General features: G+C 43.8%; 1 protein-coding gene across 1 annotated transcript; it reads left to right on the forward strand.

The window, feature by feature from the left end:
* Positions 1-18,270: 18,270 nt before the first annotated feature.
* NAA20 (N-alpha-acetyltransferase 20, NatB catalytic subunit) lies at positions 18,271-112,083 on the forward strand (the record flags this gene model as incomplete). Its single annotated transcript, XM_044060156.1, has 3 exons — positions 18,271-18,455; positions 69,590-69,735; positions 111,642-112,083. Coding segments are annotated over 3 exons (417 nt in total), but the record flags the coding sequence as incomplete, so codon positions are not given.
* Between the last annotated feature and the right edge of the window lie 32,096 nt (positions 112,084-144,179).

The raw sequence follows: 144,179 nt of genomic DNA on the forward strand, positions 1-144,179 counted from the left end.
CTGATTGGCCAGCGTGCACGTTGTAAATCGACTTGTACTAATGGAAAAGGTCCGATGCCGGACTTTTCCATTAGTAGAAGTCTTTTTAAAACACTGTCTCGCTATGTTAAGAGTTTAACATAGCGAGACGGGTTTAAAAAAAAGCAACTGGGATCTCCGTTGCTTTTTTAAAGCTGTCTCACTATGTTAAACTCCTTTAACATAGCGACAGTGTGTAAAAAGCAACGGAAATCTTGCTTTCTCCGTTGCTTTTTTTTTAAACCTGTTTCGCTATGTTAAATGGGTTTAACATAGCGAGACAGCTTTAAAATAAGCAACGGAGATCTCCGTTGCTTATTTTAAAGCTGTCTCGCTATGTTAAACCCATTTAACAGTAAAAAATAACGGAGATCTTGCTTTCTCCATTGCTTTTGGCCACAGCTCTGATGTACTGCGTAGGCATGCGCAGTACAACCAAACTGCCGCGGATACCAGACAGCTGCGGAAGGGCAGCAAAGAGGCATTATACAATGTCATTATTTAAGAAAAGTATTTCTTTTCTTAAATGTCATAGTATAATAGCAATAACCCACTTCTGGGTGTGGGTAATGCAGAATTTGCCCACGGTTGTCTTTGTTTGGTCCCTCGGGCTTCGCCCTATGGACCAAACCATGCCAACCGTGGGTAAATCCCGCATTACCCACACCCAGACGTGGGTTATTGCTATAAGAACCCGTAGGGCAGGTAGCTTCACACATAGTCCATGCCATTTAACCCTTCAGGTTTTGATGAGGAATGCTGTCGAGCATTTCTACCTGTCAGAGGTTTTTTAATTCCAGACTTTTGGTGGTATCAAATGAAGACAGCATGTGGAAGGCCTTTCTACTAGTCAGAGCAGTTTTGTTTCATTTTATTATCAAAATGAAGACAACACTTTGAAGACTACTGCAAAGACATCCAGGATGGTGATTCTGAGGGTTTGTATCCTTTCAAAGATCAAGACTTTTTTATATGGATACACTAGTCAGCGAATACATAGCTTTGATATTGCAGTAAGACTGTCTTTCAAAACTATTCGACAACAGATAGCCTGTCATCATTTTCAGTTTTTCATCTGTCATTTGGGCTGTCCGCAGCCATCGGAGTATTTACCAAATGATTAATGCATATCAGGAAGCAAATGTTAACTATGTGCCATCTATTTGGACAGCTGTTTATTTCTAAAAACAAAGGAACTGCTCACACATCAGTCAAATCGTTGCATTTTTCCAGTCTTTGCCAGTAACAGTAAACTAAAAAAAAACTCTTCATTTCTTCAGTGTCAGTAACTTAGTGGCATTTGTAGATTCAGTGCTAATGAAAGACTCCAACTCTGTTTAAGAAAATGGAGATCCAGTCAGTCTTATATTTCTTTTGCCAGCAAGCCATCAAAACAAGTCTTTTTGCATTGTTCTGGTTCTTCAGACAAAATTACATATGGGGAAGACGTACAAACATTTAGAGCTAGTCAGCAAGTCATGTGAAATGATTAATCATTTGACATGGAACAAAAGAATGGAATTACTGTGGTGGGCAAAAATGGGCAACTTTTACCATTTATTCAACCATTGGAGTGTAAATTCTGAACAGATTCCTCAGATACTTGAGACTGCACAGAGCAGCAGTTTATCAGCTGACAGCAGATCAGTTTATATCAGAAAATGTAACGTGCTGTATTGAAGCCTTGATGGCCTTTTGATATAGTTTCCAACCAAGTCTTCTTCAGAGCCCTAACAGCATACCACTACTGTATTCGGACATTTAACAATTGGTTTAGACGGTGTTATACTTGCATGATATGTAAACCAGAAAGAAGAAAGCAGTTTAGTGCTTTGCACCGGCTCTGATTGTTTGTTGACTTGTAGTTTTCTGTGAGCAGTGATTTAAAGAAACATACACTCAAACAAGTTTTCAGTTAATTTTTCATTGATTTCTGATTAAATGAAATACATAGGAGCCATATCTATAGCTAATAATCTACATATGTATGGTGCGTCTGTGATATGCAGCATGCATTGTATGTATATGCATTTCTTTATAGCATAGTGTTTAGTGTGCTGTAAACGTCAAGACCTAAGCTTGAGTTCTGCTGCTTACCTTTTACGTAGTGTCAGTGTATGAAAATTACTTAATTTTCTTATGCTCCAACATCATATTTTCTTTAAAAAAAAAAAAAGGTCTAGTTTAAGTGGCTGCTTAACAAAATCATTCAGTTTTACCATCCAGGATTGAAACCACATGTATTAATCTCAAGCAGTGTATTTTTGTCTGTAATGGTCACATTGTCATAGCTGAATTGTGGACTTTCATTGAGTTAATAGCATTAATGTGTGTTCCTGTGTCTGTAATGTCTAGTATCTGTCAGTTGTGTAGTATAGCCAGTTTATGTAACATCTCTGAACACAAACGTGAGGCAATAACCTGAGGCCATTTGTTCTCTGATTGTATTAAAAATGAGTTGCACACTTCGTACTTCTCCGACACATTTGCAGACAGGCAGACAGATTGTTGCAGAAAATTTTACTTATGCATGTACGTACCTCCCTGAACTACATGGAAAGAGACATGGAAGAGCTCTATCTTGTAGCCCAGGCAGGTATGACCCTACCCCTGAGTAGCATCCTGCTATCACCCAGAATGATACCGCAGTACAAGGACAAAATGGTTGACTTAATTGGCTAAGCTTCTGGTGTCATTCTAAGGGGATCCAGTATCTGTCTGCCTGGGATGACATGGTCGACAGATCACGATGCTTTGCCAGAGATGGCCTGCATTTGTCACCCCTGGGATTCCGGATACTGGCTAAGGCTCTTGCTGCCCCCTATAGTGCCTTTTTTAGGCAAGGATCAAATGACGAATTCACCACCGTAACAGGAACAGGCAAGCAAAAACTGAGGGTAATGCTAGAAGTCTAAATCTCAAAATGCACTCCGAGGCACTCCTTAAAATGGAGAACATCTGTCTGTGCAGAGACCTGGTTCAAGGCTCTAGAGCACCCCTGCATTACCAGGCTACAGCTCATGCCACACTTTTTGGCCACCTAACCTGGACCCGAACATCAAAGGCGGAGGTGTCCATATTCATTAAGGATATCCACACCTCCAGGCTAGTTGCTCAGCATAATGCATCTGAGGTTATCCAAGTGCAATCAACTCTGGGCAAAACTGCAATCCAAATTGTAGCTTGCTACAAATCTCCCACCATGCCCCAGGATTCCCACTCCTCTTTTCTTGATGTACTGGAAAATGTTAGGGTTCAATCAAACACCCTAATAATGGGCGATTTCAACTACCCCACCATTAACTGGTAAAACTACGCCTGTACCAACTCCTTCGCTCAACGCTTTCTGGAATTCATAAATTCCAATGCCCTGGATCAACTTATCCACACCCCCACCAGGGGCAACAATATCCCAGACCTAGTCATTACCAGCATGAGTGACCGGTGTTCCACACCTGAAGTCAACTCCGTGTTTGTCAGATCTGACCATAAGCTAATCACCGTAGATATCCACATCCCGCCCCCACCCCTCATCCCATTAAGGAAATCACGGTAAATTTCTCCAAAGCCAACTTCATGCATCTTAAAACGGAAGTGGTGAACTTCATGACACCCATGTAGATGGACAGTACAGTTATGACTGCTGAATCCTACACAGATGCACTCTATAAGCATTTACACGAGTGCATGGATCATGCTATCCCAAACACAATCAAGATGCTATCCTCCAAAAAAATGGAAGCCAATCTGGTGGTGATCTGCCATAAACAAACTCTAAAACATGAAGGAAGAAACTTTTGCAAAAGAGTAAAATCCCACGTGTGGTGGGGTTATAGTCAGCCTCGGTAAGAAGCTGAGATCCCTTATCCTCCAAAGCTAGCTACGAAAACAAAATCACCACTGATTCTAGGGGCAACTACAAAGCATTCTATAGCTATGGTCAAGAATCTCAATGGCAACACCCAGATCTGCTCTGAGTTTCAGCACAACGGCATGAAAATTACAGAACCAACTGATATTGCGAATGTCCTGGCAGATAGGTTCATTGCTAACTTTACCCCCTTCTCACCCCCTAAAGGGCCCATAACTATATAGGAAGATTGCAGAGTCCCTGTAATTACAACTATGCAGGTAAAAGCTGCACTCTCTCTAAAGCCAAAAACACAGCATCCATGGGACCGGACAACAACCCAGGCTGTGTTTTACACAAACTTCAGAACGAACTGGCTCCCCACCTAAGCACCATGTTCAGTCAGTCTCGCATCAGGCTTTGTGCCCACTGAGTGGTGCACAGCAACAGTTATCCCACTCCACAAAGGGGGAGCCACCACTGATCCCGGAACCATCACCCTATTAGCCTGACGAGCCTGGTCTGTAAGGTCATGAAACGTATCATCATGGAACTCCTAAACAAAGACGTTGGTAACCGCCAAACTCTGGACCCCACCCAGTTAGGGTTTGTGGAAGGCAGATCATGCCTCCTGAACCTGATCAACTTGAGGCAGTCACCAAAGCGGTAGATGAGGGTAAGGTGGTTCACACAGCCTATCTTGACCTAGCCAAGGCTTTCAACACCATCCCCCATTCTGGAATTATAGCTAAACTTACTAAACTAGGTATAAATCCCTACGTCACAAGATTGGTTGCCAATTGGCTCACTGACAGAACCCACACTGTAAAAGTTGCAGACTCCAAATCTGACTTCAAAGCAGTGACAAGTGGAGTACCACAGGGTTCAGTCCTGGGACCTCTCCTGTTTGGTATCTACTTCTCTGAAGTACAGGCTTAACAGAAGGCCTTTGGCTAATGAAGTTCGCAGATGACTTCAAACTAGTAGCCATAGCAGAGTCCCCAAATGATGTGAACATCCTACAGAAGGTCACCGAGACAGATATCTGGGGTCAGAGCCATGGCCTCAAGCTTAATGCCAAAAAGTGCATGGTCATCCCCTTTGGTAAAAACTCTGTACCCATGAACTATCACAGGTGGCAGTCTACTTAATACCGAATGTGTGATGAGACCTGGGAACCCAAGTGGACAGTAGTCTCTCCTTTTGATCACATCGCCACAGTAGTCAGGAAATCCTTTTACGTGGCACACCTAATCACAAAAGGGTTCTCATCTAGGAAAGAGGTCATTGTTCCCCTCTACTTGACGCTCATTAGACCCATTATAATAGAGTACAGTGCCCCTTTTGGAATGTACCTCACAAGACTTCTGCAGCAGCTGGAAAGGCCACAGAAGTACCTCACAAAGAGTATTACTTTCCTCAAACAGATGCGCTGCACTGACTGTCTCAAAAAACTCCAGCTTTACTTTGTAGCATATCGCCTACTCCGAAGTGATCTCTGCCTAACACATAAAGCTATATCAAATCCAGAGCTGTTGGACATGCTATACGTAAAGAAATCCCAATCCCTCTGAGCTACACGCTTTGGGGACCTAAACCTTGTCACCACAATAAACAGGACATGCTGGGGGGATAGATTCCTGTCCCAGAGACTTCCCATACCCTGGAACAAGCTACCCATCTATGTCAAGCAAAGTTCCTCATTAGCACTCCAAGAAAAACCGTGGTAAGTGGATCGGAAATACACCCCGGGGATCACTTCTGTAGCTCTGCTCGACAGGGGCACAGGAAAATAAATTTCTTGGGTGGCGTAAGCCAGGGAACCTTGTTGGCTAGGCTTACTTAGGCCCTTGGGCCAATCGCTTGGTACCTACCTATGAACCTACCTATGTATTTAAGTATCCTAATTTTGAGTGTGTGGTCTGAGTGACTGAATTGTTTCATTAACACAGCTATGTTTTTTTTTTCGTACCACATAAACGTGTAAAGATAATGGGCAAAGAAAATTAATAAGTGAAGATGATGGTAGAAGGTTGTGTTGTCATTATGAACTTTAATTCAGCTCCACACAAAATATTAATACTGAAGTTGGACAGCTTTAACATGGTTATCAAAGTGGTAGTTTTGGTTAAAAGTTTGGTACATGGCTGGGCTCTGATGGTGTTTGTGTTATGTGGTGTCTCCTTTGGTTAAAAAGTTACTAGTGTGGTCCCACAGCTGTGTCTTTCATTTCTAGGACTGACATTCTCTATATTAGTAGTGTTGTAATAAAACAAAGTAGCTCATTTAGGGATAAAGGTATAGATATTACATGTTTGTCTTTGCTGGGTTGCCCAACTGGCTTGCCACCTATTTTCAGTAGATAGCTGAAAATTCGTGTGAAGTGGCTTGCTCAAAGTGATGAGAGAAATAAAAACTGAAGAAATAAAATTCATGACTACATTAGCAAATTGTAACTGTAAATGTTAATCGTGTTTCACTGTTGCAGTCATGACTGTAGGGTCTCCCCTGCCGGCAGGCAGTCCTCGGTCGGCCAGAATCCCAAAGTCTGGATCCGGCGTCTGCTTTTCAGCCATGCTCCCTGACATCAGAGCGCCAGGAGTACAAAGCTGACAGCCGACACCATGTTCTCCAGTCTTTTTTGCCGTACGGTGATAGCAGTTCGCAAGTGCCGGTCGGCTGACTCCTGACAATTTTTTCTAAACAAACTTCAGTCCTAAGACTTTCTTCTCCTACTCAAAGCTAAGTACCCCGTTGGGGAAACATTTTTCTTGCTCCAGTCCGATGTCATAAAAAGTTAATTGTATTTCATGTGGGAAGCAAATACCTCATAAGGATTTTCATTCTTACTGTATTCCTTGCTTAGGCCCTGACCACAACGTAGCTAGTTGTCGGTTTTGTGCTAGATTCAATCAACGTACTATTAAACGAAGGAACAATTTTGCATTTCATTACTTTGGTAGGCGTTTTAATTACAAAATGTCGTCTGATACGGTTCCGGCTACCGGAGTTCACAAACGACGCAAGGACAAAGACAGGCCTCAGAGGTCCAAATCAGACAATATCCACAAGCAGACACAGCTTCAGGTTCGGCCATCAGTGAGGTGCTTTTGCAGCCCCTGCCGGCCATTTCGGAACCGATAGCCGAAATGGACTCCCACGAGGAGCCAACTCGGCATTTGAAGGTTTCTCTTGCAGGACCTTCGGACAATGCTCCTTCGGATGGGTCCGGAGCCGCTGTGCAGGTACCGGCTTCCGAAGGGGTTTTCAGGCCTACTCAGCTTCTAATAAAGGCAAAGGCAAAGACTCCTTCCAAATCAAAGACTGCAGCCCAGGCCTCTTCTGATCTGGCTCCCAAGTCTCAGAAACAGTTACTTAAGATGGCGGAGGACTTACTGTGATAGGGGTTCACATCCCCTCCAGATAAAAGGCCAAGGCAGGAAGTTTATTATGACTCCTCTGATCAGGCTTCTGTTTCTTCAGTTTCTTCTGACCAGGAATATTCTTTCCCTCCTTATGAGGATTCTGATGCTGAGGAATCCTTTCCTTCAGCTTCTCCTCCTGAGGATTTCTCTTTTGGGGAAACTTTGCATGAAATGAGGGAACATTTCCACTGGGAAGGACAGGAGTATTCGGAATCTAAGAAAAGACTAAGGGATTTTCTTCTTCCCCAACATAGAACCCTGGCTATTCCTCCTATTTTGGATATTGTGGATGATGCTTTTTCGGAGGCTAACTTAACTCCTGACTCTCTTCCTCCAGCTCCTGTTAAGCCAGACAGTTACTATAGGGTTCCTGATTCCCACCAGTTTTTATAAAAGAACCCTACTGCTGACCCTGAAACCATTTCTCAGGGTCCTAAGGGCGTAAAGGCCACTTCTGCTAAAAACCCCATTCCCACTGAGAAGGATTCCAGACCTTTAGAAAGATGGGGCAAAAAAGTGTACACTTCTGCTACTTTATCTATTAGGGCTTTAAACTGTCAGTTTCATATGCTGAAATACCAGCAATTTCTCCTGTCTGTTCTAAAACAAAAGCTAACTTCCATTTCCGCCTGTGCAGATAAGGCGCTGCTTGACTTAATGCATGCCACTGAACAAGTTGTTAAGCATGGTTTACACTGTGGATTTGATGCCTTGGAGGCTTCTTGTAGGGCTGCTGCCTCTGGCACAGTAATTAGAAGGCTTGCATGGTTAAAGGAACAAAATTTGCCAGATCAAGTAAAAGCTAAATTATTGGATGCTCCTGTTCAGCATAATGTTTTGTTTGGATCTGAAGCTGAAGAGGTGATTAAAAAGATGGAGGACAAGGCAAAATCCATGCAAACAGTTAAAGATTTCTTACAAGTTCAGCCACCCAGATTTAGTAGGAATTGGCCTACAAAAAATTGGTCCTTTCTCACTTCAGACAGGCCTCAGAGGGGTAGATGCAGACGCTCCCGAGGAAGGCCTCAAACGCAAGCCTCTTATAGACAAAGACAGTGGACTGCTTCCACCCCTAGGGGAGGAGAGGACAGGTCGCAAGCTCATAGGAAACAGACTCAATGACTCCCTCTGGGCTGCAGGAACTTCTTGCCTGGAAGCCCCTCTCGGAGGAAAACTTTCTCTCTTTCACCTAAATTGGACTCATATAACCCAAGACAAGTGGGTTCTGGATGTAGTTTCAAGAGGTTACAGATTCCATTTTCATACCCTACCAAGGCCAAGCGGATGGCCAGATCTTCCAAAACATCAATGGTCAGAGGCCTTAAACCAGGTGGAAGCTCTCTTGGCTATAAAAGCCATAGAACTAGTTCCACTTGCAGAGATGGGGCAATGATGTCCTTCAAGGATGCATCTGCAGTCCTAACAAATGGGTTGTCCTGCCTCAGGCAGCCCTTCGGTCGGCCGGATTCCAAAGTCTGGGTCTGGCCTCGGCTGATGTCGCACTCCACCCGACGTCATAGCTGCAGTTCAGCGGGTATAAAGGCATCAGCCGACGCCATTTTCCTCAGTCTTTCTTGCCGCGTGGCGCCCGAAGCAGAAGCTGTTCGCAAGTGCCGGTCGGTCAGAACCAGAGATTGCTAGGTCAGAACCAGAGATTGCTACTACCGAAGACTTCTAAAAAGCTAAGTACCCCGTTGGGGACTCTTCTTGCCTCAGCCGATGTCAGAAAAAGTTAATAACTGTTTAACTTGTGGGAAACAATACCTCATAAAGATTTCCAGTCTTGCTGCCTACCTTGTTTAGGCCCAGACCACGACGTAGCAGCTTGTCTAGCCTGTGCTTCCTTCAACCGACGGACTCTTAGACGTCGGTCGGAGTTTGCAGAGGAGTTTTTCAGCTCTGCTTTTGCTTATAACATGCCATCGGAGACTCCGACTTCACAATTAGCTAAAAAGCGTAAGGAAAAGGACCGACACTCGCGGTCCGCGGTTTCGCCGAAACCGGTTAAGCCAACATGAGTGTCTCTGTTTCGGCGAAACAGAGTCCAGGTTCTTCCTTCGGCCGAAAGCATGCCTCCTACAACCGAGGCCTCATCCAGCTTGGCTGAATCTGCTACGGAAATTCCACCTGCTCTTACAGGTTCTCAGGATTTATCGGATACTATCCCCTTAGATATATCTACTCCTGCACGTGGAGCTGCTAGGCCCCCTGCATCCATGTCAATTAAGGCTTTTGCCAGGGCTAAAGCAGCTAAATCAACAAAGACCGTGCCTGCTAAAATCCCCTCTCACAGGCCTAGCTCTAGTACTCAAATGCTTAGTCTAGCAGAGGATCTCATTTCTTTGATCAGGGGATCCCAGCCTCACCCTGACAGGGCCTCTCACCCCCCCTCCAGAGAAGAGGCCTAGAGCAGAGCCCCCTGAGCCAGTTTCTTCTGATTACTCCTCTGATGAATCAGACAATACAAATCCCCCAGAAGGCCCTTATTCTCCATATGAGGACTCCGATGCAGAAGACTCCATCCCTTCTGCCTCTCCTCCTGAGGAATTTTCTTTTGGGGAAACCTTGCATGCTATGAGAGAACAATTTTCAATGGCAGGGCCAGGATTTTTCAGACTCTGGGAAAAGGCTTAGGACCTTTTTACATTTGCCACAGCATAGGCCTTTAGCCATTCCTCCAGTACTTACAGTTGTGGATGATGCATTTAATGATGCTAGTACTGCTCCTGACTCTCTTCCTCCGGCCCCTGCTAAGCCCGACAGATACTACAGGGTTCCGGACACACATTATCACTTGTATAAGGCTCCTATTGCAAATCCTGAAACTATTTCACAGGGCCCCAAAGCTGTAGCAGCTGCCTCTACCAAAAACCCCCTCCCCTCTGAAAGAGAATCTAGGGCTTTAGAGAGATGGGGTAAAAAAGTGTATACTTCTGCTACTCTTTCGGCCAGGGCCTTAAATTGTCAATTCCACATGATTCAATATCAGGAATTCCTGTTAGATCAGCTAACTAAAAAACTGTCCTCACCTGAGCCTTTAGACCGTAAGTCCCTTCAGGATTTGGTACATAACACTCAGCAGGTCAGTAATCATTCCTTAAAATGCGGCTATGATGCACTGGAGGCTTCCTTTAGATCAGCTATGACTGGTACAGTGATCAGAAGGCATGCATGGTTAAAAGAGCAATCCTTACCAGACCATGTAAAGTCCAAGCTTCTAGATGCTCCCATGGAAAAGCACAGTTTGTTTGGTTCCCCTGCACAGCAAGTGTTGAAGGTGGAAGAAAAAACTAAATCTGTCCAGACAAGGATTTCTTACAGGTCCAGCCTCCGAGGTTTAGTAGGAACTGGCCTTCCAAGAATTGGTCCTTTCCAGACAGCAACAGAGCACAGAGAAGCAGAAATAGACGCCCAAGAGGCAGAGGTCAATCCAGAGGTGCCTACAGGGGACGTCAGTGGCAGCCTAACAGCCAGAGAAGTACTGCCACAGATCCAGCCACTACCACTTCCACAGGACAATCACAGTGACTTGGCTCTGAAACCGCCTACCAGGGAAGAACTAGAAGCACCCTTAGGCGGAAAGTTAGCCTTATTTTCAGTAAATTGGCATTACATTACAGGAGACAAATGGATTCTGCAGACAATAGACAAAGGCTACAGGTTTCACTTCCATACTCTTCCAAGGAAGAGAGGAATGCCAAACCTACCTCCAAACCAAAAGACAAACGCTCTACAGCAAATAGACAACTTACTAAGGATGAGAGCTATAGAAAAGGTACCGGCTATGGAACAAGGACAAGGATTTTATTCCAGGCTTTTCCTGGTACCAAGAAAGGAAAACCAATGGAGACCTATCCTCGACCTGTCCGCTCTGAACACATATCTTATTGTTCCAAAATTCAAGATGCTGACCCTACAGCAACTTCTTCCCGTGCTGGGCAAGGAGTCTTGGCTGGTGACTCTGGATCTCAAGGAGGCATACCTGCACGTCCCCATACGACCAAATTGCAGAAGATACCTCAGATTTCTTGCAGGATCAGAGCATTATCAATTCTCAGCATTGCCTTTTGGCTTATCTACTGGGCCCAGAGTATTCACGAAATGCCTGGCATCAGTAATTGCTCATTGCAGGCTTCAGGGAATTCAAATTTATCCATACCTGGACGACTGCCTGTTACAAGTGGACAGCAAAGACAAATTAACAAAAGATTTGAAAAAGGTTATTCACCTACTACAAGCCCTGGGATACACAGTCAACACAAAAAAGTCAAGGCTGATCCCATCCCAAAGGATAACTTTCTTGGCTGCAGAACTGGACACATCAAACCAGATGGCATTCCTCACAGCAGAAAAGCAGAAGCAACTACCACCTTATTTCATGGCATTAACAGCACAGAACCAGCTTACAGCAAGGAAAATCCTGCAAGCCCTGGGTTACATGGCATCCTGCATAATATTGATTCCACATGCCAGACTACATATGAGGAAGTTGCAATGGTACCTGAGGAATTTATGGTCTCAGCACAAGCACAGCCTAGAAACCCAAATTCCAATAATTCCATGCCTGAAGCAAGAATTCCAGTGGTGGGCCCAGGCCTGTCAATCGAACAAAGGACTGCCCTTCCACAGGCCTCACCCAAACCAGACTATCACCACGGATTCCTCAGACCTCGGTTGGGGGGCACACATGGTGGACAAGTGCATACAAGGCTTATGGACTCAAGACCAGATGAACCTACACATAAATCAAAAAAAAATGCTGGCAGTAAAGCAGGCAATTCAGACATTCAGACCGTTTCTTCAACAGGGTCATTTGCTGATAAGGACGGACAACACCACAGTTAATGTGGTATATCAAAAAACAGGGAGGCACGCATTCATATCCTCTATGCCGGATGGCAATGGACCTCTGGAATGTGGCCCTGAACCTCAACCTTCAGCTCCAGGCCATATTTGTGCCAGGAAAAGAAAATATTCTAGCAGACATCTTAAGCAGAACTACCACGGATGCCCACGAATGGATGCTGCATCCAGACATCTTCAAATCCATTACAAGGAAATGGGGACTACCAGAAATAGACCTGTTTGTATCCCCACACAACCACCAGTTGAAAACATTCTGCACAAGGACATACCACCCACTTGCTTGGAAGGTGGACTCCCTATCCTTCAGTTGGGAAAACCTGACAGCATATGCATTCCCACCTCTCCCTTTGATGCACAAAGTGCTACTGAAGATCAAAGATCACCCAAGGATCATCTTGATAGCTCCAGACTGGCCGAGGCAACATTGGTACCCGCTACTAAGGAATATGTCTCGGGAACACGCATGGCCTCTGCCCCTACTACCTCTGCTGCTAACACAGAACAACTTCAAAATCCTGCATCCAAACTTGAAAACACTGCAGCTAGCTGCTTGGAACATTACATAAGACAACATAACCCAGATTTATCTCAAAGGGTTAAAGATATTATCTTGGAGGCTCGCAGACCCTCAACAAGGAAAACTTATTCAGCAAAATGGAAGATATCTCATTTGGAGTACAACAAAAGGAGTAGATGCATCATTGGCAAACATAGCTAACATCCTGGAATATTTAGCAGAGCTTTTCCACAATGGCCCGTCTTACTCCTCCATTAAGATTCATGCATCAGCAATTTCAGCACAATACAACATGGATCCTCCAGTCTTTTCTCAACCTCTACTCAGGCAGTTTCTGAGAGGAATTAAAAATGTAAAGCCACCAAGGAAACCACCATTGCCTACATGGGACTTGAACTTTGTGTTAGAAAAGTTGACACCCCCCTTTTGAACCATCCCCCCTTTTGAACCAGCAGCAACAGCAGAATTACAGTACTTATCTTGGAAAACTGCATTCCTGCTTGCAATCACTTCAGCTAGAAGGGTTTCTGAATTACAGGCATTAATGGCAGTACAACCCTTCCTTATCTTCCATCAGGATAAGTGTGTCCATGAGAACTAATCCTACCTTTATGCCAAAAGTGGTCTCCAGGGTATCTTTAAACCAAGCAATACACCTACCAACATTCTTCCCCAACCCGCAGAACAGGGGGGAAAGATTACTGCATACCTTGGATGTGCACAGACAATTGCGCTACTACTTGGACAGAACCAAGAACAATAGAAAAACTGACCAGCTTCTGGTAGCATATGCAACAGGAATGGAAGGAAAAGCAATTTCCAAACAAACCATCTCAAAATGGATAGGAAATTGCATCAGATTTTGTTACTCTTTTCATGGAAAAGCAACTCCAGAAAACATCAGACCTCACTCCACAAGGGCTACAGCCACTACTACAGCTTTCTTACGAGGAGTGGCTACCAAAGACATTTTAGAGGCTGCTACTTGGAGCTCCATGCATACATTTGCCAAGCATTATAATCTACCTTTATACTCCAGATCCCGAGCAGGTTTTGCCACTGCTGTTTTGCAAGGGATCTTAACTACACCATAAACTCTTAGTGCCTCCTTAGTGCCTCCTCCCCCAGTTTGGCTATGGTATTCTACCCATTTGTTAGGACTGCAGATGCATCCTTGAAGGACATAGTACAGTTTTGTACCTACCATAAATGTAGATGTCCGAGAGGTATGCATCTGCAGTCAGGATTACCCACCCTCCTTCCCCTCTGTGGTACTCCTAGGGTATTTGCCCATCTTGTAGCTAGCTGGGGGAATCTATTATGGTGTATTTGTTTGTATATATGTATATACATGTTTATTTCTATTTGCTCTCTCTTGTTTGGAAACATTTGCATTTATCCAAATTTAGCCTTCCTAGAGGGCACCTGGCATCTGGGGCAAGAAACAGAGGAAAATGGCGTCGGCTGATGCCTTTATACCTGCTGAACTACAGCTATGACGTCGGGTGGAGTGCGACATCAGCCGAGGCCAGACCCAGACTTTGGAATCCGGCGACAACCCATTTGTTAGGACTGCAGATGCATACCTCTCGGACATCTACATTTATGGTAGGTACAAAACTGTACTTTTTTACTCAAGGCTCTTTCTAGTCCCCAGGAAGCAAAATTCATGGAGACCCATTCTGGATCTGTCAGTCTTGAACACTTTTTTATAGAGATACCAAAATTCAAGATGCTTACTCTGCAGAAGCTACTTCCAATGCTGACCAAAAATGCATGGATGGTAACTTTGGATTTAAGGGAGGCATATTTACACATTCCCATCAGGCAGGAATGCAGAAAATACCTCCGGTTCAAGGCATTATCAATTCTCTGCGCTGCCCTTTGGATTGTCTACTGCGCCCAGGGTCTTCACCAAATGCCTGGCTCCAATAGTAGCTTATTGCAGACTCAAGGGAATTCAAATTTACCCTTATCTGGACGACTGTCTTATTCAGGCAGACATCAAGGATGTCTTACTCCAGCATCTAGAGTTTGTTCAGAATCTTCTCAAGTTCCTGGGATTCACTGTAAACTTAGTCAAATTTGACACCCTCACAACAGATCATTTTTCTGGGCGCTTCTCTAAACACAACAACCCAGATGGCATTTCTGACATACGAAAAACAATTACAGCTGGCCTCAACTTTCAAAACCTTGGCAACTTTAACTCAGCTATCTGCAAGGAGATTCCTGCAGGCGTTGGGTTACATGGCCTCCTGCATCCTTCTCGTACCATATGCAAGACTGCACATGTGGAAAATACAGTGGTACCTAAAAAGTGTATGGTCTCAGCATTGCCACAGTTTAGACATACTGATCTCCGTCCTGCCTTGTCTTCAAAAGGAATTCCTTTGGTGGTCCAAGGCATGTACTCTAAACAAAGGAAAACCCTTCTGTCTGCCTCTTGCCACTCATACTGACCACGGACGCCTCAGATTATGCATGGGGAGCCCATTTTCAAGGCAACTGTCTGCAGGGCCTTTGGACAAAGGATCAGAAGCACCTGCATATCAATTTAAAGGAAATGTTAGCCGTTCAGAAAGCTCTATTGGCCTTCAGGAATCTTCTACAACCAGGACAACTACTGATACGGACAGACAACACCACAGTTATGTGGTACATAAACTAGCAAGGGGGATCTCATTCCTATCCCCTTTGCAGACTAGCCATGGATCTTTGGAACACAGCTCTAGCTTGCAATCTGGACCTTCAAGCAGTTTCTACCAGGGAAGCAAAACTTCCTGGCCGACAGTCTGAGCAGAAATCTGTCTGATCCACACGAATGGATGCTGGATACCGAAATATTCAAGATGATTACTGCAGTCTGGGGATGTCCTCACATAGACCTCTTTGCATCCCACCTCAATCATAAACTACAGATTTTTTGCACCAGGACTTTCCACGAACAAGCTTTGAAAGTGGATGCACTATCATTCAGTTGGAGAAACCTCTCGGGATATGCCTTTCCGCCTCTTCCTCTTCTTTCACGGGTATTATTAAAGATCAAGCAGGACAAGCCCAAGATGATAATCTTGCTGGCCCCAAATTGGACTCGACAGTTTTGGTACCCAACACTGAAAAACCTTTGTCTGGAGCCCCCTTGGGTTTTACCACAGACTCCGAACCTTCTGTCCCAACACCAGGGTCAGGTTCTACACTCCCATGTCAAAACTCTCAGCCTGGCGGCCTGGTTAATCCAGGGTCTTTGAATCATTCTCTCCTACCCAAGCAGGTTATGGATGTAATTTTAGAAGCCAGACGTCCTAGCACTAGAAAATCTTATGCAGGAAAATGGAAAAGATTTTGTTCCAGGATGCAGGCTCAGGATTCTGATCCTCTTTTTCCTAACATTCCTCAGATTTTACTTTACCTGACAGACCTCTTACATAAGGGTCTCTCTTTCTCTTCCATAAAGATACATGCCTCTGCTATTTCTGCTCATTATAATACAGACCCTCCAATCTTTTCCCACCAGATCATGACAGTTTCTCAGAGGAGCTAAGAACTTAAGGCCCCCTAGATCTCCTCCCATTCCTGCTTGGGATGGAAAAGCTCACCTTACCTCCTTTTGAGCCTGCTGCCACATCTGACATCAAGTTTTTATCTTGGAAGACAGCCATCCTGTTAGCTCTGACCTCTGCCAGGAGAGTTTCAGAGTTGCAAGCTCTTTTGGCTGTAGAACCTTATATTATTTTTCATCAAGACAGGGTGTCTTTAAGGACTAATCCTACTTTCATGCCTAAGGTGGTTTCCAAAGTGGCTTTAAATCAAACTATTCACTTGCCAACTTTTTTTCCCACTCCTCAAAATAAAGGGGGAAAGGATCTTACATTCCTTGGATGTACACAGACAACTACGTTTTTACCTGGACAGAACCAAGGACATCAGGAAATCCGAGCAATTGTTTTTCTTGTGCTTCAAGTTCGCAAGATAAAGCCATTTCAAAACAGACCATTTCTAAATGGATTGCTCATGGAATAAGATTTTGCTATTCACAGCATGGAAAGCAAATCCCAGGGAGTATAAGGACTCTCTCTACCAGAGCTGCTGCCACTTCAGCTGCCTTCCTCAGGGGAGTTCCTACCAAAGACATTTTGGAAGCTGCAACTTGGAGTTCAGTGCATACTTTTTTCCAAGCACTACAATCTACATCTCTACTCTGTCTAGGGCAGGCTTTGCTTCTGCAGTCTTGCAGGTCTTTTTAGCCTCCCCCTCTACTTTGACCACCTCCCTTTCATTCTGCTTTGGAATTCTACCCTACAGTCATGACTGCAACAGTGAAACACTATGAACATAGTACAGTTGTGTACACTTACCATAAATGTAGATGTTCGAGTGTCTTCACTGTTGCAGTCTGGTTTTCCTCCCTCCTGTCCCCTCTTATTTTTTCTTTTGTGTGGTTCCTTTTTTCACCCTTCTTCTGAGGTGTATTTGCAAAGGGTATGGGGCCTTACTCATTTTGGAACTCCTGACATCTGGGGCAAGAAAAACTGGAGAACATGGCGTCGGCTGTCAGCTTTGTACTCCTGGCGCTCTGACGTCAGGGAGCATGGCTGAAAAGCCGACGCCGGACCCAGACTTTGGGATTCTGGCCGACCGAGGACTGCCTGCCGGCAGGGGCGAACCCTACAGTCATGACTGCAACAGTGAAGACACTCTAACATCTACATTTATGGTAAGTGTACACAACTGTACTTTCTGTATGCCAAGGTGCCAGACAGTGGAATGGGCAAAACTGCAGAAGTGATGCAATGCTTGGCTGGTTATATGTAATGCAAGGATATGAAACCTGAGAGAAAAAATCCAAAAGGGATGTGCACTGCGGGGAGGGGGTGCTGAAGAACTGTCTACTGAAGCGTACAGGCCATGGCGAATTTATTTCAGATGGTCTAATTGAAGAAAACTGGGAGAATGTGGTCAAGAATGCAGAAAGACAGCACCTGTTGAAATAGTGACTATTATTCCTGTGTATATGCAATGAGTAGCAGTAGAAAGGAACAACTCTGTACTGTGCAAGTAAGATGACATTGTGAATTGTACATATTTAGAGGGTTGGAGATGCATGAAACAGCCTTTCATAGGTTGGTACTAGGCTATCGGCCCTAGGGCCTATACAAAACAATTCCCTGGATATTTCTTCCCACAATATTTACTTCTCTGGACCCCTGTAAAGTTTATGGATTGTACAATGTTGGGGGCAGCTCAATGGGTAGCATGATGCAGAAAAGTGACTGAGGCTGAATAAACGTTTATTTATAGTGGCAGTTTCTTCATTGCGTATATAAATGGCAGACTAGGCAAGCCCAAGCTGTTTGTATTTACAGTTTTATATTTCAGTGAAGGAATTAATTTGTAGGTCTTCTGAGAGAAATGTCAAGCCTTGCAGACAAGAGCTAAAAATGAGGAAATGCAACGGGTAATTGCATTTGATGACTGACATAAAAATTGGAAGTGTATTGTTTAAGCACAAGGGGCTGATATAAAAATTGGAAGTGTATTGTTTAAGCACACCAGACCGCTACATGATGTTTACTCTGCTTACATCAGTTTGAAGTGAATGCTGGTTAGACAGACTCCTGATTTCAATTTTTTTTTATTTAGTAATGGGAAAAGCAGAAGGTTCTGTTGCTCGAGAGGAGTGGCATGGCCATGTTACTGCCCTGTCTGTGGCTCCTGAATTCCGTAGACTTGGCTTGGCTGCTAAACTTATGGAGCTGCTTGAAGAAATTTCTGAAAGGTGAGGAACTTTAAGAAAGAAAATTACTAATCACAGTAAGCATCACAAATGTGGATTAAATTGTAAGGTCACCATAAGATGTAAATGGTTGTATTCAGTCTTGAGAGATGCAGGTTAGTCTTCACTCTACATTCTGCTGTTTTAATCTTTTTTGTTTTTTAAATCCCTTTGTCTCTTCCTGGTGGTTCTTGGTGGTTTTTCTCAAAGTTTTTAATCTGTTTATTGTTCATTATCAGTTTCTTGAAACAGTTTGCCAGGGTTTTCCTTACAGATTTTCATAGTCTGCAGTTAAACTGCAGGGCAAGAAAAGTGGGCTTCAATGCTACATGCAGATATGCACTTGGGAATGTTTCTGCAGCATTTGATACTGTTGCAAGTCCCTTTGTAGTTGCTTGTTTGTACTTTCGTCTGAAAGACTTTCATTTGTTAGCTGTGGGAACATGAAATTTTGTACAAGCCATCAAAGAAACTACATTGATAGTTTTTTTGTTTTGTTTTTTCTAATTCCAGCACCTGCAGTGTGTGCCAGTAAATTTCTTCTAGTGTGCAACTGACCTGACACCTGTGTTGTATATTGGCTAGAACATTGCAGTACAGTTTTTAAGACTTTACAACAGTACTACATGGTATGGGCACCTTTTCCTCACATAGTCTTGCATACTTTCATGAACAAATAGATTTGTAAGGTGCCCAGTAGATACTAAAAGCTGTTTGTGTAGAAGTTGATTTCTCTCTGAACTGTGCTGCCTTGCATTGTGTAGTAAAGTAGACTAAATTACAGCTCACATCCCCATCCCATATTGTAAGCATCACGGCTGTAAAGAGGAGGTCCACCACTGGTTTCCCCTAGAACTTTGGCAATAAGGACTCAATACAGATACAATTTTCTGTTTATCCTCCTGTTCATATCATGCAGAGCTCATATTCATCTCTATCTTTCCAGTTCTTTCCTATGCTTCAGCTGTGGTTAGAAGCAGCAGCCATACGGTACTCTATTCAGAGATTTTCAAGTACTTTCTGGATTTTCTTATGAAATTAATAGGAAATGTATAACATGGTTTTCTTGAATGGTCTTCATTAATAATTAGTCATGAGCTTTTTTTGTACATTTTTTATATTATCACGTTTTTATATTCTTATAACTCTTTCCCTTTTCAAGCAGTGTACATCATTTTGGTATATAGGCTTATTATACTCTTCTCCACTATGCTTTATTTTTTTCTTATCTACTTGTCAACCCTAATAAGCACCTGTATATATTTTATTTGAAAGCATATCACCTCTGTGCATAATTTATAAAATACTCTTAATTCATCTATGATCTTGCCATTAGAAATTTAATTCCTCTTTCATTTCATTTGACCCTTCACTCTACATTCTGTTAATCTTTTGTTTTTTGAATCTGTCTCTTCATGGTTCTTCGCTGTCCAACTGATTTCTGGCTTGTCATGCTTGTACCACCTTGGATATCCTTTGCTTGTTTCAGGCCGTCCCTGACATATCCTTTGTGCTGGGTGGGGTCCCCACCCCAAACTTCTGTTGGGACTCACCCTTACAGTACTATCTCAGAACACCTTAAGAGCGAGGGATCCTGTAAGGGGAATAGGGCACGGCAGTTCAGCTGGGCAGACAGTGAGGAGTGGCTTGAAGATATGCCTACCCTTAATCTTAAGTAGTCACCTGCTACCCCTCCCTCATGCCAAGCCTAGCAGTCTCTTGGTTTGAGCTCTGGCCCCTGTGAAAGTGCAGCAAAAACTGTGCCATATGTAAATTTTGCCCAAACTTCTGAAGTAGTCCTAAGACTATACTAATATCTTACATTCTCCTACTACCTTCATTATTTCTGACATCTCTATATTGTGTGTATGTGTGTGTGTGTGTATATATATATATATATATATATATATATATATGTATATATATGTATATATATGTATATATATGTATATATATATATATATATATATATATGTATATATATGTATATATATATATATATGTATATGTACATGTATATATGTATATGTACATGTATATATGTACATGTATATATATATATATATATATATGTATATATATATATATGTATATATATATATATATGTATATATATATATATATATGTATATATATATGTATGTGTGTATATGTATATATATATATATATATATATATATATATATATATATATATATATATATGTATATATATATATAGTCTGCTTTCGGTGGTGCACCGGTTAGCATTGTCACCTCACAGCAAGAGGTTCTCCCATTTGATTCTCGGCTGGAGTGCCTTCTGTGTGGAGTCTAGATGTCCTCCCCGCGGTAGAGTGATGTTAGACATGCAGGTAGGTGCGAGCGTGAATGTGTGCCTTCGTTGAAGGTTGGGCATCGGGCTGGCAACTCGTCACCGTAAAAATCCACTGCCAATCATGAGCAGGCCGGAGTTCTGCTGTGGCGACCCCTAACCGGGAAAAGCCAAAAGTTTTGTATAGGGTCTACTTTAGATCAAAAAGTCGAACGGTCAAATGAGCGTAAATGCAGGAACTTTTGGATCACAGTACAGTGAGGTTCAGAATATTTGCCCTTTCCTCACTGTAGTGCGATCTTGGAGTTGGAATATATATTGGGGTGTGTATGTAAATGTGTAATATATAAAACTGCACCAATCTCCTGCACCATTATTTAGCCCGATACTAAGTAAAAACACAACACTCAGGAAAGTGCCATTGCATTCTTTTAATGGCAGACATGTTCCGCCACACCCAGTAAACCAAGGATGTTCATCATGTTTCACTGTTGCAGTCATTACAATTGGGTTATCCTGCTGGCAGGCTACCCGCAGTCGGCCTGAGTTCCAAAGTCTAGGTCCGGCGTCTGTTGCGGTCACCTCCTCTCTGACGTCAGTGCGCCAGGGGTATAAAAGATGCAGCCGACGCCATTTTCTTCAGTCTTTCTTGCCGAGCGGTGCCCGAAGCAAAAGCAGTTCTCAAGTGCCGGTCGGCAGATTCCTGAGATTTTCAGATTTGAATTTCAGATTCAAAGTCTTCATTAAAGCTAAGTACCCCGTTGGGGAAACTTCTTTCTTGCTCCAGCCCGTTGGGGAAACTTCTTTCTTGCTCCAGACCGATGTCAGAAAAAGTTAATAATTGTATTTCTTGTGGGAAGCAAATACCTCAAGGATTTTCATTCTTACTGTATTCCTTGCCTAGGCCCTGACCACAACATTGCTAGCTGTCGGTTTTGTGCTAGATTTAACCAGCGCACTAAGTCTGTACGATTTTGCATTTCATTATTTTGGCAGAAGATTTAACTATATAATGCTGTCTGAGCAACCGACTACCGGAGTTTATAAAAAGCACAAAGAAAAGGGCAGGCACCAGAGGTCCAAAAATGACTAGGCTTCTGCTAGGCCTTTCGCCAGTTCTCAGTGAGGCTCTTTCGCAGCCCCTGACGTTCACTACCTCAGAGCCATAGGCCGCTTCAGATTCCCACGTGGAGCCGACTAGGCCGCTGGAAACTCAAGGTATTGGACACTCTGAAACTATTCCCTCAGATGGGTCCGGAGCCGCTGAGCAGGCATCTGCTTCCGAGGGTGTTTTTTTCAGGCCTACACAGTTGTATGTAAAACCAACTTCAGCTTCAAAGACAAGGACTAAAGCAGCTCTAAAGACAAACAAGTACAGCATTCTCCTGGACAGGCCTCCATGCCTAATAAACAGATGCTTAAAATAGCCTTCAGGGATCTACTTCATCCAGGACAACAACTGATAAAGACAGACAATACCAGTCGTGGTACATAAACAAGCAAGGGGGCACACATTCCTACCCCCTCTGCTGACTAGCCATGAACTTGTGGGACACAGCATTGACTTACCAAGTACATCTGCAAGCACAATTCCTGCCAGTAAAGATAAATACACTGGCAGACTATGCAGAAACCTAATGGATCCCCATGAGTGGAAATTGGATCCACAAGTCTTCAGCATGATAACAAGGAACTGGGGATGCCCTGACAAACCTATTTGCCTCTCCTCACAATTGCCAACTACAAAGATTCTGCACAAGGACTTATCACAAGCAAGCATGGAAAGTGGATGCTCTATCTTTCAGCTGGAAAAACCTAACAGTATATGCCTTTCCTCCTCTGCCTCTCCTCCCCAAGGTATTCCTCAAGGTCAGACAAGATAAGCCAAAAATTATTCTAATTGCCCCAGACTGGCTCCGTCAGCACTGGTACCCAATCTTAAAGAGCTTGTCCCAATGCCCAGCTTGGACACTATCTCAAATTCCTCACTTAATGACTCAACAAGACAGTCAGATACTGCACAGCCAACTCAGGACCCTAAACCTGGCAGTATGGTGGATAATGTAGCCATTCAAGAGACGCTTCTTTCTAAAGCAGTTATGGGTGTTATTTTGGAGGCCAGGAGGCCTAGCACCAGAAAATCTTGTGCAGAAAAATGGAAGAGATTCTATGCTTGGAACCAGGCACAAGGTATTGACATTGTTCCAAATATTCCTCAGATTTTGCAATACTTAACTGAGATGCTGGATAAAGGCCTTTTTCATCCATTAAAATTCATGCCTCTGCCATTTCATCTCATTACAATACAGAACCACTTAGTAGAGCGTCTTCTGTGTGGAGGCATGTGTGAATGGGTGTGCCTTCGTTGAAGGTTGTGCATCAGGGCTGGTAACTTGGCACATAAAAATCCACTACCAAACATTAGCGGACCGGAGTTCCGCCGTGGCGACCCTTAACCGGGATAAGCCGAAAGACACAATACAGAACCACCTATTTTTTCTCATCCATTACTAAGGCAGTACCTTAGAGGAGCCAAAAACATAAGACCCCAAGGAGAACACCAATACCTGCATGGGATCTCAGCTATGTCTTGGAAAAACTTGCACTGCCCCTGTTTGAGCCAGCCTCTGCAGCTGATATAAAATTCTTATCCTGGAAAACAGCTCTGCTCCTAGCAATAACCTCTGCTAGACGAGTTACAGGCACTCATGGCTGTGGAACCTTTTATCATTTTCCATCCTGATAGGGTTTCTCTGAGAACAAACCCTACATTTATGCCTAAGGTAGTGACCAGTGTGGCCATTGACCAAACAATTCACTTGCCTACCTTTTACCCAAAACCACAGAATAAGGGTGAGACTTCTGCATTCTTTGGACATTCATAGACAGCTGCGCTTCTACTTGGACAGAACCAAAGCTTTCAGAAACACTGAACTTCTAGTAGCATATGCTGCAGGATTACAAGGAAAGCCCATCTCAAAGCAGACTATTTCAAAGTGGATAGGCCACTGCATTCGTTTCTGCTATTCACAGCATGGCAAATCAGTGCCTAAGGGCATTAGGCCACATTCCACCAGAGCAGCAGCCTTCCTCAGAGGAGTACCAACCAAAGACATCTTAGAGGCTGCTACTTGGAGTTCAGTGCATACTTTTACTAAGCACTATCACTTACCTCGCACTTCTAAATCCAGGGCAGGCTTTCCCACTGCAGTTCTGCAGGGCCTGATGGCCTCTCCTAATCCTATTTAGCACCAGCCTCCCAACAATAGCTTTGGGATTCAACCCAATTGTAATGACTGCAACAGTGAAACACGATGAACATAGTACAGTTGTGTACCTACCATAAATGTAGATGTTAGTGTGTTCACTGTTGCAGTCCAGGTTACCCTCCCTCCATCCCCCTTTTCCTTGCTGGGACTTACCTGTACTTCTCTAATTCTATACAACCTATGTGGTGTATTTGCTTGTAGATGAAGGAAAAGTTGTTTTTTGGTTATGCATGCTTTTTGGCATTAGTGAGCCTACCATTTTAGGGGCACCTGACATCTGGGGCAAGAAAAACTGAAGAAAATGGCGGCTGCATCTTTTATACCCCTGGCGCACTGACGTCGGGGAGGAGGCGACAGCAACCGACGCCGGACCTAGACTTTGGAGCTCAGGCAGACTGCAGGTAGCCTGCCAGCCGGATAACCCAATTGTAATGACTGCAATAGTGTATACACTCTAACATCTACATTTATGGTAGGTACACTGTACTTTTCGCGTCATGGTGCTGGAGATTGGTGCAGTTTTGTATATACTATCCATGCACTACAGTACATCGTGCATGACTGCGTTTTGAGGAGTGTGTGTGTGTCTGTGTGCATGTATATAATGTATATATATATATATATATATATATATATATATACATATATATATATATATATATATATATATATATATATATATATTATTTTACGCTTCCTAATATCCTGCTTAACCTTTCCCTCGTTTTACATCACACATGCGTTCTCCATCTGCAATTAAATCCATATTAATAACTAATGTGTTTTTATCCATTAACAACTCTGTAGGCCCAATTTTACATGTCCAAAGAAATAGAAAACTAAACCTGTATCCTACTCTCCCTCAAATTTCTCTATACAGGAATAGTTTACTAGATAAGATTCTAGTCACTGCTAGGTATGCGGGATATCTAATGTTGGCCGAGGGAGCGTGGGCCTTTAAAGTGACATCTGCATGTACCCTCCTCAGAACTTCTCTGCCGCCATCAAACATCAGCTGTTCCTGCCATCGGATCTTCAAATTAAAAGGTAAATACCCGGTTGGGGCAGTTTTTTCCCTGTTTCTTTCTTGGTTGACATGAACTTAAACAGGCAGGCAGTGACAAGAGAAAGTGTAGATCCCCCATAAGGATGCCCACGAGCTCTGCCTTTTCTGCTTGGGGCCTTACTCATGACAGTCAAACCTGCACGATCTGTCTGGCCTTTATACCCAAGGCACTCTACAGTCGTCTACATGCCGTTAATATTTACCTAGAAAACCAGCGTCTTAACGCTTGGTGCTAGTGATGAAGGGCCCATCTGATCAGACCACAGAGCCACCTAAGAAGGAGGCCGATGTTTAAGGCTTGAACCTGCTGCTGCACAACCTCCACCCAGATGTCCCTTCTCTGCCCAATGTTAGCCTGGAGGAATATTTGGAATCTGCCGAAACAGGTATAGTGGGTACTGTTTGGGAGGACACAGAACCTTGGGTAGAAAGCATGTCCGTGGAAGTCTTGCAGATGTCTGCTGCCGACTAGGGGGAATCTAGGCTTCTTACGGTTGACCAGACGGGCTCTTGCTCCGCTCCCGAACAATCTAGGCTTGATTCACCTGTCAAGGCTCAAATATCTAACCTCATCTCATTGTCTTAAGTCACAACACATTCAGTTAGATGCAGCTATAATTCTGCAGAAGCCTCTGACAGATCTTTTGCTTCTGCTTCAGTCCTTGGAAGATATTTATGGTTAAGACTACAGCCTTTATCAGATGACATTAGGGCCAAAGTCCTGGATGCTCCTCTGGATAATTGTGCCCTTTTTGGGGCTAAAGTGGCTGAACTATTCAAGACCATTCGAAAAAAGGGAAAAGAACTCCAGGACCTTAAACACCATCTCCTGTATCCCCAAAATATTCATCATGTTACCCTACTGCAGTCATCACACTTGGGTTATCCTGCCGTCAGGCGGTCCCGCAGTCGGCCTGAATTCCAAAGTCTTGGTCCAGCGTCTGTTGACGTCGCTTCTTCCCTGACGTCAGTGCGCCAGGGGTATATGAGAGGCATCTGACGCCATTTTCTTCAGTCTTTCTTGCCGCACGGTGCCCGAAGCAGAAGCAGTTCGCAAGTGCCGGTCGGCCGACACCGGAGATTTTCGAATAGTTTCAGTCAGAAGTCTTCAAAGCTAAGTACCCCATTGGGGAAACCTTTTCTTGCCTCAGTCCGATGTCAGAAAAAGTTAACAATTGCATTTCTTGTGGGAAGCAAATACCTCATAAGGATTTTCATTCTTATTGTATTTCTTGCCTAGGCCTAACCTGGTTGTCTGTTTTGTGCTAGGTTCAATAAGCGAACTATAAAGCGACGCTTTGATTTTGCACGACACTACTTCGGTAGGAAATTTAATTACACTATGCCGTCGGAGCAACCGACTACCGGCGTGCATAAAAAACACAAAGTTAAAGAAAGGCAGCCTAGATCAAAGCCAGACTCCGAGGCCTTGGCTGGGCCGGTCGCCGGTTCTCCGGTTTTCAGTGAGGTGCCTACGCAGCCCCTGGCTACCGCTGAATTGGATCCCCAGACCGCTTAGGATTCTCCAGCAGAGAGTTCTAGGCCAACACAGCCATTTTCTTTAGGCCCTACTGACGACATTGCAGAAGGAGAAGCCGGTGCTGTAGAAACACCTTCGGTTTCTGAAGGTGTCTTCAGACCGACTACACTCACCATAAAATCTTATGCTAAGCTTAAGACTCCGCTAAAACCAAGAAAGACTACACTTCAGTCTCCAGGTCAAGGCCCTATGCCTAAGAAACAGATGCTTAAAATGGCTGAAGATTTGATTTCTTTGATCAGGGGTTCCCAACCCCCCCCCTCGACAAAAGGTCTAGACAAGAGAAGGATTATGCCTCCTCTGATCAAGTGTCTGTTTCCTCAGGCTCCTATGAGGAACAGGATTACTCCTTTCCACCTTATGAAGATTCTGATGCTGAAGACTCCATTCCCTCAGCTTCTCCCCCTGAAGATTATTCCTTTGGGGAAACCTTACATACCATGAGAGAACATTTCCACTGGGAAGGTCAGGACTACTCCGACTCAAAGAAAAGGCTCCGAGAGTTCCTTTTACTCCCCCAGCACAGACCACTTGCTATCCCCCCCAGTTTTAGACATTGTGGATGATGTTTTCTTAGAATCTAGTCTAAATCCAGATTCTCTGCCTCCTGCTCCAGCCAAAGCAGATAGATACTATAGAGTGCCTGACTCACACAAATTCCTATACAAAAGCCCTGTTGCTGATCCAGAGACTATCTCCCAGGGTCCCAAAGGGGCTAAGGCTTCTATGGCTAAAAATCCTGTACCCTCTGAAAGGGACTCCACAGCACTAGATAGGTGGGGGAAGAAGGTTTACACCTCAGCTACTCTAGCTATGAGAGCAGTAAATTGTCAATTTCACATGCTTAAATATCAGCAATTCCTAATGTCTCAAATAAAACAAAAGATGGGTACGCACCCTCAACAGTCAAGGAAATGCAGGATCTGTTGCATGCAGCTGAACAAGTGGGCAAACATACTTTACAATGTGGTTTTAATGCCTTGGAAGCTTCCTCTAGAGCAGCTGTTACTGGGTCTGTTATACGTAGGCATGCTTGGTTAAAAGAACAATCTCTGCCTGATCATGTTAAAGCAAAGTTACTAGATGCACCCTTACAGCAGGATGTCTTATTTGGGGTTAAAGCAGAGGAGGTTTTAAAGAAAATGGAGGATAAGGCAAAATGTATGCAGACGGTCAAAGATTTCTTACAGGTACAGCCCCCACGCTTAAGCAGAAATTGGCCAACAAAAAAATTGGTCCTTTCCAGCTTCTGACAGACCACAGAGGGGTAAATACAGGCGCCCAAGGGGCAGAGGACAAGCACAAATCCCTTACAAACCTCGCCAGTGGGTCACTGCAACACAAAAGGGAGGAGAAGACAGGTCCCAAACTACTAGAAGGCAAACACAATGACTTAAACCTCAAACTGCCAAGCAAAACTCTCTTGGCAGCTCCCTTGGGAGGAAAATTAGCACTTTTTGCAGACAACTGGCACACCATCACAAAGGACAAATGGGTCCTAGACATTATCTCACAAGGATACAGATTCCATTTCCACACCTTGCCAATGATAAAAGGAATGCCAAACATGCCACAAAATCAATGGGCAGAGGCACAAAAACAAATTACAGCTCTTATGGACATGAGCCATTCAACTGGTACCTACACAGGAGCAAGGCCAAGGATTTTACTCGAGGCTCTTTCTAGTCCCCAGAAAGGACAATGCTTGGAGACCCATTCTGGACCTTTCAATTTTAAACACCTTCTTGCAAGTACCCAAATTCAAGATGCTAACACTACAGCAGCTTCTTCCCGTGTTGGGCAAGAAAGCTTGGCTAGTAACGTTGGACCTCAAGGAGGCATACCTGCATGTCCCTATCGGACAAAATTGCAGAAGATACCTGTGTTTCCTTGCAGGTTCAACCCATTACCAATTCTCTGCACTACCCTTTGGCTTATCTACTGCGCCCAGGGTCTTCACAAAATGCCTGGCACCAGTAATTGCATACTGCAGACAGAGGAATTCAAATATACCCATACCGGGACGACTGCCTCAGCCAAGCAAAAAGCAAGGACATTCTCTTACAACTCCTGGCTTTTGTAAAACATCTTCTAAGTTGCCTAGGGTACACAGTAAACGAAAAGAAATCAAAACTAGTGCCCTCACAAAATGACATTCCTGGGTGCCAGCTTGCACACAACGGCCCAGATGGCTTATCTGATGCCAGACAAACTACAATTAACTCAATACTTCAGAACAATGGCAACAAATACCCAACTCCCTGCAAGAAAAATTCTGCAGGCCTTGGGCTACATGGCATCTTGCATACTACTAATACCATTTGCAAAACTGCATATGAGGAAATTACAATGGTACCTAAAAAGCGTATGGACTCAACACAGCCACAGCTTGGAAACAATATCTCTCATTCCCTGCCTTCAACAGGAGTTTCTTTGGTGGTCACAAGCATGTCACCTCAACAAGGGTCAGCCTTTCACCTTAACCCTAGCCAGGCAAACTATGACAACAGATTCATTGGACTATGCCTGGGGGGGGCACACATGGCAGGACAGTGCATTCAAGGCATATGGACTGCAGATCAAAGGAATCTGCACATCAATCAAAAAGAAATGCTAGCTGTACAAAATGCTCTGACAGCCTTCAAGGACCTTTTATATCCAGAACAGCTCATCATAAGGACAGACAACACCACAGTAATGTTGGTACATAAACAAGCAAGGGGGTACACACTCCTAGCCTCTATGCAGGCAAGCAATGACCTTGTGGAACAGCACTGGCTTACCAAGTTCAATTACAAGCTCAATTCCTGCCAGGAAAAAAACACATTGGCAGACGACCTAAGCAGAAACATCATGGATCCCCACGAGTGGAAACTAGATCCACAAGTATTTACAATGATAACTCAAAAATGGGGGCTCCCAGACATAGACCTGTTTGCCAGCCCCCAAAACACTTAACTAGCAAAATTTTGCACAAGGACTTTTCACCATCAAGCTTGGAAAGTGGACGCACTCTCATTCAGTTGGAAAATGCTGACTGTATATGCTTTTCCTCAATTACCCCTTCTCACAAAGGTGCTGCTGAAAGTCAGGATGGAGACCCCGAATGATACTCATTGCCCCAGACTGGCCACACCAGCACTGGTATCCACTATTAAGGAATATGGCTCAGGGCCCACTATGGATTCTACCACAAATTACCCATCTGCTCACACAGCAAGACAATCGGATTCTACACAGCCAACTCAAAACCTTAAACTTGGCTGCATGGCAAATCACCTAAGCAACCAGCCAGCTCCTGTCTCACAAGCTGTTATGGATGTTATTCTGGAGGCCAGGAGGCCCACCACCAGGAAAGCCTACTCAGACAAATGGAAAAGGTTTTGCGCCTGGAACCAAGCTAAAGGCCAAAATACCCTTCAGCCTGACATACCTCTGCAATATTTAACTGAGATGTTACACAAAGGGCTTTCTTTTTTATCTATTAAAATCCACGCTTCAGCTATTTCAGCTCAGTACAACAAGGATCCTCCCTTATTTTCACATCCACTCCTAAGGCAGTTTCTCAGAGGGGCCAAAAACATTAGGCCTTCCAGGAGAGCACCAACATCTACTTGGGACCTCAACTTTGTTCTGGAAAAACTTACGCTACCTCCTTTTGAGCCAGCTTTCTCAGCTGACTTAAAGTTTATATCATGGAAGACAGTCCTGCTGCTAGCAATTACTTCGAGGAGTTTCAGAACTTCAGGCACTAATGGCAGTAGAGCCTTTCTTCATTTTTCATCGACAGAGTTTCTCTATGAACTAACCCCCCCTTTATGCCTAAGGTGGTATCCAGTGTGGCTCTAAATCAAACCACCACCATTTACCCACCTTCTTTCCAAATCCACAGAACAAAGGAGAAAAGACTCCTACATTCCTTGGACATTCACAGGCAGCTACGTTACTACTTGGATAAAACTAAGGTTTTCAGAAAATCTGACCAGCTTTTTGTATCCTATGCTACAGCATCACAAGGAAAGGCTATCTCAATTTCCAAATGGATAGGACATTGCATACGAAGTTCATCATGTTATACTGCTGCAGTCATCACACTTGGGTTATCCTGCCGTCAGGCGGTCCCGCAGTCGGCTGGATCCCAAAGTCTTGGTTCGGCGTCTGTCGTCGCATCTTCCCTGACATCGGTGCGATAAGAGGCAGCCAACGCCATTTTTCAGTCTTTCTTGCCGCGCGGTGCCCAAAGCAGAAGCAGTTCGCAAGTGCCGGTCAGCTAGCTCCTGAGATTTTCGAATCGAATTTCAGCCCGAAGTCTTCTCTAAAGCTAAGTACCCCATTGGGGAAACTTTTCTTGCCTCAGACCAATGTCAGACAAAGTTAATTGCATTTCTTGTGGGAAGCAAATACCTCATAAGGATTTTCATTCTTATTGTATTCCTTGCCTAGGCCCAGACCACGACGTCTCTGGTTGTCTGTTTTGTGCTAGGTTCAACAAATGTACAATCAAGCGTCGGGCAGATTTCGCCGACATTATTTTGGCAGAAAATTTAATTATAGCATGTCGTCGGAACAACCGACATCGGCAATGATCAAAAAACGCAAGGATAAGGACAGGCAACCAAGGCCAGATACCGAGGCCTCAGCAAGGCCTACCGCCGGTTCTCCGGTTTTCAGCGAGACGCCTACGCAGCCCCTGACTACCGCTGATTTAGAAATTCTGACTGCCTCCCAGACCGAATCAGCTGGGCCTCAGGAGCCGGTTCCATCTCACCCCTCGGACGCCAACCCTGACTGTGATCCGGAGATTTTGGACAGGCCTTCGGTTTGTGAAGGTGTCTTCAAACCGACAACTGTTTCTATTAAGTCTTATGCTAAACTTAAAACCCCCTTAAAAGTTAGGAAACCGGGTCCACAGTCTCCCCCCCCCCCCCCACAGGCCCCTATGCCTAAAAAACAGATGCTTAAGATGGCTGAGGATTTAATTACCCTTATCAGGGGTTCACAACCCCCTCCTGACAAAAGGCCTAGACTGGAGGAAGATATCCTTCCTCTGACGAAGCATCCATTTCCTCTGTTAACTCTGAGGACCAGGATTATTCCTTCCGTCCTTATGAAGACTCAGATGCTGAAGAGTCCATTCCCTGTCTCCCCAACTGAAGACTACTCTTTTGGGGAAACTTTACACACTATGAGGGATCACTTCCACCGTGAAGGCCAAGATTACTCTGATTCTAAGAAAAGACTCTGAGTTCCTTCTCCCACAGCATAGACCCCTTGCAGTTCCTCCAGTTTTAGACATAAATTTCTATATAAAAGCCCTGTTGCAGACCCCGAAACAGTTTCCCAGGGTCCCAAAGGGGTTAAGGCCTCTACTGCTAAGAATCCACTACCTTCTGAAAAAGATTCCAGAGCATTAGAAAGATGGGGGAAGAAAGTGTATACGTCTGCCACTTTGGCCATGAGGGCCTTAAACTGCCAATTCCACATGCTAAAATACCAGCAGTACTTGATTACACAGTTAAAGCAGAAAAATGATCCCTCAGACAGATCAACCTGATTTCCAAGAGATGCAGGATTTGCTTCATGCAGCGGAACAGGTGGGAAAGCATACCTTAGTCTGGTTTTGATTCATTGGAAGCCTCATGTAGAGCAGCTGTCACAGGATCTGTAATACGTAGACATGCTTGGCTAAAAGAGCAAGCCTTACCGGAACATGTCGAAGCAAAGTTATTGGATGCTCCATTGCAGAAAGATGTGTTTGGTGTCAAAGCAGAGGAAGTTTTAAAGAAAATGGAAGAAAAGGCAAAATCTATGCAGACAAAGATTTTTTACAGGTACAACCTCCTCGTTTCAGCAGAAACTGGCCATCAAAAAATTGGTCCTTTCCTGCATCAGGCAGACCCCAAAGGGGTAGGTACAGACACCCAAGGGGCAGAGGCTAGCCACAAGGTTCTTTCAGGCCTAGACAATGGCATACAACAACTCAGAGGTGGAGACAAAAGATCTCAACCCTCCAGGAAACAAACACAATGACTTCCCTCTTCACCTGCCAAGCAAAATTGCCCTGGCAGCACCTTTGGGAGGAAAACTGGCTCTATTTCCACAAAATTGGCACATCATAACAAAGGACAAATGGGTTCTGGATATTATTACCCGAGGCTACAGATTTAATTTTCACACTTTACCATGGATGAGAGGCATGCCACATCTGCCTCCAAACCAATGGGCAGAGGCACAAACGCAAATTTCAGCTCTCATGGATATGAAAGCAATTCAAAAGGTACTTACAAAGGAGCAAGGTCAAGGCTTTTACTCAAGACTATTTCAAGTACCAAGAAAGGACAAAGCCTGAAGACCCATTTTAGACCTCTCAATTCTAAACACATACCTGGAGGTACCCAAATTCAAAATGCTCACACTACAGCAGCTTCTTCCCATGCTGGGCAAGGAGTCTTGGCTGGTAAAGTTGGACCTCAGAGGCATACCTGCATGTCCCTATCAGACAAGATTGCAGAGGATACCTCAGATTTTTGGCAGGTACAAAGCATTATCAATTCTCTGCATTGCCCTTTGGCTTATCTACTGCACCCAGAGTATTTACGAAATGCCTGGCATCAGTAATTGCATACTGCAGACAACGAGGAATACAAATTTATCCATATCTGGACGACTGCCTGATCCAAGCGGACAGCAAGGCCATTCTATTACAGCATCTGGCATTTGTAACAAAGCTGCTAAGTTGCCTAGGGTACACAGTAAACAAAAAGAAGTCCAAGCCAATACCCTCGCAAGACATAATATTCCTGGGTGCCAACTTAAATACAATGGCTCAGATGGCTTATCTCACGCCAGACAAAAACTGACTCAATACTTCAACAAGATGGCAACTTTTACCCAGCTCACTGCAAGGAAAATCCTGCAGGCATTGGGGTTCATGGCATCCTGCATTCAACTAATTCCACATGCAAAGCTGCATATGAGGAAATTACAATGGTACCTGAAAAGTGTATGGACTCAACACAGGCACAGCCTCGAAACAAGTATACCTCTCATTCCCTGCCTTCAAAAAGAGTTCCTATGGTGGGCTCAAGCATGTCAAATAAACAAGGGTCTTCCTTTTGTCTTACCTCCAGCAAACCAAGCTATGACAACAGATTCTTCAGACTACGCCTAGGGAGCACACATGGCAGGTCAGTGCATACAGGGCAAATGGTCTGCAAAACAAATGCATCTACACGTCAACCAAAAGGAGATGCTAGCTGTGCAAAATGCACTGACAGCCTTCAAGGCTCTCTTGCATCCAGGACAACTACTAAGGACGGACAACACCACAGTTATGTAGTACATAAACAGGGAGGAACACACTCCTACCCTTTATGCAGACAGGCAATGACCTTGTGGAACACAGCATTGACTTGCCAAGTACAACTGCAAGCACAATTTCTGCCAGGAAAGGAAAACATATTGGCAGACTAAGCAGAAATTTGGCAGATCTTCACGAGTGGAGACTACACCCACAAGTTTTTTCAATGATAACTCAAAGGTGGGGATGCCCAGACAGATATATTTGCCTCCCCCAACAATTGCTAACTACAGCAATTTTGCACAAGGACTTATCCCCTAGCCTGGAAAGTGGACGCCCTATCATTCAGTTGGACAGCATTGACAGTCTATGCCTTTCCACCACTACCTCTCTTGACCAAGGTATTACTGAAAGTCAGATCAGAGAGACCACAAATGATCCTCATTGCTCCAGACTGGCCACGCCAGCACTGGTACCCATTACTAAGGACCTTGACTCACAGCCCTCCATGGATCTTGCCTCATTTCCCACTTCTGTTTACTCAGCAAAACTCTCAGATCCTTCACAGTCAGCTCAGGACTTTAAATTTAGCTGCATGGAGAATACCTTGAATTACCAATCAACACTTCTCTCAAAGGACTTCCTGAATTTCATTTTGGAGGCCAGGAGGCCCAGCACCAGAAAAACTTACTCCAACAAATAGAAAAGATTTTGTGCATGGAACCAGGCTAAAGGCCAAAATCCTTTGATACCAAACATTCCTCAAATACTGCAATACTTAACTGAGATGCTACACAAAGGCCTTTCTTTCTCATCCATTAAGATCCATGCTTCAGTCATTTCAGCTCAATATAATACGGATCCTCCCATATTCACACCCTTTACTAAGGCAGTTTCTCAGAGGGGCTAAGAATGTAAGACCCCACAGAAACCCCCCAACGCCAGCTTGGGACCTCAACTTCGTTTTAGAAAAATTAACACTGCCTCCTTTCGAACCAGCTTTCTCAGCAGAACTACAATATTTGTCATGGAAAACAGCTCTGTTGCTGGCCATCACCTCAGCATGCAGGGTCTCAGAACTACAGGCACGTATGGCAGTGGAACCTTTCATCATTTTCCATCAGGACAGAGTCTCTTTACGAACTAACCTTACCTTTATGCCAAAGGTAGTATCCAGTGTGGCTTTGAATCAGACCATTCATTTACCCACCTTTTATCCAAACCTCCAGAATAAAGGAGAAAGACTCCTTCACTCTTTGGACATTCACAGACAGCTACGTTACTATTTGGATAAGACAAAGACCTTCAGAAAAACGGACCATCTCTTTGTATCCTATGCTGCAGGTTCACAAGGAAAGGCGGTTTCAAAACAGACCATCTCCAAATGGATAGCACATTGTATCTGCTTTTGCTACTCGCACCATGGGAAAACTGTGCTTGTTAATATTAGGTCCCATTCTACCAGGGCTACAGCAACCTCAGCAGCCTTTCTCAGGGGGGTTCCAACCAAGGACATTCTGGAGGCAGCTACTTGGAGTTCAGTGCACACCTTTACCAAGCACTACCACCTTCCATTATACTCAAAAACCAGAGCTGGTTTTGCCACTGCAGTTCTGCAGGGCATCCTAGCTTCACCTAACCCAGTTTAGTACCAGCCACCCATCCATATCTTTGGGATTCAACCCAAGTGTGTTGACTGCAGCAGTATAACACGATGAACATAGTACAGTTTTGTACCTACCATAAATGTAGATGTTCGAGTGTATATACTGCTGCAGTCCAGGTTACCCTCCCACCATCCCCTCTACATACCAGGGTGTTGGTTATAACTCCATGTACATCAATCTATTGGATGCATGTCTATATGGTGTATTTGCTAACAGCTAGTACTATTGTTTATCTACTAAGGTATTTTTGCATAGTTATTTGTATTGCCTTCCTAGTTGGGGGCACCTGACATCTGGGGCAAGAAAAACTGAAAAAATGGCGTCTGCTGCCTCTCTTATCCCCCTGTCGCACTGACGTCAGGGAAGAAGCGACGACAACCGACGCCAGACCAAGACTTTGGGATTTGGCCGACTGCGGGACCGCCTGACGGCAGGATAACCCAAGTGTGATGACTGCAGCAGGGTATATACTCTAACATCTACATTTATGGTAGGTACAAAACTGTACTTTTCTGCTATACCCACCATGGAAAACCAGTTCCTGCTAGCATAAGGCCCCACTCTACCAGGGCAGCAGCTACATCTACAGCCTTCCTCAGGGGGTGCCAACCAAGGATATTCTGGAAGCTGCAACTTGGAGTTCATACACACCTTCAAACATTACCACTTACCACTTTACTCTAAGACTAGAGCTGGCTTTGCCACTGCAGTTTTGCAGGGCCTTCTAGCCTCCTCCAACCCTGTTTGACTCCACCTCCCATCCTTAGCTTTGGGATTCTACCCAAGTGTGATGACTGCAGCAGGGTAACACGATGAACATAGTACAGTTTTGTACCTACCATAAATGTAGATGTTAGTGTATACCCTGCTGCAGTCCAGGTTACCCTCCCTCCATCCCCTCTGACCTAAGACCTTTCTATACCTTAAAAATGTTACAACCTTTGTGGTGTATTTGCTTATAGCTGGAGGGATTTTTTGTTTGCTACACTTTTTATTATTGGTGCTATCTACTGACCACCGTTTGGAGGGGGGGCACCTGACATCTGGGGCAAGAAAAATTGAAGAAAATGGTGTCTGATGCCTCTCGTATACCCCTGGCGCACTGACAGGGAAGAAGCAACAGCAACTGATGCCGGACCAAAACTTTGGAATTTGGGCCGACTGCAGGACCGCCTGACGGCAGGATAACCCGAGTGTGATGACTGCAGCAGGGTATATACTCTAACATCTACATTTATGGTAGGTACAAAACTGTACTTTTCATAGAAACGACCCTGCCAAAACCCAGTTCATTAGAAAACTATTTGCTCCAACCCCCCCCCATGCCAGGAGCAGAAAGAGCACCAGGAAGCAGCAGACGTTTTCCAAGCCTGCCCAGACTCCTGCCCAGACTCCTGCCCAGAAACCTTGCCTTTGCTGTCCACACCCCCAAACTCCATTCCCCTGTCCCTAAGGCTCTCACTGTCTCCCAATTTGGTGAAGCATTACCACAGACAAGTGGGTCTTGTCCATTATAGAAAAGTTATTTCATGACCTGGATCATCCCTCCTCCTTGGGGATGCATCCCACAGCCTTTCAAAGACCAGCTTCCCCTGTTTCAGCAGTCATAGACTCGCTCCTTTCTCAAGGAACAATACAACCCGTTCCCATGGCAGAACAGGGAAAGAGCTTTTACTCTAGACTCTTCCTAGTACCAGGGAGGGATAGACCATGGAGACCTACCCTGGATGTTATTTGTGTTTTACTGTTGCAGTCATTACATTTGGGTAATCTGCTGGCAGGTTGCCCTCAGTCGGCCTGAATTCCAAAGTCTTGGGTCCTGCTTCGGTTGCTGTCTTTTCTTCCATGACATCAGGTAGTCAGGAGTATAAAACATGCAGCCGACGCCATTTTCTTTAGTCTTTCTTGCCGCGCGGTGCCCGAAGCAGAAGCATTTTCACAAGTGCCGGTCAGCCGACTACTGAAAATTTCTAGTTTGAGTTTCAGAACCGAAGTCTTCAATAAAGCTAAGTACCCCGTTGGGGAAACTTTTTTCTTACTTTTTACAGATGTCAGAAAAAGTTAATTGCATTAGTTGTGGGAAGCAAATACCTCATAAGGATTTCCATTTATACTTTATTCCTTGCCTAGGCCCTGATCACAATGTGCCTGGCTGTCTGTTTTGTGCTAGATGTTAACCAACGCACTATTAAGCGTCGGTATATTTTTGCATCAAAGTATTTTGGAAGCAGATTTAACTACCCAGAAATGTTGTCTGATAGCAATCAGACTACCGGAGTACATAAAAACACAAAAGGACAGAGGCAGTTGAGATCCAAAACGGACTAAGCTTCTAAGCCAGTCGCCGGTTCGCCAGTATTCAGGCACTTTCGCAGCCCCTGATACTCGCTACCTTCGAGTCGCAGGCCTCTACCGACACTCGTGGAGTCTGGCATGTCGCAAGATACTCAAGGTATTGGACCGACGGATGCATCTCTCTCTGGGTCCGGAACCACTGAGCAGGCACCGGCTTCTGAGGGTGTATTCAGACCTCAACATTTGTATATCAAACCGACAGCTGCAAAACCAAAGACAAAAGCATCTTCTAAAACTAAAAAAAGACGCATGAGCCATGTGCACAGGCCTCTATGCCTAAAAAACAGATCAAAACGGCTGAAGACCTTATTACCTTGATCAGGGGTACCTATCCCCCTCCAGATAAGAGGCCTAGGCAAGACACTGATTATGAATCTTCAGATCAGGTTTCTATTTCTTCTGACTCCTCTTCTGCTCTGGAATTGTCTATACTTCCCTATTAGGATTCTGATGCTGAGGAGTCTATTCCATCGGCATCTCCTCCTGAGGATTATTCATTTGGAGAAACCTTGCATACTTTGAGGGAGCATTTTCACTGGGAGAGTCAAGACTTGGACTCAAAAAAAAAAAAAAAAAAACCTTCTCCCTCAGCACAAGCCTTTAGCCATCCCCCTGTTTTAGACATTGTGGATGTGTTTTTGGAGTCAAGCTGTTCCCTGACTCCTTAACTCAGGCTCCCAGTACGCCTGCCCGATATTACAGGGTACCTGACTCACATAAAATTTTATTTAGAAACCCTCCTGCTGATCCTGAAACTATTTTGCAGAGTCCAAAGGGAGTTAAGGCCTCAACAGCAAAAAATCCGACACCCTCTGACAGATTCAAGGGCACTAGACAGATGGGGAAAAAATGTTTATACATCTGCAACCTTGGCAATCAGGGCCTTAAACTGTCAATTTCATATGATTAAGTACCAACAACATGTTATGGGATTGCTGAAACAGAAAATGATTTCAGAATGTGCAGAAAATAAGGACTTGCAGGATTTATTGATTGCAGCTGAACAAGTTGGAAAGCATACTTTGCAATGTGGTTTTGATTCCTTGGAGGCCTCCTGCAGGACCGCAGTTACTGAATCTGTGATTAGAAGGCATGCCTGGTTAAAGCAACAAAATTTGCCTGATCATGTTAAAACTAAATTGCTAGATGCACCTTTACAGCATGATTCTCTGTTTGGTATTAAGGCAGAAGAGGTTCTAAAGAAAATGGAAGGCAAAGCTAAGTCTATGCAAACTGTTAAAGAATTACAAGTGCAGCCACCAAGATTCAGCAGACACTGGCCTACAAAAAATTGGTCCTTTCCTGTGTCAGAGTTCAAAGGAGCAAATCCAGATGCCCTAAGGGTTCCAGATACCAGGCTCAAAATTCATACAGGTCAAAGCAATAGGGTGCATCCACCTCCAAATCTGGAGGAGATTAAGAGCAAACCTACAATCCCAATGACTTCCCTCTGCCTACACCAAGTACTTATCTTTTGGCAGCACCCATAGGGGGGGAAGATTAGCACTTTTTGCTCAAAATTGGCAGTTAATAACCCAGGACAAGTGGGTACTAAACACTAAACATCGTATCACAGGGATACATATTCCATTTCCACACTCTGCCAATGGCAAATGGTTGGCCAGATCTGCCCAAAAAAATCAATGGGCAGAGGCACAAACAGGTTACGTCCCTCATGGATATGGGGGCCATTCAGACAGTACCAGAACAGGAAAAAGGACAAGGTTTTTACTCTACTGTTCTTGGTACCCAGAAAGGACAAGGCCTGGTGGCCAATACTGGATTTATCGATTTTGAACACATACACGGACATTCCAAAATTCAAAATGCTGACTTTGCAGCAGCTTCTGCCCATGCTTGGCAAGAATGCTTGGCTGGTGACTTTAGACCTAAAAGAGGCATACCTGCATGTCCCAATAAGACGGTCGGGCAGAAGATGCCTCAGATTCAAGGCTGGTTTAATACATTGCCAATTCTCTACACTGCCCTTTGTAAAGACCCTGGGCGCAGTAGATAAGCCAAAGGGCCTGGCACCAGTAATTGCAATTTGCAGACAAAATAGTATACAAATATATCCTTACTTGGACAATTGTCTCAGTCAAGCAGAGAACAAGGACACTCTTCTTCGACACCTGGCGTTGTGAGAAGGCTTCTAATATGCCTAGGGTACACAATAAACAAAGAAATCACAACTGGTACTCTCAAAAGATAACATTCCTGGGTGCAAGCTTAGATACAGCTGGCCAGATGGCTTACCTCATGCCAGACAAGCAGAGAGAACTGACTACTGACTTCAAACTAATGGCAACAAAAACCCAGTCTTCTGCAAGACAAATTCTGCAGGCTCTGGGCTTCATGGCATCCTGCATCCTACTAATTCCATATGCAAGACTGCATATGAGGAAACTTCAATGGTACCAAAATTTTATGGAGTCAACATTCACACAGTCTGGAAACCATGATTCCTCATTCCCTGCCTGCAACAGGAGTTTCTGTGGTGGGCAAAGGCATGTCACCAAAACATGGGACTGCCCTTCACTCTACCCCCTGCCAGCCAAACCTTAACGGATGCATCAGATTATGCCTGGGGGAGGGGCCACATGGCAGGAAGATGCATTCGGGGCTTATGGTCACCAAAACAAATGCATCTGCATATCAACCAGAAAGAGATGCTAGCAGTTCAAAATGCCCTAACAGCCTTCAAGGACTTACTTCATCCAGGACAACTACTGATAAAGACTGACAACACCACAGTCATGTGGTATATAAACAAGCAAGGGGGTACACACTCATACATCCTTTGCAGATTAGCCATGGCACTGTGGGACACAGCTTTGATCTACCAAATACATCTTCAAGCTCAATTCCTGCCAGGAAAACAAAACACTCTGGCAGACTAAACAGAAACCTTATGGATCCTCACGAGTGGAAACTAAATCCACAAGTCTTCAGCATAACAGAAATGGGGGAGCCTGGACATCTATTTGCTTCCCCACAAATTTATCAATTGAAAAGATTCTGCACAAGGACTTTTATCACACACAAGCATGGAAACTGTATGCCCTATCCTTCAGTTGGAAAAACCTATTTGTTTACGCCTTTCCTCCTCTGCCTCTTCTACCCAAGGTCCTCCTAAAAGTCAGACAAGAGAAGCCAAAGATGATATTAATTGCCCCGGACTGGCCCTGCCAATACTGGTACCCAGTCCTAAGGAACTTGTCTCAGTACCCAGCTTGGACCTTGCCTCAAAGACCACAACTACTGTCCCAGCAAAACAGTCAGATCTTGCACAATCAACTACAGACTCTGAACCTGGCAGCATGGCTAATCATGTAGTCATACAAACAGCACCTCTCAGCAAAGCTGTGATGGATGTCATTTTGGAAGCCAGAAGGCCTAGTACTAGAAAATCTTATGCTGACAAATGGAAGAGATTCTGTGCTTGGAGTCGAGCACAAGGACCTGATACAGCAGAACCAAATATCCCTCGGATATTACAATACTTAACTGAGATGCTTGACAAAGGCCCATCTTTCTCATCAATCAAAATTTCATGCCTCTGCCATTTCGGCCCATTACAATACAGAGCCACCAATCTTTTCTCATCCTTTAAGCAGTATCTTAGAGGAGCCAAAATTTAAGGCCTCCTAGAATATCACCATTACCTGCATGGGACATCAATTATGTGTTGGAAAAGCTCACCCTGCCTCCATTTGAACCAGCTGCTGCCGCTGATCTACAGTTCTTATGGAAAACAGCTCTGCTGCTAGCAATTACTTCAGCAAGAAGAGTTTCAGAGCTACAGGCCCTCATGGCTGTAGAGCCTGTTGTCCTATTTTACCCAGACAGGGTGTCTCTGAGGACAAATCCTATTTTTATGCCTAAGGTGATTTCCAGTGTGGCCCTTAACCAAACAATTCATCTGCCAGCTTTCTATCCAAATCTGCAGAACAAGGGGAAAGAATTCTACATTCCTTGGACGTACACAGACAGCTAAGATTCTACTAAAGCTGTAAGAAAAACTGAGCGATTACTAGTGTCATATGCTGCAGGATCAGAAGGAAAGGCTATTTCAAAGCACAGTTTCAAAGTGGATAAGCCACTGCATCCATTTCTGCTACTTACACCATGGTAAACCTGTGCCCAAGGGCATTGGGTCTCATTCCACCAGAGCTGCAGCTACTTCAGCAGCCTTTCTCAGAGTACCACCAACCAAAGACATACTAGAGGCTGCTACTTGGAGCTCTGTTCACACCTTTACAAACCATTTGCCTCTTTACTCCAAGTCCAGGGCAGGCTTTGCCACTGCAGTTCTGCAGGGCCTTATAGCCGCACCTAATGCTATTTTTAGGTCTTGCCCCCCAACCATAGCTTTGGGATTCTACCCAAATGTAATGACTGCAACAGTGAAACACGAAGAACATAGTACAGTTGCATATACTTACCATAAATGTAGATGTTAGAGTATATTCACTGTTGCAGTCCAGGTTACCCTCCCGCCATCCCCCTGTCATTCTGAATTTTCTTTCCTTCTCTATCTTCTACAACCTATGTGTATTTGCTTGTAGATGAAGGCAAAGTTTATATCTGTGCATGCATATTTCCTTTTTTGGGGCACCTGACATCGGGGGCAAGAAAATGGCGTCTGCTGCATGTTTTATACCCCTGACGACCAGATGTCATGGAAGAGAAGACAGCAATCAACACAGGACCCAAGACTTTGGAATTAAGGCCGACTGAGGCAACCTGCCAGCAGCTTACCCAAATGTAATGACTGCAACAGTGAATACACTCTAACATCTACATTTATGGTAAGTGTACACAACTGTACTATCTCTCCCACATCAGCTTTTTCTTACAAGTACCCGCCTTCCATATGCTTATGCTACAGAACATTTTTCCCTTGGTAATGCCGCAGGGATTTCTAGCCACCTTGGACATTAGGGATGCCTACCTGCACATCTCGAAGGCACAACCAGGAAATACTTGCGTTTTTCTGTGGGTTCCTCACATTTTCAGATGTTAAGTTGTTCAATCTTGCCATTCATTCTTGACTGATGGGTTCGGAGCCAATCCCTCTGCTCCGATACGGCCACATGCAAAGCTCGAGGCCAAGCCCCAATCCAATGATGCACTGTGAATTACCTCAGATCTAGTTTACCGCGGCGTCTGATCGAGGTTCCAGTTGCTCAGGCCAGTAACTTTAAAAACATTTCTAGTTGCAAGCTTTTATATATAGCTTTTTTAATATTTTGCTTAACTAGTTAGCTCTTATAACTTTCTCCTTCCCGTGTGATATATTCTTACTATATTTAGTCTTTAGATAGTTGGCCTCATTGTTTTTGGCCTAGTTAAATTGAGTGAGTCTTTCATATCTAATAACAGTTATAATTATAGTATGAATTTTTTGGTGTGATATCTATACTTATATTTACTGTTTAGATATTTGGCCTTGTTTTTCGGCCTAGAGTGTGTGCTACACTTATTATACAGTAGTTATAGCATAGTTTTTCAATACCTTTATCTTAGTGTGAGTGAGTGAGAGTGTTGCTAATTTCTCAATTTTTTTGGATCCGCATGAGTTTAGTGTGTTATGCCAGATGAGGGCAAGCATCCCAAGTCTGGTTTTAACAAATGTCCGGACTGTAACCAGAAAATGTCAGTCACTGATGGGCATGTTACACGTGCATATTGTTAGGGGCTGTCCACTTGCAAGAATCTTGTGCTGTCTGTCATTCCTTTTCTTCCAGGGTTCTTTTACAGATGTAAAAGAAATTAATGGATAGGGGTTTGCTAAAACACCCCTTTCAAGAGGCATTGAGTGACCAGGATGTTGCTAGCAAGTCCTCAGTCATCTGCTAAATCTAAAGACTCAAAAAAATGAAAATTAGAAAAACCTGAGACATCGGCTCCACAGGTTTTGGAGCAGACTCGCAGCCTTGGACCGTGTATCCGAAGTGCCTCAGCCACCTGTACTTCAGTCTGCACCATCGGTGCATTCATCTAGGTTCATCTGTCAGCCTTTCAGATTTGGATTGATTTGGTGCAGAAGCTTCTACAAGCACCATTCCTTACTAAATTGCTGTCGGCTCCAACCCAAGCGGCTTCAGAGTCAAAGACCACCACTAGTGCTTTGACTACTACTACTCAGAGCCATGTCGGCCCTTCGGCGCCAGAAAAATCAGACCTCTTGATCGTGGAGGCGTTGGGGTCGAGGCCTGTTCCAGTGTCCTCTGCACCATCCACTCTGACATCCTCTGTGCCGACTGGGGATTCTAGGAGCTGACACTCTCCAGTCTGATCCAGAGAGGATAGTCTAACCAACTTGTCAGTGTCATCTCTCCCTCTTGGGGCTTCTGCTCGGATGAGCTTGGCTCCTACCTCCAGCTCTGAGCCCACTGCCTCAGTGCGGGAGGGTTTGGCAGGAGGGTGGCCCAATGGTAAAGGTGACTGCTTTACAAACAAGGTGCAGGGTTTGAGTCTCACAAGGGATAAATGGCTCTGCTTAAAATGGCTTGCAAGGGCAGTTAGCCTAGTACTAACCTATGAACCTCCGATCCGTCTATTCCTTCCCATCGGAGCCTTGGTGCCTTTGATGCCATGAGGAGAGCTTTGTCACCCAAGACATCCTCGACTTCAGGCCTTGCTTCCTCATCCCCTAAAGCGCCTGTCTGCTTCTGGTTCCATCATCCAGGATAAGTGTAGAGACCTAGAGCCTCAGGTAGCCTCAGAGGGTGCCCCCTGCTCTTTTCAGGCCTCTCCAGAAGCTCCCACTGAGGAAGTTCCTGGGAAGAGATTGTGCAAGAGGAGACTCTTGGACTCTCCACAAGGAGTCTTTAACATCTGATACTGACTTGGATGAGTCAGAGGAGTCCCCACGGTCCCCCTCTGAGGATATCTCCTTTGCTGAGATACTTGACATCCTTAGGCAGAGGGGTGATTGGCAGTCCAAAAACCCTACTGAGGATGTCTGTTCTCCTGAAGGCTTTCGGGTCTCAACCCTCCACCTCTTTGTTGTCTTCACCCTTCAATGAGCTCATGCAATTGGTTTCTTGAAGGGCGTGGGAGTCACCGGAGTCCATGGAACCTGTCCCTAGGAGGCCTAACAAGTTTATATCAGCCCACCAGACAAAACATTCTTAACCAAAGGAGTTCCTGTTGATGCCATGGTGGTGGCAGCGGCCACCAAAAAGGAAATGTCTGAGACTTCCTCATCTATTCATCCTCCTAATACAGTCTAGGATCCTGGATAGATATGAGAAACGCATGTTCAGTTCAGCGACCTTTGCTCTGCGTTCACTGAACTACTTAACCCATTTTACCAGACTGCAAAGACAGTCTACCTGACATCTGGGGCAATAAAAACTGATGTCATGGCATCTGCTCCATGTTTTATACCCCTGACGTCCTGGAAGAGGTGACAGCATCCGATGCAGAAATCCCAAGACACTGGTATTCAGGCCGACTGAGGGTTACCTGCAGTCAGATAACCCAAATGTGATGACTGCAACAGTGAATACACTTGAACATCAACATTTATGGTAAGTGTACACAACTGTACTTTCCATCTTTGGCAGGATATACTCCATTTAGCATGGGCTACTGCAGCAGTGGTCATTCAAACATTTATTGCTGTGGTAAGCTTTTACTTAACACAACTGTACTTTCTTAAATCGTTCATTTAATGTGATGTGCATCTCTAACTTCCAGTGTGGTCTGATTCTTTAGCTTGCTTCTAAACAAGCTTAGACCTCCTATCCCTCCATTGGATATTTACTTTGCTTGAGAAGATATTTACTTTATGCTTGAGAAGCTTATGCCTTTTGAACTTGTAGCCTGTTGGAATTGGAAGTTCTTGTCCTGCAAGTCCTCCTTTCTTGGATGTTATGTTAGGGGATTTCCAACCTGCAGATTTCTCTAAGACTCTTGCATTATTTCTCGGAAAGAGAATGTTGCATAGGCTTTACAAGATGGACGCACACTGAGCCATAGTTTAATTTTAGCTTTCACAGTGTGGAAAAAGAAACTGATAAGAGACCATCATTCTGCCTGTTTTAGTAAAACTCAGTTACTGGCTGATAGGTACACTGCCTGAATGTCGGCAAATAAGAAACTTGGAGAGCCTGAAAGAAAATCCACTAGAAAAGGTGAAGAGAAAACGCTGACTCGGAAGAATCCTGCAGGTGTTCGGCAAAAAGCAGTTCTAGCTCCAGCTTTGTTACAAGCGACTGCTTCCAGTAATTTAGAGGAAGAATGAATCTGGTGTCCTTAGAGCTAATTTAAAATAAATGAAACCTTGAAGGAGTATATGGGTACTATACCTACTATTTTATAAAAAAGCTGGAAAAAAATGGAAGAAGCTTTTAACAGCTATTCAGATGAACTGATACAATTGTAAAAATCAGAGATCAAAATGAAGATTAGGCTGGCTGAATGAGACTGCTCAAGAACAGTTTCCAAAAAATGGAAGAGTTGCACATCAGAGCAGGTAGAGAAAACATGACATTTTCTGCTGTACCAGAGAAACTGGAAGGAATGGACTCCATTAATTTTATGAAAGCACAGATAAGTAATTGGGCTGGTATTCCACAACAGGATTCCTTAATTCAAAAGGCATGTTGTATATGCCTCAAACCTGTCCATGAAAAAGCAGCCAAGACTTGTAATAGTAAAGATGCAATTATACCAGCAGAAAGACACAGTTGTGACAAAAAGGCAAAGTATTAAAAATTGGAGGCAGTAGAATATTGAATTATATTAAGAAATGCATAGTGCAAATAGCAATGATACACTTGGAAAGAAGTGAGCATGTGAATTTGATGAAGGATTTGAGGAGGGATGGGGCAAAGGAAACTGAGTATTTGTACTAATTACTAGAGGAGCTCCAGTTGTGATAGAGGGAAAACAGTGGCAGATTTGTATAAGGGACTGCTCTCAAGGGAGTAGGATTACACTGGCATATATTTATATTCCACATGAGACTGCTGTAGTGGAGGGTAAGAAAATTTTGGGAGAAATCTGCTTTCAACAGGGAACGTTACTTATGGTGAGGACTGGAATTTGATTTGCAACTGTGAGTATGTTTATTAAAAGCATTTTCAGCTATTTCTGTATGTGATAAAGATACTAAAGCAAACCAGTACCTACCTGGAAGGGAGCATATAATAAAACAGGATAGATTTCTAAACAAATTTATGAAAATGTGGTATGGAGGCTGTGAATTTGGTAGCAAGAACGCAGAGAAATTATGTATTCCTCAAGGTACAATAAAAGGACTTAGACTCAAATTATATTTCACAGGAACATTTATTTCCATTTTGATGACCAGGGAGGTCCACTGGGCTCAGGGAGCCCGTTTTCAGGGGAGGCCTGGGGAGAAAAGCTCCATAAAACATAGACATAGTAACAGTTAAGCAAGTAGTAAATATTATATAGTAAAACATAAGCACAGTAAAATAGCAACATATTGTAATATACAATGCATATTTACATGTTTATATATTAGAGAACAGTAGTACAGTCACCACTGAATTGAATGCAATATCTGTATTTAATTGAAAGATTTGACACATTCAGATCATGTGCCAGTAACTGATAAAAATGCAGGGTAATGAAGTAAAATGAGACTGGTGGACTATTATTATGGGTATAGAGAGCAGGCTGAAATTTACTGGAGAAAACTGGAAAAGGCACTAAGATAATTGGGAGTAATTGTCTAGTTAGAGAAAAGTAATAGAATGGGAAGAAGCAAAGAAGTCATTAGGACTGCAGATTAGACTGCCTTCCATGTGTGGGATTGATATCTGGCTATAGGAGAATTTTAAGGGAAAAGGTGCTCTGCTAGAGTTTGTACTTGGCTGTAGAACAGAAGTTGCTGTTAAGAAAGGGATAATTGGTAGGGGCATATAAAATACTGCATGCTAACTATAGTAATTGGGGGATTTTCCAAAAGATTGAGAAGAGAGATTGGATTAGCAATTCACAAGGAAATGATGGGAGGAAATAGTACGTCTCCCATGTATGCAACAAGAGTTTTGCTTGGAAGTGTTTGCATAGGTATTTTTATATCCCAAGCTGATAATTTTTTCCTCCGGTAAATGGCAAATGTTGGAGGTGTGATGGGGAAGAGAGAGGTAACTGGGAACCTATGTTTCGGGAGTGTAGTGAGTAGGCAGACTAAAAATTTCCTACAGCATACTTTGTAAGAAATACTGGGTGAGCAAAATGGGTGTAACTAAGGACATTTATTTTTTTTAGATGTTATACAGGATCTGAATTGCCTTGACATAGTAAGACATGGTAAGGCTGGTTAAGATTATTTCTGGTGGCTGCTAAAAAAATCAATTACTTAAAAATGGAAATTGGAGTCTAAACCAACTTTATTTGAAGTATTGAATACTGCAACAGAGATAAAAGAACTGGAAGTGGGATCTTTAGAAAAGGGTAGGAGCAAATTACATGGAAAAAGTGGAAATTGTGGGAACATTACATGTAGAATAATGTTTTTGAGGAGGAGTGAGGTTTGAGAAGACAATAATTAATCAAATTATGTAATGTTGAATAGATGACAAATGTACAAAATAATGTGATGTATACTCTTTGCAGTGGGAACATGGTAATATGGCTCGTTTTGTTTTCTGTAAGTATGTTTGCCTATGTTTTACGTGATAATTCAGTAAAGGTGTTGCTTGGAACAAATTCATCTTCCATGCCCAAATCAGCCAGAGAATCTAATTTGAGTCCATATTTTTACCTGTTTGGGTTTTTCCCTGAGTACTGTAGCCCCATAGAATATTTGCCATGGCTGGATGTCCACAGATAGCTCCGATTTTATATGGATAGTGCTAAAGCTTTCCTTAAGAATGATTGACTTTGTTGCACTATATTGAAACTAGACAAGCATGTTACCAAACACATTGTCTCCAGATAGTTAGCTAAACTGTTCTGCATTCTACCAAATAAAGCACAATCACTAGAGCTCATTGTACTGGAAAAGTGATTAGCTGTGTAGTATTTTCTTCGAGTACCACCTTAGATAGCGTTTGCTTACCCACCAGCCTTTTTGCAGTGCTCTAAAAGTTTGAAATTGCCTTCAAGTAATCCCTTAGAGCCAGTGTTAGGGATTTGTCCTAGAGTATGGTTATCTAGGAGGATTAGGTAAGGTTTCTTTCATAGAGTTTAAAGATTAGCTCTTCAGATACAAAAATTGTGCTTAACATAGTGATAGAGCTACAAGAACCATATTCAGCAGCATAGCATCCATCCAGCCCCCCTTCATTTTCCATATTGCCCTTTGCTTCCCATGCCTTGCGCAGATTTTTTTTTCTGCATCTGCTCAACTTTTGCCCTTAACTTATGAACTGTAGAAAGACAGATGCATAATGGGAAGGTGAGTAGCGGCCTAGAAAAGCTGTCTGCCAAGTGGTCGAAAACCTGTGACTCAAGTTATACAGGCTACCAGATATGGACCTGTCATTATGATAAATACATGGCATTCTTTTGTTCATCACCACACTGATGCATTTTCTTTTTTTTTTTTTTTTTTTTTTTTTAATCCAAGTCTTTTGGGTTTCTAATGCCATAACAAGAATAGACTCAATTCCCAAATCAAAGTATGATTAAATTTCATGAAATTAGTAGTATTTCAATATTTTTGTTAGCCAGAAGTCCTCTTCACAGCACTCGCAGTGTGCCCAGTAATGACTCCTGCAATTCGTATGGAGTTGCATGTGGCGGGTAACGTATCAAGTACAATTATAAAAAGACCCATTGCTCCTACTACTATTGGAGCTGTCTGGATAACCTTCTTCCACATTGCCCTCATTTCTGCCCGTAAATCCTGGTATTGTACGACTTTCTTTGTATGTAAGGGACTGTAGTCACTGGGTGTATCAATTTCAGTGATCAGTGCTACTTTTGTCTTTTTTTCCATGGACTACTAGATCTGTTTTTTTTGCGTCTATTTTTTAACTGTTGGTAGTGGGTGATCCCATGTGATAAACTTCATTTTCTATAATTGTCAAAGAAAAAATATACTTTCGGTAGGTTCAGGTTAAGGCACTTTAATCTTGCAGCAAGGAGACAAAAACATGCTAATACAGAGTTTGTCTAACTAGAATCGGGAAATGCAAGTATTTTTATACATTTTCTAATGAGACATCGCCTACCAAGCTGACTTAGTGAATCAAGTTCTGTCATCATTACTTCACAGTGATTGTTTTTACAATATTCTGCTGGTACCATCAATTTTTGTGAGAAACTTCCTAAGAAAAACAACATGGCCTTTGCTACCACCAGTTAGATATATGCAATGTTACCATTCAAGGTACTATGGCTAATTTGAGCACAAAGCAAGTATATATTGCAGTTCATTTCTCTAACAGTCCTTTGTCTATGTTATCTCTAACTTTTGCAGCTGTGCAGGTTCTCATACTTCGAACAGAGCTGATTGTTTAAAATCATTACATTTACAGAATATAGCATTGTTCATTCATTTCTTCCTGACCTAGCAGATAATCACCTGCTTCTCAAGTACATTTCCAAAAGGCATAAACATGAATATTGCTGTGCTAGCAATTACTAGGTCAGAGGGCATTTTGCAAGTTTCAGAAAGCACACTGCAGTTTCAAAAAGCATCTTTTCAGTCTCATATGAAACTCAACTGTACATAAAATAGAATGAAAAACATGTTAACTTATTTAGTTTCAAATTAGCATTAAGCATACACACATTAATACATATTTTTCTGACATTTCCCCCCTGTTGATACTTTTTAATTCTATTTTCAAAAGAATAAACAGTTTGCTTCTCCTAACCTCTTCCATTTAGGATTTGCAGTTAGTCATTCAGTTTAAACTTATGAAAGTGTTTCACATTCTAACAATTCTTCAATTTCAGTACTTTGATACAAAGTCTCAGAAACCAATATATCTATAAATTCTTTGATTAACTTTTTCATACAGGGAATACCACAACAAATACATACTCCTAATAGGAGTAATCCCACACAAATGGCAATTAGAATGTTCATTAGGATGGAACCCCACCCCCAAACAAATTCTGGAAAAAGTCAGAGGGTTTGGGCCTGGTTTGGTCATGGCCAACACTTGCTGTATCACCTCAAGGTGGTAGTTTATCTCCTGTTGATGATCAGGTATATACGCACAGCACTCTTCTTTGATTAAAGTGCACGTACCACCTCTCGCTGCTAGGGTGAAGTCAAGAGCCATTCGGTTCTGGAGCACTACAGTTCTCATAGCATTCAGTTCATCAGTTATCAATTCAAGAGCAGAAAAAGTTGCATTACTCATTACTTCGAGAAGTTTAGACAGTTTTCACAGTTCCCAAATCGATTTCACTGCACCATATGCAGGTAAAATGCCTGCCCACGATATAACAGCATCACTCAAGTCCATGTGCGTCAGTTTGGTACCCACAGTATGATGGTCTTTCCAGCCCGCCTCTATCTGTCCCACTGGATTTTCAGGCTTCCTGACTGCTTTCTTGGTCACATCTCGGGTATTTCGAATATTTCCCTGAGGCAAAACTGCAGTGTCCTATGGCCGGGACCAGGTACCCCAAAAAACTGCCGGACCAATTCTCAGGTAACCAAGTATATGCTTTCTTACCACACACAAAATAACAATCCTCTACCTTAGTTACTTTGTTATGAAATGGCTGCCCTGCATGAAACATTTTCCTATCTATTACAGATGGTTGCTTAAAAAGTACAGGATTACGTTGCACTTGTTCAATAGTCTTATGCATGGACTCAAGAAATGAGTAATAATTTGAATTACAAGCTGTACCCATTTTGTTTGCTTTGGTATAACATTTGTAATGTACAGTCAGATTGCACTTGCTCCAACCGCTTGAATTGTCATTCTTATAAAAACATACAATTCCCTTTTGTCACAGGCAAATACAGTGCTACCTTATATGCTTTAATAGCTACGGTGTCATAAATCAAATTTTCCCAGGTCTCATTGACCCCTAGGGGGACTGCAGTCATTAATAACCCCCCGTATGCTGTTGGTATGGCTGTGCAAATCCAGCAGTTCGAAACATTAAAAGTCTCAGCATACACACGTGTAATTGCCTGATAAGTGTTAAAGTTTGGGTACCGGTCTATGGTCGGCTCATCACGTTTAATCAGTTAACTTTTGTGGCAGGAAAAAGGAAAGGCCACAACAGAAAGATCAATGTTATCAGTATAGCTACCAGAATAATCATGCAAGTTTTCTGTGGTTCTGCATCTCTGTTTCTCTATACCTGGTCATTCTGTTCTCGTACAACAGTAACAAGGTTTTTGTCCAGTTGAAAGTTCTTAACAAGTTTACAGTGTGTCAAATGAATCCAGGGCGCTTGCTCCGCGATCTTGACTGCAGTGAGTGTCGACAGTAGTACCTGGTACGGCCCTTCCCACTTCGGAGAACTCCAGTTTTTTCTCTTCACCTTCAACCAGACCCATGCGCCTGGGGATACTGCTGCTTCCGATGGTCTTGTTTGCTCTTTATCTGAAACAGAATTCAACTGCAAAAGTTTGTTCAAAAATCACCTCCTATGCCCTGCAAGTGAACTGTCAGCCTCCTGTTCTGCAGGCATGAGAGGTTTCCATTGAGGTGTATAATATGCCTTCCCAAACAGAACTTCAAAAGTAGTTAACCCTTTTGCATTTGGAACAGTTCTCATGCTCAACAGTGCCAGAGGTAAACAGTGCACCCAGTTCTTTTGTGTCTCACTAATCAATTTTCTAAGCTTGTTTTTCAAAACCCCATTATTCCTGTCTACTAATCCTGCAGATTGGGGGTAGTATGCACAATGATTTTTCAGAGAAATCCCGAAATAACGGCTAAGTTGTATACTTTGATTTACAAAGTGTGTGCCATTGTCACTATAAATCTTTTCCGGTATGCCAAATCTAGGAATAATTTCTTTAACTAGGACTTTTGCAACAGTAGCTGCATCTGGATTTTTAGTTGGAAAAGCTTCCACCCATTTGGAAAACATATCTATAATGACAAGGCAGTACTTATTTTCACATTTGTTCAGTTCTGTAAAATCCATACAAATAGTATGGAACGGATACGGTGGTATAGGGAAACTCCCTTGCTTAGGTTTCAATACCCCTAGTGCATGATGCTTGTTACAAACATGGCATGCTGCACAAAATTTTTTTGTTTAGTTTGTAAATCCATAAGTCGTAAACACTCTATTCACTAACTGTACCATCTCCCCTGTTGAGACATTGGCACTGCCCATGGCTCAACAAAGCTGCATATCTAAAGTTAGATGGTAAAATCGGTTTGTTTTCTTTGGAAATGTACAGTCCCTTTTCAAGGATTGCTCCTTGTTTTATCCACTTCTGTTTTTCTACATTTGTAGTAAGTGTCTGCATTGTTTTTAACATTTCTAAGTCTAAAATCTCCGATGGTTGTAATTCCTCACTTAAAAGAAAAACTTCTGAAGCTACTTGTTTTGCAGCTGTATCAGCCCTCTCATTACCTTTATTCTATCCTGTTGCTTGGTATGAGCTACGCATTTGCAAATAGCTACTTTCTGAGGTAACTGAATAGAGTCCAACAAGTCTAAAATAAATTGCGCATGGTTAATTGGTTTACCAGTAGATGTTATCATTCCTCTTTTTCCACTGCTGCGCAAAAACATGTACAGTAGAAAAAGCATACTGACTGTCAGTAAAAATGTTTACTTTCTTACCTTTTGCTAAGGTACATGCCCTTGTCAAGGCAATCAATTCTGCTGCTTGTGCAGATATGTTGTGTGGTAAAGACTTTGCTTTTAAAATCTCTATCAGAAACTGCTGCATACCCCACTAGATTCTGTCCTGCAAGACCCCCTCCTGCACGAGCCGTCCACATAGTATGTCACCTCGGCATCATCCGAGGGAACATCTGTAAGGTCTTTTCTAGGTAGTGTCTTTTGCTCAATTTCCTGCAGGCAGCAGTGTGGTTTGCCATCTGCAGGGGTTGGGAGCAAGGTTGGCGGATTCAAAGTTGTGCATCGTTCAATTGTCATATGAGGTTGACTCAACAGTGTAGTCATACAGGAAAGTTGTCTAGCAGGAGAAATCTATGCTACTTTTTCTTGCAGTAAAATAATCGCGACTGCATGAGGCGCTCAGTGTGAGAGGGTGGAACAATACTACTGAGGCTGAAGCCTGCACTGCCATTGCAGCTGCGACTGCTGCTTGTACACAGTGAGGCAAGGATCGTGCCACTGGGTCTAGCTGTGATGAATAGTAAGCTATGGGGCGTTTTGTCCCCATGCTGTTGTGTTAATGCTGATGTCATATAACCTTGCTTACAGTCTACAGTTTGGAAAAATCACTTATGATAGTTTGGTAATCCTAAAACTAAGGAAGAAGCTATCAGTTGTTTCAGTTTGCAGAAAGCTGATTCTGTTTCTGTTGTCCACTGTAATAAATCTTGTGCTGCCATCTGCTTTTTGTATATCAAGTTAGTCGGTGGAGCAGATTCCAAGGCATAGTTTGGAATCCAACTCCGACAAAAGTTAGTAGTACCCAGGAAGGACTTCATTTCCTTCTTGGTAGTTGGTTTAGGTGCTTGTAATATTGCTGTTTTTCTGTCTTCATCTAATATTCTGCCTTCTTTGGATATTACATATCCCAGATATTTGACCTGTTTTTTCCAAAGTTGCAGTTTGTTTTTGTTTACCTTGTGTCCTTGAATGGCTAAAAATTGTAATAATGCTATGGTATTCCCTCTGCATTCTTGCTGGGTGGGGGCTGCCAGCAGAATGTAGTCTACATAAAGTAAAATCTGACTGCCTTTCGGTGGGATAAATCCCGCCAGGTTACTTGCTATTTCTTGTGCGAATATTGTTGGACTTTCACAATATCCCTGTGGTAGTCTCGTATATGTATACCGTTTCCCATGAAATGTAAATGCAAACCAATGTTGGCTGTCTGGGTGTATCGGTATTGAGAAAAATGCATTGCTTATATCTACCACAGAAAAATACTTTTGTTGAGGTTTCAAATCATTCAATAAAGTGTGTGGATCTGGCAACGTAGGTGCCCTGGGTATAACTGCGTCATTTACAGCTTGTAAATTTTGGACCATACGCCATTCTCTGTTTGTTTTCCTAACAGGAAATAAGGGTGTATTACATGGTGAATCAGGAGATTCTATTAAGACTCCTTCCTTAAGTAAGGCTGCTATTATAGGTTTGATTCCTATTTCTGCGTCCTTTCTTAAGGGATACTGTCTCTTTTGAGATCTAAATGCTGATTTTGGCATGATAGTAACTGGTCCTGCTGTACGAATAAGTCCTACATCTGATTTCCCTGTTGACCAGAGTGTCTCTGGTATGTCTCGTAAGGCTTTTTCCTCTTCCTCTAGTAAGAGTGCTACTCAGCTATCCTCACTTGCCTGTGAGTGCAGAGCTGGGTGTGTGTGTTATCCAATTTAATTTTTGCTTTTGTACTCCTTGTTCAGAGAGTTCTAACTCTGTTTTTTCCACCTTGTGACTTTTTCTCCTAGGTCTGCCCACTTCAAAATTCTATCTTTAGTTAAACTTACATGTGGTAATCGATTAGATTTGTAAAGTGCTAGGAATTCCTGGGGCAATGAACAGCTTACTACACTGTTTTCTTCTGTGTCCCAGTACAAATTTCGTAATACTAACCTATTAGCATGGTTTCTAAACAGTTCTTGCTCATATTCTTTATCAGGTCCTGGTCTGTTACAGTAATATAGAGTGCAATGCAACAAATGCTGTTTATCAGTGTCAAGGGAGGGGGATTTACTGATGGCTACATTCATCAGTTCTTCGGTTACTGCCCCTGGACCAGTCGTAACTAAGTCCTGGCTGTACCAATAAAATGTTTCACCCTCCGGTCACACTACGAAAGTATCCATTTGTCGCTGTGCTTCCATACCCTGCATAGTTGGAACTATGCTATGCCAAATATCTGCATTGGGTCTCTGCCCAAGAGATTCACTGGGCATTTTGCAGAAACAATTTTCTTTTCTGGGTCATCCCTGAAACTGGGTCAGTTATTGCTATGTTGTGGGAGAGTGGCTCCCAATACAGCTGTCCATTAGCTGCTTTCACTAATATGTAGTCCAGTGATTCTGAATTTTCTGGCGGTTTGGAAGGATGCATCAGGGTCCGTGAAGCCCCTGAGTTGCACAGGAATTTGACTTCCCTCCCCTCTACCAGAAGTGTAATTTCCAGTTTTGTGTCAGCATTATTGAGCTTAGAGCTCTACTTGGCAAAGTCCAAAATTTCATTTTCTTCATTATCTATGAATTCATGTACATCCTCTATTTCTTCTGTCACATCCTCTACCCTTTCTATCACATTTGCATTTGTCTTTTCTTGTTTATTCCTATCCAGTGATTCTTGACTGTCCTATAGTTATTCCTCACCCTCCTTGTCTTCTGTGGTTACCTTTTTATTTTGCCTGCAATCCCTTGCTAAATGTCCCTTTTCCCCGCATTTGAAACATTCACACCTTTTCTTTCTTTCTTCAAGTCTTCTGATCGCTTATCAGATTGTTTCTCTGGGTATTTTTCTTACCCTTCTTCCCAGTTTGTACTACAAAGACTTCTGATCCATCTTCTACTGCAAATACTTTAGTTTTCTTTTTGCTATTAAAATGCCTTTCGGCATGTCTTGCATATGCAAGTAATGACTGCAATCTACTTGTACGATCTACCATGTGCTTTGTAATAAAGCTGCAAATGGTCGCAATACTACCTTTTAAAAATGCATTCTTTAGCTGTTGCTCATATGGGGAATCATGTGTTTGATCTTCAGGTATCTGCATTCCACAATGGTTATTAAAACATTGTAATAATCTGGCATAATATCTGTCAACAGTTTCACCTTCTTGTATGCATTGATTAATGCAAGTCCAGTCAGCCCTAGGCTTCCATTTCTCAGAGATTTGCTCTGTCGGACCTTTCACTCTGTTGTCCAGTTCTGCGTTACTATGTGGGAGTGGTCTAAGCTCTGCGTCACGGGGATTCCAGTTGCCACTGATCATGTGCCAATCTGGACCTACAACTTTCTCTGCTTCTCCATTCAAATGGTAACTTAACCTCATGCCTTGTGTAAGTCTTCTAAGAATTTCTTAAAATTAACTTTTGGATGGGGAATTCCCTCTGTGGCTTTCCGGATGTCTTTCGGTGTCCACGGTCTATATACTAGAAGAGTTGGATCCTGTCCTGCCTGCAGATTTTGTACTTCTATGAGTGGACATATCTCTTCCTCACCCATGGCTTGTGAATTTTTATTTCATATAATTCAATATCCCCTCTCAAGTTGTGTGTTCGAGACCTGGTCTCGATAGGATCTCTGACAAACTGTTTTGATTTTGCAGGAACAGCTGGGTATAGCGGAGGTGGATCAGCTTTTCTACTCTCTTCATATTCTGGTAAGGGAAGCGGAGGGGGAAGAGGAGGGACTGTTGCTATTACCAAGTTATTTCTTTATCTAAGAACATTGCTTTTGAATTTTTAATCTTTTGTTCCCTGCGGTTTGCTTCCTCAAGCCACCTGTACGCCTGAGGGACTCCTAATTGTCGTTGCTTTTTCAGCTGACGTCTGTTTTAAGCTGTCTAACAAGTTTAATAAGTGAAGGTTTATCTAAATTACCATCAAATTTGTATTTATCAACCCATTTTGTATAATACTTAACATTATCGGCACGCTGTAATTGCATATATTTCGCGTCTTCGGTTAGGGGCGGGTCTCGGAACTTTTCGTGCACTGATTTCCCATGTTGCCTTAGCTAAGTTAGAAATTGTTACGTAACCCTTATCACGTGGTACCATGATTTTACACCTTTTCACAGTTTATCTAGAATAACTGCCTACCTATTCTGTTTCCCTGATCTATGACAAGACAGCAATCTTTTTGTCCCTGATCTGCACATGCAAATCTCCTGACATTACAATACTGTAACAAGTCCCTGATCCAAAACAGAAAAAAGGAAAATTCCTCCTTACCTGACCCTCCGTGTGTTGATCCACCGGAACATTGACTCGTCCTCCAATCCCAGATCAGAATCAGTGGCTGGCCTCTTTCAAACGACAATTCAGTCAGAGGTCTTTCAAGACAGAGCCGATGTGGCCACTTCTCCATATGGGTACATGCCACTGGGCCCAATTCTGACCTGAGCCTAGAGTGAGAGGTACTTTCTGGTCCAAAGGACCAAAACTGTCAAAGGAAAAATATACTTTAAAAGTGATCAAAACACGGTAGGTTCAGGTTAAGGCACTTTAATCTTGCAGCAAGGAGACAAAAACGTGCTAATACAGAGTTTGTCTAACTCGAATCAGGAAATGCAAGTATTTTTATACATTTTCTAATAAGACATTGCCTACCAAGCTGAAGTAGTGAATCACAAGTTCTGTCATCATTACTTCACAGTGATTGTTTTTACAATATTCTGCTGGTACCATCAATTTTTGTGAGAAACTTCCTAAGAAAAATAACGTGGCCTTGGCTACCACCGGTTAGATATATGCAATGTTAGCATTCAAGGTACTATGGCTAATTCGAGCACAAAGCAAGTATAGATTGTAGTTCATTTCTGTAACAGTCCTTTGTTACCTCTAACTTTTGCAGCTGTGCAGGTTCTCATACTTCAAACAGAGCTGATTGTTTAAAATCATTACATTTACAGAATATAGCATTGTTCATTCATTTCTTCCTGACCTAGCAGATAATTACCTGCTTCTCAAGTACATTTCCAAAAGGCATAAACATGAATATTGATGTGCTTGCAATTACTAGGTCAGAGAGCATCTTGCAAGTTTCAGAAAGCACACTGCAGTTTCAAAAAGCATCTTTTCAGTCTCATATGAAACTCAACTGTACATAAAATAGAATGAAAAATGTGTTAACTTATTTAGTTTCTAATTAGCATTAAGCATACACACATTAATACATATTTTTCTGACAATAATGCTTTGTGGCTCATGTTTGTAGTGTTTTTCAGCTACTTTAATATTATGTTTGCACAATCCCCAGTGCAACAGTCTTGCCACATTTATTACTCGTTTCAGTTTTCAGCCCATCTGCTATTAGTGTCATAGCAAGCAACAAGATGTGTGATTGTTTTACAAAACCCACATTTCAGTTTCTCCCACGTTCAATGGACTTTGTAGTCCATTGTCTTGGGCTGCCAATATTAACCTTTTGTCTTTCAGTTTAAATTTACCTGTCCTTAACCTTTCCTACATTCGATCAACATGAGGTTGTTCTTTCTTTTGTTTTTTGGCACATTAAGTTGTTGCCTGATTTTTATCTACTTCTGGTTTGATTTCCATTCCTGCTTGATGCTGATATGCTTCTGCTAAACCAAGCAGGGAAGTCCTCTTAGACTTCTCCTGGTTTCAAAACTTTCACTCTTTGGTCTTGTGAGGTCAGCAGGTATGCAGTCCCACAACTGCAGATCTGTACATAATTAGTTTCTAGGAGGCCCATACCTCCTTCAGAACAGGGAAATTATAGTCTTGGTTGGTACACACCGAGTGTTATAAATCGTTTGAGCATGAAGCATCCTTGTTTTCCTGTCCAACTTATCAAACATCTTTTGGGGCCAATCAATCACACCAAAACTGCAAGTTAGGACAGGAAGAGCAAAGTGGTTTATAGCTTAGACTTTATCCTAGATGGCAGTGCTGTTTTCAGGATTAATTCAAGTCTTCTAAAATATTCATCATTTTTTCTAATTTTGTCCAAGTCTTTTAAAATATTCCTTGCTAAGTTTTATTCGCATTTTTCATGTTTTTATTGTTGATACTTCATCATTTCCCAAGTATTTGTACACTCCCTCTTGCTGAAGTTCTTTTATATCACATTCCTGTCCCAAACTGATGTTTTCCTTGTGCTGCAGCTTTCCTGCTTTAGAGGTTGCTTTTGCACATTTATCAAGGATAAATGACATTCTTGTATCATCTGAAAAAATTTTGACCACTTGTAGTTGTGCTTTCAGTACCTCATCTGATGAACTGTACAGTTTTAAATCCTCTACAAAACGCAGTCTTTATACGTTGTTTTCTGGGAGCCAAATTGTAGCCATGAACCTAATTCTGTTAAGTAGACAGCTTAATGTATTAAGGGCAGCACAAAAGAGCAGCAGTGACAGTGTCACCCTGGGATGTCCCCCTTTGAATTTTTATCCCTGGAATAATTTGTCCTTTATCATGGCTTAACTGCAAAATGGTTTGCCACGGTTTCATGGTTGCTTTCATGTAATCCATGAGGGTAGGGTGTATCTTGTACATTTTTAAGCACTTTTTTTTTATCTGTGAATGTGGGCTATCAAATGCTTTTTTTGTAGTCTAGCCATGCCTTACTTAAATTCTTCTCCTTTTTACATTTCTCCATTATAACTTTAACAAATGATCCTTTGTCTTTTGTTTATTATCCTTTTGTTCTGTTGCTGTAATTGAGTTTTTTCTAAAGGACTATATAAACTCTGTCGGTATTGATTCTGGTGTATAGTTTATATGTCGTCGTAAGGCAAGTTATTTAACATTTGTTTACCGGGAAAGTCACTGAGACAGAGCCCATTTTCAGCAGAGGTACGGGGAGAAACGCTCTGGACGCATGTCTTTTGGAATGTGGGAGGAAAGTGGAGCACCCAGAGGAAACCCATGCGAATGGAGGAAGGATGTGCAGACTCTGCACAGAAGGCACCCCATCCGAGAATAGAACCGGAGAAACCTCTTGCTTGTGAGGTGACCGTGCTGACTGCTGCACCACTGCACTGCCCATTGAGTATTGTTTTTCCTGTTAACCAAGCTGGTGATTATTTGGTATGCGCACATAAATTAGTTCTTAATCGTAGCTAAATCTTCATGTAAAGATGTTAATACTTTTAGTCAGAACTTAAATACTGCATCTGAGCCTGGGGTTTTCCAATTAGGAACTTTTTTAACGTTGTTTCAATCTTTATGGCCTTTACTTCATCCCATTTCATATCCTGTACATCTGAACTACTACTACTTTCTTTTACTTCTACCCATTTAGCATCTTTGCTGCACAGGATTTTCATAGGCATTTCCCAAAAATGTATATATATTTTTTTGCCTGTGTTTCAATTCCTTTTGCCTTGTTTCCCAGTTCTCTCTCAAACTATTTTGGGTCACCAATAAATTGCTTATCTGCATATCGTCTTAATTTTTTTTTTTGCCTGTGCTGATAATTTTTAGTTTATTTGCGACAGTGCATGATGGATCCTGATCTGTTCTGATACTGCACATTGTTTTTATCCCATCTATCTTTGAATATATTTGTTCTCTTTCCTCCTCTTTACTCTTTTAACAGTGACACTTCTTGCCTTAATTGCTTTATAGTTTTCTGTATTCAGTACTTCCATGGTGACATTTGATTTCTCCCCTTGACTATCCTGCGTTTTTGTGGGAAGACTTTATTAATTTTGCTGCACAGTAATGCATCCTATTTACTTCTGTTATATCGCATAAATCTCTATGGACAGTCCTAATTACTGTGTTCATTTGTTTTGTCAAACTTCTAACTTTTTTTTGTGGTTTTATTGACTTTCTGTAGTCTTTCTTTCATTGATCTTTAAAATGTCTGTCCACCTGTATTAAATCAAGCAACTCTTCTCTTAGATCATTTTCTTCTAAACTGAGGGAACATCCTTTCAGTTTCCTGCGGGCATTCTACAGAAAGTTCCAGAGCCTCTTCCTGTGCCACATTATCTGCAGTTTCATCCTGTCATCCATTGCTTTTTCATATGGCAACTCACTGGCCTGTCACTCTACATCATCTGCGTCAGAGTTGCCACAGTTTCCTGATGTTCATCGTGCATACAGCTGCAGTCATAACAGATGGGTTCTCCTGCCATCAGGCGGGTCCTCTGTCGGCCGAATTCCAAAGTCTAGGTCCGGCGTCTGTTGTCGTCGCTTCTTCCCTGGCGTCAATGCGATGGGTATAAAAGAACCAGCAGATGCCATTTTCTTCAGTCTTTCTTGCTGCGCGGTGCCCGAAGCAGAAGCAGTTCGCAAGTACCGGTCGGCCAGCTCCTGAGATTACGAAAATTTGGAAACCAAAGTCTTCTTAAAAGCCAAGTACCCCGTTGGGGAAACTTTTCTTGCCTCAGACCGATGTCAGACAAAGTTAATTGTATTTTTTGTGGGAAGCAATTACCGCATAAGGATTTCCATTCCCTCTGTATACCTTGTTTAGGCCCAGACCACGACGTCTCGGTCTGTCGCTTTTGTGCTACATTCCACAAACGCACTATTAAGCGTCGGGCGAAGTTCACCCAGCATTATTTTGGGAAAGCATTTAACTATACTATGTCGTCGGATACTCTGACTCCGGTTATGTCTAAAAAAAACGCAAAGACAAGAACCGACACACGAGGTCCGCGGCCTCTACTGACACCACGCCAAAGCCGACTACGCGTGGCCCGGTTCTCAGCGAGGCGCCTACGCAGCCCCTGACTACCGACGACACTTCTTTGGCGGTGTCTCCTGTGCCCGAGGTCGCAGGCTCCTCTGCCCACACACCGACTACAGATACTGAAGCCACTCTTGGCGTTGAAACTCAGAATGTGGACAGGTCCACCTCCACTCAAGGTGTCTTCAGACCTTCCTCTTTCTCCATCAAGGCTTTCACAAAGTCTAAAGCAACCATGCACTCTAAGAGACCAGCTACACAGGGCCCATCTCCAGACCCCATGCCTAAGAAACAGATGCTTAAAATGGCTGAGGATTTAATTACTCTTATCAGAGGTTCTCAGCCCCCACCGGACAGAAGGCCCAGACTGGAGGAAGATTCTCCCTCCTCTGATCAGGGCTCCATTATTTCAGAGCACTCTGATCAGGAACATTCTTACTCCCCTTTTGAAGACTCTGATGCGGAGGAGTCCATCCCTTCTGTTCTCCCCCCCCCCCCCCAGAGGATTACTCATTTGGGGAAACTTTGCATACCTTAAGGGAACACTTCCACTGGGAAGGCCAAGATTATTCTGATTCCAAGAAAAGGCTCAGGGAATTTCTCTTGCTACCTCAGCACAGGCCTCTGGCTAATACCTCCTGTCTTGGACAATCCTAGATGATGTTTACTCGGAGGCCTGCCTTAACCCGGACTCTCTACCTCCAGCTCCAGTTAAGCCTGACAGGTACTACAGGGTTCCTGACTCACACCAATTTCTATACAAAAGCCATGCTGCTGACCCAGAAACCATCTCATAGGGCCCCAAGGGAGTTAAGGCCTCCATTGCTAAAAATCCATTACCTTCCGAGAGAGACTCCAGATCCTTAGAAAGGTGGGGAAAAAAGGTATATACCTCTGCTACCTTATCCATGAGGGCCTTAAACTGTCAGTTTCATATGCTAAAATACCAACAGTTTTTGTTATCACAATTGAAAAGTAAAATGTCACAACCTGAACAACCAGACTTGAAGGAGTTGCAGGATTTGATGCATAGTGCAGAACAAGTGGGTAAGCATACCTTACAGTGTGGTTTTGATGCTCTAGAGGCCTCATGTAGAGCTGCTGTTACAGGATCAGTCATACGTAGGCATACCTGGCTCAAGGAACAAGCCTTACCTGATCATGTCAAGGCTAAATTACTAGACGCCCCTCTTCAAAAGGATGTACTATTTGGTGCTAATGCTGAGGAGGTGTTGAGGAAAATGGAGGAAAAGGCTAAATCAATGCAAACTGTGAAAGAATTTCTACAGGTACAACCCCCACGTTTTAGAAGAAATTGGCCTTCCAAAAACTGGTCCTTTCCTGCTATGGACAGACCCCAAAGAGGCAGATACAGGCGCCCGAGGGGCAGAGGACAATCCCAAGGATCGTTTAGAGGCAGACAATGGCAAGCTCCTACACAGAGGTGGTGAGGATAACTCGCAATCTTTCAGAAAGCAAACCCAATGACTTTCCCCTTTGCATGCCAATCAAGTCTCAAATGGCAGCCCCCTTAGGAGGAAAGCTGGCATTATTTTCAAAAAATTGGCATATTGTCACAAAGGACAAATGGATCCTGGACATTGTAAACAGAGGCTACATATTCCATTTTCACACCCTTCCAAAAATGAGAGGCATGCCAAACCTGCCACACAATCAAAGGGCAGAGGCACAAAGGCAAATTACAGATCTCATAAACATGAAAGCTATTCAAGAGGTACCTACGCATGAACAAAGTCAAGGTTTTTATTCCAGGCTATTTCTGGTGCCAAGGAAGGGAAAAGATTGGAGACCTATTTTGGACCTATCCATCCTAAACACATTTCTACTCGTACCAAAATTCAAGATGCTCACCCTACAGCAACTTCTTCCCATGCTGGGCAAGGAGTCTTGGCTGGTAAGATTGGACCTCAAGGAGGCATACCTGCATGTCCCAATCAGACAAAATTGCAGAAGGTACCTCAGATTTCTTGCAGGTTCAACCCATTATCAATTCTCTGCATTGCTCTTTGGCTTATCTACTGCACCCAGAGTATTCACGAAATGCCTGGCATCAGTAATTGCCTACTGCAGACTTCAAGGAATACAAATATACCCCTATTTGGACGACTGCCTGATCCAAGCGGACAGCAAGCACATTCTTCTGAAACATCTGGCTTATGTAATAATGTTGAACTCTCTGGGATACACAGTCAACAAAAAGAAATCAAGGCTAATACCCTCTCGGAAGATAATTTTCCTGGGTGCCAATTTGGACACAAACACCCAGATGGCCTACCGCACGCCAGAGAAGCAGGGGCAACTAATTCAATACTTCAGAACACTAGCAAATTGCACCAGGCTGACTGCAAGGAAAATCCTGCAGGCTCTGGGATTCATGGCATCTTGCTAATCCCATGTGCAAAGCTGCATATGAGGAAAACTACAATGGTACCTGAAAAACATGGTCTCAACACAGCCACAGTTTGGAAACAATGATACCACTAATTCCATGTCTGCAAAAGGAATTTCTGTGGTGGGCTCAAGCATGTCAAACACAGGTCTTCCATTCAGCAAGCCTCAAGCAAATCAAGTCATCACAACAGACGCCTCGGACTACGCCTGGGGGGCGCACATGACAGATCGGTGCATTCAGGGCAAATGGTCCCAAAAAGAAAAGCACCTTCACATCATCAAAAAGAAATGCTAGCAGTAAGAAATGCTATTATAGCTTTCAAGGACCTTCTACAACCAGGTCAACTATTGATAAGAATGGACAACACCACAGTTATGTGGTACATAAACAAACTGGGAGGAACACATTCTTATCCCCTATGCAGACTGGCCATGTCACTTTGGAACATGGCCATGGACTTACAAATGGAACTACAAGCACAGTACTTGCCAGGCAAGGAAAACACGCTGGCAGACAACCTAAGCAGGAATGACAGATCCACACGAATGGAAATTGCATCCAAATGTTTTTACAGAGATAATCCAAGAATGGGGAAGGCCAGACATAGATCTCTTTGCCTCCCACAAAAATCATCAATTGACAAAATTCTGCTCAAGGATCTTCCATCCAAAGGCCTGGAGAGTGGACACTCTCTTTCAGTTGGACATCAGTGACCGTTTATGCCTTCCCACCTCTTCCTCTGCTGCCCAAAGTACTATTGAAGACCAGAGCAGACAGACCAAAGATGATTCTCATTGCTCCGGACTGGCCAAGGCAACACTGGTACCCACTCCTGAGGAGCCTGATGCATTCCCTACCATGGACCCTGCCTCTAATGCCTCTTCTGACTCTGCACAGCTTCAAAACTCTTCACAGCCAGCTAACACTCAATCTAGCCGCATGGAAGATTCCTTAGCATCACAACAGGCCCTACTCTCCAAGGAGGTGCAGGATGTCATTTTGGAGGCCAGAAGGCCATCAACTAGAAAAGCTTACTCCGCAAAATGGAAACGTTTTTGTGTCTGGAATGAGAAAAAGGGCCAGGATCCTGGAAAACTGAATTTACCTCAAATACTACAATATTTGGCTGAACTGCCAAGCAGTGGACTTTTTCTCCTCCATCAAAATCCATGCCTCAGCCATTTCTGCAGAATACAACACTGATCCACCTTTATTCTCTCACCCTCTCTTAAGACAGTTCCTCAGAGGGGCTAAGAATTTAAGACCTCCAAGGAAACAACCAATACCTGTTTGGGATCTTAATTTCATTCTGGAAAAACTGACCTTGCCTCCCTTTGAGCCAGCTGCCTCATCAGATTTGCAATATTTGTCCTGGAAAACAGCTTTCCTTCTGGCCATCACCTCAGCCCGTAGAGTTTCAGAACTACAGGCTCTCATGGCTGTCCAGCCTTTTATCATCCTCCATCAGGACAGAGTTTCCTTACGAACCAACCCGTCCTTTATGCCTAAAGTGGTATCCAGGGTAGCTTTAAATCAGGCCATACATTTACCTACTTTTTATCCTAATCCTCAAAACAAAGGGGAGAGATTACTACATTCCTTGGACATCCACAGACAACTGCGTTATTATTTGGACAGAACAAAGCCTTTCAGAAAATCAGAACAGCTCTTTGTGGCCTATGCGGTAGGAGCTCAAGGAAAGCCAATTTCCAAACAGACAATCTCAAAATGGATAGCCCATTGCATACGCTTTTGCTATTCCTTTCATGGCAAAACTGTACCTACAGGCATTAGATCTCATTCCACCAGGGCCACGGCCACCTCTGCAGCCTTCCTCAGAGGAGTTCCTACCAAGGATATTTTGGAAGCAGCCACTTGGAGTTCTGTGCATACCTTCTCCAAGCACTACAACCTACCATTATACTCCAAATCTAGAGCAGGCTTTGCCACTGCAGTCTTGCAGGGCATTTTGGCTCCTCCTAGTTCCACCTAGTGCCTACCACCCCTTTCTTAGCTTTGGGATTCTACCCATCTGTTATGACTGCAGCTGTATGCACGATGAACATAGTACAGTTTTGTACCTACCATAAATGTAGATGTTAGAGTGCTTATACAGCTGCAGTCCAGGTTTCCCTCCCTCCTTCCCCTCTTGGGACAGGCCTATAGGCTAACACACCCTCATACAACCTGATTGGGGTATTCATTTTATGATGCATTTGCTTGCAACTACTGTATTTTGATTATATTGCACTGCATTATTACACATTTATGTATTGCCTTCCTTCTGGGGGCACCTGACATCTGGGGCAAGAAAAACTGAAGAAAATGGCGTCTGCTGGTTCTTTTATACCCCTGTCGCACTGACGTCAGGGAAGAAGCGACGACAACCGACGCCGGACCTAGACTTTGGAATTCGGCCGACCGAGGACCCGCCTGACGGCAGGAGAACCCATCTGTTATGACTGCAGCTGTATAAGCACTCGAACATCTACATTTATGGTAGGTACAAAACTGTACTTTCTTTCCCTCCTGTGCAACTCCAACTGAATGTATGTACTGGTTTCCTATAGAAGGCTCCAAAGCATCTTCATGTCGTAACTGATCAGATGTTTCCTGCTCCACTGGTTTCTTCATTTGGGGATCTATTGCTCTGTCCTGCTGTGATAGTTAAAATTTCTACACTAAATCCTTCACTTTGCAGGTATTCCATAACCTCAGTTTCTATTTCTTTAACTTCTCCATTACTAATCTTTTCTACTTGTCCACTGTTTTCTTTTTTTTTATTGTGAAAATTTCCAAGTCTGGCAGTCTTACTTTTTATTGTGAAATTTTCCGTATCTGGATGCCTTTGCTTGTGTTTTTGGGGCTGCCTTTTTTCTGTTTAATTTGGCTTTCTCCTTTGCATAAATATTTTACCACAGATATCTTTCCCGTGTCCTTTCAAGTCTCAAGATTTTGTTCTCTATTTTTGCCCTACCTCCGTCACTTCTTCCAAATGGCATAAGGTTTCTTGGTCTATAAAATGTTTTTTTTATCAATTTGTTGTATTATTGAACACAAATTTTTATTTGGAGCTTCTGACAGTTTTTTTCTTCTGGAAGTATTTTTCCTTTTAATTTCTATTTTGTGTAACTTCTGTCTGGAAATTCTGGTGGTCTTGCATAATAGTAACAATACATAATTTCTTTCTTATCCTCAATGGTCCACACTGTTGTCCTTATGGCTGTTTTTTGGCTTATCAGTTTGTGATATTTGTGGACTGCTACTCCCTTCTACAACAGGGGAGCCATCCATCCTCCCCTTGAACCTGGACTAGCCCCATTGCCGGAATGTTTCTGTGCCTTGAGGATTCTACATCATTTTTTCCAGTCCTGGCACCAATGTGCTCACCAGGATTGTGCACTTTTTTTATTCTGGGTCTTGTGCACCCAGCTATCATTTTTTTATTCTTTAACCTACTTCTGTCTATGATATAGGCTATTTAAAATACAGTTTATATATCAGTGTTGTCTTGGTGAGATTTTGTGAAAAACAGGATCACCTTGTGAAGATACTCACCAAGATTTGATAATAAATTCAATTCCAGCAGTGCTACTCTCCTTTGTTTGCTGACTTGCCTGTCTATTCGGACCCCTAAGCACCACATACTTGCATTTTCATCTGCTTTGTGCCTGGTAAAGTGATACATGAAATGCCCTTTCCAAGACCACTGATAATCTGTTTACAGTGCATTTACATGGGTGGTGGGCCAGCCCAATGATTGAATCACAGCTGTGTCTCTCTCTCAAATCTCTGTTAATGATTGTGGTACTGTCATGATTATTAGCTTAATGTGATATAGACATGGATTGCAAACCCTCATGGATTGGGAATTCCCTGCTTACCCATTAAGTTTCAGCACTCTGCTGCTTCTGGTGCAGAAAGTTGATCATAATGCCATATTGTATTTGCAACTATACTGACATCTTGGAAAGTGGATCATGGAAAGAGAAAGGCATAGAGCTGCACTGTATTAAGCCTGCTTTCCCCTGTAAAGACATTTGGTCAGCTGTTTATTGCAAGCAAAATCCCTTACTTAAATGAATATGTGAAATGTAGCATCAAACTCATAGTATAAAAGTGTCTGCATTTCTGAAAAATCATTTTGCTATTATAAAGATGCACCATGGGTGAATTGGCAGTCATCCATATTACCCATAAATATGTATGTGCTATGCATACTTGCTTGTATCCTGCAATAACTAACATTTTGTCCAGAATTAGTTTCCATGCTTTATCTTGAATGATTGCCAAGATGGGTACCATCTGTCACGTGTGATGCTGGATTTGATAAAACTGGTATCTGAGAATGAAAGTGTGAAAGAATGAATATTCATTGCAGTTACCTATCCTCACATAATTGTGGATGGGGATGACCATACAGAAAAATGAGGACAGTAGAGAAGCGAACACATCAAAGGCATAAAACCTATTCTAGTTGTACAGAAATATTCTTGGGTTCAGTACCCAAAGCTTTGCTAGATAATATTTAGCGTTGTATGTTTGATCTGTTGCCCAAAACGGTTAAGATGCTTGTGCATCATTTTAAGCATAATAATTGACTTTAATTTTACTCATCTGTGGAAACTTTTAAACTGTAAACAGCTGACAAATGTGGCCCTTTCTAGAGAAGAGATTTAGAAAAGTTGTTACTGTAGATAAGTACTTCCAGCATATGTTATTTTTAGTTGCAGAAGAACTGGAAAAGATTAATTTCTTTCTGTTGCATTGCTATTTCCTGTTGCAGAAAGGGCGGATTTTTTGTGGATCTTTTTGTACGAGTGTCAAATCAAGTTGCAGTAAATATGTACACGCAGTTGGGCTACAGCGTTTATAGGACTGTGATTGAATATTACTCTGCAAGCAATGGGGAACCAGATGAAGATGCTTATGGTAAGCTTTGAAGCTATAAGCATGTTTTTAATGTTTATTCTTTTTTTTACATTTGCCACTAATTATCTGTGTACCAGCATCAAGGTTTATTTTTACTGGGATAGTGCACCAGTCACAATGGAGCAATTCTTTTAAAGCTCCATTTTATGCAATAGGAGTATTATAGTATTGCAAACCGAGCAGAAACTTAGTTGCCATAAGTGATCAGAGTGAAATAAGCTTACTGTTCTGTCAGTGATGCATCAAGGACTACCTTGTCAGAGGTGTCTTTTTGACAAGACATGGTTGGCTTAGAATCGTATCTCCTTTCTATTTTGTCAACTAGCAGATGATTGGTGTAGAAACGAGAAAAAAACAGGACTTTTTTCTTTTTTTTTGTAAATGTGTATACCACCTAATCCTCTGTGCCAAAATTATTTTTCTATAAAGAAATCATTTTATAAGACTGTGTTCTTCTGAATGCTTGAGAGAAAAAGCAGTTCAATGAGCAGCAGTCCAGTAGTAATCCAAGCTCCTCAGGAAAAGAAGCATACAACCAAACTACTGCAGACTGACCACTACCTTGTCATACCCCTTCTCTTCTCCCAGTACCTCACCAGGGTGAGGTGTGCTTCTAGGGAGAGGAGTTTCTTGTTGAGAGTCCTAGCATTGTGCAGTAATGCCTCTAGTTTTATCTTGCATAGAATTGACTATGTTGGAGGATTTATCAGACTGGCATTGCCTAAAAAAGGCACTGTACCGGTAGATGTTTTGGCCAATATCCGAAAGCCTAGTGGGGACAGGTACAGACTATCCCTGGCAAACAGGTGTGGTCTATCATGTCCTCTCAAACTGACAGATATTGGACTGCCTTAGAATACCAGTAACCAAGTCAATTAGTCATGATTTGTTTATACTGTGGTGTCATTCTTGGAGGAGATGGAATGCTGCTTAATGCAAGGCTCATACCTGCCTGGGACACACAATCTGAAAGGTCAGTCATGTTTGCCTTCATAGCCCAGGGAGGTACGTTTCAGGTCATAAACACCCACCTGGACTGAACTGTCGCATACTGGTACTTGTGGTTCAATGTCCAGAGTACATGTGTGATCTGGCAGATCCTTGCTCCTGATAGACAAATGACTGTGACTGTCTCCTTGCTCAGTCTTGTGACAAGGGGCATCAGTGTGTCTCACAGTAGTCTTCAATAACCAGTATATTTGGCTTGTGTGGCAGTTTGCCTTGAGGGCTTAGAGGCCAAGACATTGTGAGTTGTGGCTGTGTGTCTCCTGGGGAGTGTTTGAGAAGTTGTTGAGGGAAGCATATGGTAGTATTTTGAGGTTTGGGTAGATTGCACTTAAGAGCCTCAGCATTTTATTTGTGTAGTCTCTGTGTGCGTGCCCGCGCAAACCTTAGATATTTGCTGCATTGTCTCAAGATGCCACCAGACTGGCTACAGAGACAGTAGGAAAGTGCACATCCATGGCTATGGAGCTTCTTTTTTGTGATCTATGAGAGGTGGCGCAATCAGGATTTAGAGTTACTGGGGTGGGAGGATAGGTCTAGGATTGATCATAGGATCATAGATTACTAGGCTATTGGCCCTGAGGCCCTTATAAGCCTAGCCAAGTCGGCATCCGATGTCCCTGTCCAGCAAGGACACTGGTGGAATCCCAGGGGTATATTTGTTTCCCATCCAATTATCCAGGTTGTGCTTAAAAAGGGGTAAGGAAGTACTCTACTTGACTTGGAGAGGGAGTCTCTGGGGCACAAATCTGTCCCGCCAGTAAGCCTTGTTGATGTCACAGACCAGGTTAAGGCTGCGCATACGGGTTGCTCGAGTGGAGCGACTTGTGGATATGCAGTAGTCCCATCAAGGAGGGGTCCATGATCACCTTGTATGCCAGACAGAGGTCACCTCTGAGGAGTCTGTATGAAACTGAGTAGAGGGATAGATTGAGGGATAGGGCTTTTAGCCTATCTGTGTATGGTAGATGTATGAAGCCCTGGATTCTCCTGGTGGGGAATCTGTGGTTTCTCCAGCTCGTGCATATGCTTTGTGAGCGCACCTAATAAGCAAGGGCATAGCACCCAGGTCAAGGGATGTTAAAACTCCACTGTACTTGACCCTCATCAGACCACTAAGTGTTACGCACCCTTTTGTATGTACCCCACCAGGCACCTGCAGCAGCTGGAGACCTCCAAGGTTTCTCACAAAACAATACAGGAACTGCAAACCTTACCCCAAGTGGACAGAATGAAAGCCCTGTCACTCTTTATCTTGTAGGCTGCTGAGAGGTGACTCATGACTGACCTATAGGGTATTCTCCAACCCTGCCCTAATGGAAATGCTGCACATCTGCAAGTCAATTGGCGCAAGAGTCACTCACTCTAGGGATGTCTGCCTAGCTTATGACATTAACAGAACATGCTGGAGAGATGGATGCATCTCCCAGAGACTGCCACTTCTCTGGAATAGACTTCCTATTCACGTAAACCAGAGCTCCTCATTGACCCTATTCAAACGCAACCTATATAATTGGATTGTACACCTCAAAAAAAAATCACCCCCTGGGGTTGCACCCATGTCCCTGATGGACAGGGGTAGCTGGTGTTGATCCCAGACTCGCTCTGTTCATAAATTTGTTCTGCAAACTACCCAAAAACAGCAAATGGAGATAATTAATATGACTAGGCTTTTAAAGGTCTAGATCTGCTACCCTAGTAACCTATTTGTCTTCCTGGGTTTAGTATGAGATCTTCCAGGCTGTCCGCCTCAGTGTGGCCAGATTGGAGTGTAGGAGGGATCCCTTGCTGTGTGTTAGTAGGTCAATTTGCTGAAGCATTAACTTATGGTTTTCTTTTTCCAGTATGTATTGCCTGGGCAAAAAAAAAAAAAAAAAAACAAAGGCAGTGGCTTCTCTATTTGTGTTAATACTCTGGGGATCATGGGTATGAGGGAAGGCATAGTGAAACGGACCTTGCTAATTTATCAAAAATGCATCTATCTTCCAGGTTCCTGGAGTTGCTAACCTTGAGCAAAACTGTCTCAGCTGCCTGTTCAGATTTCAGGTAAACTGGTCCATTTCCAGCATACACCATCTGCAGATCACAGCTAAGGTTTCTGTATGCAACATCCGCTAGTTGGGATCTGCACAAGTTTTGCAGTCACTTTCTATCCTGAATAGTTAAGTGGCCTTCAGGGATATTCCCCACTGTGCTGCCATTTCCCAGGCTTGCACAACTAATCTGCACAGTAGATTGTAGTATAGTCTTATTTGCACTTGGACTCCCCCCTTCCATGGCACAAAAATAGGTTTTCAATCCCAGAACCATTTTCTTGATGCTTGTGTGTTTTTTCCCTTCTGTGTTCCCAGGTCTGAACTTGAAGGTTCCCCAATGTTGACATCTGAGGAGTCTGTCAGGGTCATTGTAGTTTGCAAGGATCAAAAGAGTATTTCCTTGATCATGTTTCACTGTTGCAGTCATCACATTTGGGTTATCTTCTTGCAGTAGCCCTCAGCTGGCTTTATTAACAAAGTCTTGCGTCCTGTGTTGGTTGATGTCCCTTCTGTGACGTCAGGTCGTCGGGGGTATAAAACATGCAGCCGATGCCATTACATCAGTCTTTCTTGCCATGTGGCAGCAGAAGCAGTTAGCAAGTGCTGGTCGGCCAACTCCTGAAATTTTCGTTTTCGAGTTTCAGAACTGAATTCTTCAACTAAAAGCTAAGTACCCCATTGGGGAAACTTTTTCTTGCTCTAAACCGATGTCAGCAAAAGTAAATAATTGCATTATTTGTGGAAAGGAAATACCTCAAAGATTTTCATTCGTACTGTATGCCTTGCCTAGACCCTGACCACAATGTTCCTCGCTGGTGGTTTTTTGCCTTATTTGAACCGCAAACTATCCGTCGTCAGTATATTTACGCTTCTAAATATTTTGGTGCTCTGTTCAGTTATCCAGATATGTCTTTGTTAAGCAAAGTAGCTACTGACATTCCGAAAAAAAGCAGAGACAGAGGCTGCTGAGGTCCAAAGCTGCCAACGCTTCTAAGCCAGTCGCCAGTTCGCCGGTACTCGGTGAGATGCTTTTGCAGCCCCTGATACCCACTACTTCAGATTCGCAGGCCTCTACTGAGACCCATTCGGAGTCCGTTATGTCGCAAGATGCTTCAACTGTGGAATCTGCAGATGTCTCTACCTTGGATGGGTCCAGAGCCGCTGTGCAGGCACCGGCTTCTGAGGGGTGTATTCAGGCCTACTGACTTGCGTATTAAACCGACGCCATCTTCTTCAAGGCCTAAAACTTAAACCATGCCTAAAAAACTGACACCCAGACTGCATGGCCAGGCCTCTATGCCTAAAAAACAAATATGAATGGCTAAAGATCTTACTACTTTAATCAGGGGAAGCCAACCTTCCCCCTCTAAGAGACCTAGGACTGAATTTGCTTATACTTTTGATCTGGATTCTGAATTTTCTATGTCCTCTGATGACCAGGATTTACCCTTGTATACCTATGCAGATTCTGATGCTGAGGACTCTATTCCCTCTGCATCCCCCCAGAGGATTTTTCTTTTGGTGAAACCTTGCATACCCTCAGGGAGCATTTTTGTTGGGAAAGTCAGGATTTCTCTTATTCTAAAAAGAGGCTTACAGATTTCTTACTCCTGCCCCAGCACAGGCCTTTAGCTATACTTCCTGTACTAGACATTGTTGATGCCTTTTTGGAATCTAGCTTGGCCCCTGACTCTCTCCCTCCTGCTCCCAGAAAACCTGATGGATATTACAGGGTCCCTGACACAAGTTCCTTTTTAAAAATCCTACTGCGGGTCCAGAGATTTTCACAGGGACCCAAGGGCATTAAAGCTACTACTCCCAAAAATCCTACCCCCTCTGATAGAGACTCCAGGGCAGTGGATAAGATGGGGTAAGAAGGTATACACTTCTGCAACTTTGGCCATTAGGACCTTAAACTGCCAGTTTCATATGTTAACGTATCAGCAGCATATTATTGCATTGCTAAAACAGAAAATGTTAATTCCTGATTGTGCTGAAAATAAGGATTTACAGGATTTACTGCATTTAGCTGAACAAGTTGGAAAACCTACTTTGCAATGTGGTTTTGATTCATTAGAGGCATCTTGCAGGGCTGCTGTAACTGGGTCTATACTTAGAAGGCATGCTTGGCTTAAGGAGCAATCCTTGCCAGATCATGTTAAAGCAAAATTACTGGATGCTCCCTTAAACCAGGACTGCCTGTTTGGCAACAAGACAGAAGTTCTTAAAAAAAAATGGAGGAAAAAACATAGAAAAACTAAATCTATGCAAACTGTTAGATTTTTTTACATTTACAACCTCCAAGGTTTAGTAGGCATTGGCCTTCCAAGAACTGGTCCTTTCCTGCCTCTTCCAGACCTTCAGTCCAAACCCAGAGCCAGCAGAGCTCCCAGGCTTTAGTCTCACAGTTACGTGCAGGCATAAGCAATGGGGAGCCTCCACTTCCAAATCTGGGAGTAATAAAACTCCCCCCTATGGTAAACTGTCTCAGTGACTTTTTAAAACTGCCAAGCACTTCTCAACTGACTGCCCCTTTGGGGGGAAAGATTGCTGTTCATGCAATTGAGTTTTAAATAGTGTTCCAGAGATAGAGATTTCACTTTCACACGTTAATCAACACCAAATGGGGGTGGCCAGATCTACCCCAAAATCAGTGGGCAGAGGCCCAAAAGCAAGTATCTTCTCTCAAGCGTGGGGGCTATTCAATTGGTACCAGAAGAGAAAAAGGGACAAGGTTTCTACTAGAGACTTTTCCTGGTACCCAGAAAAGACAATTCATGGCATCCTATCCTGGACCTGTCTAAACACCTTTTTGGTGATTCCAAAATTCAAGATGCTGACTCTTCACCAATTGCTCCCTATGCTAGGCAAAGATGCCTGGTTGGCAACACTAGATTTAAAGGAAGCATACCTGCACATCCCAATCGGGGAATCTTGCAGAAGATACCCACACTTCAAAGCAGGCTGCACGCACCATCAGTTCTCTGTGCTGTCCTTTGGCTTATCTACTGCGCCCAGGGTATTCACAAAATGCCTAGCTCCAGCCATTGCATTTTGCAGGCAAAGAAATATTCAAATATACCCATACCTGGAAGATTGTCTAATTCAGGCAGAAAGCCAGGGCATACTTTTGAAGCATCTGCCCTTGTACAAAGGGTGCTAACTTGTCTGGGGTACACCATAAACGAAAAGAAATCACACTTGGTACCCTGTCAACAAATTATATTCCTGGGAGCAAGCTTGAATACAACTTCCCAGATGGCTTTCCTTACGCCAGAGAAACAAATTCATTTGACAACCTACTTCAAATAAGTGGCCGCAAAAACCCTGTTTATCTGCAAGGCAAATACTACAAGCTTTGGGGGTTCATGGCCTCCTGCATTCTTCTAATTCCATATGCAAGACTGCATATGAGGAAACTACAATGGTATCTAAAAAGGCTATGTTGTCAACAGTCGCGGGATCTAGAAGCAATGATTCCTATCCTACCTTGCCTACGCCTAGAATTCCTTTGGTGGGCAGAGGCCTGCCACCAACAAGGGACTACCATTCACACTATCCCCCTGACACCCAAATCCTAAAAGAAGCATCAGACTATGCCTGGGGGTTCACCTGGCAGGGAAGTGCATTCAGAGCAAATGGAACCCAAGTCAAATGCATCTGCATATTAATCAAAAAGAAATGTTAGCTGTACAGAATTCTGACAGCCTTCAAGGACCACATTCTTCCAGGACAGTTAATGGTAAAGACTGACAACACCACTGTTATGTGGTACATAAGCAGGGGGGGGGGGGTACACATTCCTACCCCCTCTGCAGACTAGCCATGGCATTGTGGAACACAGCCCTGAGCTACCAAGTGCATCTACAAGCTCAGTTCCTGCCAGGAAAACCAAGTACACTGGCAGACAAACTAAGCAGGAACCTCATGGACCCACACGAGTGGAAACTGGAACAAAGGATTTTCAACATGTTGGCAAGTGGGGGAGCCCAAATATAGATCTGTTTGCCTCCCCCCAGAACTATCAATTGGACAAATTTTGCACAAGGACGCCCCACAAACGAGCTTGGAAAGTGGATGCTCTGTCTTTCAGCTATCAGTTTATGCCTTTCCTCCTCTGCTCTCCAAAGTACTACTAAAGCTCAAGCAAGACCAAGGACTATTTTGATTGCACCGGACTGACCACGCCAACACTGGTACCCCCTCTTGCGCAGTGTCACTGTTGGCCCCATGGCACCTGCCTCAGACTCCTACCCTATTGTCTCAGGGGAACCAGATTCTGCACCCTCAGCTTCAAACACTGAACCTAGCAGCCTGGCTACTTGCCTAATCTCTCCTTTACCACCCCTCAGTAAACCAGTGATGGATATCATTTTAGAGGCAATGAGGCCTAGTACTAGAAAATCTTTTGCTGACAAATTGATTCTGTGCCTGGAACCAATCTCAAGGGATGAGCACAGCAGTGCCCATTTTACCTCCGATTTTACAATGCTTAACTGAGATGCTTCACAAGGGCCTGTCTTTCTCCTCCAAAATTCACGCTTCAGCCATTTCAGCTCATAACAGAACCTCCCCTCTTCTCTCATCCACTGCTCATGCAGTTCCTCAGTGGGGCCCACAATTTACGACCACCCAGAAGAGCTCCAACTCCAGCCTGGGACCTTAACTTTTTATTGGAGAAACTCACTCTTCCCACTTTCGAGCCAGCTGCTACTGCAGACTTAAAATTCCTTTCTTGGAAAACAGCTTTCCTTTTAGCAATCACTTCAGCAAGAAGGGTATCCGAATTACAGGCCCTTATGGCAGTGGAGCCTTTCATAAGCTTTCATGCGGACAGGATGTCCCTCAGGTCCAACCCCTCCATGCCAAGGTGGCATCCAGAGTGGCCCTCAGTCAGTCCATTCATTTGCCAACCTTCTTTCCTAACCCACAGAACAAAGGGGAACGGATACTGCACTCATTAGATGTGCACAGACAACTTAGATTCTTCTTGGACAGGGCTAAGCCTCAAAGGAAATCTGAACTGCTGGTGGCATTTGCTGCAGGGGCAGAGGGGAAGGCTATTTCAACGCAAACCATTTCCAAATGGGTAGGTCATTGCATTCATTTCTGCTACAAGCCCCATGGAAAACCTGTCCCACAGGGAATCGGACCTCACTCAACCAGGGCTGCATCTACCTCTGCAGTCTTTCTCAGAGGTGTCCCTACCAGGGACGTCCTAGAAGCTGCTACCTGGAGTTCTATACATACTTTCCCCAAGCATTACCGTCTGCCAATTTTCTCTAAATCCAGAGCTGGCTTTGCCACTTCAGTCTTACAGGGCCTTATAGCTGGTCCTAATGCTATCTAATTTCCTCCTCCCATCCTTAGCTTTGAGAATCTACCCAAATGTGATGACTGCAACAGTGAAACACGAAGAACATAGTACAGTTGTGTACACTTACCAGAAATGTAGATGTTCGAGTGTATTCATTGTTGTAGTCCTGGTTACCCCCCCCCCTCCGGCCCCCTTACTACTTTTGGCTATACCTCTACTCTCCTTTACTATGCTCTAAAGCTTTTTGGTGTATTTGCTTTTTAGTTGGAGGTATACCCTTCTATTTTTATAGATTTAATTGCTTCCCATTAGGGGGCACCTGACATCTGGGGCAAGAAAAACTGATGTAATTGTGCCAGTTGCATGTTTTATACCCCTGGCGACCTGACGTCACGGAAGAAGGAACAGCAACTGACACAGGACCCAAGACTTTCAGGTCGACTGAGGGCTACTGCAAGCAGATAACCCAAATGTGATACTGCAACAGTGAATACACTAACATTTACATTTATGGTAAGTGTACACAACTGTACTTTCATGAGACTTCAGTTATGCACGGCAGTACAGAGATACTAGTTTCCCCACTGATAAAAGTATTTATTTGTTTTTCAAGTACCATTGAAATTTGCTGCTGTAGGTGTGCCAGGGGCACCATCAGAATACAACCTGCCATGTACCCTAGAAGGCTCCCTATTATGTTGTCACAGACGCAGGTTGTCGAATGAGTCTTTATCTAACTGAAAAGCGCGAAAAGGCAAAATAGTGAAGCGACTTTTCAGCAAATTCTTTCCCTGGGAAAGAATCTGCTTGGCCGCTTTCGCTACTTTGCCGATGTTCGTGTTTCACTGTTGCAGTCATTACATTTGGGTTATCCTGCTGGCAGGCTACCCGCAGTCGGCCTGAATTCCAAAGTCCTGGTCCGGCGTCGGTTGCTGTTGCCCTTCACTGACGTCAGTGCGCCAGGGGGTATAAGATGCAGCAGATGCCATTTTCTACAGTCTTTCTTGCCGCGCAGTGCCCGAAGCAAAAGCAACTCAAGTGCCGGTCGGCAGACTCCTGAGATTTTCGAAATCGAATTTCAGATCCGAAGTCTACAATAAAGCTAAGTACCTTTCTTGCTCCAGTCCGATGTCAGAAAAAGTTAACAATTCTATTTCTTGTGGGAAGCAAATGCCTCATAACGATTTTCATTCTTACTGTATTCCTTGGCTAGGCCCTGACCACAACATTGCTAGCTGTCGGTTTTGTGCTAGATTTAACCAACGCACTATTAAGTGTCGGTACGATTTTGCTTTTCATTACTTTGGCCAAAGGTTTAATTATATAATGCCATCGGAACAGCCAACAAGAGTTTATAAAAAGTGCAAGGAAAATGAAAAATACAGGCATCCGGGGTCCAAAAACGACGACGAGGCCTCCGCTAGGCCAGCCGCCGGTTTGCCGGTTCTCAGTGAGGTGCTTTCGCAGCCCCTGATGCCCGCTGCCTCAGAGCCACAGGCCACTTCCAACTCCCATGTGGAGACAACTAGGCCTCTGGATACTCTAGGTATTGGACACTCGGAAACTATTCCCTCAGATGGGTCTGGAGCCACTGAGCAGATAAGAGGCCTAGGCAAGAGACAGAATGATTCTTCTGATCAGGTTTCCATTTCCTCTGACTCCTCTTCAGAACAGGGATACTCTCTTCCTCCCTATGAGGATTCTGATGCTGAAGAATCTATTCCTTCAGCTTCTCCTGAGGATTATTGTTTTGGGGAAACCCTGCATACCATGAGGGAGCATTTCCACTGGGAGAGCCAAGATTACCCCGAATCTAAGAAAAGGCTCAGAGACTTTCTTGTACTGCCTCAGCACAGACCTCTTGCTATTCCACGTGTTCTAGACATTGTAGATGTGTTTTCAGAGTCCGGCCTGTCTCCTGACTCTCTACCCCCTGCACCTGTTAAGCCAGACAGATACTACAGGGTTCCAGATTCTCATAAATCTCTATATAAAAACCCTGCTGCTGACCCAGAAACTATATCTAAGGGTCCCAAAGGGGTCAAGGTCTCCACTGCAAAAAAAAAAAACCCTGTCCCCTCGGATAGGGATTCTAGGGCACTGGACAGATGGGGAAAAAAGTTTACACTTCTGCTACCTTGGCTGTAAGGGCTTTAAATTGTCAGTTTCATATGCTTAAATATCAGCAATACTTAATGTCACTGCTAAAACAGGAAATGTTGACAAATTCTGAATGTTCTGAAAACAAGGAAATGCAGGATTTATTGCATGCAGCTGAACAAGTGGGAAAGCATACTTTGCAATGTGGTCTTGATTCACTGGAGGCCTCTTGCAGGGTCGCTGTTACAGGTTCTGTCATTAGAAGGCATGCTTGGTTAAAGGAACATAATTTGCCTGATCATGTTAAAGCAAAATTATTGGATGCTCCATTACAGCATGATACTTTGTTTGGTTTTAAGGCAGAAGAGGTGTTAAAGAAAATGGAGGATAAAGCGAAATTCATGCAGACAGTAAAGGATTTCTCACAGGTACAGCCACCCAGATTTAACAGGAACTGGCCTAAGAATTGGTCCTTTCCAGTGTCAGACAGGCCACAAGAGGCAGATACAGATACCCTAGAGGCAGATCCCAGCCCCAAGGCTCATACAGGCCCAAACAATGGGGTGCTTCTACCGCCAAAAGCGGAGAAGACAAATCTCGGCCATATAGGAAACAGTCCCAATGACTTTCCTCTCCCAATGCCAAGCACTTATCTTTTGGCAGCACCCTTAGGGGGAATGCTAGCACTTTTTTCACAAAATTGGCACATGATCACCCAGGACAAATGGGACTAAAATATAGTCTCTCAGGGGCTACAGGTTCCACTTTCACACCCTTCCAAAGGCAAAAGGTATGCCAGACCTACCACACAATCAATAGGCAGAGGCACAAAAGCAAGTTTCTTCTCTTATGGACATGAGGGCTATTCAACGAGTACCACAACAAGAGCAGGGACAAGGATTTTACTCAAGATTTTTCTTAGTACCCAGAAGGGACAAAGCCTGGAGACCAATACTGGATCTGTCTATTCTAAACACTTTTCTGGATGTTCCAAAATTCAAAATGTTGACTGCAGCAGCTTCTGCCCATGCTGAGCAAGAAGGCTTGGCTTGTAACTTTGTACCTCAGAGGTATACCTGCATGTCCCAATCAGACAATCTTGCAGAAGATGCCTCAGATTCATAGCTGGCTCAATGCACTACCAATTCTCTGCACTGCCCTTTGGCTTATGTACTGCGCCCAGGGTCTTCACAAAATGCCTGGCACCAGTAATTGCATTTTCCAGACAAAGAGGAATTCAAATATATCCCTACTTGGACGACTGCCTTATTCAAGAAGAGAACAGACATTCTACTGAAGCATCTGGCGTTTGTAAAAATTAGTAATTTTTCCTGGGGTACACAGTAAAAGAAAAATAAATCAAAACTAGTACCCTCTCGAGATAATATTCCTGGGTGCAAGCTTAAATACAACTGCCTAGATGGCTTCTCACCAGACAAAGGCAACTAACTTCTTACTTCGAAAAGATGGCAACAAAGGCCCAGTTATCTGCAAGAAAAATTCTGCAGGCTTCATGGCATCCTGCATTCTGCTAATTCCATATGCAAGACTGCATATGAGGAAGCTACAATGGTAAGAGTTTGGACTCAACATTGCTACAGCTTGGAAACATTAATTTCCCTCATTCCCTGCCTGCAACAGGAGTTTTGATGGTGGGCACAGGCCTGTCACCACAAGGGACAGCCATTCACTTTACCCACAGCCAGGCAGACACTAACAGATGCATCAGATTATGCCTGGGGGGCCCACATGGCAGGAAAATGTATTCAGGGCACATGGCCCGCAAGCCAAATGCATCTTCATATCAGTCAAAAAGAGATGCATGTACAGAATGCCATGACAGCCTTTAAGGATCTACTTCGTCCAGAACAACTGCTGATAGACTGACAATACTACAGTCGTGGTACATAAACAAGCAGGGCGGCACACATTCTTACCCCCTCTGCAGACGAGCCATGATTTTGTGGAACACAGCATTGACTTATCAAGTACACCTGCAAGCACAATTCCTGCTAGGAAAGACAAATACTCTGGCAGACTAAGCAGAAACCTCATGGATTCTCACGAGTGGAAACTAGATCCACAAATCTTCAGCATGATAAGGAAATGGGGATGTCCAGACATCTGTTTGCCTCCCCTCACAACTGCCAACTTCAGAAATTCTGCACAAGGACTTACACAAACAAGCATGGAAAGTGGATGCTCTGTCATTCAGCTGGAAAACCCTTGCAGTATATGCCTTTCCTACACTACCTCCTCCTCCCCAAGGTTCTCCTAAAGGTCAGACAAGAGAAGCCAAAAATGATGCTGATTGCCCCGGACTGGCCACGCCAGCACTGGTACCCAATCTTAAATAGCTAGTCTCAAGGCCCAGCCTGGACATTACCTGAAATTCCTCATTTACTGACCCAACAAAACAATCTGATTCTGCTCAGCCAACTCAGGACCCTAAATCTGGCTGCATGGCGGATAATGTAACCATTCAGAACACACTTCTCTCTAAAGCAGTTGTGGATGTTATTTTGGAGTCCAGGAGACCCAGCACCAGAAAATCATATGCAGAAAAATCTAAGATTCTGTGCTTGGAACCAAGCACAAGGAATTGACACGCTTGTACCAAATATTCCTCAGATTTTACAATACCTGAGATGCTGGACAAAGGCCTATCCTTATCAATTAAGATCCATGCCTCTGCCATTTCAGCTCATTACAATACGGACTCACCTATTTTTTCACATCCACTGCTAAGGCAGTACCTCATAGGGGCCAAAAACATAAGACCTCCAAGGAGAGCACCAATACCTGCATGGGACCTCAATTTTGTCTTGGAAAAGCTCACACTGCCTCCTTTTGAGCCAGCCAATACAACTGAGATAAAATTCTTATGGAAAACAGCTCTGCTCCTAGCAATAACTTCAGCAAGAAGAGTCTCATAGTTACAGGCATTAATGGCTGTGGAACCTTTTATTATTTTCCATCCGGACAGGGTTTCTCCAAGGACAAATCCAACATTTATGTCTAAGGTAGTGTCCAGTGTGGCTCTTAACCCAAACCATTCATTTGCCTACCTTTTATCCAAACCCACAGAATAAAGGGGAAAGACTTCTGCATTCTTTGGACATAGTTATGCTTCTACTTGGACAAAACTAAAGCCTTCAGAAAGACTGAGCAACTTTTAGTGGCATATGCTGCAGGATCACAAGGAAAGGCCATTTCCATTTTGAAATGGTCTGCTTTGATGGGCCACTGCTTTCAGTGTTCATAGTGTTTCACTGTTGCAGTCATTTCTCTTGGGTTATCCTGCTGACAGGCTGCCTGCAGTCGGCCAGAATTCCAAAGTCTAGGTCCAGCGTCGGTTGCTGTCACATCTACCCTGACGTCATTGCGCCAGGGGTATAAAAGATGCAGCAGACGCCATTTTCTTCAGTCTTTCTTGCCGCGCGGTGCCCGAAGCAAAAGCAGTTAGTGCCGGTCGGCCGACTCCTGAGATTTTCAAACTAATTTCAAATCCAAAATCTTCATTAAAGCCAAGTACCCCGTTGGGGGAACTTTTTTTCTTGCTCCAGATCGATGTCAGAAAAAGTTAACAATTGTATTTCTTGTTGGAAGCAAATACCTCATAAGGATGATCATTCTTACTGTATTCCTTGCCTAGGGCCCTGATCATAACGTTGCTAGCTGTCTGTTTTGTGCTAGATTCAACAAACGCCCTATTAAGAGTCTGTTTGATTTTGCTCATCATTACATTGGCTGAAAATTCAATTACATAATGCCGTCGGAACAGCCGATGACCGGAGTTTCTAAAAAATGCAAGGAAAAAGACGACAGGCATCCAAGATCCAAAACCGATGACAAGGCTTTTGCTAAGCCAGTTGCCGGTTTGCCGGTTCTCAGTGAGGCGCTTTCGCAGCCCCTGACACCTGCTACCTCAGAGCCACAGGCTGCTGACTACTCCCACGTGGAGCCAGCTAGGCCTCTGAATACTCAAGGTATTAGACACTCAAATCATTCCCTCAGATGGGTCTGGAGCTGCTGAGCAGGCATCGGCTTCTGAGGGTGTTTTCAGACCTACACAGCTATATGTAAAGCCTACTTCAGCTTCAAAAGTGAAGATTACAGCAGCTTTAAAGACAAAGAAACAAGTACAGCATTCTCCAGGACAGACTTCCATGCCTAAGAAACAGATGCTCAAAATGGCCGAGGACCTTATTACCTTGATCAGGGGTTCCCATCCCCCTCATGACAAGAGGCCTAGGCAAGAGACAGACTAGGACTCTTCAGATCAGGTTTCCATTTCCTCTGACTCTTCTGGTCAGGAATTCTCTTCCTCCCTATGTGGATTCTAATGCTAAAGAATCCATTCCTTCAGCCTCTCCTCCTGAGGATTATTCTTGGGAAACCCTGCATACCATGAGGGAGCATTTCCACTGGGAGAGCCAAGATTACTCAATCAAAGAAAAGGCTTAGAGATTTTCTTTTACTTCCTCAGCACAGGCCTCTTGCTATATTCCCCCTGTGCTAGACATTGTAGATGTATTTTCAGAGTCCGGCCTTTCTCCAGACTCCTTACCTCCAGCTCCTGTTAAACCAGACAGAATACTACAGGGTTCCTGATGCACATAAATTTCTTTAAAAACCCTGCTGCTGACCCAGAAACTATTTCTCGGGGTCCCAAGGGGGTTAAGGCCGCTACTGCAAAAAACCCTGTCCCTTCTGACAGGGATTCAAGGGCACTAGACAGATGGGGGGGGGAGCTTTACACTTCACCTACTTTGGCTGTGAGGGCTTTAAATTGTCAATTTCATATGATTGAATATCAGCAATACTTAATGTCACTGTTGAAACAAAAAATGTTGACAAATTCTGATTGTACAGAAAATAAGGAAATACTGGATTTATTGCATGCAACTGAACAAGTGGGAAAGCATACATTGCAATGTGGTTTTGATTCTCTGGAGGCCTCCTGCAGGGCCGCAGTTATGGGTTCTGTCATTAGGAGGCATGCTTGGTTAAAGGAACAAAATCTGCCTGATCATGTTAAAGCAAAATTATTAGATGCTCCATTACAGCTTGATACTTTATTTGGTGTTAAAACAGAGGAGGTTTTGAAGAAAATGGAGGACAAAGCGAAATCTATGCAAACAGTAAAAGATTTCTTACAGGTTCAGCCACCAAAATTTAGCAGGAACTGGCCTACAAAGAATTGGTCCTTTCCAGTGTCGGACAGGTCACAGAGGCAGATACAGATGTCCCAGAGGCAGACCCCACAGCCCTAGGGCTCATACAGGCCTAAACAGTGGGGCGTTTCTACCTCCAAAAGTGGAGAAGACTAAGCACAGCCATACAGGAAACGGTCCCAAGGACTTGCCTCTGCCAGCACCAAACACTTATCTTCTTACAGCCCACTTAGGGGGAAAACTAGCACTTTTCTCTCAAAATTGGCACATGATCACCCGGGACAAATGTGTATTGAATATAGTGTCCCAGGGCTACAGGTTTCACTTTCACACCCTGCCAAAGGCAAAAGGTATGCCAAACCTGCCACACAATCAATGGGCAGAGACACAAAAACAAGTTTCGTCCTTTATGCAAATGAGGGCCATTCAGCAAGTACCACAGCAAGAGCAGGGACAAGGATTTTACTCAAGACTTTTCTTGGTTCCCAGAAAGGACAAAGCCCGGAGACCAATACTGGACCTGTCTTTTCTAAACACACATTTCTGGACGTTCCAAAATTCAAAATGTTAACTCTGCAGCAGCTTCTGCCTATGCTGGGCAAGAAGGCTTAGCTTGTAACTTTGGACCGAAGAGGCATAACATACAAAGCTATGCCAAACCCAGAGCTGTTGGACATGCTCCACTTAAAGAAATCCCAATCCCTCCGAGCTACACGCTCTAGGGACCTAAACCTTGTCACCACAATAAACAGAACATGCTGGAGGGATAGATTCCTGTCCCAGAGACTTTCCATACTCCGTAACAGACTACCTATCTATGTCAAACAGAGCTCCTCATTAGCACTTTTCAAGAAAAATCTTGATTGGATGGGAAATGGGAAATTCACCCCGGGGATCACTTCTGTGGCTCTGCTCGACAGGGGCACAGGAAAATAATTTTAGCGAAAGCCAGGGTACATTTTTTGGCTAGGCTTGTATGGGCCCTAGGGCCGATAGCCTAGTACCTACCTATGAACCTATGCATATACCAATCACAGTCTTGCAGAAGATGCCTCAGATTCACAAAATGCCTGGCACCAGTAATTGCATTTTACAGACAGAGGAATTCAAATGTATCCTTACTTGGACAACTGCCTTATACAAGCAGAGAACAAGGACACTCTACTAAAGCATCAGGCATTCGTAAAAAGATCATTAATTTGCATAGGGTACACAGTAAATGAAAAATCAAAACTAGTACCCTCTCAAAAGATAATATTCCTGGGTGCAAGCTTAAATACAACTGCCCAGATGGCTTGTCTCACGCCAGACAAACAAAGGCAACGAACTTCTTACTTCAAAATGTTGGCAACAAAGACCCAGTTATCTGCAAGAAAAATTCTGCAGGCCTTGGGCTTCATGGCATCCTGCATTCTGCTAATTCCGTATGCCAGACTGCATATGAGGAAACTTCAGTAGTACCTAAAAAGTGTTTGGACTCAACATTGGCAAAGCCTGGAAGCATTAATTACCCTCATTTCTTGCCTGCAACAGGAGTTTTGATGGTGGGCTCATGCCTGTCACCTCAATAATGGACAGTCATTCACTCTGCTCCCAGCCAGGCAGTCAACAACAGATGCATCAGATTATGCCTGGGGACCACACATGGCAGGAAAATGTATTCGGGGCACATGGTCCACAAGCCAAATGCATCTACATATCAATCCAAAAGAGATGCTAGCTGTTCAGAATGCCCAGACAGCTTTCAAGGATCTACTTCATCCAGGACAACTACTGATAAGGATGGACAATACTACAGTCATGTGGTATATAAACAAGCAGGGAGGCGCACATTCCTACCCCCTCTGCAGACAAGCCATGACTTTGTGGAACACAAGATTGACTTAATCAAGTACACCTGCAAGCACAATTCGTGCCAGGAAAGAACAATGCTCTGGCAGACTAAGCAGAAACCTTACATATCCCCATGAGTAGAAACTGGATCCACAAGTCTTCAGCATGATAAAGGAATGGGGATGCCCAGACATAGATCTATTTGCCTCCCCTCAACTGCCAACTACAGAAATTCTGCACAACGACTTATCACAAGCAAGCATGGAAAGTGGATGCTTTGTCATTCAGCTTGAAAAGTCTAACAGTATATGCCTTTCCTCCTCTGCCTCTCCTCCCCAAGGTATTCCTAAAGGTCAGACAAGAGAAGCCAAGAATGATTCTGATTGCCCCAGACTGGCCACGCCAGCACTGGTACCCAATCCTAAAAAGCTCGTCTCAAGGCCTAGCCTGGACATTGCCTCTAATTCCTCACTTACTGACCTAGCGAAACAATCAGATTCTGCGCAGGCAATTCAGGACCCTAAATTTGGCAACATGGCAGATAATGTAACCATTCAAAGCACACCTCTCTAAAGCAGTGATGAATGTTATTTTGGAGGCCAGGAGGCCCGGTACCAGAAAATCTTATGCAGAAAAATGGAAAAGATTCTGTGCTTGGAACCAGGCACAAGGAAATTGACACATCGGTACCAAACATTCCTCAGATTTTACAATACCTAACTGAGATGCTGGACAAAGGCCTATCCCTTTTCATCAATTAAAATTCATGCCTCTGCCATTTCAGCTCATTACAATACGAAACCACATATTTTTCCCATCCATTGCTAAGGCAGTACCTCAGAGGGGCCAAAAACATAAGACCTCCAAGGAGAGCCCCAATACCTGCATGGGACCTCAATTATGTCTGTGAAAAACTCACACTACCGCCTTTTGAGCCAGACAATACAGCTGATATAAAGTTTTTATCTTGGAAAACAGCTCTGCTCCTAGCAATATCCTCTGGAAGACCTGTTTCAGAGTTACAGGCACTCATGGCTGTGGAACCTTTCATAATTTTCCATCCAGACAGGGTTTCTCTAAGGACGAACCCAACATTTACACCTAAGTGTCCAGTGTGGTCCTTAACCAAACCATTCATTTGCCTACCTTTCATCGAAACCCACAGAATAAGGGTGGGAGACTTCTGCATTCCTTGGACATACACAGACAACTACGCTGCTACTTGGACAGAACTAAAGCTTTCAGAAAAACTGAGCAACTTTTAGTGGCATATGCTGCAGGATCTCAAGGAAAGCCAATCTCAAAACAGACCATTTCAAAATTGATAGGCCACTGCATTCGTTTCTGCTACTCACAACATGGCAAATCAGTGCCCAAGGGCATTAGGCCTCATTCTACCAGGGCAGCAGCCACTTCAGCAGCCTTTCTCAGAGGAGTACCAACCAAAGACATTTTAGAGGCTGCAACTTGGAGTTCAGTGCACACTTTTTCAAAGCACTACCATTTACCTCTCTACTCGAAATCCAGAGCAGGCTTTGCCACTGCAGTTCTGCAAGCCCTTATAGCCTCTCCTAATCCTATTTAGGCCCAGCCACCCAGCCTTAGCTTTGGGATTCAACCCAAGAGTAATGACTGCAACAGTGAAACACGAACATAGTACAGCTGTGTACCTACCATAAATGTAGCTAGTGTATTCATTGTTTCAGTCCAGGTTACCGACCCTCCATCCCCCTTTTCTTTGCTGGGACTTACCTATAGTTTATCTTATACAAACTTATGTGGTGTATTTGTTTGTAGATGAAGGAAATGTTTATTTTACTGCATGCTTAATTATTGGCATAATATTTTTAGCCTACCATTTTGGGGGCACCTGACATCTGGGGCAAGAAAAACTGAAGAAAATGGCGTCGGCTGCATCTTTTATATACCCCTGGCGCAATGACATCCGGGAAGAGGCAACAGACGCCGGACCTAGACTTTGGAATTCTAGCCGACTGCAGGTAGCTTGCCAGCAGGATAACCCAAGTGTAATGACTGCAACAGTGAATACACTCTAACATCTACATTTATGGAAGGTACACAACTGTACGTTTTCGGCACTGTTGTGTGATCTTGGAGTTGGTATATTTAAGTAGGAAGGGGTGTGGGGGGGTGAAGCCCACCACATTATATAATGTTTTACAGTTGCTTTTTTTTTTTTTTTTTTTTTGTTTCGGAGCAGCATTTTTTTCCCTTGGAAAAATCGCTGTTCAGAGGTTTCGACGACAATCTTTTGCTTACATGGGGTCGATTTATGTGTTGCTCGCTCTTTTTGAGCGTGTAATATCATAATATAGACTCCCCCCTAGAAGGCTTGGATATTCCCTTGCTGTAAGTTTTTCCTTTAGTTAGGAACTAGTCAAGTACTATGCTAACATCTCTAGTTTGTCCTGAGGGCAGAAAATTCTGCACTGGGTAGTGTCAAGGCTCAATCCTAGGAAGGTCCCTTTCTGAGACAAAACTAGGGAAGGCCTTTCCATTTTGACTCTGGCCTAGATCCCTGAAGTACCTTAGAGTTGAAATTCATGTAATTCAAAATAAACTTGTAGACTAAGGCGATTGTCTAGATAGGGAAAGATCTGAAAGCCTTTTGTTCTACAAAAGGCCATCATTGCAGCCAGATATTTTGTGAATACAGTGGGCACAATAGACAAGACAAAGAGCAAGACAGTGAACTGAATTCTCTCCCCCTGCTGCAAATCTTGATATTTTCTGTGGCTTTTACTTCTACGTAATGTAGAAGCAATTGTCCAAGTCCAAGGTTACTATGAAAGCACTTTGTAGAATCAGTGGAAGAAGTCCTTGCAGGGTGAGCATCTGGAGTACTTTTAGGAACTGGTTTAGATGGGGGTAGGTCTACGATGAGCCTCCAAGGACTCTGTTCTTCTGATCAGGAAGAGCCTGGAGTAAAAGCCTCTGCCTTCTTCCCCTGTGAGCAATTGTTTTCTACAGATGCTGTCCCTAACATGCCTTACAACCAAGGGGATGCGCAGTGGTTTCTGCGAGCTGGTGGGATATACTGTTGAACTGATGTCTGTAAGAATTGAAAACTGTACTTGTCTTTTATCCAGCTTGGCATCCATTTGGCTTGAGTGGTGACTGTTTCCTATAAAAGCAGGCAAGTGACCTCCAAGGTTTGGTAGAGGTTGAAGAGGAAAAGTATGGGTTTATATTTAGAGAGTAATGTCTGATCTTTGGGGGGGGGGGGGGTGAAGTGTCAGCCTAGAGGGCCTTCAGACTTTTTCATATGTTTTGCTTACCATTCCTTTTTGAACTTGCCCCCCCTCCCCGCCAGATTTCATGGGCTGTTGTCTAGGGTTAGAAGGCCAGGCCCTGGCAGGGAAATTCTTGATGGCCCTATGTACATAGCAGTGAAAATCTGCCTGTTTGGGTAGTCTTACCCTTTTCATCTTATTGTACACCTCTTGAACAGGGGGTCTAAAGAGGAGATCCTTATTTAAGTGGGAATTAATGATCTCAAACTTCATATTGTCCCCTTGAGGGGAGTTCTGAATCAGGCACGTCTTCTAATAACAGACCCTGTTACTACTGAACTGCAAGATGCATTCACAGCTAGGGGTTTAGTCACCTGGTAAGAGGCAAGTCCAGTAACTCATCTCAGATCTGTCTTCAGTCCCTTCTTCTCTGGTCCTCATCTGCTCCAACAGAGTCTAAGGTGTGTGGGACTGGCATTTTAAGACCCAGAAGGCCAGGGCAGCAGAAGTGTTTTCCTTATCTGTCAAGGGCTGTGCTGTCCTTGTAATTTGATATAAGATTCTTGGTAGGAGAGTAAACTGCTCCCTAGCCATGTTCCAGGAACATGGCATCTGGATCAGCTAATGATTTCTGTGCAGGTACTTTTGGGAAGTCCCGAGTCTGTAGAACTAGTCAGGCTTTCTGGAAACAGGAGGAAGAGAGTCATGCTCAAAAGATGCATTCTGAAATGCATCCTACAGGGCCTCGGGCAGTGGGGAGACCGCTAATGGCCTAGGTTCAGAGAGACCCATGAAGGTGTTGCCTTTGCTGGGCTTCAGCGTACTGCTTTAGAAACCCATTGAAAAATTGCTTTCATTCTGTGAAGAGTATCCCCAAAAGAAAAGCCATTTGGTGAAGAGGCAGTCCACCAGATGTCATTTATGTCCGAATCCGGGGTGTCATTTGATGGAAATCTGCCCACATTCTCTCCATTTCATCAGCTTCAGTCAGTGTTGTCAGAAACTACCTCAGGGAGATCCTCCCTTCTGTTATTAGAAGGGACTTCTGACACAGCATATCTGGTTTAGTCCTCTTATATTTGATGTAAGCCATGAGTATTGACCAGCTGAACCACGGGATTGGAAGACACAACCCAAGCAGGAACTGGACCAACTGCACAGCCTAAGCTGAAGCAATCTTAACTGCATGGTGTCTTGCATCTGCTATGTTTGGACATTGCCACCTTTGACATATCTGGAACCAAAACCTCATTGCAATCGCCAGGATACTCCTTGTGTATGAATATTTTGGGCATCCTGCTTTCCCCTTCTGAAATCAAAATGCAGACCTTGGTTTCTGAAGGATCACTGGCTGTTGAAAGGCCCTAATAAGTATTGGTCCAGGAGAACGAGCCAAGAACCGGGTGTGGATACCTGTGCAGTGGTTGCACCAGCATGGATTCAGTAGTTTGGGGACTGTGAAAGCACTTTACCTCATGCAGAATTACTATACCACAGAAACCCTAATCTTCAGTCATGTCCTCAGTTTCCTTGTGCTACTCAGTCTCAGAATGTTTTTTTTTTCCTTTGGGGAGGGCTTCTAGTAGCCTTGGATATGCCATGGCAACCTGAAGCCAGTCTCATGTCACCCTTTTTGTCAGTAAACTCCTAGAGATTTGATAATATTGGACTGCTGTTTGGATGAGCAATGCACATTTGACAAAGTCTACGTCATACTCCAGGCAAAGGCAAAAGACGTGGAAGTCCTTTTGATGCATGTGTTTAGTCAGCTATTTAATTTAGATGAAAATGTATATGAACTGTATCAGGGTGTTTGCATTAGCTACAGAGTAAAACAAGAACCAAGAAAGGAAAGAAATTCCCTATAGTGCGTTTACAATGCACCCTTTACACTACTGACATCCCTATTTGAGAAGGGGAATATTGGCTAGAGCCTGATGGAGGGAATAGCTTTAGAAGGCTGGTCAGCCATAGGCTACCTGAAGGCAAGCTTTCCCCCAAGAGTAAGAACTGCAACAGTGAATATTACAATGGACGTCTTCTGTTAAGAGCAGGTGTATTTACAGCTGTGATGTATTCTTCAGGAAGGGTCAGTCACTGTAAAAGTAATGATAAAGCATTTGGTTAAAAGACAAACAATGCAGTCATACTCAAGGGAGATGGACATGATCCTCTGCAGTTCTTCACAACAAGGCATGTCCTACACGTGGAATGACCTATTAAAATAAGATACCAGGGGAGATGCGAATTGCAGACCAGGTGGCAGCTTCTGAAACATCACATGAAGAAATATGCTGCTGATGCCCTAGTTTAAAAAAAATCAAAAAGCAATGACATGCCAGTTTATATAGATAGGGTCTGCTTATAGATGAGGTCTGCTTATTAAGCAACTGGCCACCTTTCACTTGCTTAAATTTAAACAAAAAGCTGATCAGGCCTTTTGATTTTTCTGGTTCTTGTAGTATAAATCCAACTTATATGGGTACAGTTGAAGTATAAAGGATGTTCCCAGTCATAAAGGTATGTCAGCTGAGTAGACTAGTTAACAGGTAAAACTTATGGTATGACTGGGCACAAAACAAAAAAAAACAGTTGTGTAAGCTATGTGGATGTTTGAGTGTATGCACTATTGCAATCAGTAATGGTTCTCAACAGCATCCTGACTGCCAGCCCAAGGGTTGTCACCTGCTCTCCAGGCCCAGCAGACTCCTTCACCTACCAAGGTCAAGGCTTTGGTGTTAAAAAGGACATCAACTAGTGCCATCTTTAGGTCTTACCTACCCTTAACATTAGTTTTTGGGAGAGACAGCATGACCCAACCTCTCCAGGTGAAAGAGGAATTAGAAGGATCTCCCCTATGTCAAGCTTGAACCTGCAGGGCAGCTTACCTGATTGAGTTGAGAAGCCTGATCCACAGAAGAGTTGGAGGGAAGTGAAACCTATATACTCAGCCAAACTCAAGGAAGGAGGGAACTGGTACTGCGACAGATAACATCCTCTAGCATCTACATTTATGGAAAGATGTTCTTTGCGTTTCACTGTTGCAGTCATCACACTTGGGTGATCCTGCCAGGGGTAGCTCTGTCGGCCCGCATACCAGAGGCTTAGTATTTCTGCGTTGGTTGCTGTTGCTCCAGGACTGATGTCAGGTAGTCAGTCGTCAGTGGTATAAAATCAGACATCTGACGCCATTACATCACTTTCTTGCTGAAGAGCCTGAAGCAGTTCGCACGAGTGCCGGTCGGCCGCTACCTGAGTTTTTGTTTCCGAATTGAAGTTGAAATCTTCTAAAGTTAAGTACCCCATTGGGGATCCTTTTTTTTCTTTCTCTAACCAATGTCAGAAAAAGTTAACAATGGTCTCGCCTGTGGAAAGCAAATACCACACCGAGATTTCCATTCTTACTGCATTACCTGTTTAGGCCCAGACCACAATGTCCCTCGCTGTCTCTCTTGTGCTTTGTTCAATGCGGAATTATACATCATCAGGATCTTATTGTAGCTAAATATTTTCGCTGTCAGTCCTCTTATTCCGATATGGCTTCGATGAGCCATCCGACTACCGATCTTCCGAAATATAAGGATAAAGACGGAGACAGAACGCACAGGTCCAAAACTGCCGATGACACTTCCCTTAAGCTAGTCTTCAGTTCTCCAGTCCTCTGAGGTGCTTTTGCAGCCCCTGATGCCCACTTCTGTGGATTCGCAGGCTGCTACAGGGACCCGTTCGGAGTTCGGTATACCGTGAGACTCCTCTCCGACTAAGGATCCTGCGGATGTATCTACCTTGATTGAGTCTGGAGCCGCTGAGCAGGCACTGGCTTCCGAGGAAGTTCTTCGCGCTACCGATACTTGACACAAACCGATGACTTCTTTCACGTCTTCAGTTCTCTCTAAAACTACTGAGTTTCTAAGGCCCAGGGTATGAACTATGCCTAAAAAAATGACGACCCAAGCTCAGGCACCTGCTTCCTTGCCTCAATCTCAAATGCTTAAAATGGCGGAAGATCTTATGCTTATTAGGAGAAGCCAGGCTACCCCTTTCAAAAGAGAGAGACTTGTTCCCAGTAGCTTTATCTGAATAGGAGTCCCATGTTTCTGAGGTTTCTGAATATGAAGACATGCAACTCCTCTCTGCTTGAGGATTCTGATGCAAAGGAATCCATTCCTTCTGCCTCTCATCCTGAGGATTTCTCATTTGGTGAAACACTACGTACTTTAAGGGAGCATTTCCAATGGGAATGTCAGGACTGTCCTCAGTGAAGAGACTCAGGGAATTCTTAGATTTCCACAGCACAGACCTTTAGCCATTCCTCCTGTCCTGGATGCTTGTGCAGAAAATAAGAATTACAACAGCATTCTGCAAGCCAAGTTACTAAGCACACCTTGCAGTGTGGCTTTGACGCCATAGAAGCATCTTGCAGGCAGCAGTCACTGGTTCTGTCCTTAGAAGGCATGCTTGGCTTAAGGAACATACCTTGCCAGACCATGTCAAATCAAAATTGTTGGACGCACCATTGAACAAAGACAATTTGTCTGGCACCAAGGCAGAAGAGGTCTTAAAGATGGAAGGGTTGGGAGGGTGGCCTAATGGTTAAGGTGTTTGCTTTACAAACACAAGATTCAGGGTTCGAGTCTCACAAGGGATAATTGGCTAGGTTTAAAATGGCTCGCAAGAGCAGTTAACTTAGTACTAACCTATGAACCTATAAGAAAAAGCTAAATCTATGCAGACAGACTTTTTACAGGTCCAGCCTCCAAGGTTCAGTAGGCATTGCCCCTCCAAGCACTGGTCCTTTCCAGCCCATTCCAGGCCAGCTCAGCCCAGACCCAGGGGAAGGAGACCTCCCAGACAGCAGTCCCAGGGAATGCCGAGATCTAAGCAATGGAGTTCCTCCTCTTCAAAAACGGGGAGTGCTAAGCCAACCCTTTATAGTAAGAACTCATAATGTCTTTACACCTCCACCCCTTACCTCTGCTCATCTGCTTGTGCCCCTAGGAGGAAAACTTTCCTTCCATGCAAACAACTGGACCTCTATTACCAACGACCGATGGGTCCTCAACATAAGTGTCCCAGGGATACAAATTTTATTTCCACACACTGCCAACCCCAAAAGGGTTCCCAGATCTTCCTCCAAACCAGTGAGCAGAGGCCAAAAAGCAAGTCCTTTCCCTGCTCTCCATGAGAGCAATAGAGCGTGTTCCTGCAGACCATATAGGCCAAGGTTTCTGTTCCAGACTCTTCCTGGTACCCAGAAAAGGGGGCACCTGGCAACCAATCCTCAATCTAGCCATTCTAAACACCTTTTTGGTAATACCAAAATTCAAAATGCTCACCCTTCAGCAGCAGCTTCCTATGCTTTCCAAGATGCTTGGTTAGTTACAGTAGACCTAAGAGGCATACCTACACATCCCAATCGGTATCTTGCAGGAAATATCTATGTTTCAGGACAGGATCTATGCAGTGTCAGTTCTCTGTGCTTCCCTTTGGCTTATCCACTGCTCCCAGAGTTTTCACAAAATGCCTGGCTCCAGCCATTGCTTTTTGCAAACAAAGAAATATTCAAATTTACTCCTTAGACGATTGCCTGATTCAGGCAGTCAGGAAAAGCTGTTACAGCACCTGACCTTTGTAAAAGACCTGACCTCCCTGGGGTATACTATCAAAGAAAAGGAATCAAAACTAGTCCCAACACAAAAAATTGTATTCCTGGGAGCAAGCCTGGATACAGCTTTCCAGATGGCATTCCTTACTCCAGAAAAACAAGCCTACCTGACAGGCTACTTCTCTCAACTAGCCACCAGAACCCAGTTATCCAGAAGATAAATCCTGCAAGCTCTAGGGTTCATGGCCTCCTGCATTCTACTCATTATATATGCCAGACTGCATATGAGGAAACTACAATGGTACCAAAAAAGCCTTTGGTGTCAACACTCTCAAGACCTGGAAACTCATACCTATGATACCCTGCCTAAGGAAAGATTTTCTTTGGTGGGCAGCAGCATGCAGCCACAACAAGGGACTTCCCTTCTCTCAACCCCACGCCGCCCAGACCCTCACCACAGACTCATCAGACTATGCCTGGCGTGCACATCTGGGCGGTAGGTGGATTCAGGGCCATTGGACCCCAAATCAAATACATCTGCACATCAACCAAAAAGAGATGCTAGCTGTTCAGCATGCCCTGACCGCTTTCAGACCCCTACTCTCCCTGGGGCCTGTAGTAATCAAAATAGACAACACCACAGTGATGTGGTATATCAACAAGCAGTGAGGGACTCGCTCTTATCCTCTCTGCAGGCTCGCCATGACCCTTTGGCACACGGCCTCAGCCATGCAGCTTCTCCTGCTAGCACAATTCCTGCCAGGTTCCCTAAACTCTGGCAGACAACTTAAGCAGAAACCTGCTAGACTACAGAACCTTCAGCCTTGTAACCCAGAAATGGGGCACCCCAAAGGTGGACCTCTTTGCCTCCTACTCTAATCATCAGCTCGGCAAATTCTGCACCAGGCAACCTTGCAGCAAGGTCTGGAAAGTGGATGATCTATCCTTCCAATGGGTAAACCTCTCTATCTGTGCATTTCCCCCTCTACCACTCATTTCAAGGGTACTGCTCAAAATAAGAGGAAAAACCAAGGGCAATCTTGATTGTCCCAGACTGGCCACCCCAGCACTGGTACCCACTGCTGCACAGCCTGTCACCCCTGTCATTGGCACCTACCTCAGATCCCAACACTTCTGACCCAGAAGAATGGAGAATTCATGCATCCACAATTGCAGACCCTGAACCTGGCAGCCTGTCTTATTTCCCTGATCTCTCCTCAACCTGCCAGCCTAAGCAAACAAGTCATGGATGTTGTACGTGGGGCCAGATGCCCCAGCACTAAAAAATCCTATTCTGACAAGTGGAAAAGGTTTTGCACCTGGGTCCAGGCTAAGGGAGCCGTAACAGCACAGCCCTCCCTACCTCTCATCCTGGACTACCTAGCAGATCTACTACAGGGGTCTATCCTTCTCTTCTATTAAAATTCATGCCTCTGCCATCTCTGCTTATTACAGCACAGAGCCACCTCTCTTACACCCTCTCAAACAGTTCCTAAGAGGGGGCTAACCACTTAAGGCCACCCAGAAGAGCTCCTACCCCAGCTTGAGACCATAACTTTGTGTTGGAAAAGGTCACCCTTACCCCCCTTTGAGCCTACAGCTTCAGCAGAGTTTAAATTCCTCTCTTGGAAAACAGCCTTGCCTCTGGCCATCACTTCAGCTAGAAGAGTTTCAAAATTATAAGCAGTCATGGCTGTAGAGCTCTTCATTATTTTCCATGCTGACAGGGTCTCCCTCAGGACTAACTTTCATGCCTAAACTGGTGTCCAGTGTGGCTCTCAATCAATCCATTCATTTGCTCACCTTTTTCCCTAACCCAAAAAAAACAAGGGAAAAGAATTCTGCGCACTCAGATCCTATCTGGATAGGACTAAATATTTTGGAAAAACTGACCAATTGCTAGTCAGCTTCACAGCAGGGGCAGAGGGCAAGGCCATATCTAAACAATCTCAAAATGGATAGCACACTGCATCCATTTCTGCTACAAACAGCATGGGATACCACCCCCAAAGGGGGTTAGGACGCATTCCACAAGGGCAACCTCCACCTCTGCAGCTTTCTCAGAGGGGCTCACAACAGGGACATCCTGGAGGCTGCAACATGGACTTCTGTTCATACCTTCAGCAAGCATTACCACCTGCCTATCTTCTCCAAATCCAGGGCAGGCTTTCCCACTGCAGTCTTGCAGGGGATCCTAGCCAGCCCCCAATCTTTCTGACTGCCTCCACCCTTTTCTTCAGCTTTGGGAATCAACCCAAGTGTGATGACTGCAGCAGTGAAACACGAAGAACATAGTACAGTTGTGTACACTTACCATAAATGTAGATGTTCGAGTGTATTCATTGTTGCAGTCCTGGTTTCCCACCCTCCATCCCCCTTCTCTCTCTCTCTCCTTACAGGGAATTTTTGGTATTTGCTTTCTACTGGTGGTGGTCTTCCACCATAACCTAGCTCCCTGTTTGGGGGCTCCTGACAGTTGGGGCAAGAAAAAACTGATGTAATGGTGTCTGCTGTCTGATTTTATACCACTGATGACCTGACATCAGTCCTGGAGCGACAGCAACCGATGCAGAAATACTAAGCCTCTGGTATTCGGGCTGACTGAGGGCTATTCCTGGCAGGATATAACCCAAGTGTGATGACTGCAGCAGTGAATACACTCTAACATCTACATTTATGGTAAGTGTACACAGCTGTACTTTCCTACACAACTCAATTATTCTTTGCAATTCACTGTTGCAGTACTGACTCTTGGGATGATTCCCAGAACTTATGGACAAGATGCTGGCTGGTACATAAATGAGGTAGGAAACGTAAAACCCTGAAGATGGCCATGTCAAACTCTACCTTGACTCTGGAGATGCTGTGTAACTTGTAATGGCCCACAATGATGTGGATAGATGACCAGATTGCTGCTTCCAGAGTGGCCTGCAGTTTTACACCTCTGAGGATGGCTTTTGTGGTAGCCATGGCCTTGGTGGAATATGAGCTCTCACTATGTCAGGGATTTATTTCCCAAAATAGCTGTAGCTTAATGTATCTGAGTGGGCAGTACATTCTGAGTTAAGTTTGCTTGTTGACCAGCTTCTTTTCTTTCTGCCTGTTCCAAAGGTTGTGAAGAGCTGTTAGAATTTCTGAAATGCTTTTTCTTAACTAAGCAGAATTTTAACTGTTTGTGCACAACTATGGAGAGTAAGACCATCTCCCTCTTGTTCCGTGGTAAAGGAAAATGCTTCAAATGAGTGGTGTCTAATGATAGTTCTTTAACCAGTTTTGTCACGAAAGAGATTTGGCACAGTGGTCCTGCCCTTGTGGAACACCAGAAACTGTTGCCTAATACATAAAAGCTTGAAATTCTTAAGATTCATCTGTTTCAAATTAGGAATAACAAAAGTGAGTCTTCCAAAATAGAAACTCGATGGAAGTGGAAAAAGCTGGCTTGAGTGGTGGGAGACTTAAGATCCCAATGTGAAGCAGTCATTTTCTTGGGACACCCAGTCACAGAACACCTTTTAAGAATTGCTTCATTAGTAACTTGAGTTGGGGGGTGGGGGGATTCTAGTGGCAGACGAGAAGTTTCTGAAGGATATAAATTTCATAGTGACATGTAGTTCTGCTTTGAACAGATCTGGCTGGTAAGGGAGATTCATGAACACTTGCACTGATATTGGGTCCTGTGTTCTGACTGAACACCAACGGGAAAAACCTTCTCCACTTCACTAAATATTTTCCTTGTGCTCTACTTTTGGTATCTCTTAACATGTGAAAAACATGCCAGAAAGCGTATTAAATCATCCACACTGTCAGTTTTACTCTGCAGATTAGGGTGAATGGTTGATCCCCCTGTTCATTGTTAGCAGGTCAATGCACTGAGACAGCATCAATGGTTTTTTGTTTGCTGGGTTCAGTAGGAGGGAGAACCAGTACTATCTGATCCAGCTGGGTGTTATCAAGATCATTTCTGGCCTCCCCTTACAGCTGTTTTGTAATACATTTGGAATTAAGGGAATTTGAATGGAGAGCATGCAGATACAGACCACTAAGGGAATAGAGAAAGCACATGCCACCCACAGACTATCTTGTGGGTATCCTGGTGCAGTATTTGCTCTGCTATTTGTTTTTTGGAGAAGCAAACGGGTCTACTTCTAACATACCTCACATATGAGCTAGATCCAAGAACGCTTCCCGCTTCAGCATCCATTCTTCGGGGGTCTAGTGGTAATCTGCTTGTGGTCTTAACCATCTGACGCTCAGCCAAAGGGATGCATTGAGCCTGGGTCAGTCTCACCTCTTGTATCAGGTCTTGTACTTACATGGTTAGACAGAACAAGAGATAAGAGTAGGATCCCCCCTCCCCTCGCTTATTTATGTATCACATTGTGGCATTATCCCTGATCGCTGTTGACAAAGGTTTTTGAATGTTCTAGTGACCAGAATGACGGCCATCTTTTTGACATTTGTGGGGGGGGTCCAGAAACTCCGGTCCCAAGTACCCTGCATATTCAGATCTCCTGTATGTGCTCCCCAAGGAAAGTCTGAATCTGAGCGTCTGAGATTCTGGCACCACTTTGAGGGGCACCTTCTGATTCAGAGAACAAAAGGTGCCCTCACCATTAGAGTTCACATGAGGCTGGGAATATCTGGTTCACATAGGTTAGCTCCTTTACTTATGAATCTATGGTATCAAAGTCCCTCTTGTTGTTGTGTCTTTCGACTTTTCCTGATTAGGGGTTGCCACAGCGGAACTCCGGCCCACTAATGATTGGCAGTAGATTTTGAAGTGCCGAGTTGCCGGCCCTGACGCACAACCTTCAACGAAGGTACGCCCATTCATGCAAGTCTCCACACAGAAGACGCTCTAGCTGAGAATCGAACAGGACAACGTCTTACTGTGAGGCGTATCAAAGTCCCTCTAAGGAGAAAAATTCTGTCTTTTTACAGATTGTACCTGATGCAGTATCCTTCTCTGAGGAAGGCTGCCTAAATTTCTTAAATTCTACAGAATCTTAGGCCAACTTAGAGGTCCTGTGCAAAGACCCTAGTAGTAGTGGGGGGGGGGGGTAAGATCTAGTCTGCTATGGCTGGGGTAAGCTGCCAGATGATAACTTGAGCTTTCATTGTCTCTGGGTCTGTCTGGGTATACGGTCTGGCTCGTAAGCCTCAGGATGCTGGCAGATGCCAGACACGTCATTGTGATCCCATTTGGCTTTATCCTGAATAAGTTAATAACTGGTAACTGCTAGACGTGCAGGCCTTTAAATCCTTGAATAGCCTAGCCCAGATTCCCAACTGTCCAGGAACAGTACCTTCTCCTTCAGAGATATTATGAGCATTGGACTCAAAGACCTGCACAGAGGCTCCAGAACAAATCTAGAACTCAAGATATTTTGTATGGTGAGGATCTGCTAGGGACTAAAGGCATGATTGCTTCCTGAGATTCAAAGGCCTAAGCTGAACAAGTCACTATATATAGGTAGGGGGGGGGTTGCAAAATTTGAGACTCACAAGCCTGTGGGTGCTGTCTAACTCTGACATTGTGGGCTTCCCAAACAAAACAATTTGCTACAGATTCCAGTCTACATTTGAAGGTGAACTGATTAAAAAAGCATAGTGGGGACATTTGGGCATGTATGTTGTGCTCTATAGTCAGACAAAAAAGTGGCAGGCTGTAGAAGTCTGTTTGGGGTATTTGCTTCCTACACTTCAAATGTTATTATCCCCCCCCCCTTTTTTAAATACCTTCTCAGGACCAATCAGCTTCTGCACCTTCATCAGTTTGGCCAATTCATTTAGCAGACACGGTGGCCAGGTGTCTGGGTTAGATAGTAGCCCTACAGCCCACATATTCCAGCCTGGGAATCCCAGTCAGCTCATTTGTTCCATTGTGAATGTCTGCTAGAAGGCAGAAGGAAAACTTATTGGTCCTATGGGGCAGTCTGCCCTCTTTCCTTGGTGGAGCAGCAACTTCTCAGCAGCTCATAGAAGTTGTGCTATGGCTGCCTTCCAAATGGAAGCCGGTCTCCTCACACTGAGTTCTCACCTTGCAGTGCAAATGCACATGGCAGTTCACGGTTGCTAGGTCTGAGCTCCACAGGATGCAACACAGTGCTCTTGCTGGGTGTTACCCATGTAGTGAGCCACAGCTGCCTCCTTACTTAAAATGGGGAGACTAGCAGTTACTGTCCTCCTCTGAGTGCTTTTATAAGTACTTTGTTCAAACTTGGGTTGCTTGTTCTGTAGACAGAACTTTATCCTATATATATATATGCCATGGAGCTGGCTGATGCACTTAACTTTCGTACTCAACATGTACAAAGCATTATACTGTAAAAGCAGTACTAGAAAGATTCCCACTTGGGTACTTGACTTCAAATTCTGACTTCAAGCCTATCCAATGGGCTGACAGTGCACCCAGCTTACTTGAGATCGAATTGTGGCATGAAAGAGTTGGATGCCACTAACTGTCATCCCTTTATACTGGCTATTCGCCAAGGACAGTAGGGAGCGGGGTCTGCTAAGTTTGAAGGGGGGAGATGTAAGCTCTGGTAATCAGGCCAACCCTCAAGCTCCTGCAACCAGGAATCCCAAAAGTCAGTACTGCAATGGTGGATTACAAAGAGCAACAGGCGAAGTCTTTAACGTTGTCATTATAGAAAATGAAATAAGCAAATTTATAGGAGATGGCTTTTAACTCTAAAATTATCTTGCCAGATGCAGCATCCACTAGGGGAAAAAGTGCTTTTCCAGGAAAAGTATTCTGTGTCTGCGATTCTGTCAAGTTGGAAAGAAGTTTGTTCCAACATTAAGCTTAACTGCCACTGAAGAGAAATATATTTTTGGGAGGTCAAATTTTAAAACCCTCTGAGACCTTTTATAGAGGGTTGTACTTGCAACCAAGACAAGCAGGTAACTTTAATGGATTAATGTGCTAAATGCTCACTGCTTTGTTTAAAATCAGTAAGACTCTGTAATTTCACCAAATCTTTTGGGTTTCTAATACCATGATGGGAATAGACCCCATTCCTAAGTCCAATTCCAATACATTTTGTGGCCAGTCCATCACAACCTGCAGGTTAAACCAGGAAGAGCAAATTGGTTTATAGCTTGGCCTTTATTCCTAGATTTCAGGACTGTTTTTAATATTGGTTTTTAGTCTTCTGAAGTCTCTTATTTTTATTCATACTTGTTTTATTGCCAAGCCTTCATCAGTTCCCAAATATTTATACACTCCTTTCTGCTCAAGTTCTTTATATCACATTCCTGTCCTAGATTGATATTTTCGTGGCACTACAACTTTCCAGCTTTATTCATGAAAGTTTTAACTACTTGCAGTTGTGCTTTCATCTCCTCAGTTTTAACCAATTGCAGTTGTTTCCAACTCATCTGATGAACTATACAGTTTAAAGTCATCCACAAGAAGTAAATGAGAAATTTTTAACCAAATTTGTTTTCTGGGAGCCATATCGTAACCAGTATCTAATCTGTTAAACAGCTGAATGGGTTAAGGGTGAGACAGAACAAAAGCAATGAAAGAATTGCCCTGGAATATCCCCTTTGCAATTAAGCCATGACAAAGGTCAATTTTTTATCTCAGGGATACAAATTCAGAGTGGCTTCTATATTCCATGGTCACAGTAATGTAAATGATCAATGCAGGATGTAGCTTGTATATCTGCAAGCACTCCTTTATCCATGAATGTGGGATGCCGTCATGTGCTTTATTTTGTAATATATCCATGCCATACTTAGATTCTCCCTTTTACAAATCTGCATTATGGCTTTATTTAGCGTGAATGGGCATACCTTCGTTGAAGGTTGTGCGTCAGGCCTGGCAAGCCGGTACATAAAAAAAAATCAACTGCCAATCATTGGCCGACCGGAGTTCCACCGTGGCGACCGCTAACCGGGAAAAGCCGAAAGACGCTTCAATGAATTTCTTATTTTGTACCTTTTTCCTTTATATTTATCTGTATATCTTCTGTTTGTTCTGCATGTGTTGATATCTTTAATTCACTGTTAGTGTATGATAGATCCTGGTTTGTTCCGATACTGTGCATTGCTTTTATATCTAAGTTTTTTTATCTGTTCTGTCTTCTATATTTTAACAGTAATGCTTGTCTTAATTGCTGTATAGATGTTCGTGTTTCACGGCTGCAGTCATTACACTTGGGTTATCCTGCCGTCAGGCAGTCCTGCAGTCGGCCAGAGTTCCAAAGTCTTGGTCCGGCGTCGGTTGCCGTCGCTTCTTCCCTGACATCAGTGCACCAGGGGTATATAAGATGCAGCCGACGCCATTTTCTTCAGTCTTTCTTGCAGCACGGTGCCCGAAGCAAAAGCAGTTCGCAAGTGCCAGTCGGCAGACTCCTGAGATTTTCGAATTTCAGAACCGAAGTCTTCAGTAAAGCTAAGTACCCTGTTGGGGAAACTTTTTCTTGCCTCAGTCCGATGTCAGTAAAAGTTAATAATTGCATTTCTTGTGGGAAGCAAATGCCTCCAAAGGATTTTCATTCTTACTGTATTTCATGCCTAGGCCCAGACCACGACGTCACTAGCTGTCGGTTTTGTACTAGATTTAACAAGTGCACTATTAAACGTCTGTTTGATTTTGCTCGCCATTATTTTGGCTGAAGGTTCAATTATACCATGCCATCGGAACAACTGACGACCGGAATACACAAAAAAAAACGCAAAGACAAAAATAAGGACAGGCATCCGAGGTCCAAAACTGACTTAAGCCTCTTCTAGGCCAGTCGCCGGTTCTCAGCGAGGTGCTTTCGCAGCCCCTAACACATGCTACCTCAGAGCCACAAGCTGCCTTAGACTCCCACGTGGAGATTTCTAAGCCTCTGGAAACTCAAATTATTGGGCCTACGGATTAACCCCTCAGATGGGTCTGGAGCCGCTGAGCAGGCATTGGCTTCTGAGGGTGTTTTCAGACCTTCACAGCTTACCATCAAAACTACCAAGCCTAAAACTCCATTAAAGACAAAGAAACAAGTACAGCATTCACCTGGACAGGCCTCCATGCCTAAAAAGCAGATGCTCAAAATGGCCGAGGACCTAATTACTCTGATCAGGGGTTCCCATCCCCCCCCCACCCCCCCACCGATAAAAGGCCTAGGCAGGATCCAGACTGATTCCTCTGACCAGGTTTCCATTTCTTCTGACTCCTCTTCAGACCAGGGATACTCTTTATCCCCCTACGAGGATTCTGATGCTGAAGAATCAATCCCTTCAGTCTCTCCTCCCGAGGATTACTCTTTTGGGGAAACTTTACATACCATGAGGGAGCATTTCCATTGGGAGAGCCATGAGGGAGCATTTCCATTGGGAGAGACAGGATTATTCAGAATCCAAGAAAAGGATCGGATTTTCTTTTGCCTCAGCACAGGCCCCTTGCTATTCTGCCTGTGTTAGATATTGTGGATGTGTTCTCTGAATCCAGTTTAACCCCTGATTCTTTGCCCCCAGCACCAGTCAAGCCAGATAGGTACTACAGAGTCCCTGACTCAAATTTCTTTATAAAAACTTTGCTGCTGACCCAGAAACTATTTCCCAGGGTCCCAAAGGGGTAAAGGCTTCCACAGCTAAAAATCCAGTTCCCTCTGACAGGGATTCTAGAGCATTAGATAGATGGGGGAAGAAAGTGTACACTTCTGCAACTTTAGCAGTAAGGGCTTTAAATTGCCAGTTCCACATGCTTAAATACCAACAATATTTAATGTCTCTGTTAAAACAGAAAATGCTTAAGCTCAGAAGGTCCTGACTATAAGTAAATGCAGGATTTATTGCATGCAGCTGAACAAGTGGGAAAACATACTCTGCAATGTGGTTTTGATTCATTAGAGGCCTCTTGTAGAGCCGCAGTTACAGGATCTGTGATTCGAAAGCATGCTTGGTTAAAAGAACAAAGTTTACCTGATCAGGTTAAGGCAAAATTATTGGATGCTCCTTTACAGCATATCATCTTGTTTGGTATTAAGGCAGAAGAGGTATTAAAGAAAATGGAGGATAAGGCAAAATCTATGCAAACAGTGAAGGATTTCTTACAGGTACAGCCACCTCGATTTAGCAGAAATTGGCCTTCTAAAAATTGGTAGTTTCCATTGTCAGACAGACCACAAAGAGGCAGATAGACGCCCAAGAGGCAGATCTCAGCCCCAAGGCTCTTACAGACCACGACAGTGGGGGGTGCTTCAACCCCAAAAGGAGGAGAAAAGTCACAACCTTATAGGAAACTGTCCCAATGACTTCCCCCTTCAAATGCCAAGCACTTACCTTTCGGCAGCTCCCTTAGGGGGAAAACTAGCACTTTTTTCACAAAATTGGCATATCACCCAAGACAAATGGGTTCTGAATATTGTGTCTCAAGGTTACAGGTTCCACTTTCACACTACCAAGGCCAAAAGGAATGCCAGACCTGCCACAAAATCAATGGGCAGAGGCACAAAAACAAATTACAGCCCTCATGGACATGAGAGCTATTCAAAAAGTGCCACAACAGGAACAAGGATTTTACTGAAGGCTTTTCTTTGTCCCCAGAAAGGACAAAGCCTGGAGACCTATACTGGACCTATCTACTCCAAATACTTACCTGGATATTCCGAAATTCAAAATGTTGACACTACAGCAACTTCTTCCCATGCTGGGCAAGAAGGCTTGGCTTGTTACTTTGGACCTCAGAGGCATACCTGCATGTCCCAGTCAGACAAAATTGCAGAAGATACCTCAGATTCATAGCTGGCACAATGCATTACCAATTATCTGCACTGCCCTTTGGCTTGTCTACTGCGCCCAGGGTCTTCACAAAATGCCTGGCACCAGTAATTGCATTTTGCAGACAAAGGAATTCAGATATATCCCTACTTGGACTGTCTTATTCAAGCAGAGAGCAAGGACATTCTTCTAAAGCATCTGGCATTTGTAAAAAGATTGCTAATTTGCCTAGGGTACACAGTAAATGAAAAGAAGTCAAAACTAGTGCCCTCACAAGAGATAATATTCCTGGGTGCCAGCTTAAATACAACTGCCCAGATGGTTATCTCATGCCAGACAAGCAAAGACAACTGAGTCAGTACTTTCAGTAGATGGCGGCAAAACCCCAACTCCCTGCAAGAAAAGTTCTACAGTCTTGGGGTTCATGGTATCCTGCATATTACTAATACCATACGCCAGACCTCGTATGAGGAAATTACAATGGTACCTAAAAAGTGTTTAGACTCAACACTGTCACAGTTTGGAAACAGTAATACCACTGCCTACAACAGGAGTTTCGATGGTGGGCACAGGCATGTCACCACAACAAGGGACAGCCTTTCACTTTACCCACAGCCAGGCAGACCCTAACAGATGCTTCGGATTACGCCTGGGGAGCACACATGGCAGGAAAATGTATTCTGGGCAAGTGGGCCGCAGACCAAATGCATCTTCACATCAATCAAAAAGAGATGCTAGCTGTACAAAATGCCTTAACAGCTTTCAAGGACCTTCTGCATCCAGGACAACTATTACTAAAGACTGACAACACCACAGTTATGTGGTACATAAACAAGCAAGGGGGCACTCATTCTTATCCCCTCTGCAGACAAGCCATGACTTTGTGATACACAGCACTGACCTATCAAGTTCATCTGCAAGCACAATTCCTGCCAGGAAAGAAAAATACTCTGGCAGACGACTTGAGCAGAAACATCATGGATCCTCACGAGTGGAAATTAAATCCACAAGTATTCAGCATGATAACACAAAAATGGGGATCCCCAGACCTAAATCTTTTTGCCTCCCCTCTGAACTGCCAACTACAGAAATTCTGCACAAGGACTTACCACTCACAAGCATGGAAAGTGGATGCTCTCTCGTTCAGCTGGAAAACCCTAAAAGTTTATGCCTTCCCTCCACTGCCTCTCCTTTCAAAGGTACTCCTAAAAGCCAGACAAGAAAGGCCAAAAATGATCCTGATTGCCCCAGACTGGCCACGCCCACGCCAGCACTGGTACCCAATCTTAAAGAACTTTGCTCAAGGCCCAGCATGGATTTTACCTCAAATTCCTCATCATCTGACTCAAAACAATCAGATCCTGCACAGCCAGCTCAAAACCTTAAACTTGGCTGCATGGCACATTACTTAGCCAAGTCTCCAACACCTCTTTCTAAAGCGATTATGGATGTCATTTTGGAGGCCAGGAGGCCCAGCACCAGGAAATCCTATTCAGAAAAGTGGAAGAGATTCTGCGCCTGGAACCAGGCTCAAAGCTTTGACCCTCTTGTTCCAAATATTCCTCAGATATTACAATACTTAACTGAGATGCTGGACAAAGGCCTTTCCTTTTCATCCATTAAGATCCACGCCTCTGCCATCTCAGCTCATTACAACACGTATCCTCCTATATTCTCTCCTCCATTATTAAAACAGTACCTCTGCGGTGGTGGTGCTGCAGAAGCATTGTCGCCTCACAGTAAGAAGCTGACCGGTTCGACTCTCAGCTAGAGCGTCTTCTGCTTGGAGACGTGCGTGAATGGGCGTACCTTCGTAGAAGGTTGTGCATTAGGGCTGACAACTCAGCATGTAAAAATCAGCTGCCAATCATTAGCGGACTGGAGTTCCTCTGTGGCAACCCCTAACCGGGAAAAGCCAAAAGACAACAACAACCTCAGAGGGGCTAAAACTTAAGACCGCCCCGGAGAGCACCAACTTGGGACCTCAACTTTGTCTTGGAAAAACTAACTTTACCTCCTTTTGAGCCAGCCAATTCAGCAGAATTAAAATGGAAAACTGCTCTGCTTCTGGCAATAACCTCAGCACGAAGAGTCTGAGTTACAGGCACTAATGGCAGTGGAACCTTTCATCAGGACAGGGTTTCTTTAAGAACAAACCCTACATTTATGCCAAAGGTGGTATCCAGTGTGGCTCTTAACCAAACTATTCACTTGCCAACATTTTATCCAAATCCCCAGAATAAAGGGGAGAGACTTCTGCACTCATTGGACATACACAGGCAGTTGCACTTCTACTTGGACAAAACAAAAGCTTTCAGGAAATATGAGCAATTGTTTGTAGCATATGCTGCAGGATCACAGGGAAAGGCTATTTCAAAGCAGACCATTTCAAAGTGGATAGGACACTATCCGTTTCTGCTACACACACAGCATAGAAAAATTGTACCTAGCAACATTAGGCCACATTCCACCAGGGCAACAGCCACTTCGACTGCCTTCCTTAGGAGTACCTACCAAGGATATTTTGGAAGCTGCAACTTGAGTTCAGTGCACACTTTTACCAAGCATTACCACTTGCCTCTTTACTCTAAATCCAGAGCTGGCTTTGCCACTGCAGTGCTGCAGGGCCTCATAGCCACCCCAAATCTTTTATAGACCCAGCCACCCAACCTCAGCTTTGGGATTCAACCCAAGTGTAATGACTGCAGCAGTGAAACACTAAGAACATAGTACAGTTTTGTACCTACCATAAATGTAGATGTTAGAGTGTACTCACTGCTGCAGTCCAGGTTACCCTCCCTCCATCCCCACTTTTAGCTGGGACTTAATTATACCTTTCTACCCTATACACAACCTATGTGGTGTATTTGCTTGTAACTGAAGGTATTTATTTTTTATGTATTTTTTATTAGCAATATGTATTGCTTACCTGTTTGGGGGCACCTGACATCTGGGGCAAGAAAAACTGAAGAAAATGGCGTTGGCTGCATCTTGTATACCCCTGGCGCAATGACATCTGGGAAGAAGCGACAGCAACCGACGCCGGACCAAGACTTTGGAACTCTGGCCGACTGCAGTACCACCTGTCGGCAGGATAACCCAAGTGTAATGACTGCAGCAGTGAGTACACTCTAACATCTACATTTATGGTAGGTACAAAATTGTACCTTTTCGTCAGTGCTTCCATGAATGCATTTTATTTCTACCCTTTTACCTTATTGCTCTGTATTTTTATGGTAAAACTTTATTAGTTTAGCTGCACAACAGTATGTCCTACTTAGCGCTGTTATATTACATCAATTTCTTTTAATAGTCTTGATTACTGTGTTCCTCTGTTTTATCAGACTTCTAACATTGAGTCTTATTTACTTTATGTAATCTGTTTTTCATCAGTCTTTAATAGATCTAAATCAGTCAACTCTTCCCTTTAATTTTCTTCTAAACTGAGGGAACATTCTTTGCTCCATTTCCTGTGGGCATAGAAAGTTCCAGAATGTCTTCCTGTGACATATCCTCTTCAGCATTGCATTGTGTCATGCATTGCATATGGAAACTCATTGACCCATCATTCCACAGAATTGCTTGCATCAGAGTTGCCACGGTTTCCTGCTCCTTCCCTTTGTTTTGTACTGGTTTGCTACTGAAGGCTCCAGAGTATCATATTGTGGTAGGTGATCAGATGCTTCCATTTCACCTATTTCTCCATAATTTGGAAACTCGTTCCATAATGTTGACCTTAACAGAGATGGATTTTCACTAAATCCTTCACTTCACAGGTAATCCATAGCTTCAGTTTCTTTAACTTCACCATTGCTAATCTTTTCTTCCTTTATTTTCTTATGTTTTTGTATTGTGAAATTTTCCATATTGGGGTGCATTTGCCTCTTATCTTTGGTGCTGCTTTTTTTGTATTGATTATTATGGCTTTCTCTTTTGCATAAATACTGCATGATATCAGATCTCTTCTTTCCCATGTCCATATTTTTTCAGATGTTTCCCGCTCCACCTGTTTCTCCTTTTAATGTGGGGACTCGTTCCATCAATGAAGGGGGGAATACAAGATCTTTGAGTAGATCACTATTACAGTATTGGTTGCTTTCCACCATAACCTGATTTTTTGGGATGTTCTGGGCTGGGGCGGGATGCCCTATCCCTGTGCATGTACTTTTTTTCCTCCCTTCTCTGGGCGTGTGGTCTGCTCAGGTCGTGAAAGAGTTTGGGAATGTTCTTTCTTTTAAGTCTTTTTTTTTCAGGGAGTTTAGGACTTTGCTTAAGGTCTAGCAAAGGGATACTTGCAGTCATCCTAGGCAAGGTTATAAAATTGCATTGTTAGACATCAACTTTGAATTTGGAACATGCTAAAGGAGTAACTTCCACCTGGCCTGGAGTGGAAGGGCACAGAGTCCTGGAAAATGGGCCAGATTTAAGGCCTTCTGCAACTAAAGTCCCAGAAGAAAGGAGTAACTGAACAATCTACTCAGACATGTACTGTTATGGTAAGTTCTTGCGTGATTATAAACCTTCTTTTGTAATGTAATTTTTATTTTTTCTGGGTCATTTGATTAATTTTCCACACAGATTTTTCTAAACTTATATTTTGTTTGTTATAGTTTTTTAGACCTATCTAGTTGAAATGAGGATTATCTACTGTTTGTTGGCTAGGTGTATAAACAGAGGCATATTTGCAGAGGAGATATTCAGAGGCATCTCTTATGCCTTTTTAGTGACACCCTCCTTAGTCAGGAACATTATTGCTTGCTTACAGACTGCATGAAGTGTATAGATTTAAATGATGTGTATTTGTTTAAAGTCTACAGAGTATTTGTATTGTAATCAGATACTAACATTTTATTTCTTTCATAGATATGAGGAAAGCCCTTTCTAGGGACACAGAAAAGAAATCTATAATCCCATTACCTCACCCAGTTAGACCTGAAGACATTGAATAACAGTAGGTTGTGGTTCTTGGGCTGAGTAATAAAAAAGAAACATGCAAGGTCCATAAACGAGAGACATGTAAAATGGTGACATCATGGCAGTGTGACAAGACTCATTTCTATTGATAATGCTACAACTATGCAACTTGGTTATGAAATCTGAAGACTCATTAACAGAAGACGAAGGCCATCTCTCATCATGCTGAAAACCCATTTGTCCAAGAACCACAACCTTTTATAGCCTTTTAGGTTTCTAAGTTGTGAAGAATGTGTCATCAGTGAGAAATAGTCTGACTGTTTTTTCTTTGTCCATTTTGACCACTTCTCTTTCCAGAAGAAAAAATAAAAACTATTTTCATTTGTTGAAAGGAGTGCCTGCTTTCAAAAGGGCAATATTGGATGTGAAGTTATGTTTTATGATTGCAAAAAGGATTAAAAAAATGATAAGATGCAGGTTGTCATAAGGATCACAGCTACAAGAATTACTGTATGGCTGGAGTACTGGTAGATGTCATTTGCTAGCCTGATACTGTTCAGCAGAGTGATTTTCCTGTAGATGTGCAAAAGGTGCAGTCTCAAACCACAGCTTTTAGGAGGAGCATAATTGGAAGTGTGTGCCACTTGCCATACTCTTACTTTTTATTCTCCAAATAGTCACTTCACTGTGATTCGTTAGTCACTGCAAGGCTCTTGGCAGTGTGTCTTCTCTTTTGGCTGTTCCCGTTAGGGGTCGCCACAGCGGATCATCTGTTTCCATTTCTTCCTGTCCTCTGCATATTGCTCTCACACCAACCACCTGCATGTCCTCTCACCACGTCCATAACCTTATCTTGGGCCTTCTTTTCCTCTTACCTGGCAGCTCCATCCTTAGCATCCTTTTCTCAGTATACCAATCATCCCTCCTCAGCAGATGTCCAATCCAAAGCAATCTCGCCTCTCTGACATTGTCTCCAAACCGTCCAACCTGAGCTGACCCTCTAATATACAGATTCCTAATCCTGTCCATCCTTGTCACACCCAGTGCAAATCTTAACATCTTTCTCTGCTGCTTCCAGCTCTGACACCTGCCTTTTTGTCAGTGCCACAGTCTCCAACCCATACAACATAGCTGGTCTCACTACCCTCTTGTAGACCTTTCCTTTCACTCTTACTGGTACCAGTCTGTCACAAATCACTCCTAACACTCTTCCCCATCCATTCCACCCCGCCTGTATTCTCTTCACTTCTCTTCCACACTCACCATTACTCTGAACTGTTGATCCCAAGTACTTAAACTCATCCACCTTTGCCAACTCTACTCCCTGCATTCTCACCATTCCTCTATCCTCCCTCTCATTCACGCGCACACATTCGGTCTTAGACCTGATGACCTTCATTCCTCCTCTATAGAGCATATCACCACCTCTCCAGGGTCTCCTCAACCTGGTCCCTACTCTCACTACAGATCACAATGTCATCTGCAGACATCATAGTCCATGGGGCCTCTTGTCTGATCTCGTCTGTCAACCTGTCAACTACCATTGCAAATAAGAAAGGGCTCAGAGCTGATCCTTGATGTAATCCCACCCCCACCTTAAATGGATCTCCCACTGCAGACTTCACCGTCGCACTACCCTCGTACATATCCTGTACCACTTTTACATACTTCTCTGCCACTCCTGACGTCCTCATACAATACCACAACTCTTCTCTAGGCACCCTATAGTATGCTTTCTCCAAGTCCACAAAGACACAATGCAACTATTTCTGAGCTTCCCTATATTTCTTCATAAACTGTCTCGGAGCAAACATCGCATCTGTAGTGCTCTTTCCTGGAATGAAACCATACTGCTGATCGCTAATAATCACCTCCCCTCTTAACCTAGCTTCCACTACTCTTTCCCATAACTTCAAGCTGTGACTGATCAGTTTTATCCCTCTGTAGTTACTACAACTTTGCACATCACCCTTATTCTTAAAAATAGGTACCAAAACACTTCTTTGTCACTCCTCCGGCATCCTCTGACTTTCCAAAATTTCAGTAAACAATCTGGTTAAGAACTTCAGTGCCATTTCTCCTAAGCACCTCCATGCTTCCACTGGTATGTCATCTGGACCAACAGCCTTTCCATTCTTCATCCTCTTCATAGGTGTCCATACTTCCTCCTTGCTAATCCGTTTCACTTCCTGATTCAGTAACCCCACATCATCCAACCTTCTCTCTCTCATTCTCTTCATTCATCAACCCTTCAACACACTCTCTCCATCTGCTCAACACACTCTCTCCTCACTATCCTTTGTCACCCTTACCTGCTGCACATCTTTCCCAGCTCGGTCCCTCTGTCTAGCCAATTGGTATAGGTCCTTTTCTCCCTCTTTAGTGTCCAACCTTTCATACAACTCTCCATATGCCTTATCCTTTGCCACCTCTCTTTGCCATGCTCCTCATCTCCTTATACTCCTGTCTACCTTCTTCATCTTTGACAATCCCACTTCTTCGACAGCCTCTTTCTCGGTACACTCTCCTGTACTTCCTCATTTCACCACCAGGTCTCCTTATCCCCTCCTTCCTCTGTCCAGATGTCACATCAAGCACCTTTCTAGCTATCTCCCTTACCATCTCTGCTGTAGTTACCCAGCTATTCGGTAACTCTCTAGTGCCCCCCAGTGCCTGTTTTAACTCTTCCCTGAACTCCACCTCATAAATCACCCTTTTTCAACTTCCACCATTTGATCCTTGGCAGTGCTCTCCTTTATCACCATCATCATCCTACAGACCCCCATTCTATGCTGCCTAAGTACACTTTTTCCTGTTGCCACTTTGCAGTCTCCAATCTCCTTCAGACTGGCTCTCCTGCATAGGATATAATCCACCTGTGTGCATCTTCTTCCACTCTTGTACTTCACCCTGTGCTCCTCCCTTTTCTTAAAATACGTATTCACCACAACCATGTCCATCCTTTTCACAAAATCCACTACCATCTGATCTTCTGCATTGCTCTCCTCAACACCATACCTGCCCATCACTTCCTCAGTCCCTCTGTTCCCTTCACCAATATGTCCATTGAAATCCGCTCCAATCACCAGTCTCTCACCGTTTGGTACACTCTCACCACCACTTCATCCAACTCGCTCCAAAATTTTTCTTTCTCATCCATTGCACACCCAACTTGTGGAGCGTATGCACCAACAACATTCATCATTACACCATCAGTTTCCAACTTCATAAACATCACTCTGTCCGACACTCTTCACCTCCAAAACACTCTTGGCATACTGTTCCTTCAGGATAATCCCTACCCCATTTCTCCTCCCATTCACACTATGATAGAACAATTTGAACCCACCTGGCCTTACTCCCCTTCCGTCTGGTCTCTTGCGCACACAATGTCAACCTTCCTTCTCTCCATCTTATCAGCCAGTTCTCTCTCTATACCAGTCATACTGCCAACATTCAAAGTTCCTACCCTCACTACTACACTCCTAACCTTCTAGTGTGTTTTACAAATATTGTGTTTTTTGCTTAGTGATATACCAAGAAAAAACTGGTAACAGTTGCTATTGTGACTGAGATCCTTCCCCAAAACTTTGGTTTACAGTATTCCTTCTGTTTAGGAGAAGATCAGTCTTTCTGATTGTACCAATTTTGCTGGGCTGTCTTTATTATAAAGACTCTGGCTAAGAAGGCTTCAAATTTGAGTTTATAGTGTACAAGGATACTACAGGTTTTTTCTTTGTACACCATGTAATTTACTGCTCCATCTGAGCTATATAACATTAGAATAATTCTCTAAAGAAGTTGAAAAGTTTGGTACAACTTTTCACTGCAGGAGTAGGTGCAAGTGATCAAAGGGCACAAATTTGTTTGAATTTGTGCAATTTCTTTGTTCACTGTCCTTTGTCCCCTCGCTCCCATGATGCAGCTGTGTTCCTAGCTCTCCCAATTTTTCTTGCTACACAGTTTTGGTTTGTCATCCAGTAATACTTAAGCAGTTTACTAACAAAAAATGTATTTTGTCAAGTAAGTTTAGTCCTTAGCTTCGCCTTCTTAAATATATTTAGGAGGTAATTGCTTGTCTATATTCAATCTGCAGGAGGCTTCAGCAGGTGCATATGAATGGACAGAAATGAAAAATGTGGGCATCTTTTTGAAGCACTAAGCCCAGTATTCTAAGCCATTATATTGTACCTCCAGTGACAAGCTTCTGTTATTCTCCAAAGACTCATTGCCCTGCAAGGCCTTGAAGAGGCTCAAATTGCTTGTTAGAGGGGCACAAGCACTGACACTTGAAGAGCACATCAGCATATGAAACATCTAAGTTGCTGTCATTGAGAAAAGTAAGCGCAGTGTGAAGGCACCTCATGAGAATAATGTGATGTGGATGCCATCCCAGGCAAGGCCAGGAGTCTAAGACAGCCTTGCCAAAAAACATCTCATTACTGGTAGATTCTTTTCCACAGTGCCCCCAAATGGAGCCAGTATCAAGAATGGCTTTCACACAATTGTTGGCCCTACCTGAGAGACTACAAAAAATTGTCAAGTTCTGTGGGAAGTGCAGGATGAAATGCACCTTGTCTGTTTTCCCCTAGTCCCAGAATGGGACTTTCAGGACAGTTTTGACCTTTTTTCCTTTCCAGTAGTTAACTGCCACCATCTTTATTCCCTGACGTCAATTGGAGCATTTACAGATTCTAGCATCATTCACACTGCACCTGGTTTGGGCAGAACACAGACTGCAGGAAGGTCACTAGTAAAGTCCCTGCCTGCAGCAGGTAAGGAAATCTGACGGTGCTGATGTGAAAGATGGTCCAGGCCTCCATGCCAGTGGGCTGTGATGCTGTGCTAGCCACAGTTCAAGTGCCCCTGAAGCCTTTGCAATGTACCCAAGAAGCAGTCGAGTTGGAACCTTTCCCCCAAGCAGTTGATACCATTGTTATTGAGTCAGAACCTTTTTCCCAAACAACACAAAATCACATTTAAGACTAAACATACTGTTTCTCCAGATATCCCCCACACAAAATAATGACACTGATAAGGAAGGGTGGTCTTCTGCAGGCCTCCCTTCATGAAAACCCAAGTTTAGCAGAATTCTCCATATGATGCAGAAGAAATGGTTGGCTCATGGACCCAGTTCTCTCATCTCCAGAAAAGGCTGCAAGAAGCCTGTGGTTTTACTGTTCAGACCATATGGGTGGTCCTGTTCTTGTTGGGCATCCTGAATTTTCCACCAAGGTGCCCTGTGAAGTCGTAACACAGTAGCCTCTGTCACCAAATTATTGGACAATCTTTCATCCAACCTAAGATTGGGCACTTGAGCCAGATGCCACTAAGCTTGACCCCATAGTGTCAGCAGCATCCCTGAAAATATTTCTTACACCGTAGAGCCCCCACCATCCTTCCACTGGAGAGGGCATCAAGAGTGATGGATAGGCTAGGGAAGCATGCCTTTACTTGAGGGTGCTTTGCTTAACTGGCCCATATGATACATTTTTAGTGAAAGGTTACTTTTAGTGTTCCATGGGGTAGATAACCTGCTGGATGGTATAGAAAGGGAGAAGATTAAGGCCCAAGCAGCAGCCTTCTCCCACTTTATGAATTTAGTCAGTGTCATTTGTAATGTGACAAAGTTCATCCCAAGCTGCAGCAGCTGGCATTGCAGTGTGCTGGCACATTGGTTCCAGGCTTTATGGTCTTTGTATAAGGTACACAAGCAACATTTTTTGGACTTCCTGTTTACTGGCCCTCTCCTGTTAGAATTAACAACTCACTAAAGCTTGGAAAAGCAGGGCAGAATGTTGATGGTTGTGGCTGATGCATGGCAGATCAGCTTACCAAGGGGAGCAGGAGTGGGCTAAGGCTTGACCTCATTCCATAGCAATAACAGCTGCAAAGATAAGGGAAACCAGCACCCAGAAGCGTGCCATGGAGATTTCGCAGCTGCTCAACAGCAGCAACCCTGTAGCCTTTCCTCTTTGGTATGTTGTCCCTTTACTTGGAAGAGTAGTTAACTGTGATTGAGGACTGGTGGGTTAGGGATACAATAGCCACAGACTACAGAAGTCCATTCATCAAGCACCCGCTTTCACTTAAGGTACCTTCTCCACCCTGTCAAAAAGCGCAAGTAGGGTAGGGAGATAAGACTGCCATCCAAGACATCCCAGCAGCCTAAAGAGGCCAAGGATATTACTCGAGATTAGTTTCAGTGCCAAAAAGATGCAGGACCTCAGGCCTGTTATGGAATTCAGCATTTTAACACGTTACAAAACAAAAAATCCAATGTCAGTCTTCATTTATTATTGAAAGATGGGTTCAGTTCTGACCTCTCGGAACCGACTCGCCCATTATAGATGGCTCGCACCAACCAAAAACTTGAGCTAAGGCTCTACCCACAATCCCCCTCTTCCATTACCTCTGGTCTCATTTGCTGTGCTGAAAATTGGACACGTCCGCCAATACTCTCAGCTAAGTGCTTTGAAATTTTCTATTTCTTGACCTTTCTAGTGATTTTTGCTTAAGAGACTTTTTGTTCCTTTTGGTGTGTGTGACTGTTTTCTCCTTACCATCATTGGTAACAGGCTTTCCTTGCCTTTCTTTTCTTACCATTGGTAGTCTTTAGATACCAGTGTTGGTATTTCCTTCCCTTTCACAATTTATACCCTTTGGGTATTTCTACAATACCATTGTTGGTAGATTTTTTTTTAGCTCCTTTCCTTCACTTTCCCCCTTTCTTTGTGTACAAGTTGACTTTGATATGGCAGAAAAACAGAAGGGGTCATCTAGCTTCAAACAGTGTCAGGACTGTGGCAGAAAGATATTCAGCTCAGCTGTTTTGAGGAAGTGCAAGAGGAAGCACATAGATTCTCTGGAAGAATCAGTCACCGAAGACAGATTATGATGAAGGCTCCCCCCGGTCACCCCCAGATGATGTCTCCTTTGGAGACATCCTGGAAATACTGAAACAGAGGGGTGATTGGAAGCCCTCAAACCCATCCTCTGAGGAATCTGTTCTTGCAAGCTTTTTGTGCCCATCCGTCTAATTCCTGGGTGGCCCCACCTGCGGACAACCGAATTAAGCTGATTTGTCTAGTGGGTGTTGAAGGCTCCTGATTCCACAGAGCCCATTCCCTGGAGGCTGGATAAAATGTTAACAGCCCCAGAGGTCTAAGGGCAGTGGATGCCGTGGCGGTGGCCACCAAGAAAGAACTCTCCAAGGAGAGTTGTACTGTCCACCCTACTAACTGGGAGTCTAGGATGATGGACAGATTTGGGAAGCGGGTTTTTGTCTCATTGACCTTCGACATTAGGTCCTTGAACTTACTCCAGAGGGATCTGATAACTTAGCTTTCAGACTCCCTTACAGGACCTGTCTGACTAGATTTGAGAGGTTACCTCGCAGCTTGCCACATTGGAGTCTGTTTCAGATTCACTCATGCGGCTCATTGCCCATGCAGCCAAAGGGACGTTTAGGGCAGCGGTACAGGGCTTGCCATAAGGCGATGCTCCTGGATGCACTTGTGTGACTTCGTGGAACCCTTAAAGTCTTTCTTCATCAGTGCTCCGATTGATGCAGCCTCTGTTTGGCTGAAAAATTAGACCTACTAGCCAGGTGTGAAAAGGATGGAAAGACACTTTCTACTCCTCAATGACCTTATTCTAGGAGTCAAAGGAGAGGAAAAACGTGGTTCAAAAAATCCCAAGGGCCTTTTTGTGACACACATGGTGAGTATTCCCCCTGAGGCAGGGGGGGAACTCTTCTGGAAGATGTCCTCTCCATGGCAGAGGGCTCCATATAACCAGGGCTAAAGAGATGACTTTTCCGGGCAACCTACCAGCGCTCCAGAATAGAGGCCCGATTGCTTACCTCTGGTAGCAGTCTGGGGAAGATTTTCACTGCATCAATCTGTCTGGCCTACGATAATTTTCTGCACAGAGTAATCTGAAGGTATCACCAGAGGTTATCGCATCCCATTCAATCTTTTTCCAAGACTTCAAAAATGAATCCCTGATGATCCACCCAGTCACAGGGATCTAGCAGCAATAAAAATCTAAAATCTGCTTCTTAAAGAGAGTCATCCAAGAAGTCCCACCAGACCCCAAGAGGATCTGGATTTTGCTCCAGATTCTTTTTGGTGCCAAAAAGGACGGGATTGGCAACCAATTCTGTATCTCAGCCTACTGAACAAATTTATACAACAGAGAAAATTCCAGATGGTTACAGTTCAGTCTTTCTTCCCCTTCCTGGCGAAGGATGATTGGATGTGCCCGATAGTCAGGATGCGTATTACCACATAAAGATGGACAAGCACTCCAGAAGATATCTCTTCTTCCAGCTAGGAGCCAGTCATTACCAATTTTGAGCACTGCCATTTGGTCTCACCACAGCTCCAGGATGTTCACCAAATGCACTGCGGGTTGTAGCAGTCACTTGAAACTGTAAGGATTCTGAGTGTTTCCATATCTAGATGACTGGCACCTCACCGCCCCCTCCAGGCATCTACTGCTCTACGCAACAGACTGTGCTACATCTCGCAGAGACTCTAGGCATTTCCATAAACTGGGAGAAGTCAGTGGACTCCCACACAAGATCTAGAGTTCATAGGAGCAAATGTCAACACAATTTCCTGTGTAGCCTCCCTTCCTCTACAGAGGCTGATAAGCTAAGGTCACAAGTTCAAGTGACCATCTCCCGAAACAAAGTTCCTGCTTGCCTGGTACTGCAAACTCTAGGGTCCATGGTAGCAACTATAACCTTAGTAACATTAGTGAGATTTCACATGAGAATGCTGTTGGTGTTACAATGGTAGATTCTAACACATCCGATGTCCCATCCAATCCCGATAACGAATCACTGCAAAAAGGTTTTATCCTCCAGAGTTAGTTACGAAAATAAAATTGCTAAAGATTCCCAAGACAACCACAAGGCATTCTATATAGCTATGTCAAGAATCTAAATGGCAATGCTCAGATCTGCTCAGAGCTTACAACAAAATGGCATTAAATATACTGATCCAAGGACATTGCCAATATCCTGGCAGATCAGTTCAGTGCCAACTTCACCCCCACCTTACCCCCTAAAGGGCTCATCTCAATACAGAAAGATTGCCAAATTCCGGTAATCATGGCCACACAGGTAAAAACTGCACTTTCCAAAGCTAAGAATACAGCATCCATGGGACTATATGACATCCTGGGCTGTGTACTACATGAACTACAAAATGAACTGGCACCTCACCCAAGTGTCTTGTTTAATCATAGCCTCACCTCAGGCTTTGTGCCCACTGAGTGGTGCACAGCTACAGTTATCCCACTCCACAAGGGGGGATCCCACCTTGGATACTGGGAACTACCGCCCCATCAGTTTGACTAGCCTGATCTGCAAGGCCATGGAACGTATTATCATGGAACTTGTAAACAAAGACATTGGCAACCTTCAAACACTGGACCCCACCCAGTTTGGGTTCGTGAAGGGCCGATCATGTCTCCTGAACCTGATTGACTACTTTGAATCAGTCTCCAAAGCTGTGGACGAGGGTAAGGCAGTCTACCTAGCCTATCTGGACCTTGCCAAGTCCTTCGACACCATCCCCCACTTCGGAATCCTAGATAAACTTACTAAGCTGGGCATAAATCCCTATGTCATGCGATGGGTTGCCAACTGGCTTATTGACAGAACCCACACTAAAAGTAGCCAACTAAATCCTGCTCCAGACAAGTGACAAGTTGAGTACCTCCGGGTTCAGTCCTGGGACTGCTCTTGTTGGGCGTCTACTTCTCTGAAGTACAGGCCAACACTGAGGGATTCTGACAAAGTTCGCAGATGACTGCAAACTGAGAGCCATTATTGAATCCCCAAGTGATGTGGATATTCTACAAAAGGGCCTTACAGAAACAGATGCTTGGTGCCAGAGCCATGGGCTCAAGCTCAATCCCAAGCTCAGTGCCAAGAACTGTATAGTTATCCTCTTTGGGAAAAACCATGTACCCATGAATTACCACACAGGTGGCAGTACACTAAACACAAAGTGTGATAAGAGACTTAGGAATACAGGTGGACAGTGGTCTCACCATTGATAACCACATGACCACAACAGTCAGGAAATCCTGTGTAGCACACCATCACTAAGGACTTTTCATCCAGAAAAAAGGAGGTCATTGTCCCACTGTACTCATCCCTCATTAGACCCATCACAGAGTATGCCCCGTTTGGTATGTACCTCGCAAGACATCTGCAACAACTGGAAAGGCTGCAGAAACTCCTCACTAAAAGAATCACAGGCCTAAAGCAGATGCCCTGTGCTGACAGACTAAAAAACTCCAGCTGTACTCTGTCGCATATCGTCTAGTCAGAAGCGATCTCTGCTTAACATACAAGACCATGTTAAACCCAGAGCTGTTGGACATGCTACACTTAAAGAAATCCCAATCCATCAGAGCCACGCGCTTCAGGGACCTAAACCTTATCACAATGAACAAAACATGCTGGAGGGATAGGTTCCTGACCCAGACACTCCCCATACTCTGGAATAGACTGCTCATACATGTTAAGCAGAGCACCTCCTTGGACCTCTTCAAAAGGAACCTTGATGACTGGATGGGAGATAGGAAATTTACCCCGGGGATCACGTCAATCGCCCTGCTAGACATTGGTCCAGGGAAGTAAATATTGTGGGGAAAAAATATCCAGGGAATTGTTATAGCTAGGCTTGTATAGGCCCTAGAACCGATAGCCTAGTAGCAGCCTATGAATCTTGGTGGATGAAGCCAGAAGAAAATCTATGGGGGTCACTCTTCTCCTTTGCCCAAAGCCATAGCGACCATGGATGCTTCCCAGATTGAGTGTGGGGGGCATTATCTGGGGAAGACTGTCCAAGGCACTTGGTCCCAGCAAGAGGCCAATTTGCATATCGATGTCCTGGAGTTAAGGGCAGTGTTTTTAGTGTTGCGTTTCAGTCTGTCCTTCCTTTGGTGACCATTGCAATCCAATCAGAGATGTCTTTGGTCTGGTATATAAAAATCATACCTTCTATGTCAGGAAGCCCTAAGATTTTGGCAATGGGCTATTACTTCCAACCGCTTTGTGGTGGTAGCGCATATCTTTTGGGAATGCAACGTGATTGCAGACACGTTGAGCAAGTGCATTCTGCTGCCTCATAAGTGGTTTCTTTAACACAGCGTTGCAATGAAGATTTTTCATCGTTTGAGCCAGCCGTGCTGCAATTTGTTTCCCTCCCCAATAAACAAAAAAAATACAGCAGCTACTTTGCCATAATCCCCCCTCACAGGGAGTCCCAGAGACGTACTTCTCCTTGATTGGCCCCTGGGACTTGTGCCTTTCCTCCATTCCACTAATTCCCCAGTTTTTGAGGAAAGCCCAAAGGTTGAGCAGTGTAATTCTCATTGCACCCTATTGGTCCCATCAAGTCTGGTTCCCCTTTCTGTGGCCTCACCTAGTGCACCGCCCTTGGATTCTGGACCCGACCACAGACCCTTTGTCTCGCCTTCAGGGCTCTTTACATCCCAATCTCCAGGACCTCAAGTTGACATTTTATCTCCAATTCCGGTAATCGCCAGGCAGAATAACTCCTCTTCAGTACAAAGGATTCTTTGGGCTTGCCATAAACCATCTACCAGAAAGCTTTACCAGAGCAAATGGAAAAGATTTTCGATTTGGGCCTGTTCCAACATCGACCCTTTCTCAGCATCAGTGGACAAGGTCCTAGAATATTTAGCCACCCTTTTTGAATCGGTAGCCTCTACTTCCACAATTAGAGTCCACTTAGTCACTATTTCCAATTTTCATGACAAACTTAATGAGCATTCCCTGATGGCTCCATTGTTTGTGCAAAACTTTCCTAAAGGTGTTTACATTAAAAACCTCTATTCAAAGATCCAGTAGCGACATGGGATTTGACTTTGGTCTTACTAGTTAGGCCTAGTTATTCAACCAGTTGAGCCAGCAGCTACTTGTGACCTCAAGTTTGTCATGGAAAACCCTCTTTCTGGTAGCTATACTGTCAACCTGGAGAATTTCTGAATTACAAGCTGTGTAAAGCATCCTTGCATCATCTTTCTCAAGGAGTGCGTGTCATTAAGAACCAATCCATCTTTCCTAAAGTGGTATCTGAATCTAATATTAATCAATCCATACTTACCAGTCGTCCTTCCAAATTTTTCAAACAAAGATGAATACTGTTCATAGACTGTTTTTACCTGGACAGAACGAAATCTTCTAGGAAATTGGATCAGTTATTCGTATCCTTTTCAGGATCTAGATTTGGTAAACTGGTAGTTACCTTATCAAGATGGCTTGGAGATTGTATTACCTTTATTTACAACTGGAATTAAACCTAAACTACCTGCTCTGGTTAGAACGCATTCTACTAGATCTGTTTCCACTTCAGCTGCTTTTCATTCCAAGGCCTCCATGGAAGATGTGTTCAGCTGCTGCATGGGCTATTCCTCATACCTTTATTACTCATTACGAATTAGATATGGTCTCCAGGGGAAGAGCATCCTTTGGCTCCATGGTACTCAGGAATATCTTTTCTTAGGGCTGCTGAGGACCTAAAGTAGCTGGGGACTCTGTCCCATCTGTCAAGAATGAATGAAGATAGAACATAACTTTTTGATCTGATGTCATACCATAATGCTTTATCTGTGCTGTCTATTTTCATTCATTTTTGACATCCCATCCACCTTCCTCCACCAAGAGATTTCTGGAAGATCAGACTTGGTCCTGGGATGTTGCAGGATTATTCCTTTCCTTAGACAGGGCTTCTATATTTTTTCTGTACTGCTCTGCAAACTTGATCCGAAGTAATGGAAGAGGGGGATTGTGGGTAGAGCCTTAGCTTGAGAGTGTTTGGCTTATGCAAGCTATGTAGAACCAGCTGTCTGTTCTGAGAAGTCTGAACCGAACCCATCTGTCACGAATGAAGATAGACAACACAGATGGAATATTATGGTAAAAACAGTACTTTTTTTTTCTGCATGTGCTTGGCACACACCATCTTCCCTTGGCTGTCGGGAGCTTACTGAATGTGTTTGGGACACTAGGATACCTACCTCTATATCAGAAATTAACCAGCCTGTGTAGGAAACTTAACATTTTCATTCACTGCAGTCCTTAGTGTTAACCAAGTGCATGCTAGCAATTGCAGCTCACCTCAGGCTACTTGGACCAAAGCATTTTCCCTACAGAGATTGGTTCCCAGATGCTTCAACAGCAATTTATTCGCTCAAAAACGAGCTCTGACAAGACTGTTCCATCTCCTGGAAATTTGTCAACAAGCTCAGATCAATTTTTGATGTGCTGACTGAAACGTAGTATTGCAAACAGATGGGTTATCACCTCTGATGTTGGGGTACCAAAGCCTAAACCTTTCATAAGCCCATACATCCTACATATAACCTCAGCCTGTGAGCATAGGGGTACATAAACAGATGTACCATCATAAATCCTTACTACCAGCTCAAACGCAGGTGTCGCACCAGTCTGTCTGATCTTTGTGTGGTCATTTGTTCCATAAGGTTTATCAGATTCATATAAATGCCCCATTGTGGAACCTTCCTTACTTTATTTCTGATTTTCTTAGATGCGAGTTAAGAACAGAAGTGTCTGTGGTAGGCAAATACCCTACAAAGACCTTCATTCCCAGTGCCTTTTCTGTGTAGACGCAGCACACTACTCCAAATCTTGTTCTATCTGCCAGTCATTCATACCCAGGATCTTGTGATCCTATATATAGTTTCAATATGTTCCTAGAAAATCAATGTCTGAAGTGGTTGGTCCAGTCTAAGATGGTGGACCTCTCTACTCCTGATGTACTGTCTGCTCTAAAGAAAAGAATTGAAGCCTAGACCTGATATTCAGCCTTCACAGTCAGATAACTGCATACCCACTGAGGTTATAGAATCTGCAGTACATCCAACTGTTCCTCATATGCCTTCTACAGCAACCCTGTTGGCGACCTGTATAACATCCAGAGTGACTGCTACTACTTTGGCGAAGGGGGAAATGCAGATTATCTCAGGGGGCCTGGAAGGTATCTTTCAAATTTCAGTGCAGGAAGAGATCCTTGGTTCATTGAGGTATGTCAGAGGTTGGAGCACCATGCTTGATCCGTGTGGACATCACCCCTAAGAAAAAATAGAATAGGTATGTACCCTCCCTCAACTTTCTAGGGAGAAGTTTATGAACCTTTTTTCTCCAGTGCTTTAAAAGGTCATTATAGCCATTAAATCTCCTTCCTTTTTAGCCCCTTCACCCACTCCACACCGATTACTATGGAGACTTCTAGGATGAAATGGATGCCTCTGATTCAGATGATCATTCCTTAGCATACTCAGAATCATTTCTCTGAGCAGGTGCCCTCAGACAATGAAGACCCCCCACTCCCCCCCGATTCCCCTGTGGAATAGGCGTCTTTGAGAGACCATTGTGAGTGATAATTCTGAGTGGGAGTCTAAGCAAATTTTTGATGTCCAGAAAAGATACTACAGCCTATAGAAGTGGGCATACCAGTCGCTTCCCTTGTCTCTCCAGTCCTGGAGGCCTTTCTTGATGCTTTTCACATCCACATCCTCTGCTGCAGACTCCCAGCTCCTAAGAGGTCTGATAGATTCTACAAAGGTTAAGGTGAACTTGAGTTTTTGTTCAAGAATCTGATCCTTCTGCTCTCTCTCTAACCTCAGAAGTCTTCTAAGCTACTAAGATACTGTCAAATGCCAATACCTTACCCTCAGCCAAGGGCATTAAGGGACAGGTGGGGAATAAGTCTATGCTTCCACTACCCTGGACTTCAAGGGGCATCAATTATCAGTCCCAGATACCTTCTGTCTATCCTTGGTGACCTAAATAAGGTTGGTGACATGATAAGGTCATACTTGAAGCAAAAGATTTTCTTTGGTAACTCAAGCCACTCCAGTGACTAGTTGCATCCTAAAATGCAGCTATGGTGCTGTTAAGGCATCTTCCAGAGCAGCTGCTACTGTCTCAGTTTTTAGTAGATGCACCTGGTTACACTATCAACCTGTCTTTAAAAATTTCAGGGCAAAGCTCTTTAGTTCCCTATTAGGAGGGGAATCAATGTGCAGACCCCAGGCAGCTAGTTTATTCAAGACCCTACAAAGAACAAGGCAAAACAATGAGGGACTGCAGACAAATTCTACTTGCATCTGTGCCCAGATACCAGAGGAATACCCTGCCAAGTCCACATCTCAAAAACACAAGAAGGCACCCAGAAATATTTCCAGTAAAACCTGAAAAGGCACCCAGATCTGTGATGCATCCTGTCGCAGATATTCTGTGTGATTATTTCCTCTACCCCTCCCCCAGCCCCACACTTCTCAAAAAACTAACTATTACAAACTGGGAAAAGATCACTACAGAAAAGTGAGTACTCACCATCAAACAAGGTTACAGAATGTCCTGGAAGGAGCTCTGTCCCTTTAAAGGCATTCCACCACCTCCATATAACTAGTTGCATTTTCTCCCTCTTTCTACAGGACTTCCCAGTCACCTTCATTTTTATAGGAAGAGGATTTTACTCTACATTGTTCCAGGTGCTAAGAAACTGGAAGATGGTGGGCACCCATCCCATTCCCAGCTCAAAACCTTCTTCAAGGTACCCACTTTTAAAATGATGTCTCTTCAGACCCTTCTCTTTATCCTTCCAAAAGCCTTCCTAGTATCTTTGAATTTTAAGGACATGTACCTGCATATTCCCATACACCCATCTTGCAGGAAATTCCTGAGAGTCTCTACTGGCTTATCTCATTAGTTTTCTTATTTGCCCTTTAGGCTTTCTACAGCCCTTAAAATATAATTTTGCCAGACTCAAGGAATACAAATATTTCCTACCTAGATTTGCTTATCCAGGCTTCATTGCCTCAGACCCTATTCTTTCTTAACCTCAAACTGCAACTGGTTTTCACATTCAGTTTCAAAAAGTCTTCTCTTCAGCCCACTCAGGACCTAGTTTTCCTGGTTTGCAGATTTGACACAAAACATGGAAGCCTTCCAACTCCAGGGAAAGTGCAGAGCCCCAAAACTTCAAATCTGTCAACTCTGTAGGCTTTCTTAGTAGGGGAGGTTCTCTGAGCACTTTGTTACATGTCAGCAACCATCCCTAAGTTTTCACTTGGCAGGCTGCATATGAGGGAAATGGGCATAAGTTAAAATTTAGAATTGTTTGGTAGAAAGGTTTTTGTAACTGTAAAAATAGAGCACACAAATGAGTGAATACTCATTTGAATGAATCGCATATGGTTGAATGTTTTATATATAGTGTAGATAAGCAGACGTGTGCAGGACAATTGAATGAAAAGGTGGTGGTGTAAAGATGTGCAAAACTGTTGTAGTTGTGGATATGCTTGTGTTTTTGGGTTAGGGTTGGAGTCAGGGTTAGGTAAGGGGATAAAAGTCAGTGTTGTGCATGTTTTGTGTTGTCTGTTCTGTGTCCTTTTGTCTTGTACAGTAGTTCTGTTAGGGAAAAAAACATTTTTAGTAATGTGTAGGTTAGGGACACGTGTGTTAATCCTACATGTTACTAAAAACTCTTTCCCTAGCAATACCACTACCCAGGCAACACTTAATCTCTTTTTTAGCTATAGTTTACTAATGTAAGAATTTTTTTTTTAGTGGGACAGAAGTACTCTTTTCTGTGATGCACTCTTGAGTCATTCAGTGTTTTGTGAATCTTTTTTTCATTTGTAAATGTTCCTGTTTCACTGTTGCAGTAATCACATTTGGGTTATCTGTTAGTGCTCACACCAAACCAAGAAAAATAAAGCACAGTGTTGCGAGTCCACACATTAAATAAGGATTGTGGACTCGCAACACTGTGCTTTTTTTATTTTTCTACATTTGGGTTATCTGCTTGCAGTAGCCCTTAGTCAGCCTGATTATCAAAGTCTTGGGTCCTGCATCCGGATGCTGTCTCATCTTCCATGACGTTGGGTCATCAGGGGGTATAAAGCATGCAGCCAACATGATTACATCAGTCTTTTTTGCTGTGCAGTGCACAAAGCAGAAGCAGTTCACAAGTGCCGGTCAACCTACTCCTGAAATTTTCATTTTCGAGTTTCAGAACTGAAGTCTTCAACTAAGCTAAGTACTCCGTTGGACCTTTTTCTTGCTCTAAACTGATGTCAGTAAAAGTTAACAATTGTATTATGGAAAGCATACCTCATAAAGATTGTCATTCGTACTGCATTCCTTGTTTAGGTCCAGACTACGACTTACCTCGATGTCTTTGTGCCTTATTCAAACCTCGAACTATTCATCATCTGTTTATTTACACTTCTAAATATTGTGGTACTCTGTTCAATTATCCAGAAATAGCTTCAGTAAGCCACCCGACTACCGACATTCCGAAAAAATGCAAAGATAGACCGCATAGGTCCAAAGCTGCTGACGACGCTTCTCCTAAGCTAGTCGCCAGTACTCAGGCGCTTTTGCAGCCCCTGATACCCACTACTTCTGATTCGTGGGCCTCTACTGAGACCTATTCGGAGTTTGGTATGCCGCAAGAGGCTTCTTCGACACTGGAACCTGCGGATGTCTCTACCTTGTATGGGTCCGGAACTGCTGTGCAGGCACCAGCTTCTGAGGGTGTATTCAGGCCTACTGACTTGCATATTAAACCAACGCCATCTTCTATGCCTAAAACTCTTTCCACGTCTAGAAAACAGACGCCCAGACCGCATGGTCAGGCCCTTATGCCTAAAAAACAAATAGGAATGGCTGAAGACCTTATTACTCTAACCAAAAAGGCCACCCTTCCCCCTCTAAGAGACCAGGACTGATTTTCCTTCTGATTAGGACACTGAAATTTCTGTTTCCTCTGATGACCAGGATTTGCCCTTATGTGTACCTATGAGGATTCTAATAAAGAGGACTCCATTCCCTCTGCTTCTCCTCCAGAGGATTTCTTTTGGTGAAGTCTTGCATACTCTTAGGGAGCATTTCTGCTGGGAGAGCCAGGATTACTCTGACTCCAAAAAGAGGCTTGGGGATTTCTTACTCATGCCCCAACACAGGCCTTTGGCCATTCGTCCTGGACATTGATGCCTTCTCAGAATCTAGCCTGGCCCCTGACTCTACGTCCCGCTCCCAGAACACCTGATAGGTATTACAGGGTTCCCAACTCTCACAAGTTACTCTTTAAAAATCCTATTGTGGATCCTGAGATTATTTCACAGGGACCAAGGGCTGGTTAGATGGAGTAAGAAGATATAAACTTCTGCAACCTTGGCCATTAGGGCCTTAAACTGCCAGTTTCATATCAGCAGCATATTATTGGACTGCTTAAACAGAAAATTGTTGATTCCTGACTGTGCTGAAAATAAAGATTTACAGGATTTAATGCATTCTGCTGAACAAGTTGGAAAACATACTTTGCAATGTGGTTTTGATTCATTAGAGGCATCTTGCAGGGCTGCAGTCATTGGGTCTGTACTTAGAAGGCATGCTTGGCTTAAGGAGCAATCTTTGCCAGATCATGTTAAAGCTAAATTGCTGGATGCTCCCTTAAACCAAGACCGCCTGTTTGGCAACAAAGCAGTAGTAGTAATAATTAAAAAGATGGAGGAAAAAGCTAAATCTATGAAAACTGTTAGATTTCCTGCAAGTACAGCCTCCCAGATTTAGTAGGGATTGGCCCTCTAAGAATTGGTCCTTTCCTGCCTCTTCCAGGCCTTCTCAGTCCAAACCCGGAACCAGCAGAACACCCAGGCTTCAGTCGTAAGGTACTCACAGGACTAAGCAGTGGTGGGCTCCCACTCCCAAAGCAGGGAGTAGTAAGACTCCCCCATGGTAAACTCTCTCAATGACTTAACTTAAACCTTCCAAGCCCTGCACAACTGACTGTTCCTTTGGGGGCAAAGACTGCCCTGCAGGCAAAAAATTGGGAATTCATTACCCAGGACAAATGGGTTTTAAATAGTTTCCCAAGGATATAGATTCCACTTCCATCCCTTACCAACCCCAAACAGTTGGCCAGATCTACCCCCAAATCAGTGGGCAGAGACTCAAAAGCAAGTTCTCTCTCTTAAGCATCAGGGCTATTCAACCTGTGCCAGAAGAAGAATGTGGACAAGGATTCTATTCAAGACTTTTTCTGGTACCCAGAAAAGACAATTCCTGGCGGCCTATCCTGGACCTGTCTATCCTAAACACTTTTTTGGTGATCCCAAAATTCAAGATGCTAATTCTTCAGCTGCTTCCTATGCTAGGCAAAGATGCCTGGTTGGCAACACTGGATTTAAAAGAAGCCTACCTGCACATCCCAATAAGGGAATCTTGCAGAAGATGCCTACATTTCAAAGCAGGCTACATGCACTATCAGTTCTCTGCACTGCCCTTTGGCTTATCTACTGCGCCCAGGGTATTCACAAAGTGCCTAGCTCCAGTCATTGCATTTTGCAGGTAAACATACCTGGACGATTATCTAATTCAGGCAGAAAACCAGGACATACTATTAAATCATTTGGCATTTGTAAGGAACATAAACTAAAAGAAATTGCATCTGGTACCCTGTCAACAAATTGTATTCCTGGGAACAAGCTTGAATACATCTTCCCAGATGGCTTACCTTACGCCAGAGAAAAGTTCATTTGACAGCCTACTTCACTGGCCACAAAGACCCAGCTATCTGCAAGGAAAATACTGCAAGCCCTGGGGTTCATGGCCTCCTGAATTCTACTAATTCCATATGCAAGACTGCATATGAGGAAACTACGGTGTCAACATTCTCAGGATCTATAATCAATGATTCCTATCATCCCATGTCTACAGATAGTTCCTTTGGTAAGCAAAGGCCTGCACCAAAACGAGACTGCCATTCACTCTACCCCCTGCCACCCAAACCCTAACAGATGCATCAGACTATGCATGGGGGGGGGGCTCACTTGGCAGGCAAGTGCATTCAGGGCAAATGGAACCCAAGTCAAATGCACCTGCATATCAATCAAAAAGAAATGTTAGCTGTACAGAATGCTCTGACAGCCTTCAAGGACCACATTCTTCCAGGTCAATTATTGGTAAAGACTGACAACACCACTGTTATGTGGTACATAAACAAGCAGGGAGGAACCCACTCATATCCTGTCTGTAGACTAGCTATGGCTCTGCAACACAGCCTTGAGCTACCAAGTACACCTACAGGCTCAATTTCTGCCAGGAAAACTAAATACACTGGCAGATGACCCAAGCAGAACTTTCATGGACCCACACGAGTGGAAACTGGAACCAAAGATATTCAACATGTTGAAAAACGGGGGAGCCCAGAGATAGACCTATTTGTTTCCCCCCAGAACTACCAATTGGTCAAATTCTGCACAAGGACTCCCCACAAACAAGCTTGGAAAGTGGATGCCCTGTCCTTCACCTGGAAAAAAATATCAGTTTATGCCTTCCCCTTTGCCTCTTCTCTCCAAGGTACTACTAAAGATCAAACAGGACAAACCAAGGACAATACTGATTACACCAGACTAGCCATGCCAGCACTGGTGTACCTCCTCTTGCGCAGTGTCACTGCTATCACCATGCCACCTGCCTCAGACTCCTGCCCTGCTGTCCCAGCAGGAGGGCCAGATTCTGCACCCACAGCTTCAAACCCTGAACCTGGCAGCCTGGGTAATTAATCTGATCTCTCCGTTCCCATCCCTCAGTAAGCAAGATATGAATGTCATTCTGGAGGCAAGGATGCCTAGTACTAGAAAATCCTATGCTGAAAAATGGAAAATATTTTGTTCCTGGAGCCAAACTCAGGGGATGGGCACAGCAGCACCCAATTTACCTCGGATTCTTCAATACTTAACTTGAGATGCTTCACAAGGGCTTTTCCTTTTCCTTTATCAAAATTCGTGCCTCAGCCATTTCAGCTCATTACAATACAGAACCACCCCTCTTCTCTCATCCACTGCTGAAGCAGTTCCTCCGAGGGGCAAAAAACATAAGGCCGCCCAGGGGAGCCCCTACTCCAGCCTGGTACCTTAACTTTGTACTGGAAAAGATCACTTTACCTCCCTTTGAGCCAGCTGCGAATGCAGAGTTGAAATTACTTTCTTGGAAAACAGCCTTCCTCCTAGCCATCACTTCAGCAAGAAGGGTGTCTGAATTACAGGATGTCATGGCAGTGGAGCCTTTAATCATCTTTCATGCGGACAGGGTGTCCTTCATGCCCAAGGTGGTATCCAGTGTGGCCCTTAATCGGTCCATTCATTTGCCAACCTTTTCTAACCCACAGAACAAAGGGGAAAAAATACTGCACTCCTTAGACATGCACAGACAACTTGGATTTGACTTGGACAGAACTAAACCGCTCAGGAAATCCGAACAGCTGCTGGTTGCATTTGCTGCAGGGGCAGAGGGGAAGGCCATTTCAAAGTAGACCATTTCTAAGTGGATAGGCCACTGCATTCATTTCTGCTATAAGCACCATGGAAAACCTACCCCACAGGGGATAAGACCACATTCAACCAGGGCTTCATCTACCTCTACAGCCTTTCTCAGAGGTGTCCCTACCAGGAACATCCTAGAAGCTGCTACCTGGAGTTCTGTACGTACCTTCACCAAGCATTACTACTTGTCAATTTTTTCTAAATCGAGAGCTGGATTAGCCACTGCAGTCTTGCAGGGCCTTATAGCTGGTCCTAATGCTATCCAATTACCTCCTCCCATTCTTAGCTTTGGGAATCTACCCAAATGTGATGACTGCAACAGTGAAACACGAAGAACATAGTACAGTTGTGTACACTTACCATAAATGTAGATGTTCGAGTGTATTCACTGTTGCAGTCCTAGTTACCCTCCCTCCAAGCCCCCTGACTTCTATTGACTATACCTCTAATCTTGTTTGATATGCTTAAAGCTTTTTGGTGTATTTGCTTTTTTGTTTGGGGGTGTAACCTTGTATGTAATTGCTTCCCATTATGGGGGCACCTTACATTTGGGGCAAGAAAAACTGATGTAATGGTGTCGGCTGCATGCTTTATACCCCTGACGACCTGACGTCATGGAAAATGAGACAGCATTCGCAGGACCTAAGACTTTGATAATCAGGCCGACTGAGGGCTACTGCAAGCAGATAACCCAAATGTGATGACTGCAACAGTGAATACACTCTAACATCTACATTTATGGTAAGTGTACACAGCTGTACTTTCTCTCTTGGTTTTTCTACCTTTTATGATAGACTGGAAGAAAACAGTGGTACCTGAAAAATGTATAGTATCAACATAGTCACCCATAGGACACTGATTTCTCTCCTACCTTGTCTCGATGGAGATCTTTTGGTGGGTGACACACACCTCAACCCAGGCCTGCCCTTCAAGGTGCATACTCTCAAGTCAAGAACGGTACTCTGATACCTCCAAGACTTGGGGGTCATGGATAGGGATTCAAGGTCCAGGGTTATTGGCAAAAAAAGAAGGCAGAACACGTCAACCTGAAAGAGATGAGGGCTCTTTCAGGCTCTACAAGTCTTCCATCTCTGCAAATTAGAACCTCTGACAACACAGCAGTCATAGGTTCATAGATGTTTACTAGGCTAATGACCACAAGGGCCTTTTAAGCCTAGCCATGCATCCCAAATCTCTGACGAGTTCTGGTACCCTTGATAAGTGTAAGCAGGGGCTTGGGAGATGAAACATTTACAGGCTTCCTGTGTCCATTGGAGACAGGTGCCAAACCAGGGATGAATTTCTTGTTCCCCTTCCAATTGTCCAAGTTTCACTTGAATTGAGTTATGGAGGAACTCCGATTCACATGGATGGGGAGCCTGTTCCAGAGACAGGGTAGTAGTCTCAGGGATACATACCCGTCTCTCCAGCAGGTCCTGTTTATATCACAGGCAATGTTTAAGTCTTTAGAATAGGTAATTCTGGTGCTGTTTGTTTTGCAGATATGCAAGAGGTCCATCAGAGAGCAGTCTGGCAATGCCCTGTATGCCTGTCCTAGATCTCCCCTCAACAGCCTGTAGGAGATGGAATAAAGGGATAATAGGGCCTTCAGGTGGTCTGCACAGGATGTGTTATGCCCTGCATTCTTTTAGTGAAGAATCTCTGGGGACGTTCCAGTTGTTGGATATTCCTGGTTGGGTACATACCAAAGGGGGCATTGTAGTCTTGTAATACATAAGCAAGGAGGAACAAGATCCTACTAGTTGTGCAGGTTGGCTTAGATTGGTTGGGACCTGGCCATCAAGGCAAACCTTTCTCTTCAAGCAGTTTGCATTCCCTCCCAGGACAGTGTCTTGGCAGACTCCCTCAGCATGTCCATTGAAGACTTCTACAAAAGGATCTTTGACAAACATCTTCCTGTACTTGCTGTGCAGGTGGGGCACTCCAGAATAACAAGTTCCCTGTTCTGAAAAGTGGACCTGATCACACAACAGAGGGTCTCATTGTTTCAACCCAACCTGTAGTCCCTAAAGATGATAGGATTCTGATCCTTTTCAGACACCAATTTTCTTGAGGATGATTTTGGACTCTCGAGACCCACTACCTGAAAATCCTACCTAGCAAAATGGAAGAGATTCAGTCTGATGTCAAGCTAAAAATTGGGATCCTATAAAATGTGAAGCTGTTCGTGTTTCACTGTTAGTCATTACACTTGGGTTATCCTGCTGGCAGGCGACCCACAGTCGGCCCAAGTTCCAAAGTCTTGGCCCAGCGTCAGTTGCTGTTGCCTCTTCCCTGACATCAGTGCGCCAGGGGTATAAAAGTTGCAACCGATGCCATTTTCTTCAGTCTTTCTTGCCGCGCAGTGCCCGAAGCAAAAGCAGTTCGCAAGGGCCAGTAAGCCAACTCAGATTTTCAAAACTGAATTTCAGAACTGAAGTCTTCAATAAAGGTAAGTACCCTGTTGGGGAAACTTTTTCTTGCCCCAGACTGATGTCAGTAAAAGTTAATAATTGTATTTCTTGTGGGAAGCAAATACCTCATAAGGACTTTCACTCTTACTGTATTCCTTGCCTAGGCCCTGACCACGGCGTTACTAGTTGTTGGTTTTGTGCTAGATTCAATAAACGCACTGTTAAACGTCTGATTTTGCTTTACATTATTTCGGACGAAGATTTAATTATATAATGCCGTCGGAACAACCGACCGGAATGTATAAAAAAACGCAGACACAGACAGGCATCCAAGGTCCAAAACCGGCGACAAAGCCTCTTCTAGGGCAGTCGCCGGTTCTCAGTGAGTCGCTTTTGCAGCCCCTGACACCCGCTGCTTCAGAGCCACAGGCCGTAAGAGCCATGTAGAGACACCGAGGCCTGTGGAAACTCAAGGTATTGGGCCTACAGAAACTATACCCTCAGATGGGCCTGGAGCTGCTGAGCAGGCACCGGCTTCTGAGGGTGTTTTCAGACCTTCACTGCTTACAATTAAGGCTACTACAGCAGCAAAGTCAAAAACACCATTAAAGACAAGGAAAGTGCAGCATTCTCCAGAACAGTCATCCATGCCAAAGAGACAGATGCTTAAAATGGCCGAAGACCTTATTACTTTAATCATGGGCTCCCATCCCCCTCCTGACCAAAGGCCTAGGCAAGACACAGATTGATTCCTCTGATCAGGTTTCCATTTCCTCTGATTCTTCTGATGAGGGCTGTTCTCTCCCTCCCTATGAGGACTCTGATGCTGAAGAGTCCATTCCTTCAGCCTCACCGCCTGAGGATTATTCTTTTGGGGAAACCCTGCACACCATAGGTTCATACTAGGCTATCTGCCCTAGGGCATTTATAAGCCTAGCCAGAGTGTGTGTGGCTTTCACCACCCCTTAGGATGAGAATACTATACCCATTAGTTTGCTGTGCCTCTGTCCAGCAGTGACAGAGATGATTCCCGGGGTAAACCTACGATCTCCCATCCACTCGTCAAGATTTCTCTTGAACAGAGTCAGTGAGGGGCTCTGCCTCACATGGACTGGGATTCTGTTCCATAGTGTAGGGAGTCTCTGGGTGATGAATCTGTCCCTCCAGCACATCCTATTTATATCCGTGTTGAGGTTTAAGTCTCTTGCTCGTGGCTCTGGTGGATTTGGATTTTTTGAGGTGGAGCATGTCCATTAATTCTGGGTTGGACATGGCCTTGTATGTCAGGCACAGATCACCTCTGAGCAGATGGTATGCGACTGAATAGAGCTGGAGTTTCTTCAGTCGGGCAGCGTATGACATATGTTTGAGCCCCTTTATCCTTTTGGTGAGGAACTTTTGGGGTCTTTCCAACTGCTGCAGGTGTCGAGTAGGGTACATTCCGAATGGGGCGTTGTACTCAATCATTGGTCTGATAAGTGAAGAGTACAGGGGTACAATGACCTCTCCTGATCTGGATGTGAATCCCTTCATGATCAGGTGGGCAATGTAGAAGGTCTTCCTAACCACTTTGGCAATGTGAGTGTCAAAAGAGAGGTTACTGTCAACTTGGGTCCCCAGGTACCTGATAACTTCCGTGTTTAATGGATTACCACCTATGTGGTAATTAGGGGTTACCTTGTTTTTCCCAAAGGGTATGACTATACATTTTTTGGCATTTAGCTTAAGGCCATGGCTCTGGCACCAGTTATCCATTTCTATGAGACCTCTCTGGAGGATGTCCGTGTCTGATGGAGTGTCAATTATGGTGCCCAGTTTGCAGTCATCTGCAAATTTTGTCAGCCACAATCCCCCTATGTTTGCCTGCACTTCAGAAAAATAAATGCCGAACAAGAGGGCACCCAGGACTGAGCCCTGTGGGACACCGCTCATGACTGGCTTAGAGTCTGACATGGCACCAGCAACTCTAACCCTGTGGGTTCTGTCCTTGAGCCAGTTTGCAACCCATCTTGTGACATATGGGTTTACATCTAAGCTGGTGAGCTTTTCTATGATGCCCGAGTGGGGTATTGTGTCGAACGCTTTTGCTAGGTCAAGGTAGGCTGTGTGAACTGCCTTACCCTCATCAATGGCCTTGGTGACTGTTTCGAAAAAGTCGACCAAGTTCAAGAGGCAGGATCTGCCCTTGACAAAGCCAAATTGGATAGGATCCAGTGTCTGTAGGTCCCCAATGTCTTTGAGTTCCATTATGATCCTCTCCATAGCTTTGCAGACAAGGCTCGTCAAGCTTATGGGGCAGTAATTTCCAGGGTCCGTAGAAGCACCGCCTTTGTGGAGTGGGACCACAGTTGCAGTACGCCATTCTTTGGGCACGTATCCTGTGGTAAGGCTAAGATTAAACAGCAGCCTTATGTGTGGGTTTAGTTCCTCATTGAGTTCGTGTAGCACACAGCCGGGGACACCGTCCGGTCCCATTGATGCTGTGTTTTTTGCTTTAGAGAGAGCAGCTGTCACCTGGTCATCTGAGATGTTTGGGAGGCTAGACTCTGGTGGGATAGATATTTCTCCTTTTGGGGGGGGGGAGAAATTTGCACTGAACCGGTCTGCCAGTATGTTGGCAATGTCTGTGGGTTCAGTGATTTTTGTATCATTTTGGACTAATTCTGAGCATATCTGGGAGTTTCCACCCAGGTTTCTAACATAGCTAAAGAAGGCCTTATGATTGTCTTTTGTGTCTTTAGCGATTTTTCTCTCAAAGTTGGCCTTGGATGATTTTATGAGTGGTCGTAGTTTTTTGCTAGTATTGATCAGAGATGCCTTCCCTTTTAGGGATTTTGCTCTCATGTAGTAGCTTTCTCCTCTTGTTGTAGAGTTTGTTTATGGCTGGGGTCCACCAGACCGGGTGCCTGCCTTTGGTGGAAAGGGTCTTGATTTTATTAGGGATTGCTTGAGCCATACATTCCTGGAGGTGCTCGTAGAAGGCATTTGTAAGGGTTTCAGCAGCGTGGGTTGTGGTTTCCACTGGCTCAGGGGCCTTGAAGGATACCACTCCAGTCTTAAGTGTGAAGTTTGCTTTTGAGAAGTTCTTCACTGTGGTCTTTTTTGCTGGGGTTGAGGGCGGGATGTGGATCTCCAGTGAGATTAATTTATGGTCTGATCTCACCAATGAGGGATATACTTCCGGTGTGGAGCATTTTGTCCCAATGTTTGTGATGATCAGGTCTAGTATATTTTCTCCTCTTGTGGGAATGGTGACTAGTTGTTCCATAGCATTTGAGTTTATGAACTCCAGGAACCTTTGGGCTAGGGTGTTGGGGCTTGAGTAATGTTCCCAGTCTGGGTAGTTGAAGTCGCCCAATATGATGGTGTTTGGAGAGACATTCATACTCCCCAGTGTCTTCAGGAAGGCTGTGTGGGTTTCCTGAGTTTGAGAGGGTGGTCTGTAGCATGCTACGAACTGTAGGGCAGTTTTACCTATGGTTAATTGCACCTGGATGGTCTCCGATGCTTCGTGCGTTGCCACTAACCTGGAGGTGTGGGTATCCTTTATGAATATGGATACTCCCCCTCCTTTTGTGGTTCGGTCCGGATTTTGGGGCGAACGCATATGAGGTATAACCTGATAGTGCTGGGGTGCTCTCAGGAGCCTTGAACCAGGTTTCAGTCACAGCACAGACATCGATGTTCTCCATACTGAGGAGGGCTTCGAGGGCTGCATCTTGAGGTTTAGACTTCTGGCATTGAGCAGTATTACCCTTAGTTTTTTCAATTTTTTGTTTTCTAGGCTAGGCTTATCATTTGAGCCTTGCCTAAAAAGACACTATGGGGTGGCAAGAGCCTTTGCCAATATCCGAAGCCCAGGGTGACAGGTGCAAGCTGTCCCTTGAGCAGCGTGGCTTGTCAAGCATGTCATCCCAGGCAGACAGACATTGGATCCCCTTAGAATGACACCAGTAATTAAGCCAATTATTAAAGCTGATCATTTTGTCTCTGTATTGTGGCATCATTCTTGGTGAGGGTAGGATACTGCTCAGGGTCAGGGTCATACCGGCCTGGGCTACATAATCTGAGAGCTCCTCTGTCTCTCCATGTAGTCCAGGGAGGTACGTCTCAGGTCGTTCACACCGGCATGGACAATGACCGAGTCATACTTGTACTTGCTGTGGAGTGACCTGAGTGCTTGTGTTATGTGGCGGATTCTAGCGCCCGACAGGCAGCTTACTGTGATCTTTTCCTTGTTCAGTCTGGTGAGTGGGACATCAGTGTGTCTGACTATGGAGTCACCTATAACAAGTGTGTCTGGCATTGTGTTTGGCCTTAAGGGCTGTGACTGTTTAGCACACTGACTTTGAGAACTATGTGTTGCATGTCTTATGTGTTGAGGTGGCAGTTGCTTGGGTGTCTACTTTGGAGGCCTCTGTAGTTTTGGTAGATTTTTGATCAGTGCCTCCAAGTATGTCTTTGTGTGTTTGTGTTTGTTTTGCAGTTGTGATAGTTCTATGTGAAACTGGGTTTGTGGTGTGCGTGGTTTCCTTCTCCTGTCTGGTCTTGCCAGTCCTGTGTTGAGAGAGCTCAGCCTCCAGTTTGGCTATATAGTTGCATCTCTCACATGTATTTGTGTTTTGTGGGAGGAGTGGGTTGTCTGTGTACATGAGGCAATTGTAACATTGCCTCGATGCCCAGATTCACCAGCTGAACAGGAGAGGACGCTAGCAACTGACCCTTCGACATGCTAGAAAAAGTGAAAAAGTTTGCTGTGTAACTGAGTCAGAAGGGACCTATAGGGAAATGGGTACTCAAGGGGATTGTAGGCTAATGTAGTACTTTTAGTATATAAGTACTTTACCTATATAAAAATGCTTTAGGAGCAAGTGCTGAGCTTTTGAGATAGAGAATAGATTGCAAGTAGAGAAGTTCTAAGGGAAAAATTGAAGAGCAGACTTTACGGAGCCAGAAATAGTTTAACCTTGTTTAACCGGCACTGCCCGATGGTGCTCTATGGGCAACTCCGCGCTAAATCACGCAAAAGCGCGCTAAAGCGGGCTTTATAGCAGGGGGTTGAAAAGAGCTAGGAATTGACCCAAAATGGCCAATCGACTACAAGTTTCTGGCTGGAACCACTGCTCTAGGGACAAATAGGCTGCTCAGTGCTCCCCACTCCCACTGGTGAACAAAGAAGCTTCCCTTTATCCAAATAAGGATATGGAATAGCACAGGAACCAAGCCAAAGCCCAGAGATCAGCAAACTCTGAAGACTGGACTATTCTAGTTCAGTAAGGCGGGAGGGGGCATGAGGGAGCATTTCCATTGGGAGAGCCAGGATTATTCAGAATCCAAGAAAAGGCTCAGATATTTCCTTTTATTGCCTCAGCACAGGCCCCTGGTTATCCTCCCGTGCTTGATATTGTAGATGTTTTTTCTGAATCCAGTCTGTCTCCTGATTCTTTACCCCCTGCACCAGTAAAGCCAGACAGGTACTACAGGGTCCCTGACTCTCATAAATGTCTTTACAAAAACCCCACTGCAGACCCAGAAACAGTTTCTCAGGGTCCTAAAGGGGTTAAGGCTTCCACTGCCAAAATTCCTGTCCCCTCAGATAGGGATTCCAGAGCTCTGGACAGATGGGGGAAAAAAGTTTACACTTCTGCTATTTTAGCTGTAAGAGCTTTAAACTGTCAGTTTCACATGCTTAAATATCAACAGTACTTCACATCATTGTTAAAGCAGAAAATGGTTACAAACATAGAAAGTCCCGATAGTAAAGAAATGCAGGATTTATTGCATGCAGTTGAACAAGTGGGAAAGCATACTCTGAAATGTGGTTTTGATTCATTAGAGGCTTCTTGTAGAGCCGCAGTTACAGGCTCTGTTGTTCAAAGACATGCTTGGTTGAAAGAACAAAGTTTACCTGACCATGTTAAAGTAAAATTATTGGATGCTCCATTACAGCATGATACTTTGGTGTTAAGGCAGTAGAGGTGTTAAAGAAAATGGAGGATAAAGCAAAGTCAATGCAAACGGTGAAAGATTTCTTACAGGTTCAACCACCTAGATTTAGCAGAAACTGGCCTTCAAAAAATTGGTCCTTTCCAGTGTCAGGCCACAGAGGCAGATACAGATGCCCAAGAGGCAGATCTCAGCCCCAAGGCTCCTACAGACCTAAACAATGGGGTGCTTCAGCCGCCAAAGGAGGAGAAAACAAATCACAACCTTATAGGCAACAGTCACAATGACTTCCCTCTGCAAATGCCAAGCTCTTACCAGTTGACAGCACCCCTAGGGGGAAAGCTAGCACTTTTCTTAAAAAATTGGTACATGATCACGCAAGACCAATGGGTGCTGAGTATTATTTCTCAGGGGTACAGATTCCGCTTCCAAAACCAAAAGATATGCCAAACCTGCCACAAAACCAATAGGCAGTGGCACAAAAACAGATTGCGGCTCTTATGGATATGGGAGCTATTCAAAAAGTTCCACAAGAAGAACAGGGGCAAGGATTTTACTCAAGACTTTTCTTAGTACCCAGAAAAGACAAAGCCTGGAGACCAATACTGGACCTGTCACTCCTAAGTACTTTCCTGGATGTTCCAAAATTCAAAATGTTAACAGTACAACAACTTCTGCCCATGCTGGGCAAGGAGGTTTGGCTAGTAACTTTGGACCTCATGGAGGCATACCTGCATGGCCCAATCAATCGTGCAGAAGATGCCTCGGATTTATAGCAGGCTCAATGCATTACCAATTCTCTGCACTGCCCTTTGGCTTATCTACTGCGCCCAGGGTCTTCACAAAATGCCTGGCATCAGTAATTGCATTTTGCAGACAAAAAGGAATTCAAATATATCCCTACTTGTACGACTGCCTTATTCAAGCAGAGAGCAAAGACATTCTTCTAAAGCACCTGGCGTTTGTAAAAAGATTGCTAATTTGCCTAGGGTACACAGTGAACGAAAAGAAATAAAAACTAGTGCCCTCTCGAGATAATATTCCTGGGTGCAAGCTTAAATACAACTGCCCAGATGGCTTCTCTCTCACCAGACAAAAGCAACTGACTCATTACTTTCAAATGATGGCAACAAAGACCCAGCTCCCTGCAAGACAAATTCTGCAGGCCCTGGGTTTCATGGCATCCTGCATTCTACTAATTCCATATGCAAAACTGCATATGAGGAAACTACAATAGTATCTAAAAAGTGTTTGGACTCAGCATTGTCACAGCCTAGAGATGGTCATAACCTTGATTCCCTGCCTACAACAGGAGTTTCGATGGTGGTCCCACGCCTGTCACCACAACAAGGGACAGCCTTTCACCTTACCTACAGCCAGGCAGACAATAACAACAGATGCATCTGATTATGCCTGGGGAGCACATATGGCAGGAAAATGTATTCAGGGCACATGGCCCAAGGAACAAATGCATCTTCACATCAATCAAAAAGAGATGCTAGCTGTACAGAATGCCCTGACAGCCTTCAAGGACCTAATACATCCAGGACAACTATTAATAAAGACTGACAATACCACAGTTGTGGCACATAAACAAGCAAGGGGGGCACACATTCCTACCCCCTATGCAGACAAGCCATGACTTTGTGGAACACAGCACTGACCTACCAGGTACATCTGCAAGCACAATTCCTGCCAGGAACAAAAAATACACTGGCAGACTAAGCAGAAATCTCATGGATCCTCATGAATGGAAGCTAAATTTACAAGTGTTCAACATAACAAGGAAATGGGGACACCCAGACATAGATCTTTTTGCCTCCCCTCACAATTGCCAAATACAGAAATTTTGCACAAGGACTTATCACTCTCAAGCATGGAAAGTGGATGCTCTTATCATTCAGCTGGAAAGGCCTGACAGTCTATGCCTTCCCTCCAGTGCCTCTTCTCACCAAGGTGCTTCTAAAAGTCAGACAGAGGCCAAAAATGATCCTGATTGCACCAGACTGGCCACGCCAGCACTGGTACCCAATCCTAAAAAGTTTGTCCCAAGGTCCACCTTGGCCTCTACCTCAAATCCCTCATCTTCTGACACAACAAAACAGATTCTGCAGTCAACTCAGAACCTTAAACCTGGCAGCATGGCAGATAATGTAGCCACTCAGACTGCACCTCTCTCTAAATCTGTTATGGATATTATTTTGGAAGCCAGGAGGCCCAGCACTAGGAAATCTTATGCAGAAAAATGGAAGAGATTCTGTGCTTGGAACCAGGCACAAGGGCTCAAACCACTTGTACCTAATATACCTCAGATTTTGCAATACCTAACCAAGATGTTGGACAAACGCCCATCTTTTTCATCCATTAAAATCCATGCCTCTGCCATTTCAGCGCATTAGAATACGGATCCTCCTATTTTTTCACGTTCTCTACTATGACAATACCTTAGAGGGGCAAAAAATATAAGACCCCCTAGGAGAGCACCAGTACCTACTTGGGACCTCAATTTTATTTTAGAAAAAACACTGCCTCCATTTGAACTAGCCAGCACAGCTGATCTAAAATTCTTGTCATGGAAAACTGCTCTGCTCCTAGCAATAACTTCAGCAAGAAGAGTTTGAGTTACAGGCATTGATGGCTGTGGAACCTTTCCTCATTTTTCATCAGGACAGGGTTTCTCATAGGACAAACCCAACATTCATGCCAAAAGTGGTCTCCA

The sequence above is a fragment of the Protopterus annectens genome, chromosome 1.part2, assembly GCF_019279795.1.
Source record: "Protopterus annectens isolate FY-2018-M chromosome 1.part2, PAN1.0, whole genome shotgun sequence".
Taxonomy (NCBI): Eukaryota; Metazoa; Chordata; order Ceratodontiformes; family Protopteridae; genus Protopterus; species Protopterus annectens.